This window comes from Amphibalanus amphitrite, unplaced genomic scaffold (assembly GCF_019059575.1).
Source record: "Amphibalanus amphitrite isolate SeventyFive unplaced genomic scaffold, NRLGWU_Aamphi_draft 000083F_arrow, whole genome shotgun sequence".
Lineage (NCBI taxonomy): Eukaryota > Metazoa > Arthropoda > Thecostraca > Balanomorpha > Balanidae > Amphibalanus > Amphibalanus amphitrite.
The window spans coordinates 262,087-391,887 of record NW_024881579.1 but is presented as its reverse complement, the minus strand read 5'-3'; the positions used below and the strand labels follow the sequence as shown (position 1 = coordinate 391,887).

The window sequence follows — 129,801 nt, the reverse complement described above, 5'->3', positions numbered from 1 at the left end:
GGCTTACCAAAAGTCGCTGCGACGCACCTGATACCTCAGGTTTCGTGAGTTGTTGTTTCAAGAGGGCTTCTGCTTTACAAGAACATTAAAAAATAAATAACATTATTGGTTTGGTAAAAAAAGCGATGGGGCCTCTTACCGACCCTGGGCGTCTTACACGGATCTCCCCTAACCCCCTTTTTGGACGCCTGGATCCGCCTATTATAGCAAAAACGAGTCAAAAGAGGATGCACAATAACTTTGTATATGTTATCACATGATACCTTTCATTCACTGTTCGTAAAACTGGTGCAGCATCGTGATCTTCGCCCAAATGACTCGCTTCACGAATAGGACCCCCCAATTCCCAGTGCTCTGGAGCCGCCCCTGGTAAAGTTATGAACTTGAAATTTTCAGGGAATGTGCCCCATTTAGTTTTAGGAAAAGTCAGAAAATTTCAGCATCGTAGCTTCAGCGGTTTCGGAGATATTCCCGAAAAACCTGAGGGGTGGATAAAAACAACCCCCCCCCCCCTGCCACTAAAAGGGTTAACCCTCGCCCGCACATGGGGGGGGTGGTTGCCACCCCCCCCCCAGGCAGTCTCTCAACATTTTTAGAGCTAGAGGGCTGATTTTTCGTATAGCTGCTCCTCTATCCTTTCTTGATGTCCACTGAAAATTTCAAGTTTCTGTGATTTTTGGTTTCGGAGATATGACCTTATTTTTCAGGTCATGTCATGACCCAAATGGCCAATTCTCAACATCTTGCGTCTGCCATGGGCCTTGTGAGCTTTTGACACCCTGATTTCGGCCTTTTTTGCCAGTCTTACCTCCCACCTATCATGGAACATGTTGTTCGACGATGTACAGGGGTCAAGGTCAGGGTCAAGGTCAACCTAGGTCATCTAAGATAATTGCGTTTTAGGCAAGCTGAATTTACTTTTTGTGAAGTTTTTTGACTGCATTTTTGGTAAAAGCTTCTCAGATCATGATTTCATGTGATATGGACCCAAAAACAATCGGTGCACACATCAGTATACACACAGACACACACAGACATACAAACACATATAATTGACCTTGACCTAACTTGACCTGAAATGACCTCAGCAGCAAAATTCTGGTCGGATAGTGTGACAAAGAGGTTCTAGCTGGCTTGGCACCAGAAAACAGCATCGTCATCGGTATTTGATAAGCAGCGCACTTGATATCCAACGGTGACCCAAAACAGCAACATTTTTTAGTTTGACCTGACCTGGAAGGTCAATGACTGACCTGAGAAGGTAAAACTGGGTATCATTGGATTCGTCTCTTCCCAAAGAATCTTTTTGGTCTTTACTGCTAAGCTCTATCTCCAACAGGAACGAAATGGCGCGGGGGGGGTGGCAACCACCCCCCCCCCCATGTGCGTTCTAGGATGGGAAAATGGCATGTGCGGGCGAGGGTTAAGCATTTAGACCAGGTCGAGTCAGGTCAGGTCAGGTCAACCGGTAGGGGTCGTGACGCGTATTCGTGATACGTGTCAACCGCATCTGATAGCTTCGTAACATGTTACGAAGGCACCAAAACTACTTCGTAGGGGAGAGCGGGGCAATGGCGGACGGTGGGTAATGCCGGCCACCCATCTCTAGTGAGTACTTTGTCCATCACTAATCAGCTGATGTTGTTTACATTTCAGTTGAGCGCCATTCTAGCACGTGGTGCAAGTTTGTCACGGTAGCTCCATTATTTTCATTTTTATAGCGTTAAATGTGTTTTTCGCATCTGATTTTTAATTTTTGTTGCATCCATTTGCTGACTGTGAAATGTGTTAACGCATTTTCAGAAGTGCTGCTTTACAATGACCTTCAATTAAGCTTTTCTTAGGCGACTGCTGGTTGTGAGGCGTTTGCGACGCAATGCCTTTGACTGCTGCCTGCTTTCTTAAAATAAAGGTGACCTCGGGGTAATACCGGACACGTGTCCGGAATGACTCCACGCGGTTTTGTTTGCGACTTCTGTCGTTAAAGCTCAACGTTTCGGGTTGCTGTGTTTACGGCTGTGTTAGTTTGCTTGCTGTTTACGGTTGTGTTAGTTTGCTGCTCTGTTGGCGCCGCGCTGTTGTGTTGCAGCGAGTGCAGTGTTGTGTTGCAGTGCAGTGCACTGTTAACTGCTGAATACAGTTGTCGTTTCTTAATTCTCGCTTAAATTTCCATCGAAAGAACGGTTTAAGGATGAATACTAGTGACGATATTTCGACTTTTTGTGCTATTGCACTTAGTGTCCGGCATTACCCCTCGCTTTTTTGCACCTCCATTTTTCACCACATTTTTGCGTAGGCTCTGAATCTGTCATCAGTGATCCGAGATACTAAAACTGGGTGTTATCTGAAAGCCTATTCCTTTGGCTATAACCACAGTCAAAATCACCATAAAATAGCTTCAAATAGCTAAGCTATTGAGCAAAATGCTTATGGTGTCGCCATTGCCCCACTCTCCCCTAAATGTTCAAATGGTTGCTAAAATCGAAATCAGCTCCAAAAACTAGCCTAGAAACATGTAAAACTCGAAAAAGTGAACCGAGGTCATCAAAGGTCAATGGTCATCAAATGTCAGTGACCTGACCTGACCTTCAGTTGACCTTGACACCCACCCTAATGCATGGGAGCAACATCATATCACATGTTTGATCGCTTGAAACCACGAAAAGACTGCAAACGCGCGGCTAATGCGAGCCGACATACGCCGAATCGGGATTCCGGCCAAACATGGTCTCGGAAAAGAGGTCACAGGTCAAAGGTCATTTGGGTCAGGGTCATGAAAGCTTCAGGGTAGGTGTAGAATTGATCAATGTGAGGGTACTAAAAGTTTCGTCGCGATCGGCCGCTTTTTACGCGAGTTATTCGCGAAAAACCTTAGGGGGGTTGCATCAACCCCCTCCCCCCCCCCCTGTGCCGGCGAGGGTTAATTGAAGGTGTTCCGCCGCTACTGTTTTAGAGGACGGCATGATGCATAAAGCCTGCTAAAAATGGGTGTGAAACGAAAGAAAAGAATCGGAGGATTCCGAAAGGCGAAAATGTGCTCCAAAGTCCAAATGAAAGGTCAAGGTGAACTTCCAAATCAAAGGTTGAGTATGGCCGCTCCATCATGTCTTTATCAAAAGTTATCGCCAGGCACGTAGCTAGGATTTTGCTCAGGGAGGGGCCACAAGTCGCGGCCAAGGGTCGTACCCCTCCAAAAACGGAAAACTCCTCGATTTTGGCCCACTTTTGCGGGTTGCAGCTGTTTTATTTTCATTATTTATTCAATTTTGTTTTATTTTTCGCCTTCAGAGGGGGGGGGGGCATGGCCCCCGTGCCCCCCCCCTAGGCTACGTCCCTGGTTATTACCATGGTACCCGCGCCGGGCCGGTGCTCGAGATTTCGCGCCGGGCCGGGGGGGGGCTGTCTGAACACCCCCCTCCCCTTCTAACTCGGCTCCTAGGCCACGTAGCGACACGCGGTAAGCGGCAATCGAAAGAACGTCCAAAATAAGGACGAAAACACTTCGGTCATTTTTTGGGTCAGGTCAAAGGTCAGGTCACCAGAGGTCACCAAAGGTAAAATGTTGACTATTTCAACATTTTGGAAACTGCCAACGGCTATCTCGGGAACCGATAGAGTTACAGCGCCGCAGAAAAGCGCATTCGATAGCCCTTTTACAGACCTTTCTTCAGATCAACGGTTTACCAGAGGGCAAAAACTCCAAAAATAGCCGTTTTTACGAAAAGCGTTTTTTTCGGCAATAACTTTTTACTCAAAAGAGCCATGACATTACTTTTGCCAGCATCGCGTTCCTCTCGTCGAGACGCGTCGATTGAACTATAATTTGACCTTGAAAGGTCAACTTCAAAATTTGACCTCAGGTCAAGGTCATGACCTGAGCGGAAAAGGTCATGTTGCAAATCAGTCGATCTGCAACGTCGAGCCGAACACATCTAAGGCGTTTTCAGCGCTCTAGCACGCCTCTATCAGAAATTTATTAGCGAAAAACTGTTAGATTCTGTTCGTGACCTGAGATGACCTCGGGGACATAACGAGAGGTCACAGTTGCCATTTTCCGGTTCAGTGTGTCAATCTTACCTACATCTCGATGCTTGAGAGTGTCTAGAATAGCGTTCGTGCAAAACAGACGCTTTTCAATTTTCGCCGATTGACTGAGGGAAAGTGGGGTAAGACGGTCAGGGTTAGGTAAGACGGGCACCCCTTCTGCAGACCAAACCAATAGCTCTACGAGCGAGAAAAATTAGGACCAGAATTGCCTTTCCCACTACACACCACCATTGAAGTCTAATGAATTTGTCTGTTTGTGTTCAGTCGATAATATTTTATTTTGATTTATTTAAAACACTCATTCCATTGAAAACATCCATAATGTATTGTGCAAGCTTTTGTGTGCAGTACTATAGCCCGGCCGGGCCCGGGGGGTAATCCCAACCGCCGCAGCCCGGGGGGGCGTTTTCCGCCCCCCCCCCCCTGTCTAACTCCGTAAATAAGGGAGCTACGGAAACAAAAGCGACACCAAACGAAAGGTCCTTACGAGACGATTCTAAAGCACCTAAAATTTTTGACCTCAGGTCAATTTTCAAGGTCAGAGGTCAAGGTCAAAGGCAAAAACCGGCACATGTGTAGTGATCTCAAAGTAAGCCTTCTAGAGGACGGCAGGCGGCATCAAACCGGCAAAATTGGGTGTCAAACGAAAGAAGAGAATATGAGGATTCCGAAAATGTGCTCAAAATCAAAGGTCAAGGTCAAGGTCACGCTCAAAATTGACCTCAAACTTGGCACTTTTTCGCACATCTTGCGTGCTAACTTTCAAGATGTTTTGAAATGTTTTGAGGCTTATCAGTTCCCTATTTGTGGTTCCTCTTACGATACAAGGCTGCTTAACCCTATTCCTGGCGGGGGGGGCCTCAGGAGCCCCCCCTGAGGTTTTTTGGTTATATCTCCCAAACGCGTTGAGCTAGGAAGCTCAAATTTTCTGACTTTTCCTAAAAGGCTTCTACGCAACATGTCTGAAAATTTTGAGTTGATCTGACCTCAGGTCAGGTCACCAGAGGCGGTTTGGTGACGCTACCTCAGAAAAGTTTGCAATCACGCCAGAGCTAGAGTTTTTGACCGATCAATTTCTTCTCTTCAGGGTTTAGTTAGGGTACCAGTATGTGCAATTTGTATATCTCGGAATTTTGATATCGGTGACCTAAGGTCAGGTCAATTTCGCGACCTCCCCATTATAAGTCAATGGGGGAAAAATCAACTCCCTGTTTTTACCACTAAAACGGGTCGGAATGGCCCCATATACCATACATGACTTCATATACGATCAACCTTCACTACCTTGAGGTCTGTTTTGCTGTTGGGCAGCTGTGAGGTCATGTGACGTCATCAAAGGTCACGAAAGGTTTTTGGCCAATAACTCCGTACAGGAACAAGATACAGACGCGTGGATGGTCTCATTGTGTTCAGCTCGTCAAGACGCATCGAATGATATACATGATGACCTCGAGGTCACGTGACCTGAGGTCAACCTTTGACCTTGACCTTTCGAGGTCAACATATATATCATTCGATGCGGATTGACGAGAGGATCACGATGATGCCCTTAGTTTGTTCCTATCTTGACTAATTCGAAAGTTATTCGAGAAAAACTCTCTCCATATCTAGTGCCGCCATTTTGACTTTTTCGACCCCTGTGACGTCATCTTTGACCTGACCTGAAAATGACCTTAGTAAAAATTGTAGATCTTGGCCGTGCGTATCCGATGCCGTTTACCGCTTGTCGCTATCTTGCTTCGTTCTCGAGATCTCAGGGGGGGGGCCGAATCGGCCCCCCCGCCAGTTTCTTGTCCCGGCGGAGCCCGCCAGGAATAGGGTTAAAGGTCAGGGTCACTGAAGAGTATCCCTGCTAGAGGCTATTTCACTAATTCAAGCTAGTAATAATAAATAAGACAATTTTGCCATCCGGAAGCTCTAAATGAAGGCTTAGAGGAAAATAAACGCCAGATTCGTGATCAGCGGGTACAAATCCATCATAAACGACCTTTCATGTGTCAAGGTCAACCAGAGGTCATTCGAGGTCACATGAGGTCAACATAAAACTTGACCTTTTCCGAACAAAATATATATCATTCGACGCGGCTTGACAAGGCGAATGCGATGGTACCACTGCCGTAGCTCTAGGACCATTTTTTGTCGAAGTTATTTGCGAAAAACTAAAACCACATTTCGGGGTCGTTGACCTGACCTCTGACCTCAGGTCACCAAAACTATTTTTCCATTTTTCTCTAGGTCAAACGCTACATAACCGTGCTCGTAATTTGTCTTTATCTCTAAAACTATATTTTTAGCAGCTATTTGAAGTTTGCGTCTGTGACGCCGAAGTTTGCCGTGCAGGGGTCTAGAAAAAAATGACCTTGTGACGTCATCAAGGGGGCTAGGTCCAAATTTTTTTCTTCAGAAGATGTCAAATTGATGGGAGAAAAGGTACTGAAAGTTTCGCTTTCCTATCCCTAAGCGTTCGGGAGCTATCGCAAATATTCGCCGGGGGGGGGGGCGAAAAACGCCCCCCCGGGCCCGCGAGGGATAGGGTTAAAAACTTGCATTGCAATCACTTGTGCTACACTCATATGCCACCAGTGTTCATTTACCGCGGATTTGCTTTGTCTGCATCAAATTGTCGACAGATAAAAATCGTGCTAAACTTCTGACATTGAGTTTGGGGTAAGACGGGCAACTATGAATCCAATGGGTCTGTAATGGTGAAGATATTTTTGTTGCTGTGGGAAAAATGAAGCATTTCTAACAAGAATATGTTTGATTCTGATACTCACAGACATGTTAGCAATATTCCTTCGGCACAGTTTATTCTCGAATAATGAATGTGACAAACGGTTTTACTTTACATGGCTTCTGAACTATGGCCTATATACGAGCATACGCCTTCTGCACGAATCTCGCATACTGCCATTTCCGAAGCACTTGAGACCAACGAGCGACTGTATCAATGCGGCTAATCTCGGGCATTTGTTGCGAGCTGTGCTGGTCGGTGAAAGAAGCTGGCCGTCTTGCCCTACCCATGTGACCGTCTTACCCCATGGGGTGGGGTAAGACGGGTTTTTGCAAGGTTTTGCAAAAATAGCTGCAGTTTATTTGTAGAATCAGGTCTAAGTCTCATCTTCTGGCAAATGGAAGTAAAATGTCTAAAAAAGGTTTTCACTCGGTTTCCCGTTTCTATGATGTTTCTAACCGGCCGAAAAAATGGCTCCAAAGTTAAGGTGCCCGTCTTACCCCACTTTCCCCTAACCTAACGGACAGGCCGCAAAATTGACCTGACCTTAGGTCACCGATCTCAAAATTCCGAGATATACATGTTATAGATAATGTTGCTCTAATCAATCGCTGAACGTGTCAAGGCAATCGAACAATCGGTGTAGCTACGACGAGCATTCTTATTTTTTCTGAGGTGAGGTCACTTGGCGTGACCTGGTGACCTGACCTTAGGCGACCTGGGTCTGAAAGTTTCACATGTGCGGAAAAGATGCATGAACAGATGTGCCAAACTCCGCGCCGCCGTTTTTTAGATATCTGCGAAAAACCGCAGGGGGGGGGGGTGTTCAAACACCCCCCCCCCCGGCCCGGCGCGGGTTAACGAGATTTAATGAGATAACGAGACAACTTAACAACTTAGGAGATATTAATAGAAAATACTAGGCGTGCCGTTTTCGCCTCTCCTTCCCTCTATATAACTTTTAGACGCTTGTGCTTTTGGGCTGCCTCCACCCTGACCAAGAGAGGCAGTGAGGAGGAGATGGGCAGTTAGGCACCCTGTGGCCGCTGTAAGGTCGTCTGATTATCCGTCGCTGAGCGTCGCGGCGCTGGCCGTCCTCGCTCCATCGGAAGCCCGCACAGCTCCTTGCTGGAGCTGCGGCTGCCCACCGTACTGCAGGACCCGTCCACGTGACAGTGCCGGCGGATCAACAGCCCAGTCACGTGACCTCGCCGGCAGATCAGCGGCCCGGTCACGTGACCTCGCTGGCAGATCAACAGGTCTGTCACGTGACTGCGCTCCAATCCGGCGCGGCGCGTTGATCGCCGGCCGGTATATATAGGGGGTGGCGTGGTGCACCGTCCAGGCCGTACACTTGGTCCTAGTCAGTCACTCTGCTACGATGCGCGTCTTCCTCCTTGTGCTAGCGGTCGGATTGTCCGCCGCCCAGAAGCGGACAACTGGTCCGCAAAAGCGTGTTGGTGAGTTAAATCTAAACTGCTCGAGCTGGATCCGTTTCCAATCTGCGCGCTTGTAACGGGGTTTACATACACTAAGGTGAACCACTGTCAAAGAAACAACAGTTACCTATTCACGCTTAGCTTGTGTTGATAGTTTACCTCACTCATGTTTTTACCTATGTAAGCCACTAGATACCCTTGGAACAACAATATAATGACAACATATAGGTATCCCTGTTAATTCTTTAGGATTTCAAACAGTTGTATCGCTACTTCTGATCAACCCATCCTGCTATAGTGTTCGTCAACACTTCGATCGCAGCCCCGATGCTTCCTTGGCATAACCAGCTCCGTTTGAGAACTGCGCGGCGTATTCCAGTGACAATCAACAGGGACGAGATCGAGTACAGAAAGGAGACGCCCTGCCCGATCGACTATGTGGAGCCCGATCCACCCCGCGCAGCTCTGCTTGAGAGACTGAGCGAAGGCTACAAGATCTGCAAGAAGGGAAATATTGCCAGTAAGTTTACCCAATATATTCTTTACCTATACGCGATCGCCTGTTTTTACGTGAAGAATACCCGCATGCAGTAGACATGCAATCTTCCTTACATCACTTGGAGATGTTGACGAACAATTGATTACCATCGTTTTCATTTTACTTAGGGACATCTGACAGGCGACAGCTCTCAGTAGCGCTGCCTGTAAAACTATACTGACCCCCTTCCCCCTCCCTGACCAGACTGTCCGGCCGGCTCGACCTTCTACATGGATGAGCGGAACCGGGGCAAGTGCCAGTTCTGCACGTGCAGCGAGAAGGGCTCCGGCGGCCTGTACACGGCCCGCTGCAACAAGATCGACTGCGACACCCTGCCCAAGAGCACGCCCACACCGGGCAACGGCGCCCTCCGTGAGTGCCGTGAGCCGTCCCCAGTGGCCACCGCGCCTGCATCACCGATCTGACTTCCCGGCAAAACAGCCTATAGAGACGCTTGATTAAACTAACGCGTTTTTTTTTGTATTTTCTCGAAAAGCTTCACCAAAGTCGCTAAAAATAACAAAAACATTGACGAACTGTTCACGTCTGATATCGAAGACATTTTTTTTCTAAATTTCAAGGTAATACGAACGTGCTCATGGAAGGACACAATGTGCAGTATGTTTTTGATGAATGTGATGAGTATGCCTCTGGTCCGTGACCCATCTAACCCCACTGGACGTTTGTTGCAGAGGGCAGAGCGGTACGCCAAAACTGCCGCCGTACCCAGCCCAAGGTCTGTAAGGAAGGCTGTAGCTACATGGCGCGCTACCGAAACTGCGTCTACTGCGACTGTGAGAACAGGGTCGACTTCACAAAGGCCGAGTTCCAGGTGTAAGGTAGCCGCGATACCAACAATATCGACTTTGGCGACCCTCACCGCCGCGCTGGAAGGACTCAGTGCTCAGGCAGAGGAATCAGTGGTCAGAGGACGGCAAATCGAAACCGTCCGCCGCGCCCGTGCGAGACAGACAGTATCAAAGGCGACCCTCTGGAGCTTCGTGTGGCAGCTGGCTGACCAGGCTGAATACATAAAATCACGATGTACACGAGCCACGAGATGGCCGAACCATGACCACTGTGAGAAATATATGAATGTGTTTGACTTCTGCTCTTATTGCTGGTTGGGAATGATTGAAAAGAGAAGTGTAGCGGAAACAACTACAGTACTATAAGAAAGCCTTTATTCTTATTTGCCCGCGACTTTTATTTTTCAGGAATTTAAACCGCAAATCACAACATTCACATGAAACCATTTGCCCTTGACCTTGGTCAGTCGGCTCAGGGTTCCTGATGTCTGGCTTCCAGCTGAGCCGAGAAAACCGCGGCGCGCAGCGCCGCGAAATTTGGTACGACTATTCCCCCATCAATTTTACACATGGTGTGCAAGTTTGAACCTCCTACCTTTCAAGGTCAGGTCACCAGGTCACTTTGAATGACCCAACCTCAAGTCACTTTTTTGCAACTTTGTCACCGTGCCAGAGCTACAGTAGATGTCGGAGGCCTTTGAAAGTCGCAGGATGTTATTAGGTCATTAGTAGCTACAATTTGTATATCTCGGAATTCTGATATCGGTGACCAAAGGTCAGGTCAATTTCGCGACCTCCCCATTATAAGTCAATGGGGGAAAAATCAACTCCCTGTATTTACCACTAAAACGGGTCGGAAAGGCCCCATATACCATACATGACTTCATATACGATCAACCTTCACTACCTTGAGGTCTGATTTGCTGTTGGGAAGCTGTGAGGTCATGTGACGTCATCAAAGGTCACCAAAGATTTTTGGCCAATAACTCCGTACAGGAACAAGATACAGACGCTTGGATGGTCTCATTGTGTTCAGCTCGTCAAGACGCATCGAATGATATACATGATGACCTCGAGCTCACGTGACCTGAGGTCAACCTTTGACCTTGACCTTTCGAGGTCAACATATATATCATTCGATGCGGATTGACGAGAGGATCACGATGATGCCCTTAGTTTGTTCCTATCTTGACTAATTCGAAAGTTATTCGAGAAAAATTCTCTCCAAAACTAGCGCCGCCATTTTGACTTTTTAGACCCCTGTGACGTCATCTTTGACCTGACCTGAAAATGACCTTAGTAAAAATTGTAGATCTTGACCGTGCGTATCCGATGCCGTTTACCTACCGCTTGTCGCTATCTTGCTTCGTTCTCGAGATCTCAGGGGGGGCGGTCATCCGCCCCCCCCCCGTCGGTGCGAAGTTGGCGCAGACCCCCGTCGGTGCGCGGGTTAACGGTCTGTCAACTGGTGACCTAACAGCCTGCTACATCCAAATTCGCAAAAAGTCGCAAGAAATGACTGTTGGATCTTGTAGTGCAATGACTCATTGACATGTAGCGAGATTTTCGAAGCGGTACTTTGCGGTACTTTTTTTAAAAGTCTATTTGTATGTGACATCAATTATGTGAAATTATATTTTAGTCTTTAAATCTTTGTGGTACAAATACATCATAACCAAGCAAGAGTTCGCCATTTTTATGTGGTTATGTGTGTTCTGGAGACCCGGAGCTATCGTTTGATGTATATAAATGTGGAATTCCTCCTCAAATTGTGATTGTTTTCGAGGATCAAAGATACGCTGTCAAAGAGTGCGGGGGACGAGTTCGGTCCAAAAGATTCCGAAGTTCGTGTTTAAGCTGAGTGTTGATCTCATTTGACATGACGTCACAGTGACGTCATAAGTCAAATCATAGATTTGCGACTCTCAGCTTCCTCACGATATATCAGATACATGGGACCGAATATAAAGGGCCGATTATTGGTCAGGAACTAGATGAAGTGTACTTCGATGTTTTAGGATGACAGCAGGTGCTGTCTAGTTCATTTACAGTTCAGTTTCATGCTCAGCGACACCAGAAACGATCCATATCGGAAACGACAAAAATTTATGACGTCACTGTGACGCCATATTAAGCGCTACAACCATCAAACTTTCCTCAAATCTTGTATAGGTATTCATTTGAAGCTTTGCCAAGTTTCACGTTCGTAGCTCATCAGGTTTCGGAGATATTTCACAAAACGTAAAGGGGGGCAACTTTATGCCCCACCCCCCAGCGGCTCGTGGGTTAAATCTGCAAAAAAGTGCGGACTTCATAATGAATTGACAGGCAAGAACTGGCGAGATGCAATGTTTAGACAAATATGGGTCGCTACTTTATATGAATACAACTGCTTTGTGCTGCGCTGCAGGAGTGCATTTTGAAAAGATAAGATAATAAGAACTGCTAAAACTATCCGAAATGAGTGTTTTTTTATCAAATATACACAGCGCTTCATACCCGCAGTCATATGCAACCAACGTTGTTTGTGCCCAAGACATCTTTCTTACGTCCATGAAACAGATATCCCGTAAATTATAGCTTCCATGCGTGACTAGAGGATTAGAATGGGATTGACTCGTAGCAGCCGGAAAATGGAAATAGGCAATATAAGCAATGACAACGGCTAAGAATTGCTGCCGGTGCTTGCTATTTTCTGAGGTATGCCGCATTACCTCGCTATCTGTTGGCTAACTATGTAACGGCTAATTTACGGTCCATTAACAGTTTAATGCCATCGAGTGGTAGCGTCTCCGATAAGCAGTCACGCTTGCCCGACGAGACCCCGGATCTGAGGCATGGAGCTCTGGTGGGCATAGCAAATGGATAATGGCTGACTCGAGCTCAGCGACAGGGGAGAGAGAGGGGAAAGAGAGGAGAGAGAGAGAGAGAGAGAGAGAGAGAGAGAGAGAGAGAGAGAGAGAGAGAGAGAGAGAGAGAGAGAGAGAGAGAGAGAGAGAGAGAGAGAGAGAGAGAGAGAGAGATGGGGGATGCAGCTAGAGTATTATTATTCACTTCTCCAATCCCCTCTTTGTATAGACTTGCACACAATATGATTGTTCTGAGGCCAGTTGTAACAAAAGAAGAATTGCCGGCCTCGATAATTGTGTGGGTGGTCGCCCTCCAAATTCGCCAGAAGCGCGAGGAATAATATCATCGTTGATTTGAAAAACATTTCGGTCAGACTTGCTGCAGATGTTTCCATTTCAGCGAGTAATTTTCCAAGACTTACTAGGGTTATATTTGGACATTCGGGTATGACTGAGTCGAAACACTAACATAAAATGTACATTCTATTCTACCATGTATGTATACGCCAAAAGGACCTCAACTGATAAACTTTGTGACGCGTCTGTCTATCTTCCTTTGCTTTCGAACTAACCTATGACGTTTGAATTTCTACCATGGAGATGGTAACCGAGTAAAATTAGTGCTACATAAATAGCACTAATAAAAATATTACTGGACGAAAACGTATCTCCAAATGGCGGGGATAGTGTGATAGCAGAACAAGGGCGCTGGGTAGTCGGAAAGGTCAGTTAACCAATACGCACAGTTTGAAATAAATCCACAAATAGGTATGAGCAGTCATGTATAAGCAATTGGATCAAAGCTACCTGATCTCTAGGCATTTGCCCAATGCGTATATGGACTCGGGCTCAGAAGTAACAATCAACTGTTCCCTCAATGAATATGTCACAGTATATGTGCCGGTCACTCACTCGTTCATATACTTTTCTGATAGGATAGCGGCCATGATCCAGCTATAGTATGCGGTGGGGGGGGGGGGAGGGGGGATGAGCGGTCAGGCCGTGCCAGGAGCGGCCCGGCCCCGCAGTCTGTGACCGACGAACGCCACCTGGACGCAGGGGAGGGAAGCGGGCAGTGGCCTCCGCAGAGGACCACCAAAAAGTCCGGTTTCCGCGGACAGGCGCTGGGGATTGGCGCCTAAGCCGACCAGCCGACCCAGCCAGCCGTGCCCATGGCGGTAATTTATTCGGATTAGTCACACAGGCCGAGTTGAATTCCTGGTGTTTATGGAAAAGGATCTAACAGCGAGACAAGTCTGTATAAATCATGTTCAGTATATGCCTGTTTTTTTTAGGATTAGGTATCGCTTCTAAGGTGTCAGTACCTAGTCACTTTCAACCTACTCATTCGCAATCCGGATTTGCAACGAATAATTCCTCGAAGAAGAGAAAAATTAAGTTGCGAAAAATTCAAAAAAATAATGTTTTCCAAAAGGTTACGCAATTCGCCTCCAAAGCAAAAAGAAGAGGAGTGTAGAATGAAGGAGAAAACAGCAAAAGACATAGGTATGCGAAGACGACTTATAACGATTCCCTTTTCGAAACAAGCGAACAACTATTGGATCTGTCTACGATCGTGCTATCTGTCGTCTGTCGATTTTATCTTCCTTTATGTTACCTCCCATAATGCATGTGTTATATGCATTATGTAATTTAAAAATAATCCTAAATCTTCAGTAAGTACCTATCCCTGGAAACTCTTGTGCTGCCTTCAACGTTTTTGGCACGTAACTGTGTAATCATATCTCTCTGCGTTTATATTTGTGTTATTTTTTTTCTATAATTTATGCAATATCTTTTGGGCACCCTGTGGGCTACTTTCGGTGTACATACATATGTATGTATGTGTATGTATGTGCATATGTATGTGTACATAACATATGTTACGGCCCGTTTGGAAACTCGGCCCGTATTTATATTGCCCGGCCCGTATCAATACTGACCGGAGGGCTATATAAGCTCTCCAGTTCATGACCTGATGTAATAAGGACAGGGCTGATGAGCGAATCAGTATACACACGTGGCAATTGACACAGACACACAAAAACACAAAAACACATAAGGGAGATCAGGCGTGCGCGCGTTTTTTTTTTCTTCTAGCACTATCACTTGAATTTAGGGGAGCGTTTTGTTCTATTTCCAGGTGAGCTATGTTTGCGTTCTGGCTATTCTAGCTGGCTTGGCACCACATAACGGCAGCGTCATCGGTATATACAGGGTGATCCAAAAAATTTGGAACCCCTAACTTAAAATGTCTATAAGTCCGAAAGTATTCACTTTATTGACAAATTGCAAACACCATTAGAAAGAGTATTAAATCTTCTATAAAATCACGTCAAATTGGTGCATTTATGTTGTAAAGCATTGGCACACTATTAGCTTTTGGAATGAGCGTCAGAAAACTGAGTGAAACGAAATCGCCAAATGTTAACAATGCACTGAAACAAAAAACACTATCTGTTGTTGTTTTTTTGCGAATAATACCACATCCAAGTTCAATTTTATTACATAAAAGTTAACACAGAAGCACACGGTAGAACAGATACACGCATCCTAGCTTCCACTCTTCATCCTAGCATGTGCTCTCCGTGGGCCCTCACGCAGGCCTGCAGCCGCTTGGGGACGGCTCCGACTGCGCAGGCCAGCGGACTCTGGGACAACTGGTCCCAGCAGGCCGTCAGCCTTTCCTTTCCTTACAATAGCACGTGAATGAGCTATTTTTTCATGAACCTCTAACATGCGACATGGTCAGAACGGCAAACATTTGCAAACAAACGCAAACACTGATTTGCGCATAATGTTCAAATCCGTTTCACCGAGTTTCGTGACACAAATTTTATAGGCATAAGTCTAGGATAATATTTATAGTAAGAGTTAAGTACAATCAACTTGGTGTTATAGAAAATTGAACGTTCTTTCTAATGGTGTTTGCAATTTGTCAATAAAGTGAAAACTTTCGGAGTTACAGACATTTTAAGTTAGGGGTTCCAATTTTTTTGGATCACCCTGTATGTGTATGAAGGACAGCGCACATAATATTCCAATGGCGTCTGGCGACCCCAAGGCCCAAACGGCAACATCTTTTAGTTTGACCGGAGATTGGGTACCTTTGTATTCGTCTTTTCCAAACAAATTTGATGTTTTTTGTTGCAAAGCTCTATCACCATCAGGGAGAAATGGTGCGGGAATGACAGCTACTCGCATTGTGCGTTCTAGGAAGTGAAATCGCATGTTCGGCCAAGGGTTAGGCTGTTAACCCTATTAGTGGCAGGCTCCTGGCTACCCCATATTAGTGGCAGGGGGGGGCTGTTTACGACCCCCCCCCCTTGATATCTCGAGATCTAACCGGCCGATTTTCAAAATTCAAACGGCATTCGATTTGGCTCAACGAGATCTACATTTCTAAAAAAAAATTAAAAAATGTCAATAGGGGGGGGGGGTAGAGGGGGGTAAAAACGGGCAAATTGCAGATACATTTTAGACTGTTTATCACGGCCAGGTTTCTGAACCAATCTTAACGCAACTTTTGCCGATCGATAGAGAATGAACCAGGAATTCACATGGATCCTAAAAATATGCATTTTCAAAAATCATAGGCGGATACAGATCATTGAGATTGGGGGTACACAAAAAGTATAGTAAATAAGGTTTTTGTTGGTACTGTTTCTAAAAAAGGTGGCAATGGTCTTGTTATGTTACAATTTTCTTATGAGAGAACGACTAAAATTGCATTGGTCATGCATAGGCGGTGTCAGGGCACCTATGTTGGGAGGTAAAAAATAACCCACCTTTTTGGACACCTGGATCCGCCTATTATAGCAAAAACGTGTCAAAAGAGGATGCACAATAACTTTGTATATGTTATCACATGATACCTTTCATTCACTGTTCGTAAAACTGGTGCAGCATCGTGATCTTCGCCCAAATGACTCGCTTCACGAATAGGACCCCCAATTCCCAGTGCTCTGGAGCCGCCCCTGGTAAAGTTATGAACTTGAAATTTTCAGGGAATGTGCCCAATTTAGTGTTAGGAAAAGTCAGAAAATTTCAGCATCGTAGGTTTAGCGGTTTCGGAGATATTCCCGAAAAACCTGAGGGGTGGATAAAAACAACCCCCCTGCCACTAATAGGGTTAACCCTTCGCCATTTTTGATTTCACCAGAGAAGAAACACATCGAGGGAAATCTCAATTTTAATGCAACCTTTGCTATTTATGCTCTAAGAAACGTTGTAAAACATACAACAATTTAAGCTTGTAGACTTCTGCGGACGGAGTGATTCGCTGACCAACTGGTACTCCAGAGCGGCTCCAACGGTACGTTATAGCTCAGCTCTAATCTGGGCACCAGCGCTCATCTCGACGGCTGCGCTTTCAGCCAGCCTTTTCCTAATTCTTGATCAGCGGTAACCGGTTCCTCGAGCGCGGATGCCTGGCACGCTCAATGCTGCGGTCAAGGTCCTTCTCGGAAAGCTTAGAGCTGCCAACAGCGAGACGTCGGACTCGACTGAAGGTCGACCTGAGGTTTGGCGACAACACTTGCGGCGCTGTTGGAGACCGCAGGGCCCGAGTGCCGATGACGCCATGCCGGTAAATAAATATTCAGCCCCCAGCATTGCAGCCTTTGTTTGTTGCTTGAGAGACAATATGTTATTGATCATCCAGTCCCTCGCCAAATCACCAACGATTAGTGATGTCAATTACAGTAAATCGGAATACCGATACCAAACCAAATAACAACCAAAACCGTGGGGAAATACCGAAACCAAACCAATTTGGAATCATGATGAAAATACCAACTTTTTACCAACTTTTTAGCCTCTTATACATTAGTGGGGGCTCATGATACCAACCAAATACCGATTACACTAGGATTGAAATACCAAATACCAAGTTGGTATCGGTTTGGTATCGGTATACCAAAAAGTTGGTATCCGATTGACATCTCTACCAACGATGTACTTCAAGGACAATTCTGTCAGCCAAACTGAGCATCAATGCATGTGCGGTAAACAAACGTCAGTGAGGCCTCACGCGTCTATTATGGAGGGTGAGACATTCTCTGCCAATGCATGAAGGAAGGCGTCTGCATTTTCATTTCCTTATAAGCAAAACCTTTCAGCATATGATGCACAAGTTTATTGCAACATTCAAAATGTTACAATAAATCGGGGTTGTCAGCTACTTGGAGACGTTCCCTTTGTAGCCCCGTACCGTTAGTTCTAAGTTTCAGCTCGTCGAGGCTCATGTTCTAGCTGTGTCATGACTCCTGTCGAGAGTTCCTGTTACTGCTGTCCAATTTTCCTAGCGATCATCTGTTCAGATGCTAACGGAGATCGCAGATTCCCTCAAGACACTCAAAGAGCACGAGCAGTGCGGTAAATGTTTAACCCTCGCCCATGTAGGGGGGGGGGGGTTGGTGCAACCCCCCCCACCCCTGAGGTTTTTCTTAGCTACACGCCGAACCGTTTCAGATAGCCTGCTCAAATTTTCAGTACCCTCTGGGGCATCCTTTGCGCAACTTTTTTGTGAAGGTCATGTCAGGTCACGGAGTTATGACGTCATAAAGGGAACAACCTCCGGCCAGATTTACGCTAAATGGGAGATTGCTTCACATTGGTATAAATGCCGACTGACCTGACACACTGATGGATTGTTTTAGAATCACAACTGGCTGATTTGACATTGGCACAATGTCCGTTGACATTTTGAAGGTTACTAAAGGTCAAGGTAAGGTCAGTGACCTCGGTTGACCTGTAATGACTTCTTGAACTTGTATGCCTTTTCGGGGTATTTTGATGCCCTGAATTCGAATTTGCTATCCATTTCAGGCGTCGTCGGTTGTTTCTTGTAGTTCATTTAGGGTCAGGGTCAGGTCAGTGACGTCACACGCCTGACGTGACCCAATGCACAAATGACCTTGCAGACTTCCGATGCTCCCAACGCATCATTTTTAGAGTTATGACATCAAAATACACACCAAACGATAGAGAATTGATCAAGGATCACGATAGTGGATGTTTCAAGTCGATATCTCTTACCGTTTTGCCGCAATCGGCGCGGAAATATGAAAAAGCTAGATTTTTTCCGAAAAATTTGACCTTTGACCGGTCATAAGTAGGTCAAATGTTGACCTAGGACCAAAAAATATACCACCAACCGCGAGATCTCGTTGAGAGTAATCCGTTGGTCTTTTCTGCTAAGCTCTACGACGCTCCGTTTTCAAACGCCAGGGGGGTCGCACCAACCCCCCCCCCCTGCATGGGCGAAGGTGGCGAAACACCGTTTACGGGCGAGGGTTATAACCCGCGAGTTGCTGGGGGGGGGGGCGTTAACCCGGCACCGCCTGGGCTATTTCCGTACCCACGACAGCCTGGGGGGGTCGGATCCGACCCCCCCCCTGTTATCTCGAGAACCAATGGTCATATCGAGCCCCGCGAGGCGGCGTTCGAAAGGTCTCTACGAGACCTTCCCAAAGCACTCTTAAGATTTTAAGATTGAGGTCAACTTTCGGGTCAAGGTCAGGTCAAAGGTCAAATTCAGGGGTTTTGCATGAATCGGCTTACGGACAGCGGAATTGATAGCTGCTGCTCGAAACTCACCAAAAATGACCTCAAAGGCCTAGTGAAGGTACCATGTGCGTATAGGGGTCATACTAAGTACAGGTCAAGGTCAGGTCAGGTCACGAAAGGTCACGGTTTTCACTTTCTGCTACATGGGCATGCGACCCATGTTTTATGGCTTATTTTTCACGCCGAATCCGATGGTAATGGTTATAAGTGACCCCAAGTCACTGTGCTGGTGATAAGTGTGCATTGGAAGCGTAAAAAATCGTTTATACTATACATAACTAAACGAGGGCTAAGAAAAAAAGTCATTTTTTCAACTTTTTATTTTTGACATAAAAATGCACTATTCTAGACGAGCTTTGTCCCAGGAATCTGGTCGTGCCATTTGTTTTCACATGCGATGTTCAGAAGTGCCTCTAATTCACGAAAATGCTTATGACGTCACCATGCCCTATGCATGTTGGAGCTATTTTTTACAATTTGGGGGTCAAAAATCAAGATAGAAAGTTGAAATTTGGGGCATCTATTGTTCTAATAGAGCTCTACAACATATATTCCGGTTTTTGGAAATTCCCAAAATTTTGGATTTTATTAGCTGTTTTCCAAAAAATATAGTTTTTTGAATTTTTAGGGGTGAAAAACGCATTTTATGGAAAATCCGAGATAGCCATTTTAAAGAACTCGTTGAGCTGCGTCTTTTCATGTCCTTAATTTGCAATTTGCTTCAAACCCTGATTTTTGGCGATTTTTTAAACATTTACCACTTTTTCACTAAAAACGCCATGTAGTTGCATCACTAAAATCGATATATCTCAAAAAAATTTTGAAATTTTTTCTTAAAAATTGCACAGAAGACGTCAAATTGATGGGGGAGAAGGTATGCCAAGTTTCAAGTAGATAGCGAAAGCGGTTCATGAGTTATTCAAGAAAAACGGAGGGGGGGTCGGATCCGACCCCCCCAGGCGGTCGCGGGTTAAACGCCCCCACTTTTTTCGCCGGGCCATAGCATAAAAACGGCGCGCCGCAGGTGAGCCAAATTTTGGGTACCTGTAGGGAATTGATTGAAATTTATTGTGACAAAGTTTTAAAAAAAATCGGTCGGAAAATTTTTGAGATATCGAGGTTTTAGTGACGTCATGATTTCTGAGTTTTCGACCAAAAACGGCATATGTTCACAAAATCATATAAAATCACAGAATAGACATACTGACATGCCGTAAACACCACTAGACTGCCAATACCATGAAAAATCAAATGGCTATCTTCGATTATTGATTATCGTTCTGCATTTTCCAAAAGCTTGAACTGAATCTTGGCAATTTCTTGTGACTACTTCACGACCATGATGTATTAATTTCTTAAATTGAAATTTTTTTAGCCAAACACGTACACATGTGATAAAATGAATGTCACCATCGTGTTCTACGCCCCAAATTACCCATAAAACATGTGTCACAGGCTGCGAATATCAGTTTTGATTTTCGGGGATATGTGCCTACCCGGTTGACCTGACCTTGACCCTGACCTATGTTTGACTGACCCCTGCATGGAGCTGACACTCTTGTAGGCCTTATATGATGGATTGTGCACCGTTTTGACAGAGTTTATGACGAGAGGCGCCCATTGCGAAGTCCTGAAGTCAGTGCTACTGAAAGCCCGATTTCAGGTGTTTGACCTGACCTTGACCCGACCTGTGACCTCAAACTTCAACTTTAAAGTACTCATCTGAAGCGTCTCGTCGCGTTCTTTCGTTTGCCGCCTCGTGCGTTTCGCTGCGCCTATTGATTCTCGAGTTATCGGCTGGGGGCGTTTAACGCCCCCCCCCCCCCCCAGCAAACGGTGGGTGGTGAAATACCCCAGCAACTGCCGGGATACCTAATGCACATATGTATAGCTACATAATAAAAAATGCAATTTAGATATGCATAACAAACAATGCAATCTATATTTTAGTTTTACGATTTACGATTCTTTCATGATTGGAAACGGTAGAAAACAGCTCTAGGTTGTTTTTACCGTTGTTGCTGTACTATGCTTCAATGGCATTATGGATGACTGATGAGCAAGATATTAAATGATATAGTACCTAACCTCTGCAAACATCGTGTATCATAATGTACTATTTCTTCACTTCGTGAGCCATTTACACAGACTCTCTTGTTAGACACTCGCCAGTATCACAATATGGAAAATCATATGCCTACCGCATCGCCTGATAACGTTTGCATAATTGTTGTTATGTAACAGGCTGATGGGCTGGTAACCGAGCCTAGAGCTTCAATGATCGAACGCCCACGGATGTGATCACGTTGACGATAACACTGACGTTTTTTGACATGTGCGCAAATACGCTAATAAATGAGGGACTGTTAACCAGCTCCCCGTCAATTAGCAGCCGCTTACTCTGATATAATCAACATGTGTTTTAACCCGCGCCCGGCTGGGGGTCCTGGATTTCCACGCCCTGCTGGGGGGGGGGTGTTTGAACACCCCCCCTTGTAACTCGGCTCCTGGGCCACGTAGCGATACGCGGAAGGCGGCGTTCTAAAGAGCGTCAAAAATAATGACGAAATCACTTCGGTCAATTTTTTGGTCAGGTCAAAGGTCAGGTCACCAGAGGTCATTGAAGGCAAAATTTCGCCGATTTCCAGGTCGAATATCGAAAATTTCCAAGAAGCCAACGCATAACTCGGGAACCAATAGAGCTACAGCGCCGCGGAAAAGCGCATTCGATAGCCCTAATAACGCCCTTTCTGAGTAATTCTCTCAGATTTGACCTAACGTCAACGGTTTTGCCTGCAGGGGGCAAAAACTGCAAAAATAGCCGATTTTTTCGGAAACAGTTTTTCGGCAATAACTTTTGACCCAAGCCTTGTACGAGCTTACTTTTACCGGCATCATGTTCCTCTCGTCAAGACGCATCGAATGAACTATAACTTGACCTTGAAAGGTCAACTTGAAAATTTGACCTCAGGTCAAGGTCATGACCTGACCGGAAAGGGTCATGTTGCATATCAGTCGATCCGTATCGTCGAGCTGAACACATCTAAGGCGTTTTCATCGCTCTAGCATGCCTCTATCAAAAGTTATTTGCGAAAAACTGTTAGATACAATTCGTGACCTAAGATGACCTCAGGGCATAAACAAGGGTCACGGACACCATTTTCATGTTCAGTGTGTCTAAACCACTTGTAATTCAGTGTTTGGGAGTGTTTATAATGTCTTTCTTCCAAAAGAGGCGCATTTCAATTTTCTCCCATTGACTTATAATGGGGAGGTCGCAAAATTGACCTGACCTTAGGTCACCGATATCAAAATTCCGAGATATACATTTTATAGATACTGCTACTCTTATCAATCGCTGAAAGTTTCAAAGCGATCGGTCACTCGGTGTAGCTATGACAGACATTGAAACTTTTTATGAGGTGAGGTCACTTCAAGTGACCTGGTGACCTGACCTTGAATGACCTTGGTCTGAAATTTTCACAACATGTGTAGAATTGATGTATGATAAGGTATACCAAAAACGGCGGCGCTCCGCGCCGCTGTTTTTGAGATATTCGCGAAAAACCACAAGGGGGGGTGTTCAAACACCCCCCCAGCAGGGCGCGGGTTAATACGAGTCATAAATAAATGCACAAACTTTTGTATTCGGTGTTATGTACTGTTGTATACTTGTTATATAGTTCCATTAACTGTGCAATCATTTGGAATGCATGTCTCGGCTTTTTGAAAATTAGGAATATCAACTTTTTTCTAAATGACTATTATGTAATTACCCATAAAATCAAATGCCTTATCTTTCTATAAGAAATATGGAGTACCTGTCAGAGAAGTATGTGTTGAGCACCTACAGTCCAATCCTAAACCAAATTGGTCGAATTCGGGATTAAATGACTTTTTATTGACGTCACGGCACACAATTTCTTGAAAGATGTGTATACTATAAAGTTCTATACCTCATACAGGAATAAGAACGAACTGTGATGCGATTTGTGTGTCTGTGTGATGTGATTTGTGTGATGTGATGCGTTTTTTCCCGTGATGCGATACTACATGTCTGTATACGGCATTTGTAACAAAACGCAGGTCCACCGAATTCAAAAGTTGATTAACTTCGCTGCGCGTGTTGTGTCTGGACGTCGGAAGACCGACCATATTTCTGACGTGGTTCGATCGCTGGGTTGGTTCAAAGCAGACGAGCTCATTTCCTATCATCGAGTTCTTGTCATTCACCGACTCATGTCATGCCTCGTTCCGCCGCCATTAGCGCAGACTATCGGTGCTCCTGCTCGCCGCCAGCACGATCACGACACACGGTCTGCTGACCTCCTGACTGTGCCACGTATTCGTACCGAGACTGGTCGCAAGCGCTTGTGTTTCAGCGGTGTGAAATTGTATAATGAGGTACCGAAGCCTGCAGGAACCTCATTCAAGACTGCTGCAAAGCGCCACCTGCGTGCCGTCGAAACGTGACGAGAGCTGGAGCCGGGAGTTTTGTTGGCGAGTGCTGTGATTACCTGTGCGCCCTATATGGATAATGGGTATACTGTCACCTGCCTTACGTTTTTGTTTGTGTATCTGTGCTTTGGATGGATGCTACTGTATGTTTACCTTTTATCACTGTTTTATTTTTACTACGTACGATGGCGAAAAGCCACCAGTTTGCGTGGATCTATCGCGAATACACATTGAATTGAATTGTTCAATTCGTGGTTGAAAATTTAACCCGCGCCCCGCTGGGCTATTCAGCCATACGCGCCCTGCTGGGGGGGGGGGGCAGATTCTGCCCCCCTGTCTAACTTCCGAACCGATGGTCGTAGAAAGACGGGGAAAACGGCAATCAAAAGCTCGCAGCAAGGCGGATCTTAAGAGCCCAATTTTTTTTTGCTTAAATAGGTCAGAGGTCAGGTCAAGGTCAGGTCAAGGGTACAAAATGCAAGTTTCTACAGTATCGGCCTAGCACCGTAGTTGCCGAAGAATGGACTGAGACTGATTGCCCAAAACGCGTTCTTAGATTACCAAGACAATATTCGCTGCATACAATGTCATTCAAAGGTCAAGGTGAAGGTCAGGTCAGGTCAGGTCAGGTCACCAAAAACAAAATATAGAAAAGGGCATGCGCGACACATGTTTTATGGGTCATTTTACTCACAGAATTCAATAGGCACACTCAATAAGTGATATGGACCACCTCTGGATGAATTTCAGGTCGAGGTCAGGTCAAGGTCAGGTCAAGTGAGGTCAAATTTTGAAGTTGGTTGTTAAGGCCTAAAAAGGTGTCTATCTGATGCAGTTAGAACTTCAAAAAAATCAATTTTCAAAATTTTTGTTTGTCGTGACGTCATACAATTTTGAATAACTCCCACATTTTTTAACCGATTCTTCTAAAAATTGGTATGTAGGTGCACATAGACCACTTCTCTGTTATATATTCCGGTTTTTTCGATACACTCAAAATTTTGGATTTTTTAATTATTTTCTTTAAAAAAAATCAGTTTTTTGAAGAAAAAAAAATTGGCCAAAATCCAAAATTTTCAAAAACTGAGATAGCCATTTGATAGACAAAGTAGAATCACGTCTATTTTTTTTTGTTACGTCTTGATTACTTAACCCTCGCCCGTAAACGGCGATCTGCCACCTTCGCCCATGCAGGGGGGGGGGGTTGGTGCGACCCCCCCCTTGGCGTTTGAAAACGGAGCGTCGTAGAGCTTAGCGGAAAAAAACAACGGATTGCTCTCGCCGAGATCTCGCGATTGGTGGTATATTTTTTGGTCCTAGGTCAACATTTGACCTACTTTTGACCGGTCAAAGGTCAAATTTTCGGAAAAATATACTTTTTCAAATTGTCCGCGGCGATTGCGGCAAAACGGTGGGAGATATCGACTTGAAACCTTCACTATCGTGTTTCTTGATCAATTCTCTATCGTTTGGTATGTATTTCGTTTCCCTAGCTCTAAAAATGGCGCGTTGGGAGCGCCGGAAGTCGGCAAGGTCACAGTCGGCGGCAGAAATTCGAAAAATCAAAATTTAAATTTTTGAAATCTGATTGTATTTTTGGATTTGGGATGTCCATTTGCTCCCTATAGAAGCTAATATTGCTGCATATTCCCATTGAGGTGACAAGAATTAGCAAAATAGTGGTTCGGGCGCTTTTCAAAAATAGTACCGGACGCTGTTCCTCTTGTGACGTCATAGCTCCGTGACCTGACCTGACCCGGTCAAGTTTCTTATACCATATGATAGCCAATACTTGCCCCAACATGCATGGGAAGTTTCATCACGATCCATCAACCGATGTCCGTACCACCGGCAGGAAACCGCGGGCGTTGGCACTCAGTTTGTGAAAATCCGGCCGGAGGCTGTTCCCTTTGTGACGTCATAACTCCGTGACCTGACATGACCCGGTCAAATTTTTTTTATCAAAAGATGCGCAAGGCTTGCCCCATAAGGTACCCAAAATTTGGCGGCGCTGCGCGCCGCCGTTTTTGCACTATATCCGAAAAACCTCAGGGGGGGGGGTTGCACCAACCCCCCCCCCCTACATGGGCGAGGGTTAAAAAACGAAGATGTTAGCGGCGTTTGAAATTTTGTCGTTTTTGAGGCGAAAATGGCGAACATGACGTCACTAAAACGTCAATTTCTCAAAAAAAAAATCCGACGGATTTCGTTCAGATTTTCAAGGAACGTGTCAAATTGATGTGTGATAAGGTACTAAAAGTTTGACGTCGCTAGCGTAACGCGTTTAGAAGTTATTGGCGAAAAACGAGAGGGGGGGGGCAGATTCTGCCCCCTTTTTTTCTCCAAACCAACTTATGAATTTAACCTCTCCCGACATACATATTTAACGTTAAAGATGAATATAGAATACGTACGATATTTGTTTGCTGTTTGTTTTGCACCAGGGCAGCTGACAAACTTTGAATAAAGACTCCGGAGAAGTCTGGGGTGGAGGGGATATCGCCATGTCAGCGTGTCAGTTTCAGCACCGCCGCGTCAGGCGCAGCGGTCGGGTATGGGCGGCTGGCGTGCAGCGTGCTGAGGGCATTCCGGACTCCTGACGGGACCAGCCGCCGCCCTAATCCTCCTTCCTCTCCTCCACAGGACGACCCGACTGCGGGCGATTCGCGCGCCCATCGCGGCAGAGGTCGCCGAGACCGGTTTGGACGCATAAAACAGCTCGGTCGAGTCGCCAACGACAGAAACCGTGTTGTTGAAGATTTCCGCGGTTTGACGCAGCTACAAGCGCAGGCTGCGTGCGTTCAAAACTCCGTCTTATATAATTATCCGGTGGTTCTGTGAAAAGGTGTGTCGTAAATCAAAGGCTTAAAATCTATTCGTGGAAGATACATCATCGACGCGCGGTTTCAGGCGTCAAGATCATCGCGGAAGCCGAGTGAAAATATTTAACAGGCTCTCCAATATTTTTCACTCAAAATGCAATTCATTCCAGGCAAATTTAGGTTATTTATTCGCTACATTGAAAGAGGATTATTATGATTTGATCAGGCAACGTCTAATTTTGCTTTAATCTGCTGCAAGAATAAGTGATCGCCAGAAAGGAAGAGAGATATTGCTGATGTTCTCATGTTGGCTGCATCCATAATATAGAAAGGGAGCCCACCAAACTATGTGATGCTTGCAAAAGAAAAAACGAGATGTTGGACATGCATGCAATCTTGAGGCGAGAAATTTGTGCCGCAATTTGCATGGTGCTACCAGGTGATTAATCGAATGGCACGAGCCAAAAGAAAGTTTTTAGCTGGTAAAGTATCTCCGACAAAACACATGCACAATACGGGTTGAGTTATTACGGCCGCTCTTTGACGCACGTACAACGCTGTGCATGCATACTATCACGTATCAGTTAGATATCCCGCGCCCGGGATGGGGGTCTCATCCAACTTCGCAATGCGGGGAGGGCGCATTTGGCCACACCTGGCCATCTCGGTAGGCAAGAGAGAAAGCATGACACGAAAAACGATAAATATGTTACAGGGAGTTTGAGAAATCCGTGAGTTTGCAAACTCACTAGGGAGTTTGCAAACTCCCTGACCCATCAGTGAGTTTGCAAATTCACTAGGGATTTTGCAAACTCATTGACCAGTCAGGGAGTTTGAGAAATTCCAGAGCGATTGGGACGAATAAAAACAACTAACAAGTGTGCAGCACGTGGGTGTCATACGTGCCGTCCGTGATGTTAAAAAAGGCGACTAGTTGTACGGCCTATTTAACAGTCACACGGTGACAAAAAGCCTGCAGATCATTATATGCACATTGAACACCATACTTTTGATTTTAAACCGTTCAGTGATCTAGCCTAAACATGTAGCGCCGCTTTATTTAGTCATACATTTATTTAGTTCACGGCCCAATTGTATCCGTTCCACACAAGTGTGGCTATTCCAGATTCAGGCTCAATACATCAAAGTAGAAACAGCTCAGTTGGTCATTTACGCTAAAGCATATAAGGCATACGTGTGGAACACTTGTGTGGAACGGATCTATAATTGGGACGTGAACTAAATAAGTGTATGACTAAATGAAGCGGTGGTACATGTTTGGGCTAGATCACTGAACAGTTTAAAATCTTACGTACCTAGGCATTTATGGTGTGCATATGATCTGTAGGATTTTTGTCACCGTGTGACTGTTAAATAGGCCGTACCTACATACAACTATCCGCCTTTGTTTTAACATCACGGACGGCACGTATGACACCCACATGCTGCAGGCACTTGTTTTTATTCGTCCCAATCGCTCTGGAATTTCTCAAACTCCCTGACTGGTCAGTGAGTTTGCAAACTCACGGATTTCTCAAACTCCCTGTAACAGATATATTAATAGCTCGCTATAAGCTATTTCCGAATCAGCAATGCCATTTTTCGATCAGGGATGAGCTGAGTTTTCCAGGCATTGGGTCAATACTTCATTTTAATATTCCAATGTTCAATTTTTTTCAATATTTTAATTTTCAACATTTCAATATTTCAATATTTCATGTGTGCAAAATATCGGAAGATGAGAGCCAAATTAGTTGGACGGCGTTGCCTGCTGCTGTACATATTTATCGTTGTCTGGAATAAGCCTTGGGGAGTGGGGAATAACTATCTGCCGCCCTTCTCGCACGGGCCAGTCGATTGTGTGGTTCTGTTAATTGAATCATCAACTCAACGGTCATCAATTGTGTGGGATTCTATCCTTCATGTAGAAAAACCTTGCCAATTCGTTTTGTCAAGAAGCAGCGGCGGTCCAACCGCAGTTAAAAAGTCCAGACGACTTCCCCTCCTCCGCATGACAGTCTCAGTGGCCTCTCAATTTATCGAGACGCCGAGGTATCCTCCCTCCCCCTCCCCTCTATGTGACCAACTAGAGGTCACTCAATGCAGCGCTATAGGCATAGCATAGGCGGCGGAACGGGGAGGGCACCGGGGCACTGTGCCCCCCTTTGATTTTGGCATTTTAACATTAGACTTATGGGCGTTGCATGGAAAGAATGGGACCAAAAGTCGGCAGTGCCCCCGCTTAACCCACGAGCCGCTGCACTGGGGGGGGGGCATAAAGTTGCCCCCCCCTTTACGTTTTGTGAAATATCTCCGAAACCTGATGAGCTACGGACGTGAAACTTGGCATAGCTTCAAATGAATACCTAGGCAATGTTTGAGGAAAGTTTGGTGGTTGTAGCACCTAAGATGACGTCACAGTGACGTCATAAAGTTTTGTAGTTTTCCGATATGGACCGTTCCTGATGACGCTGAGCATGAAACTCGACTGTAAATGAACTAGACAGCACCTGCTGTCATCCTAAAACATCTTACTACACTTCCATCTAGTTTCTGACCAATAATCGGCCCTTTATATTCGGTCCCACATATGTAATGCATCGTGAGGAATATAAGAGTCGCAAATCTATAATTTCACTTATGACGTCACTGTGACGTCATTTCAAATGGGATCGACACCAAATTTGGACACAACCTCAGCTAGGTATTCAGGAAGATGTGTGCAAAGTTTCGCTTCTCTATCTCTTCGCGTTGCGACGATATCGTCGCAGAAGTAAAGGGGGGGCAACTTTATGCCCCCCCCCCCAGCGGCCGGCGGGTGGCGCGGAGGCCCAGCGGCCGCCGGGTTAATTGAAGGTGTTCCGCCGCTACTGGCTATAGGTCCGGCGTGTGACGTCACACGGAGCAGTTGCATGGAGGCCAAGGCACACGTGATCGTCGGATCATCTTCTGAACACAACAAACACTCTTGGGCTTATCCCATGCAGCGGTACTGCGCTGCCTTCATCCTCAGAAGAAGTGATCTTTAAAGTGGGCTCAGTTTGAACTATGCTAAGTCTGCTGTTCTAAGGATGTTCGTGATTCATTTCAAATGGCGCAGTTTGAGCGTTGTGGTCGATGTGTTAAAGACATTTAATGCTGCTGACGTCATATCAACGTCATAGAACACGTGGTACGCTGGTAAACATGGCTTATAGGCTATAGCTGTGTTCACTGCGAATAACTACATCGAGGAATTCCTTTAACCCTAGAACGCCTAGGGGGGGGGGTTGTATCAACCCCCCCCCCTGAGGTTTTTTCGAAGTGCACGCTAAACGGCCTGTCGTAGCGGGCTGAAATTTTCAATACCCTCTGGGGCAACCTTTGCGCATCTTTTGCCGAAAAAAATTGATCGGGTCATGTCAGGTCACGGAGTTATGACGTCATAAGAGGTACAGCCTCCGGCCGACAGTTACCAAACGTGTGCGCCGAATCCCTAGGTTTTCTGCCGGTGATACCCACATTGTTTGATGGATCATGATGAAACTTCCCATGCATGTTGGGGCAAGCATTGGCTATCGTGTGGTGCAAGAAAATTGACCGGGTCAGGTCAGGTCACGGAGTTATGACGTCATAAGAGGTACAGCCTCCGGCCGGATTTTCACGAAGTGTGTACCGAGTCCCGAGGTTTTCTGCTGATGCTATCCACATTGCAGTGGATATCCACATATCTTTTCTGAGTCGTTACCTACAGTATTTATAGCGGAGCAGTGGTCAACAGCCGACGAATCGGGACAAACACTGGAGGGTGATGTGATACCATATCACTCATCAGCAATAGGCCTCTTACTTTTATAGGGTAAATACACCAAAAACACCATATATGATGCAGAATTGAGTGGGGAATACGTTGTTGAAGGTTTGAAGTTAATATCTCTCACCGTTTTGCCGCAATCGTTGCGCAAAGTTGAAAAAGTTTGATTTTTTCGGAAAATTTGACCTTTGACCGGTCATAAGTAGGTCAAATGTTGACCTAGGACCAAAAAATATACCACCAATCGCGAGATCTCGTTGAGAGCAATCCGTTGGTTTTTTCTGCTAAGCTCTACGACCTTCCGTTTCGAAACGCCAGGGGGGGTCGTAATAACCCCCCCCCCTGGTCGTTCGTGTTATGAGAAATGGCCTGGTCGTGCGAGGGTTAATGTTTTCTGCATGAGAAAGTTTATAGAGCTGTAGCAAAAGCGATCCAGGAAGTTCCCGTTTCAAGGACTGAGAGGTTATAAAATAAATTGACGATGGAATGAAGGCGACGAACATTCAATCTTGTGGGTTGGGGACTGGGGTACGAGCCTATAGCGATGGATCAAACCAAGTATATGGTTCCGGACTTCCGACATTGTTCTCGAAATTGCTTGTGCATATTTTCTATTTATTTTATTTGGGCGTCTCTACACTGAAAAAAAAAACTTACTCCCCATTTTCTAATTTTAGAATGCCAAAAAGCACTCCTGCAATCGAATAATTTTATGACCTGGCATAAGCGCCTAAAATGGGGAGTTTTGGGGAATAAAACTAGCATATAGAATATATTTAGTATCCGAACGCTTATATTATTCGCGCTAGGGAGTAATTTTATGACGGAGGATAAAAGTATGCTATCTTTGGATAAAATTACACCAGATGATAATTTTCGTAAGTGGTTAAGCGTTCTGAGGAATATCATCATGAGAAGTATGCGCATCTGGCTGACCTTATCCTCACTTCTGTATGGAAATATGAAATTGCCAAAATAAATTACTGTATTAAAAATCGAGATATTTCGAGCACAGCTCTTCGTCGGTCGATTGTAATTATTTACACACATATTTGATTACACACATATAGATTGTGTGCCTGTTATGTGTGTAAATAATTACAATCGACCGACGAAGAGCTGTGCTCGAAATATCTCGATTTTTAATACAGTAATTTATTTTGGCAATTTCATATTTCCATACAGAAGTGAGGATAAGGTCAGCCAGATGCGCATACTTCTCAGATGATAATTTTATTAACTTAATACTAAAATTACTCCCATTCGGGGAATAATATTGCCATGCCAAAAAGCACTCCTTTTTTCGATAATTTTACCCCGGAGTAACTCCCCGGTAAAATCAAGTCCCGGTGTAAAAGTACCACCCCTGATAATGCGGGGTGATGTGATAATATTATGACCAAGTGTAAAATAAGGAATGCATTTAAACAATGTATTGAAACACCAACAATTGATTAACGAATGGTACCTGAGCATCAGCAGGTACATCTTAATTTGGACGCACTTCAGTGATGGCGCATTGCGGCCGACAGGGACGTAATTTTGCTTCCTAGTTGAGAAGCGGCGTCTCAACTGGGAGGCAAAACTTCGTCTCTGCCGGCCGCTGCGAAATCACTGGAAGGACGTTCAAGGTCACAACTCACAAGGGCGTTATGGTTAACACTGAGGCTAACGAATAACATCTTCGCACAGAACCACCGCCACGGATGGCAGATAAAACGAGCGTGTATGGTTAACACTGAGGCTAACGAATAACATCTGCGCACAGAACCACCGCCACGGATGGCATATAACACGAGCGTGATCTGGGCTATGAAAGACGTACTGAGACTCATTGGCGTACTGAGACCGCCGCAGCTGAATTAGTCATAATACAGAGGCTCCAGCAGTGTGAGCCACACGTTGCGAGTCACTTGAGCCACAGGTGAGCCGCAAATCACGAGTCACTTGAACCACAGGTGAGCCACAGGTCGCCAGTCATTCGAAGTGGGCATCTCCGATGCTGGTTCTACACTACCTGGGTAACCTCCCACACCTTCTGTGATAAGCCAGATAGGTTTACATCGAATCCCACACTCCGGTAAAGAATCTCGAACAGGGCCCTGCAGGGCCCCGTGAACTTTGTGTAGAAGACAGCGTGGGCGGCCGTCATTAGGGCCACGGTCTCCAACCTGGTGGCCGGCAGTTGGCAGACCACCACACCGTCCACCGATAGTTCCTCACCTGCCTGACGAACCTCGTTTCTCGGATCCGCCAAGGTGCCAATGGTTGTTCCACAACCATAGGCAAGTAGAGCTAGCAGCTAGTCGTCTGCCGTGAAAAAGAATATTGCAGTCAGTTGGCATCAATGCATATCGTACAAATAAACGTAAAGGAAACCTAGGAGAGAAACAACGAACCGCGTGCGTACAGTAGCTGGCTATGCCATCTACAGTATCTGGAGACGATTCTTCGCTTCTTCCTGATTTATTTTCACTCTCAAAATCGTAGTACGATGCGTAGTACGTTTGCGTAGTACGATACACTCTTACAACTAAACGCGGTGCATAATTACAAAATAATTATACGTCGTTAAAATATTTCAGTGAAATAAGAAATTAGTACCCGATGTTCCGCTGTCATGGTTAAGTATGGAGTGCAAGTATATAAGGTATCAAACATGCATGTAACTGTGGTATATTTGGAGACAATGAAGACAACCATGAATGGAGACAACCTGAATGGAGACAACCATGACTTTTCAATATCACTAGAGTTAAACAACACTTTTTGACTAATAGCAAAACCAACGACGATTGGCTGTCCAAAGGTGAGGTACAACATGTTGTCCCGCCCGTCGTTAAAGTGCCACCTTTTTACGGTTTTCGGTTTAAAATGGTTTTCAGTAGACCTGACCCACCTATGACCTACCCTGAAGTCCGTTTCCCGAAATTCGTCCTAGTTTTCGAGATATCCGCATTCGAACTTCACATTGATGCCATCACAAAAAGTGTGGGAGATGGGATTTTAACATGGTAATGTTACATTCCCATATTCCACACATTTGTGATGGCTTTAATCTGAAGTCCAATTGCGGATATCTTGAAAACTAGGCCGAATTTCGGGAAACAGACTTCAGGGTAGGTCATAGGTGGGTTAGGTCTAGTGAAAACCGTTGTGTGTAAAAAACGTGACAGTCTTCCTTTAACCCGCGACCGCCTGGGGGGGTCGGATCCGACCCCCCCCCCTCCGTTTTTCTTGAATAACTCATGAACCGCTTGCGCCATCAACTTGAAACTTCGCATACCTTCTCTTCCATCAATTTGACGTCTCCTGTGCAATTTTTAAGAAAAAATTTTCAAAAAATTCTGAGATATATCGATTTTAGTGATGTAACTACATGGCGTTTTCAGTCAAAAAATGGTAAATGTTTAAAAAATCGCCAAAAATCGAGGTTTTAAGCAAATTGCAAATTAAGGACATGAAAAGACGCAGCTCAACGAGTTCTTTAAAATGGCTATCTCGGATTTTCCATAAAATGCGTTTTTCACCCCTAAAAATTCAAAAAACTATATTTTTTGGAAAACAGCTAATAAAATCCAAAATTTTGAGAATTTCCAAAAAACCGGAATATATGTTATAGAGCTCTATTAGAACATTAGGTGTCCCAAATTTCAACTTTCTATCTTGATTTTTGACCCCCAAATTGTAAAAAATAGCTCCAACATGCATAGGGCATGGTGACGTCATAAGCATTTTCGCGAATTAGAGGCACTTCTGAACATCGCATGTGAAAACAAATGGCACCACTAGATTCCTGGGACAATGCTGGTCTAGAAAAGTGCATTTTTATGTCAAAAATAAAAAGTTGAAAAATTGACTTTTTTTCTTAGCCCTCGTTTAGTTATGTATGGTATAAACGATTTTTTATGCTTTCAATGCACACTTATCACCAGCACAGTGACTTGGGGTCACATATAACCATTACCATCGGATTTGGCGTGAAAAATAAGCCATAAAACATGTGTCGCACGCCCATGTAGCAGAAAGTGAAAACCGTGACCTTTCGTGACCTGACCTGACCTTGACCCGTACTTAGTATGACCCCTATACGCACATGGTACCTTCACTAGGTCTTTGAGGTCATTTGTGGTGAGTTTCGAGGAGCAGCTATCGATTCCGCTGTCCGTAAGCCTAATCATGCAAAACCCCTGAATTTGACCTTTGACCTGACCTTGACCCGAAAGTTGACCTCAATCTTAAAATCTTAAGAGTGCTTTGGGAAGGTCTCGTAGAGACCTTTCGAACGCCGCCTCGCGGGGCTCGATACGACCATTGGTTCTCGAGATAACAGGGGGGGGGGGTCGGATCCGACCCCCCCAGGCTGATGTGGGTACGGAAATAGCCCAGGCGGTGCCGGGTTAAGCCAAAAAAAAAAAATCATCAAGAAAATAAACAGTTGTCCTGCCCTCTGCTATTAATGTATTACGCCATTGGGATATGTGAAACGTCATTTCTCCATCGTGCAGGAAGAAGCATGCGTGGGAAATACCTTCCTACACTTGGTCTTGGCTAATGTTTTGGCCTGACCTCGTATTTATCGAAAATACCTCGGGCCTAACTTTACATTCGCTAAAAAAAAAAAAAATCAGTCAGATCTAAACATTATTCCAGCCCTGGCCAGGAATATATTGTCTACGATGATCGGCTCGAGCCCAGTTATATAGAAGAAGAGTATCCCCCCCCCCCCCCGGCACGATTGTTGCTAGCGAAACACCTCATCCGAAAAGGTGTGCTTGTGCCTTGTGCCCGTTCAAAACTCACCGTCTTTGTCGGCCGGCTCCACGTTTATCATCGTCTGGGCATACTTCTTCGCGGTATGTCCGATTTTGTGCAGGACATGCTCCTTCACGTCCTCCTCGAGCCCCATGATCATTCCCAAGTCAGTCCACACCTGGAAACATCGCAAAATCACATTAATGTATGGAATTAACATCAAGCAACATCAAGTGAACATTATATCATTGTGGAAGGTCAGGTCAGGTAAGTTACTCCAGCTCACAAAAAGTTTGAAAGCGCGCCACGTCAAGTGTCAACCTCTGGTGATCTTTTACCTGATAAAAATGACTGGAATGCTTTCGTCATGGTTTGTGACAAGATTCCCAACTCCGCCTTGAGCGTTTCGTTACGGTTACGTTGCTTAGGACCCGCCAAGTTAGATGGGAGGGGGGGGGGGTGACTTCCCAGCAGGCGGTAGAAAAACCAGAGGGAGTGGGTTAACCCTCGCCGGACCTATTGGTTTTCTACATACGCGCCGGCCGAGGGGGGGGGGGGCGGGTACGACCCCCCCCTCGCCGTTTCGCCCCTGGTGGAGCTAGCGCGTCGCGGAAAAAACGAGCGTGTGCGCCGTTACGAGACGCAGAGATTGGTACCCGATTTTAAGGTCCTAGGTCAACCGGTGACCTCTGAGGTCAGGTCAAGTGCCCCAAGGTACGGTTCAGTTTTTGGTGAATAACTTCGCAAAAAACGGCCGCAGAGCGCCGATTTTGGCAGCATCGTGTTCGTCTCGCTCAGGCGCGTCGAATGATATACTTTTTGTCCGGGTCAGGTCAACTTGGGGTGTTGACCTCAGGTCAAGGTCAGGTCAGCACCCCCAGGTCACGAAGTTGGTCGAAAGGGGTCATGTCGCATATCATTCGATTCGGCAGGTCTTCCTGAGTCCATTGGTGGCTTTCCCGGCTCGCTAGCTCAATTTGATCAAGAGTTATTGACGAAAAACTAATATGACCTTGATGACGTCATAAATGACGTCACGCAAGGTCAACATTGCAAAAGTGACGCATCTAACCTTGCAAGGAGTGCATAAAATCACGATTCTGTGTGCTTGAGATAGTTGGAGATCGTTCCCGGCGCCAGAATAGCAGTTTGAATTTTTCCCCATTGACTTATAATGGTGAGGTCACGAAAATGACCTGACCTCATATGACCTTTAGGAAAAATCCGAGATATACAAGTTGTGAGACTCATGATGGATACTAGATCCTGCAAGTTTCATTTCCCTGTGACATCTCCTCTGGCAGTGAGGGCGTTGCGAAGTTGCGACATCTGAAGACCGTGCAGAGGTTCACTTATGACGTCATAGGTCAGTGACCTGACCTGACCCAAAAATGCGGTTGGTGTCAAAAGATGCGGCTTGGATCAACGGTCAGGTATGCCAAGTTTCAGCTCTCTATCGCCGGCGTGTTCGGAGCTATCGCGAAAAAAACCCTATGGGGGGGGGCGGCACCCGCCCCCCCCCCCCTCGGCCGGCGAGGGTTAAAAATTATGCTAATTTTCCAGATGTTTTCCTATCCAATGTTGTTCCCTGATAGCGCGGATATAAAATGGTGCCACTAATTATATAGTTAGTTCAGTTAAACCATCCCCCGTTAACGAGTTTCAAAATTCCTTTACCGTTACATCACGCTGCCGCGCTGGCGGGAAAAAGTTCCCACGCATTCATAATACATAGGAAGATGGTGATCATCTGGGTCAACTGGCGAGCTTATAATTGGGAAGTTTATAAAAAAACACGTTTACATGAATGTTTGAAGCCCCGTTTCTCGATAATCCACCCTTAAAAGGCACAGATGTCAAATGTGATATTTTAATTACACCACGCTTACGCATAGCCACTGTGACGTCACCGTGGCGGTCAAATTTTCCTACTGAACTACCCTGTTAGTAAAGGAATCTCGAGTTCAATCACACATTACATTAGACAAGACTTTTAAATACCGAATAAAGCAACACTTACGGCAGCTTCGCTGTACATATCCGGGAATATCTCCTTCATCTCCTCGCCAGTCTTCCGGTTTCGGTTGCACTGAAAGAAAAGTACACCTTGGTAATTTGAATTTGATTATTATACACCGCCATTACACCGAAATCAAGAATATTTATACCCTTGTTCGACATATATGGAGAATAAAATAATGCTTCGGTGCGAATGTACTCTATCACGAGCGTATTCTTGGGGTTTAATTCAATCCAGTTTAACACTCATGGTGCAATTCTAACTTTTGAGATATTTACCCCTCTAATTGATGGATGGTAAAATTACTACTATAGTGTATTTTCTTCAAGTGGGATAAGAATACCCATCTGATAGCATAAATTTGCACTCTGATTTGTCAGCTGATAATTCAACCCTCATCATGGTGTAAATATGCATCCTTGGTAAAGTGTGTTTCGATGAGGATGGTGTTATTTTATGACAAGGATTTAAAATACCCTAAACATAATAGTTCTGCACCCACATGCTCATTATTTTACGATAGCGTCCACGTGCGGCTCGCGAGCCTTCCGTTTCCGCCATTTTCATTTTTGTATCTGCTCCGGACCGGAGCCACGGAGACTTCTGGCGCTTGCAAGTGATCTTCTGGCGGTTGAAACAGTGAGATAGGTGCGAGTGTGCTGGTGCGTTCGGTGTGGTGATGACTGACTAGTGCTGGACCCATTTCCGAATAACTTTGAGGGTAAGTTGACTTGATAATGTTTCGATGTAGCAGTTGATGAAATTGATTTGCTGCTGTCTGTATGCACGTCACTCACTTAGCTGTTTGTGTCAATACGTGGCATTCTGATTAGTGATTCCAGAAGCTCGAATTGACCCTCTCAGTTTGTTCTCAAGGGCAAATTGAGAAATCAGTTTAAGTACCTATAGTACCTACTGAGGTTGTTAACTGTAACTTCATCAAATGTTCAATGTGTCGATTGATCAATATATGTTTAGGTATGTTTAGTAATTCTATTTCTCTACGTTTTACAAAAGTACTAGAATCTTGGCCTGAAAAAGTTGCTAATTTATTTTGTGTACTACTTTCAGGTTTGGGGTGACCTGGCTCTCGTCGTGGGTCACGCCGGCGAGAATGGCATTAGGACAAAGTCACCTCAATGACGCGACAGGCGTGCTACACCGCACAACTCCTGCCTCCGGAGGGCGCCACACCCGTTGAAGGTGAGTTTTAAACTACCATTAATGATGACTGACGACAATTGTCCGTCTGTCTGTCTGTCCGTCTGTCCGTCTGTCCGTCTGTCCGTCTGTCCGTCCGTCCGTCTGTCCGTCCGTCCGTCCGTCCGTCCGTCCGTCCGTCTCGCCTGTCTCATCCATGGGCTCCGCCACCGGGGGAGGGGGAGGGACGAGGGACGTGTCCCCCCCCCCCAATATTTTACATTTGTCTGTTTCGTCTGTCTCGTCTGTCGGTCCGTCCGTCCATGACATACAATATCGTTCTGTAATTAAATGTTACAGTGCTTACTAGTTATATCTTTCAGTTTTCACGGACAGACATACAATATCGTTCTTTGCCTTATGATTACAGTGCTTAACCCGCGCACCGACGGGGGAGCCCCCCCCCTCAGGTTTTGTCAGATAGCATAAAAAGGCGGCGCATAGCGCCGCCAGATTTGGCACGACTGTTGATACATCCATTTCGCACACACTCTGGAAATTTTTAGCTCATATCTTAAAAAAGTCAAGCCACCAGGCCACGTTAAGTGACCTCACCTCGAAACACAATCTTCGAAGTTTGCTATCTCGTTGTTGAAAGCAGATCTTGAAACTCACAGAAATAATTTTGGTGATGAGCACCTACAACTCGTATATCTCAGAATTGCATATCGATGACCTACGAATAGGTCATTTTTTACCTGCCCATTATAAGTCAATGGAATAAATTTCAAGTCATTCTTATTTCCATCAGATTCCTTTTTTATACGACTTTTTATCTCTTCTGTTCATGAGCTACGGAGTCGTTTGTTGAATGATGTCGGTCTTTTTACGGTTACTCGCATAATTTGACCTTCGATAACCTCTAATGACGTCATTTTGAACCCTAGCGAAAAATGACCGAAATACTTTTTCATAGACCTTCTTACGAGCTTTCGAATGTCGTTTGCCACTTCTCGCGAAGTTACTTAGTTCTTGAGATCTTTGGGGGGCGGTCATCCACCCTCTCGTCGCTTCTAAGTTGGCTCAGAACCCCTTCGGTGCGCGGGTTAATAGATTCATCTGTCAATTTTTAAGGATCGACATTCAAAATTGCTATTTTCTTAAAGATTACAGTGCTTAATATCTCTTTACAGCCTTCAATTTACATGGATGGGCGGATGGACGGACGGATGGACGGCCTGACATACAAAGTCGTTCTTAACTTAAAGATTGCAGTGGTTAATAGTTCTTTTTATCTTTCAATCTTGGTAGATGACGACCTGGCGGCCACCTTGGTGATCGGTGGCGGCACGACGATTTCGGAGCTGCAGGATGGGCGCAACTCTGTGTCCGTTAGTCACCCAGAAACCCAGTGCCTGGAGTGGTCAGCTATGTGAAATATCGTCTCCCAAACAGTGAGATGAAGATGCTGGCTGCCTTCGCTGCGGCGCACGCTGTGCTATATTTGCCTTTTAGAGGGCCCAGCATGATCCTTTTTGAGGTCATATATGCACGGGTTATGAAGTTCGCGATTCCTCTCAGTGCGGCCGAGAATGCCATCCTTCGTATAATCCACTGTTGCCGATTCAGAGGCACCAGTGGCAGTGGTCGGGTGACCGAGCAGGGCCCTGTTTCACGGCACGGCACTACTGTGCGCTACTAGTATCGCGGTATTGAGTTTCCATAGAAACATCTACAAACTTGGACGCCCCAACATTGAGAGCGTTCGAGTATGTGGATGTTTCCAATAGGAACTCAGCACCGCGATACACGTAACGCACTGTAGTGTCGTGCCGTGAAACATCTTCAGTACCTATAGGCACTGAAGATGATGTGAGTTGAGAAGGCCTCAGTCAGTTTTTTTTTTAACGGAGTTTTTGTTGTCAGTGCTTTCCTAGTTCGTACACCGGACCTGTGCTTTGATTTCAGAGACCGTACGTTTGGTGTCGATACTCGTTACACGAAGAAATGCTCAGTTGTTTTTAAAGTACATGATGAAACGTGACTTAGTGACCTGATGAACTGTGCTGTGAATAAAATGTGATTTGTGCAGCTTGTGATATCCTCAGGGAAGTCAGTGTTGGGAGGAACCAATCTGTAGCAACCTGTGATCTGTCGTTTCAAGTTATTTTAAATAAACAACACGTTGGAGAGATGCACCATAGTTGACTTTATCGAAAGTGCTCAGAAGACGACAGTAGATACAATCACGCTGGGGGATAGTTATGGCTGGCGATGTATATTTACCCAGTCGTATTTTTACTCCCTCTGGAAAAGAACATACAACTATTATCGTTTACTTTTGTTTTGTATGCGGATTATAACGTGAGCTATTTTTACATCTTGACTTAAATTTTACACATTCAGCTTCGCAGCCCGCTGGTATTTCTACACCATGTCGCAAGGCGTAGAAATTGTTTTGGCTTAAATTGCACTGTGGCGTAAAATTATTATCGTAAATTACATGCTTAATTCTTCCTAACGCCCCTTTACACCCTTTACCTAGGGGTGTAAAATGAATTGATTTGGGGTGGAGATTTGTGTACCGTACTTTTATTCCGCAACGGGTGTAGTTCTAAGCTTACGAGGATATATTACTTACTACCGGGTGGCAGAATTAATCTCCAATTGTCCATGCAAACATCTTTTACTCTGGCATAAAATGAAGTTAAAAGGGGTGGAGATTTGTGTACCGTAATAATATTCCAATTTCAGGTGTAGTTTTTCTTTCAGTGTGCTCGTGAGGCATATCCGCCGAACCTCGAAGGAATCTTTGAGAACAGATGTCTTGTGAGTGACATCGGCGTGCTTTAGCTTGCCACTGAACTTGGCGGTTTCGGTGCAGATGTCTAGCTTCGACTTCTTCGTTTTGGGAAACATCCCCGGCATCCCCTCTTCAGCTGCCGCACGCTTTTTCACATCGATGCCCCTGGCTCGTCTTTCCGTGTCGATGACGGCGTTGCTCAATGCTCAGTGGCTTTCGACAGTTCTTGAATCTGTTCCGAAGTTTCTGTCGGAAGCTGTTCTTCCGCAGAGTCACCTTTGAGAAAGAAGAGAACCGTTTTTTTTTAATTTCATGGACAGCTTTATCAGGCAGCGAACACTGAACAAGATATAAATACGTTCATTAACCCGCGCCCGGCTGGGGGTCCTGGATTTCCACGCCCTGCTGGGGGGGTGTTTGAACACCCCCCCTTGTAACTCGGCTCCTGAGCCACGTAGCGATACGCGGAAGGCGGCGTTCGAAAGAGCGTCAAAAATAATGACGAAATCACTTCGGTCAATTTTTTGGTCAGGTCAAAGGTCAGGTCACCAGAGGCCATTGAAGGCAAAATTTCGCCGATTTCCAGGTCGAATGTCGAAAATTTCCAAGAAGCCAACGCATAACTCGGGAACCAATAGAGCTACAGCGCCGGGGAAAAGCGCATTCGGTAGCCCTATTAACGCCCTTTCTGAGTAATTCTCTCAGATTTGACCTATCGTCAACGGTTTTGCCTGCAGGGGGCAAAAACTGCAAAAATGGTCGATTTTTTTCGGAAACAGTTTTTCTGCAATAACTTTTGACCCAAGCCTTGTACGAGCTTACTTTTACCAGCATCGTGTTCCTCTCGTCAAGACGCATCGAATGAACTATAACTTGACCTTGAAAGGTCAAGTTGAAAATTTGACCTCAGGTCAAGGTCATGACCTGACCGGAAAGGGTCATGTTGCATATCAGTCGATCCGTATCGTCTAGCTGAACACATCTAAGGCGTTTTCATCGCTCTAGCATGCCTCTATCAAAAGTTATTTGCGAAAAACTGTTAGATACCATTCGTGACCTAAGATGACCTCAGGGCATAAACAAGGGTCACGGACACCATTTTCATGTTCAGTGTGTCTAAACCACTTGTAATTCGGTGTTTGGGAGTGTTTATAATGTCTTTCGTCAAAAAGAGGCGCATTTCAATTTTCTCCCATTGACTTATAATGGGGAGGTCGCAAAATTGACCTGACCTTAGGTCATCGATATCAAAATTCTGAGATATACATTTTGTACATGCTATTGCTCTTAGCAATCGCTGAAAGTTTCAAAGCGATCGGTCACTCGGTGTAGCTATGACAGACATTGGAACTTTTTATGAGGTGAGGTCACTTCAAGTGACCTGGTGACCTGACCTTGAATGACCTAGGTCTGAAATTTTCACAACATATGTAGAATTGATGTATGATAAGGTGTACTAAAAACGGCGGCGCTCCGCGCCGCCGTTTTTGAGATATTCGCGAAAAACCACAAGGGGGGGGGGGTGTTCAAACACCCCCCCCCCCCAGCAGGGCGCGGGTTAAACGCGTTTTCTTCTATCGTGATATTGGGAGGATAGAAACAACAAAAAGTAGATGTCCAGATATGACCGTTTTAACAATTTGTTTTGTTTGTTTGTAACAACAATTTGTCAATTTGTTTTGACAATTTGTCTTCCAGAATTTCATCATCGCGGAAATCTTCGTCCGCAAATCTACGTCAACGCATTTCTTGGATTGTATGGTCATACTACGGATTACTGTTAAGTCATACTAACAAAACACAAAGTATACAGTAATTTCAGCTTACCTTCGAGGACTGGGACGCTTGCTCGGTTCTCTGACAGAAGGCCTTGGTTCTGACGACTTGAGCACAATGGCGGTCGCGAATGGTCACGAACTGAAGAGACGTTCCGAAAATATTATTCTTGGAATAATACTGTGCTGGACGAATAGATTAACCCATTTACGCCCTTCGTTGCGTTTTCGCAACACAAGCAAGCGTCGACGTGATCAAATCTTGAGAAGTGTATAATGGCTTCTCACCGATGAGACAAGTTTCAGCGCGTTTAGCATGGTTGCGCGCATGATGCTACGCAGTTACAAGTCTGTGCGGCTGGTAACTTACCGTCCAGAGCTCCCCGAGGGAAGTCGTAGGTCCCGTCAGTGATGACGTCACGAAAACCAAAATAAATAGATTAAGTGATTAATTATATCGTAATGAATAATGTGTGAACATATTCTGCAGAGTCCCTACAATAGCTAGAATATGCATTTTATTAACAAATTCTGCTGCAAATAGGGTTTGTGACTATTTTCAAATATGACTACAGTCGTGTTGCGGTAACGCAACGTTGGGCACATCGGAAAGACAGGGCTGTTGCGAAAACGCAACGAGGGGCAAATTGGCAGGGCAGCGGAAGCATAGGAACATCAAATAGACTTCACTTGTGATACGTTGTGGGTTCTTTCCTTCTCTCCCCAATTTTCCTCCCTCTCTTCCACGCTCCCCCAACTCTCTCTCCTTCCCTCCCCCCTCCCTCTCTCTCTCTCTCTCTCTCTCTCTCTCTCTCTCTCTCTCTCTCTCTCTCTCTCTCTCTCTCTCTCTCTCTCTCTCTCTCTCTCTCTCTCTCTCTCTCTCTCTCTTCCTCTCGTTTGTAGTCGTGAGGGATGTGTAGGTACATATGTAAAGTGCAAGGTGCATTTGCACGTGAATGTTGCGACGCGTTTCACATTAACTCACTTAAACAGCTATCAAACACTCATTTCTTTTTCTCTCGCAGATTATCGGGCTGTTCACTAAGCAATGGGTTTTCGAGCATCTGAAAATCGCATGGTAGGAAAAGGACCTGCATCAAACGGTCGGCGATGCTAACGGAGCTGAGAGATAGCGAGGTACTTTGAAAATTGGATCTACTTTGTACTAAATAATGGGGACGTAGTCTGGTATCAGACGACAGATAGGCATTGTCATTCTTTGGATACAATCCGCTGGCCCTTACGTAAGAAAAGATCACTCCCAGAGTCGGCAAATGTGGGATATGCCCCCTCGGGGGGATGGCAACAGACCCCTTCGGCAGGGGTGATGAGGGCGTCTGGAAAATAATAGTTTATTTTTAGAATTCATGGTTTGCACGGATTGATAAGGTGGTTGATGTGAAGCATTGCTTGTTTGTTTACTGAGGGTAGGCCTTTTGTCTAATTAGACCATTTTAGAGCTTGAAGCATTATTGGAATTACGGAAAACATTGGTCTGAGCGGGCATGGTGAATCGTCGAGGCTGAGCCCATCCATCCAGGCACCCATGAACCAGCCCCCTCCCCCCCCTTCCCAAGCACTTTCTGTATCCGGCTACAGACCTGTGCTCCTATGTGAGCTGCTTGAATGCGATATAGTTAGTTGCCCGTCCAGCTCGAAACAGGGGTTGAGGCATGAAGGAGAAGGATTCTACTATCCTGAAGATGGAAAGGACGGATTGACGGAACACTTGGAAACTGTGAACTGCGTCGAATCACCAGTCTGCCCTGGCATTGTCTCGAGAAAGAGGTTACAAGTGTGAAGGTCGCTGAGAGTGGGACAATGAAAATTTTGGATTAGGTGTAAAAGTGATAAATGGGTCCTGGGAGACACTTCAAGCCGAGTTGTTATGACGCGCTACGCCTTACGCGGGTAATTTGTGAAAGCCGGATAGGTTCATTTTTTGCTAAGAGTGGGCACGACTACCCTGCATTTGAATTTGTCTTTACTCCTAGGAGGGTGGTTAACAGTGGTATTGCGGATAGGCGCTTAGGCGAGGCACTGGTTTACTCCCAATCCTCGGTTAAATTGTTTTCAGTTTGGGGTTCTCATATGAGAGGGTAATGGGCTAATGGCTCTGTCTAACTTCCAAAAAGAAAGCACCGCCCAGGGTACGTGCCTACCACTAGGTACTTTAAATGGACAATTGTTGTTGATAATGACTGTTTGTTGCCATCTACCCGTTCGCGAACCCTTAACTTATGCTCCCTTATTGAGGCTCTTAGACGGGTAATAAAGCATGAGGGATGTCGGTTCCGCATTCTCAAGCAATATTTTTCAACAGTTGGTGAAAGATGTGTTAAAACAAACTAGCATATACGGCGGTTTAGTGTACTTTATGTCCGTCTGATGTGCCCGTCGTTGCGTTTTCGCAACGCTGATGGCGCCCGGTGTGCCCTTCGTTGCGATTTCGCAACGCACGTTTTTTACGTTTTTCTCGAAAAACTTTTGCTGCCGGCAAAAATTATTTTCGATTCCATGCAAGGCCCTGGTAGAAGCGTAACATATCTTGATTTCATCGATTTTCATGATGGTCAATATTCCTGGGCATAAATGGGTTAATCACTTTTAGATTAGTTATGTCACGACGGAATAGGATTATCAAGAAAGTGATACAGTATTGCTTGAAATACGCTCCCGAATACTCCCGAAGAATAATGTTAGTAATGCTACCACATAATATTACTCCATGGTTATAAAATTATTGTCCGGACATGATAGTTTTATCACGAAGGAAGTAATTTTTACACCTACATGAGAATAGTTTTATTCTGTCGCGTCAATTTATCAGCCGTAATGGAGTATAAAAATTACCCTAATTACTCCACAGCGGTTTATTTTTATGCAGTTTTGATAAAAGTACTCTAGCTGTCAATTTTATTACCATCTAATGGGAGTTCAGCACAAATATATTCCAAGGACCTTGTTTATCACTGTGAACTAAGCTAAAATTACCCCATGCCTCTTTGAGACTGATATAAGTTTATAACCCGAAAGAATAAAAAGGACACGTGATAAAATTAGAAGATAAAATTACCACTTGCTAAAACACAAAAGAGATTATTATAGTACCAGGTTTAAGAATAACTTTCAAAAACGCCCTTAATGCAATGCAGAGAGTAAGAATACGCTACAAAACACAATCATTATATGCCATTGGTGCGTGATTATTCGCCAAACTGGAGTGGAAAAACTCCAAAAATAACTCTCTAGGTGTAAGTTTTTTTCAGTGTACAACAACCCATCGCTACCTTATTTGCAGATGGGCGCATTCTGTTCAGAGCTCATCCTCGCCCTTATTTCAATCCTCTTTTCTCTTCTCATCCTCTATAGCACCTGCGTGAATCAACTTACTCACAATGGCGCAGTTAGTGGCAGTTAGTTTGGGATCGGATGGGTCCGGGAATCGAACCCGGATCCTCCCGAGCTCGAAATGGCGCCTTACCAACTACGCATCCAGGGTGAGCGCATAGGTCAACCAACGCGGACACAAACACTTTGGAAATGGGCTGGAGTTTTTTTTTCGATTAACGCAAGTTTTCACGCTATCGGTTCTTAAAAAAAAATATTGAATCCTGCCTATTTCTATTTGATTTTAGCAGCTGGTCTCGGCGGCTGCTGACCGGTATAACGGGAGACCTTGGCGTTGTCGCCGAGGCCATTCGCCTCCCAGGCAGCCGGTGGTTCAATCTGGTTTTATCCTGTTGTCACATAGTTACAAGGATGCTGCTCGTCTGTTATCATGGTTACATAACGTATTATTATTATCCGTGCATAGGTGAATAGGTTATTCGTGCATAAGACATTACAATTGTAGCGTGGAAGTTAACGTAGAAATTAAAGCTACAAAAAGGGATTGCCAAAAATATTGAAATAAAGGAGGTATGTTTGTATTATACGGAAATATCTTACAAACAGCTATCGAAAGTTTACCTTATCAGCTTTCGTTTAGATACTACGCACATGTTCGTCGGATAGTTATCCGCAGACGTAGTCCGAAAATCACAACCGCAGATCATCTCGGGTAATATGTAGTACCGTCATCTTTACCAAAGGCAAATACTTATGTCCGAATCACTTTGTTTGGCTGTCTAAGTTGTTGGTAAAACACGAAACACAGTTTGTCTCAGTCCGTGTGTGACAGGTGCGCGTAAGATGCTCACGGCTGGAGGGTTCTAACTTCCATCCCTCCCACTTTATCGCAAGATGCTGCAAAAAGCCGTATTCGGACGAAGGTTAATGCTGATATGTAGGCCAGGGTCGGGCGTGGAATGGATGTCCGGCAGGCCCACGGTCATAGAATACGGCAGGCCGCTGGCCTTCTGCCGACCACGGACCAGGTAAGTGCGGTGGACGACTGGTCCATCGCCGTACCGCCACTCCGGCGCCATCTATAGGGAGCTACGGTTTACTGGCGTCATCTGGATCCACGGCCCGTTCCGCATTTCCAGGCTGAAACCTGTGTTGTTGGAATGTGCCAGGGCTGATAAAAGGTAAAGCATCATTGTTATTAGCTCGTGCCTGAATGGAATCTCAGTGGAATTTCCACGGCTGGAAGATGGAGGGAGGGGGGGGGGGGGGGCATTTCGCCACTAGAGATTTTCTCAACAATATGTAATGGAGCTGGAAAGACGTTGCACAGAAAACAATCGATGGCTCTCAATGATTATTTTTTTGGAATATTTAGGTCTTTTTTTTTTTGCTCAGGTCAATACTGCAGGTAACTGCAAAGGTCATCGGAAGAAAAAAATTTCCGTGACTTTCACTTGCTCGATATTGGACAGCAACAAGCAATTTATCATAGTGGAGGCAATTGGAACATATATAATCGCATTTATTCACTTAGGGTATGACAAGCGATCTGTAAAACACCAAAGTCGGTGCGTCTAAAATCCATCGTCTTGCCCTGCTCCGCCTCGCGCGGCGGCTGCCGTCCATCCAGCTATTCGGAAGCATCTGCACAGGCCAAGCAGTGGTTCAGTGGTTCGACCCAAGGGCTAGGGTGTCCACTTAGGGCTTGAAGCAGATCCAGCAGCACACGTCACCCTGCAGAGCGACAGGAGAATGGTTACCATTTGGTCACCTGACGTCCCGCGGCGTCAAATGTGACCTCCATGTCATGCATTCCGTTCATGTAGTCGTGATGACAGCAGAACATTGAACACAAACGTTTTTGGTGGCCACCGACAATTGAAAATCCTGCGACACAAAAGTCAAGCCAAACAAGTTAGTGGCTATTTCTAACGAATCTGAAGCTCAATGCACGCAGCCATATAGCCATATAGGTCATTTCACGCCACGCTTCATTTCCACTGATTTCCATTTGTGATGGGCCGAAACGTAAACACATACAATCAATACAAAACCAAACCACTCACCACCTGCGTGCTCTTGACCTCGCCGGGCCCGCAGGGGAGGGAGCAGACTGAGAGGGGCACCTGTCTGCTGGGCTCAGGTGGACCGTCGGGGACGGCGGTGTCAGCGGGGGGTCGCGGAGAGTGAACGGCGAACGGCGGTCGTCCGTAGAAGCCGCGGTTCCACCGGATGCTGTCTGTCCTCAGTGTCAGCCGTCCCTCCTGCCACCGACCGACCGCCTGGAACGGAAACGAGCAGCTCCAGCCCCCAAACGACACCAGCACGCAATAGCAGTCACCTGTGCGCAGTCCAAGCTCGCCAGGGTACATTACAATCGGCCTGGCTGTTGCGAGAAAACATTATAGAGTTCAGTGCGAGAAAATCATGTTTTCACTTTGAGTATCGAGCATGAGAAGCTTAAACGATCTGTTACCAGTCTCCGCACAGTTGCCGGTGTGCACCTGTGCACCGCGGTAATGTTTTGTATCATGTATGGCGTCCAACTCCAGTCAATAACGTAAGCGGTGAATGGTTGTAGCGAGCGGCCTTTTACTGATTCGTCTCTCCAGTGGCCTACCTTGTACTCGTACTGTCTGGTGTCAGAGTTCCAACGGTAGTTAAATATGGTGTGCCGAGCCACTCCGTCCCCGTTTTCATCAAACTTGACTTGGTTTCCAGCTAGACCTGAATTAAAATCAAGCAAATAAGGTTATGTTTTGTACGAAAAAAATATCGCTAGTCGCAAAACAGCTAAGCAAGTAGGGTGATTAGTAGACATTTGTGTTACCTAGGATAAATTATGATAATTGGATATGCTGCCATTTGAAGATCGTAGGTATATGAAGATCTTTATGCATGTGCAATGTGCATTGTGCAATGAAGTAGGAATAAACAGTCGTGCATACAACACAATGACATGCATACCGTTTCATGTGCTGCAGATTCTAGAAAAGAATCACCTGTAAATGAAACGTTGAGGATGTAATTTTGGTAGAAGTCTCCTCCATCATAGTTGTTCATCTGCTCACAGATTCCCAGTTGATTTCCGCACAGATCGCGCTGGAGGGCGTGGAAGGCGTTCGCGAACGCATAGACAGCGTCGATGACGAACTGCACCTTGGCCTCCTGGACGAAGCCGGTCTCTGGCCGCAGCCGCAGCGCCGGGTCGCAGGCGGTGTCCTCGGCCGCGTCCGGCGCCAGCGAGCAGCCGAAGAACGCCTGCCAGTAGTCGCGGAACCACGGGTTGCGCCGGTTCGTGTCTGGCGTCAGCTCGGCCATGTAGCGGTCGAAGGCGGGGAGTGGTCGTGACGCGAGCTCCACGGCGAGGGCGCCCTCGGCCACCTCCTCGGCGCCCCGTACCACGCTCCTCCGACTGCCCCAGCCGTCACCCGAGTGCGCGAACGCGGCGATCCAGTGGAACTGCTGCTGAAGACCCATTCGCTTTGCTGCCTTCAGCAGCCCTCTGTGGTGAAACAGGGGAATCCAGACTGTGAATCAATTGGACAGTGCGTGACATTGCTGCTATCAATACCTAGCTATTACACTTTTGTATTTACCTACCAAGTGGTTCTGCGTGGACAACAGTTATGGGTGACAACAACTTTCGACCACTGGCGGATCCAGGGGGGGGGGGCCACCGGGGCCATGCCCCCCCCCCAAAAGCTTGAAAGGGGGGGGGCCAACATATCTTTTGGCCCCCCCCCAAAACGCTTGGAGAAAAATTAATGTGAGAAGGTTGCGTAGTAGATACCTACTAGAATCAGCAGCGTGATTCAATAGCGTAGAGAAAGTCAGGGGCGCGGGAACTACTTTCAGACTGGGGGAGCACACCATAATAGAGATCAACCTAGGGTCCCCCAAATCTAGTTTTCTCACCGGTTTTAGGCCACTTATTTTTCATCCCTTGGCTTTTTCAACAAAAAAAGAAACAGTTGCAAAAAAGGACGGTATTCCGTCTGAAAGTTGTGGGGGCACCGCCCCCACTGGCGGATCCAGGGGGGCCACCGGGGCCATGGCCCCCCAAAAGCCTGAAAGAGGGGGCCAACATATCTTTTGGCCCCCCAAAACGCTTGAAGAAAAATTAATGTGAGAAGGTTGCGTAGTAGATACTATAATCAGCAGCGTGATTCAATAGCGCAGAGAAAGTCAGGGGCGCGGGAACTACTTTCAGACTGGGGGAGCACACCATAATAGAGATCAACCTAGGGTCCCCCCAAATCTAGTTTTCTCACCGGCTTTAGGCCACTTATTTTTCATCCCTTGGCTTTTTCAACAACAAAAAAAGAAAACAATTGCAAAAAAGGACGGTATTCCGTTTGAAAGTTGTGGGGGCACCGCCCCCGCTGGCGGATTCAAGGGGGCCACCGGGGCCATGGGCCCAAAAAGCCTGAAAGAGGGGGCCAACAATCTTTTGGCCCCCCAAAACGCTCGAAGAAAAATTAATGTGAGAAGGTTGTGTAGTAGATACTTACTAGAATCAGCAGCGTGATTCAATAGCGTAGAGAAACCCAGGGGCGCGGGAACTACTTTTAGACGGGGGGGGAGGTCACACCATGATAGAGATCAACCTAGGATCCCCCAAATATAGTTTTGTCGCCGGTTTTAGGCCACTTATTTTTCATCCCTTAGCTTTTTCAACAAAAATGAAAACATTTGCAAAAAGGAGCGGTATTCTGTCTGAAAGTTGTGGGGGCACCGCCCGCACGGCCCCAGAGTTGGGGGGGGGGGGGGGCAAGCTGCCACCACTGCCCCCTCCCCCCGGTTCCCGCGCCTATGGAGAAACTACCGGGTTTACTATAGCTTCCTTCATAAAGTGTCGTCATGTCTTATCGTCACCCGAGAAGGTCTTATTGCATAAATATCGATTGAGCTGTCAAGTTAACAAACTTGCTGTGGCAGCCTGACCTGACATGACCCGGCAACTTTTCATTCACGGAATATGCGCAATAAATTTTTTAGGAAAACTCACTGAGTTTTCGTTGAAAAAAAAACTTGTTTTGTTTCGTAATTGTACAAGAAGCATATGAGGGACCTTTTTGTCCCTTCCTGCGAAACGGTAAAAGACTTATTTCGGTCACAGCTCAGGCCAATCTCTAAGGGTCAGTCGGGTCACTTATTTCTTAAAAGGGTCCTTACGGCATCCAAGGACCAATTCCGGCTTTTGAGTGCGCCACATCAGCATTTGATGCTACGACAGATGTCGAAATCTGAATATATGTTACAGGCCGTATGAAAATTCGGTCCGTTTACAAACGGCCTGGCCCAGTCAGGCCATATGAAACTACCTGAAAACACCGGCCGTTTGCAAACTATGACCTGAAATATCAGACCGTTTGAAAACGACCTAGTTAGTTTCGGCCTAGCGGATCCAGGGGGGCCACGGGGTCATGCCCCCAAGCCTGAAAGGGGAACAACATATATTTTTTGTCCCCAAAAACACTTAAGAAAAATGAATGTGAGAAGGGCGTAGTAGGTAGAGAGAAAATACCGTATCATTAAAAATCTGTGAGCTTGATAAAAGTGTTGGTCTTGTCTTCACCCAAGAAGTTCTTATTGCACACTTTAACCATGGATGAAAGAACCTTCATCCCCTGGTTCTCCTTCATCCATGCTTTAACTCTCGATCGACGTGTGAAGTTATCGTGTAAGGTATCATGAAGCCGATCGCGACGAAACTTTAGTACCCTCATGGTGACAAAGTCTGAAAATTTCATGACCCTGACCCAAGTGAACTTTGACTTGTGGCCTATTTCTCGAGACTATCCGTGCGTTCGGAGAGCATGGAATATTCACCGTCCCCGGGAATATTCCCCGTGCCGCGTTCGGAGGCGTATCTCTCTGAACGGCTAATCTTCGGAAATATTCCGCGCGCATGGAATATTCAACGGATTCCACGTGGAATGTGCCTCTCCGAACGCACCATATGTTTGGCCATGTTGGAGGCCATGTTTGGCCGGAATAGCGATTCGGCGTATGTCGGCTCACATTATCCGCGCTTTCATAGTCTTTTCGTGGTTTAAAACGCTCAAACATGTGATATGATGTTGCTCCCACGCATTAGGGCGGATGCCAATGTCACCTTACGGTCAAGTCAGGTCATTGACCTTTGATGACCTTGGTGCACTTTTCCGAGTTTAACATGTTTCTAGGATAGTTTCGTTTAGCTGATTTTGAATTTAGCATTTTGCAGCCATTTGAACATTTACGAAGTAGTTTTGATGCCTTCATATCATGTTACGTAGCTGCCAGTGGTAGTGGACACCTGCTATACGGACGCCCATAAGTACTCCTACTGGTTGATCTGACCTGACCTGCCCTGACATGGTCTAAACGCATGAAGACATTATCTATGATCCAAACTAACATGAAATTTGTGATCAGCACAAAAAAAAAACGTATTACAGCCTTACTTTAGGAGGTTCTGACAGGTCCTGATTTTTCCGTCTTTTGGGTCTGTGACCTGACCTGGGCGGTGTTTCACGGCACGCTGCCAGCCGCTGCCAGCGCTGATGGCACTTTTGGTTTCAATGGAGACATCAACAAGCCTATACCCACAACACTACCGAAGGCTGACCTTAGCTCGCGGAATGCGCTGTCAGCGGCTGTCAGCACGACCGTGAAACACCGCCCTGGAAGGTCAACCAATGACCAAGGACCTTAAAATCGGGTATCATCGGCTTCGTCTCGTCACTCACGGGCAACACGCCTGTTTTTTTTCCGCGAGCTCTAGCTTAATCAGGGGCCGAACGGCAGGGGGTCCAACCGACACCTCCCAGCCCGCGAAGGCTGCGCCACGCACCGACCCGGAGCGGGCTAATTGGTCGACAAAAGCAATTTGAAGTGTTTTCAAAGTAATATTTAGGCTCGGGTTGGGTGGGCTACCATTTCTATATTTTTTTTTATTTTTAGTTTAAAAAAATATCGTTTCAGGGCTGTGACGAAAAAATAAGTGGCCTAAATCCGATGAGAAAACAGGATTTGGGGGTACCCTAGGTTTGGTTACTTGCAGGAATTGGCCCCCCCCCCCCAAAAAACGCAAGTCTGGATCCGCCAGTGCTTTCGACAGGACGTTGTATTACAGGGTGTGGGTTGTAAGGGAGTTACTCGGCTTCGGGTGACCTATTTTTCTTCGCCGGTTCTGTTCGTACCGTTTACAGTGCCAAGAATGACGCGGAGAGTGAATATATTCCAGACACCTGCTCACCTAGCATCTTTGGATGTGACGAAAAGGATCACCCCCCGCGCTCTTTGCTTTCGTTGAAGATGGAGCACGATGGCCTCAAATCTTTCAGCAGAAGCATCTGCTGGCACTGTCTCGTGCACTGCTATGCATATGTTCCTCTCGGCTGCGCGAGCCTGAAATGCTTCGCTGGCCCCGAAGTCCTGTGCGTTTTCTGAAGCGACGGTGCTGATATATGTCCAGTTGAAGAGCCGTATCATATCTACCAGAGTATCCACCTGAGATGAGTCAGAGGGCACCGTTCTGGCGAAGTAATCGAACCTCCTTCTATCGCTCAGATACTGTGCCGTAGAGGCTGGTGAAATCTGCGGGATGCGAAACACCCTGAGTAGATCGGCCACGTTCATGGATACGATGTTGGAAGAGCCGCCAACCACGCCACTGACAGTCTTGTGGCGATGTTTGGGTCGGGGCAGCGACCCATCCGAGCACTCGAAGGCGGCTGCGTCCTCATCCAGCGGGCCCTTGATGAGCGCCAGTGCCTGGTTGACCGCGTGCCCGGCGGTTCCGCACGTGTCGACGATGTGAACGCCGAGAGATGTGTTCGGCAGCAGGTCACTGTCGTTGTTGATCTGGTCCACGGCGAACAGCATGGCCTCGAGCTGCTGCAGGCCGCTGCCGCTCAGTTTGGTGCTGCATGGAGTGCTGTCGCCCTTCTCGTGCACGGGGAACAGGCCGCCGAGCACCAGGTCGCCGCCCAGCAGCACTGAGTAGTGGCCGATGGCCGGCGGGACCAGCAGCAGCACAAGCAGTAATGGTAGCAGCAGTGGTAGCATCAGCGGTAGCAGCGGCGGCCGCCTCAGCTGCATGGCCGTGCTGCAGCAGAAACCGCCCTAGAGAAGGGTAAAGCTGATGTCATTAGCTTCTACCATCTAAATACATTGCTTCATGTGCGGCAATGTATTTACATAGTCACAAACATTTAGTATTTTTTTTTTTGTATTTACATAAGTACAAACATAATTAATATTAGTATTTACATAAACGTTTAGTGTGCAAGGTATTGTAGGTCGCCATTTCTAAGTGTGTGACTCGCAGAAATGACAAGATGTGTTTGCCGGCGCACACAGTTTTATCCGGACATATCGGCTAACAAGAAGTTTCCACGGACACTGGTGGTAACGTTAACCATTTAATTAAACATCTAAATCAAACTAAATTAGGAGAAAACATAAAAGATGAGCATTTCAACCACAGGCCAGCCGATATGAAAACAGAAAGCCTTGCCTATTCCCTACCTAGACCCTACCTATGTCATGTCATACCTCGAGGCAGGAACTCCGGGGTTTTGTGTTCACATGAGTCCGACACCACCATCCACCCAGCAGTTCCTGCGTCTGTTGCGAGCTGGCTCACACATAACACTGGGGCGTGTATGAAGTGAAACCATACCGAAATGGAGCGAATCCGTGGCAGGACTGCTGTTTTTATCGCTCCGGCGAGGCTCGTCAGTCTAAATGTTATTATAAGCAGTGTCCGAGTGTTTACGCATGGGCACTGGACAGAGTGAATCGAATTCATTGATGGCGTGGGTTGCGACATTTTTACCGTGGCATGTGGTCACAGTAAAAATGCAATTTTTTGAATGAGTCCATGTAATTTGTTTAAATACCTAAATTTCATTATTTGGCGGCATCACTGGTTCGTTCTCAAGTGTCGTAATTGATCAATAATGTGTGAGTAATCATATGTTCGAAAGGGTTTGATATGTAGGACTAGTGTTATTTGTAAACGGAATGTATCCTTAACGGAACTATTTAATTTGCTGTCCCTCCTCTGTTCATTTACACTATGTCTACAGCGGATAAAAACACGAACAAGAGACCAAACGTTTTACATGGCTCTGATACCTACATACACCGATATGCTTTACATATCCCAACTGCTCTTAAAGCCAACTTCTATCACACTCTGAGCCCTGAGGTCAGGGGCGTCGCCACGGATTTTTGAGTGGGGGGGGGGGGTCGGGTTTCTAGTCTTCACCCGATGGGTAGGGGTGTTTTTTTTTTTTGCCACACTTCCCAGTTTTGTGCGTGCGTATGTGTGTGTGTGTGTGCGTGTGTAACAAATCGGCGCGCAGCGCCGCCAAATTTGGTATAACCTATTAGGTAGGTATACCTACCTACATCACTTGCGTAAAAATTATCACTGGTCACTTAAGGTCAGGTCGCCATGTCAAGTTCAGTTATACGGTATACCTCTATAAAAACTTTCCCCTCTCGCCATTCTTGTAGCTTTTCTCCCATAACTTCGAAATTTGGTACACTGTATATGTACCTAATGTATGGGGCTATACGTGTCAGCAATTCATGATTCTAACTGAGGATTTACATCTATGATCTGAAGGCAGGTCAAATACGTGACCTCGTCATTAGAAAATAATGAGAAATTAGAAAAAGCACGAATGCCTCCTGCTTTGAAAAAGTTCGTCAGAAACGCAAAATATCTTTGGAGCCATGACAAATCAGCTCATCATTGCCAGGGACAGGGTGCAACTTATGGCGAGTGATGACTCGAAAGGTCATTAGTGGAAATGTCCATCGATGGCCATCAGCATTTTTTTCTACAACTTTTGACGAAGACGCGGTAGAGCGATGACAGCACCTGGAAGGTGTTCACTGTTCAGCTCAACAACACGGGTCCATTCATATGCAGCAGGAGGTCCTTTTTCGATCAGGACATAACGTTGACCTGAGGTCGTTTTAACGTTAATTCTGAATGGTCAAATTTTAACTCATGTGACGCGTCTCAAAGAGATAAACACGGTGGTGACAAGACAAGATATGTAAATACCATACAAATTCACGGAATCTTAAGTTATTGCAAAGCAAATGTTTCGGCAGAATCTGTCCAGTTAGCTGTTTGCCTTCTATGGGCAAAACATAGACCTGAGATGAAATCTGACGCGAAGCTAGCGAAAGAGCGTTGAAAGAGCTATCGAATATGCTTTCTGCTTCACTGTAGCCCTTCTATTGGTGGTTTCCCAGTCGCTAACGTATAACGTATACTAAACTAACGCTGAGGCATGCTTTCGACCCCTGATCGATCTACAGGTTTGCGGAAAAAAGAGCATGCTGCCCGTGACGAGAGAAAGCCGATGGTACCCATTTACAAGTTTTCGGGTCATCTCAGGACTCAGGTCATCGCCAATAAGTAGAGAAACTCGGGACCTGCTAGAACTTAACGAATGTAAGTTGTGATGGTTTTTCGAGGTTCTGATTACGAATGTTATCTTAGTTTTGAACGAAGATGATGACTCCATGCATTTGGGGTAGATCAGGTCAGGTCAGATCGACCAGTACCTAATAGTGGATGACCACCACCGATTGCTTCCTAGCATGTTATATGAATAAGCAACACAACTACTTCTTAAATGTTCAGATGGGCGCTAAGTTCAAAATCAGCTCCAAAAACTACACTATCAATTAAAAGCACGTTATGAAAAAGTGAACTAAGGTCATCTTTATTTGAATCAGGGATATCGATTTATTTTAAGTAGGTGATTAACTCGAGCGCACCGGAAGTTTTGTTGCAATCGGCTCCTTTTTGCGCGACTTCTTTGCGAAAGCCCGAGACGGTTCCATCTGACTCCCTTTCCCCTACATGTGCACTGTACAGCTAGTTGTGACGGTAGCCATGGGGCTGAGGCTAGTTTGTAGTTTTGTAGTTAGGTACTGATCCGACGAATCGACTGCGACCATTTTTTTAAAACGATCAGACGAACGCTCGGGGCAGTTTTGGCGCGTCCAATCCTTTGAGGGATAAAAAGGTATACTAGGATGGGGGCTACTTAAAAACATTGTTGTGCTGGTGTTTCCCGCCCACAGCTAATTGACCTTTAGGTAATTGGCTAATTGGCTTTAGGGAGCTCTTGAAGCGATTTTGAATCTGATGTATTTGTTGGTGTTGCTGACACCTGCTTCACTGACATAAAAGCTAAAAAAGCATACTCAGCATCGCAAAAAGTGGGGGGGTCGACACCCCCAGTTTTCAAGAGTGGGGGGTCACGACCCCCCCGACCCCCCCGTCGGCGACGCCCCTGCCTGAGGTCTAATTACACGTGATGATGGAACACAACAATCAGAATAAAAATTTCATTTATTTCTCAAATTGAGCAAGGTTCAATTCAAGCCAATCCATCTAACTACCACAATAAATATGCGCACTCCGCTCAACGGCCACAGGCTGTGAGCCATATATCGACTTCAGTCCTTAGGTATTATCATGAAAACGTCATCATACCAGAGCATAACAGTTCATAGCAATAAGCACACTCAGCATTCGTACATATCTATAGTTACTTGTCTCGCAAGCTCAATGCGGTCGCAGATGACAGAATATAGCAGAGCTGTACAAAACGGGTCATTTCCGGCCGTTTTACATAGAAGCGACGATAAACAAAAAGGACAGATCCAATATTACTGATGCCGAGAGGGTAAATATAAATTTGTACCACCACCACCACCACTTCAATATTGTTTATGTTTACCTAAGTCAGATATAACATTGTTTTGATCGGAGCACGGAATCCTTATTTTTTATACGGCATTTGACAGCACAAGACCAGAACATCGACGCCAAATATCGAAGGCCGTCACGTCGACGATCGGCGCTAACAGCAGGCAAAGACAGTGCTGACAGCAAGTGCTGGCAGCGCTGATAACAGGTTCCAGCGACACTGACAGCGCTGACAGCTTCTGACAGCTAGTAGAACGTACTGTCAGCGCTGAAAGCAGACACTGGAAGCGCTGACAGCGCCCTCTGACACGTCCATTGGCATCGCTTCTCACGAACGCTAGCAATGCAGCGCCCTCTACTGTGCTGTCAGGCTGGCTTCAGCTTCAACCTTCCTCATTTTTCTGTCACTTACGATCAACTTGCCCCTGCTTGCAATACCTACTTACAGATTCAGCAAAAGACACAGGCCACGCGCAGACAGCAGCACCAGAGTTCCACACCGATAAAACTGTCACCGCAGCCAGCAGAAAACACCGGACACCAACGCCCTCTGCTGGCACTAGTGACGGTGTTACCAGTGGGTGGCGCCCCCTGCTAACACTAGCCTACTGACAATTTCTGACAGCACTTACGCCCTCTGCTGTCATTACTGACAGCATCTGACAGCACTGGAGCCTTCCACTGTCACTATACCGACAGCATCTGACAGCACTGGTGCCCTCTGCTGTCACTACACCGATAGCATCTGACAGCACTGGCGCTCTCTGCTGTCACTATACCGACAACATCTGACAGCACTAGCGCCCTCTGTTGTCACTACTGACAGCATCTGACAGCAATGGCGCCCTCTGTTGTCACTACACCGATAGCATCTGACAGCACTGGCGCCCTCTGCTGTCACTACAAACACTGGCGCCCTCTGCTGTCACTACTGACAGCGCGAGGAGAACGGCAGCGCCAGCGGCGCCGGCTGGGAGCGCCCGGTCCGCCCCAGTACCGGCGAGTCCAGGCAGCGGCCCGACTGGCACTGGTTGTTGGACGTGCAGAACTTACCGGAGGCCCGCTTGGGCTGGCAGCCGCCGCCGTGCGGGCGGCAGTACAGACTGGAGCCGCAGTCGGAGTCCGTGCTGCAGGGGAGTGGCGCCGGCGTCGGTCGGTTCGGCCGACACTCTCCGTCCACACAGAGGGTACCTGACGGACAGCGGATGGTAGCGCACGAGCCGGGGGGCGGAGGCGCTGGCACGCACTCGCCGTTTACGCAAATGGTGCCCTCGATGCACAGGACGGCAGCGCATGAGGCGGGCCCCGACAGGCACTTTCCATCGACGCAGACGGACCCCTCAGGACAGAGGACTGCGGCGCAGGAATCGGGCCCCGGTCGGCACTCGCCATCCACGCAGATAGAGCCTACGGGACAGAGGACTGCGGCGCAGGAGTCAGGACGTGGCACGCACTCGCCGTCCACACAGATGGTGCCCTCGAGGCAGAGGACGGCGGCGCAGGATGGGGGCGGCGCCGGCACGCACTGGCCACCCAGGCAGCTCTGACCCGGCGGACAGCCGTGTGGCAGGCAGGAGGGCTGCACGGGGCCCGCGCACAGACCGTGCTGCGTGCAGCCCACCCCGCTGGGGCAGTCAGACGCGTACAGGCAGGCCACGCACACTCCTCGCCGGCCGCAGTGTCCCGAGCGGCACTGAGAGCCCCGGGAGCAGCGGCCGCCGACCGGGCGCGGGGCGTAGCAGGCCCCGGCGCGGCAGAATCCGCCGCCCGTGCAGTCCTCGTCCCTGTGGCAGTAGACGCAGCGGGAGCCGATGCAGACGCCGATGCCGGCGCAGTCCTGGTGGCTGCTGCAGCCGCCCGCCGGGGGACAGCTGCCGTACGAGCATGGAGCGGGGTATGTCTGACCCTGCGGAGAGACAGAGAGGGGGTCAGAGTGGACTGGTCTGGGTGTAATACCGATCACACTTCCGGGGAGGGAAAACGGAACAGTCACGAGAAGCCCACCAGCCATAACATGATAATCTGTCGAATGGTACACCCAATGATGATAAATAGATGAACGCATAGTTTCATGTATTACTGACGCTTCCGGCTTTGACATTGAGTGTGTGCCATCTCTAGACCCATAATTGGCCTGGCTGTTTCGCAGTCGAACGTTTTGGAGGCATTTATGACGTTTGCATTTACAATTTGCAATACGTCATTACAATACGCCACAGATGAGTTATGATTCTGTCATGTCGTGAATAAAATAAGCCCGGGTACACGTCCATTCATACGTGTGTGGAATTGTGCAAACGCCGTCGCTTGATGGCTCAATGCTGAATTTTGGAAAACAGAACACCTTGGCTAAGCTAAAATCTCTTCCGTCATGAGCCGTAGCGTGAAGCATAAGCCAGATCCCTGAGCCGTCGTAATGCTTTTTTTGCGGTACTTGTTTTCCTTGTGTTCACAGCATGCGTGGGAGATAAACCGATCTACACCTAATATCTTTAGCGGTGCACTTCTAAGTGTTTGTTAGTTAACATAATTTGATACGTGATTTCACAGTTCCAATAGAGGTTCAGTCCACCACTTCTCGATACACTGTGGGCATGGAACAAGACGTTCAACCGGCTCCTTTTTTGCAATTCAAGTAGAATGCAGTGAAATCGCTGGGTCTGGTGGCACCGGCAGACAACGGGTCACCCCGTCTAGGAGCCGCAAATTTCCAACGTTCGGGGCCTCCCTCAGTCACCTTTCTCATCAACTAGTCGGCACGCATGTCACGATATTCGCACCATAGCAGGTCAGTCAACCCACTTTGGTGGCATTACAAATCGTCGCACAGCTGTACAATGCGTGACCAAAGTGACGACATTTATCAAAAAGAGAACATGTCGGTGAAATGTTTGTAAATCATGATCGGCTGCAGATTTTCTCACGTTACCCTTTTCTCGACAGATACGAACTATGGGATCGTGCCCATAGGATCAGCCGGGCAAATTTCTACAGTCAGCACTCGCAGATCATTGTAAAATTTCTGCCACAACGTCTAGTCCACAGCCACTTTAATTGTATAAGCTGCTTGCATTTAAGACGAAATGCGAATGTCACCAGAAACAGGTTAATTACGAAAATGAGTCTGGCTGAAGATCAAACAGCGATTTCATTGTGTCAGTCACTTTACACCGGCTGTTGGCAGATACGGAGCTGGTTTGGCAGTGCGGGGAGGCTGGGCCGGCTGTCGCCAAAGTACCGGCCTAACGGGCCGGCCGGGGCCGGCAGTTTCACCCGGAACCTGCCTCTGCGACACCGCGCTGCACTGACCCGAGCCGCCGGACAAATTCCTCTCCGAACCGACCGCCGCCCCCCGGACCCGGGGTGAGCGGAGCCAGAGTGGACGCAGGAAGAGCAGGAGAGGATTACAGTAAGCTCTCCGAGAGTGCAGACTAGATCAATTGGCCATTTGCAGGGGTGGAGACGGCGCACGAAGGCCGAATTCCGGTTACTTCCGGCACGTGTGGCTCAGCCAAGTGGAATGCCAGACGACTGATTCATCTAGACACCGATTGCATCCAAATACGGCAGGTTTCACAACAACCAGCTGAACCGTGCAAGCTCGACTTTGTGCACCGTTAGATTTCATCTGCCGGTGATCCACTGGTGTGAGAGTAGGATAGGCCTGTGCTGACCTGGGAAACTGTGCTCTGGTTTTAACAGAAGCTCAACATACACGTAACAGCGGCAAGGCTGTATTGTGTTTTCGTCTTCAATTATTGAATAATTTAATCATTCATAATTCGTTTTCTTAATAATAATTTAATTAAATGCTGCTAAAATTGCGATCAGTGATAATATATAATGATATAGCTTCGCATACAGTGGCCTCAGGTAACTTGCAAGTTGCAACTTGCAGTGCGTAATAACGTTTCCCTCACACATGAAATGCAGCCGCAACTATTTTTGGACTCTGGAAACTAAGGAACCTCATGCAAGTACAGAGTACTTGTTCATTTTCTTGGAGAGTTGAAATATCTGAGCTGGCAGCCGCCGTCGCCGAGCATCAGTAAATCATAACAAGGATTGCAACGGTTGTAAGCAATGGAAAGTGCACGAGTGAGTGTTTTGCACACTTCTTAATGTTGTTCGCTGGCTTCTGCGGTGGCAACTTAGAAATTGAGTGGTGGATTCTTGTAAAGTGTCGGAGAAAGGGTGAAAGGAAATGACCCAAAGGCGTGACCGGACTGCAAGTACGAACGCTAGCTGCGTTATACGCTCTTGGTAATATCTAGGTTTTTAGGTTCACCGCCTAAAAACCTAGAAACCTAAAAACCTAAACCTAAAAACCTAAAAACCTTTTTTCTTAATTAAAAGTTACTTGAGTTATAAGCGATAAAAATGAATTGAAACCCTTATGAACCAAAGTGATTTTGACTTAAGTATACCGAAAACTTGGACGTGTCGGATACCTTGCCACTGCGGCGCTCATTCCAAAACATGACATGAACTGCTGCGTCGTAAGTGAATTCAACCGAGCAATAATAAAGTTTGCACGGCTGTCAGTTTAATATACCCGACAAGTATAAGCAGTTGTTTATAACCAACATAATCTGAGACACATGGGTGATAAAAGCAGTGGTGGCAGGAATCAACTGGCGATGCAATGCACGATGAACAGTAGGAATGCTGTCGTCTACAATTCGTTGTTTTCACCTGTGTTTACAGCTACGATTATATGACGGTTTCCTATTTGATTATGGAACTGTGCAAGCTAAATCGCATTTGGACAGCTGCAAAGGCACTGATATCTACTTGGGATTTCGACGCATGCTTCTTTCAGAAGAATGCCTTCGAAATATTAGCATTCACCTCGGTAGGTTTCAGCTGGGTGCATATAAATCACATATTAAATAAATACATTCACCATTGAAATATGAGCATTAGGTAAGGGCTATCCCAGGTCTTACAAAGGCCTTCTCAAAGGTCTTCCCAGGTCTAAAAAAATACGATTTAACAATTTACCGAATCACTCAAAAACACGGGTCCTATTTAGGGATATGACATTTTTTTCTTTAAATAACGGAACCTATAACGGATAACAAATTGAAAAAGATGCTCTAACAGAGTCCAAGGGAGAAAAGCGTGGTGCGCAAGAGGGATTACCTATAAGTAAATGTAGGTATTGAATAGCATCCAGCTAATGAATTGCGTGGATCATAGTCAGTCAGAGACTAAACCTTCAACAAGAATTTCATCGCTACCAAAAGTAATTTATACTGACTTGCGGTTGGTTGCTCATTGCAACACATCTTTGCAATACGAATCAACAGGCATTCAATATGATCATGTCTGATGAGGACCTTTGGCAGAAGCTGGTGTTCATGCTATCCTGTCTTTTATAATATCATATTCTCCAACCAGTACCAGGTATTAGGGGAGAGTGGTGCAGGAGGCCCCCCCTTAAGCTCAGTTACTATTTTTAGACAACTGATAATATTTAAGCGCTAACGTGTGCATGCGCTGTGAGCATGCATCATTTTCCCATACATATTTGCATTCAAAATGAATCTAGGGGGTACACAAACCGTAAACTTTAACATTTTGGAAAAAGTTGCAAAAGGGCCTCTTACACTATGGGTATGGTAAGACGCCCCCCCCCCCTCGGGCGTTTTAAAAGTCAAGTCGACTTGTAAAAGACGCTTTGCGAACACAGCTGCAAGGCCTTTTATTTCGAAAAGCTAAGCAAATACGGTGTTATCGAAACCAATAACACTTCCAAAGCGCTCGAACAATGCGAAAACTAGCACAACCAAACGCTGATGACCAACGAAAATTGTACCTATAACCTCTAAGAAAAGAAACAGAAAAAAGAAACAAAAACAAACTCCTTGAAAAAAGAATGCCACGCCTGCCGCAGGTGCAGGCGTTTTAGCATCGGGGGCGTTTTTTATCGGGGGGCGTTTTATCATCCTCGAAGGGAGGGCCTCTTAAAAAAATACAGTGTTTTAACGTCCACAATATTTATGGTTTATGAGACATTTGCAGCGCACCAGAACATGGTCTATTCTGAAGCTAACATGTGACAATTTCGATGAGAAAAGATTGCATTTGATAGCCATTGTTTTTTTCAGATATATAAGGGTGATAAAGATGCATATATCTAGCAATTAAAGGGGCAAAAACAGAAACAGGCTTACCAGAAGTCGCTGCGACGCACCTGATACCTCAGGTTTCGTGAGTTGTTGTTTCAAGAGGGCTTCTGCTTTACAAGAACATTAAAAAATAAATAACATTATTGGTTTGGTAAAAAAAGCGATGGGGCCTCTTACCGACCCTGGGCGTCTTACACGGATCTCCTGTATGCTGGCCTGTCATTGATTATGAATATTGCATTTAATTTAACGAAACTGAGAAAGATGGATGACTGCTATCAAGATGTTGAAACTTGAAATAATCCTACCGTTGGTGACGACTTAGCGAAGGCTTATGGTGGGTGGCAAAAAAATTCGCACGGCCTTGGCATTTATCAGACTTGACAACTAGCGGTCGTCTACAACAGTATTGCAAAATGTGAACATCGTCACTGACCTAAATGCAATGGGAGAAGAAACAGGCCTTGATCGATTATGGAGCGATGTTTGAAAGGAGTGAGCTGCAGTGAGGCAGCTGAAAACTGTTTTAACATAAACAGTAGGTAAGGCAATTGTGAGCTGTTTTGGCATTGACCTATAGTGAGGCAGCTTTAGGCTGTTATGGTATATCCAGCTAAATTTGAAGCAGCTGTAAGCTGTTTTGGCATACACAGCCGTGCAGCAGCCGTACGCTGTTTGGCATAGACAGCAATGAGACAGCTGTGAGCCGTTTTGGCATAGACAGCCTTGCAGCAGCTGTGGTCGTACTCTGTACCCACCTGGCAGTGTGATCCAACGCAGGGCGGCGTCACGGGCTTATGCGGCTGCACGGACACCTGATGAACCGGCCGGTGGGCCACCTGATGTACAGGTCGGTGGGCCACCTGCACCGGGGCGACAGCCTGCTGCTGCGGCTGGGCGATCACCAGCTGCTGGTGAGGCTGCGCGACCACCGCCTGGTGCTGCGGCTGGTAGGCCACGAGCTGCTGGAGCGGATGGTAGGCCACCAGCTGCTGCTGAGGCTGCTGGGCGACCACCAGCTGCTGCTGGGGCGGCTGCGCGACGACCACCTGGTGCGAGGTCTGCTGCGGCACGTCCACCGGGATGATGATCTGGTGCTCCTGCTCCGGCTCCGGCTCCAGTTCGACCACGATAGTCTGCTGCGGCGCCGGCACGGCCACCGTCACGTGCTTCGGGGGCTTCGGTCGCAGCAGATTCGACAGCGAGTTCAGCCAGCAGGTCAGGCCGAAACAGCTGCGGCCGCCGCGGTTCGAACCGGCGCCCTCCGCGGTCGGTGACGGCGTGGTGGTGGCGTTGACCTCGCCGGCTGCTGACACCGGCAGCTGTGGGCGGGAGGAGCGGGGAGGGTGAGTGGGGCAAGCAGATGCCGACAGTGGATACAGGTGTGCCGGGCTACCTCTTATCCAAACAACGCCAACCGAGACGCGCCCTTCAATGCGATCGCTGGCTATATTCTCATGACCATCGATGGATAGAGATCAAAACAGATTTTTGCCTGATGTAGAAACTTTCTAATCAATGAAGATAAAAAATACCTCCCAACAACGCCTTGCAACTCCGGCACTCGCCCGGAAGCCGAAGAACAGACCTGCCCGCATGGTTTGGGCGCTTTACGACATCATACTCATTATGCACGGAAGCCGAATTACAATCAGAGAATTTCGCTGAGCTTCCGTGTTATAACAGGGTGTTATGTAAGGTGGCACCGTCATTGGAGTTTGGGCCGGTAATGTTGCAGCTTTAGTTGGTGGGTACGGCTTCTAGTGGGACAGTTGGCGACACAGGCCACTTTCACATTATAGGACCTAGAAAACAGTACTGCTGTGGCGCTGCCGCTACTTGAAAAAACAGCCGATCAATTGTTTTTAGTTCAGCTGTACGTCATGAAACACCCCATATTTCGCTCCCCTACACCAACAATATTTATTGTTCTGTCCAAACTATAGCCAAGCCTAAGTGTTAAAAGCCGCCAGTGACTACTGAGTTCAACGACTAAAGGTTCGAATTTCTTTTGTTTTACGACAAAATTCAAATAAAATGGAAGCAGGACATTCATTTCTGTGTTTTATCATATCTTTAGTTATTCAGCATTGCATGATATACTTTTGGTTTCGGAATGAAAAGTTAACCCTCGCCGGCCGAGGGGGGGGGCGGGTGCCGCCCCCCCCCCCCATAGGGTTTTTTTCGCGATAGCTCCGAACACGCTGGCGATAGAGAGCTGAAACTTGGCATACCTGACCTTTGATCCAAGCCGCATCTTTTGACACCAACCGCATTTTTGGGTCAGGTCAGGTCACTGACCTATGACGTCATAAGTGAACCTCTGCACGGTCTTCAGATGTCGCAACTTCGCAACGCCCTCACTGCCAGAGGAGATGTCACAGGGAAATGAAACTTGCAGGATCTAGTATCCATTATGAGTCCCACAACTTGTATATCTCGGATTTTTCCTAAAGGTCATATGAGGTCATGTCATTTTCGTCACCTCACCATTATAAGTCAATGGGGAAAAATGAAAACTGCTATTCTGGCGCCGGGAACGATCTCCAACTATCTCAAGCACACAGAATCGTGATTTTATGCACTCCTTGCAAGGTTAGATGCGTCACTTTTGCAATGTTGACCTTGCGTGACGTCATTTATGACGTCATCAAGGTCATATTAGTTTTTCGTCAATAACTCTTGATCAAATTGAGCTAGCGAGTCGGGAAAGCCACCAATGGACTTAGGAAGACCTGCCGAATCGAATGATATGCGACATGACCTCTTTCGACCAGCTTCGTGACCTGGGGGTGCTGACCTGACCTTGACCTGAGGTCAACACCCCAAGTTGACCTGACCCGGACAAAAAGTATATCATTCGACGCGCCTGAGCGAGACGAACACGATGCTGCCAAAATAGGCGCTCTGCGGCCGTTTTTTGCGAAGTTATTCACCAAAAACTGAACCGTACCTTGGGGCACTTGACCTGACCTCAGAGGTCACCGGTTGACCTAGGACCTTAAAATCGGGTACCAATCTCTGCGTCTCGTAACGGCGCACACGCTCGTTTTTTCCGCGACGCGCTAGCTCCACCAGGGGCGAAACGGCGAGGGGGGGTCGTACCCGCCCCCCCCCCCCCCTCGGCCGGCGCGTATGTAGAAAACCAATAGGTCCGGCGAGGGTTAAATTGACACAAGTTAAATTGAGTGTTGACACTGGGTCAAGGTCAGGTCATATCCTATCAGATCATGAAGCTGGTTCAGATAGGTAGTGTTACATGTCAATCGATTCGGCAGAGCTGATTACTGAGCCTATATGTGCCTTTTCTGGCTTCCAAATTAATTAATTCGGTCGTTATTGTCGAGAAAGTCAATGTTCTCAAATGACTTTAGTGACGTCATACACGATGTCATGCAAGATACAAAATAAGGCATTATTACTAAGAGTTAAGACTATGCTATGGGAACAATCAAATCAACATTTTATGTGCTCGAGGTACCACCACTGAACAGATCATGTAATCATGTAAATGATGTAAAAATGGAAAGTTCACAAGAGCTTCCAATGACCCGTATAAAAAAACGTGAAAAAATGTTTTACTGAGGACGTTACGCAACTCGAACATTTTTTTTTTAATTTTGGACCGTGCAGTGCAGACTGTAGAGTTATCCAAGACATCACTAGTCAGCGACCTGACATTTCTCGAAATGCTATTTGTGTGAAAATATCGAGCTGAAATCGAGTTGGAAACTGATCTCGCCGGTCATATTTTTCTGCGCTATATCTTTAACGTGTTCACAGCAAACGCTGAAAACCGTGAAGGTGCCACCATTGAATGAGGAGCGCATATAAGCCTGGCGCAAGCCACTAAACCAGTTTCAAACGCACTCCTTACCACAGTTAACCACAAATGCGTACCGTCCGACTGAATTAAGTTGCGCATATGATCATATGCATCGGAGGCAGAAATGCCCGCATTATTCGGCCCCTCTTATCGGGGACTCTGCAATGATTTTTCCTGATGAAGTCCACTCTTAGGCGTGTATCTCATGGAAAGAAGTTATTTGACTTGGCGACCGTCTAAGTTAGTTCAATGGCCGATTGCTCATCCACTTAGTCCCACATCAGACGTCTTTCACATTCCCCGTGACATCTTTGATACCACCCATGCTCACCTCATTTTCACCCATCTTCACCTCACTTGCTTTCACCTCATCCATCTTTACCTCATCCATCTTCACCCGCCCATCACCATCCCGATCGACTTACCGGTGGTCCAGCAATTACCAGCAGCAGCAGCGGCACCACAAGAGAAGGTCGGACGCGCATGGCTGCCTCACGAGATGTTGCTCTTGGTGTCGGAGGAGAAGTATCGGTCGCGGCAGCAGCGGCGCGGCGGAGCGGTGCTGACGAGGTTTTCAGGGCTGAGGTCCCCTCAGTTCGGTGCCGATGCCCCAGAGGTGGCCGGTGATGTCGCGCCCCGTGTTGATGTCTCGGTGACACGAAGGGCACTGGCTGCTCGGCTCCTCTCCCGCCTCCGAGTGGGCCTCGGTAGTGGCTGCGCGTGGACACGGGATGCCCGGGCAGCGGCACACACCACTTTCTCAGTGGTCGGACCGGTGCGACCGGTGATCTCCTCCGGCGGCCCTCGCTCGCTCTGACCGGTCGGGTCACCGGCGGAGGCCGTGCAGTGGGGCGCGGACAATGGAAGCCGGCGGGGTGCTCGGTGAACTGGCCCTGGTCAATTAACCGACACGTATACAGACACGCACCGGAGCAGGTCTGATGCGGAGGGACCAGTGTCGGCCAGCTCGTGTCTACGTCGGGTTCCGCTCTTTTCGCCTTTATCGGGCGGAGATCTGGGGCTATACGATACTGACCTGATTGTAGCATTTGCAAGGTGACAATGCGAATGAACTAGTGGCATCATTAGTGGCATATCTAGTTTCCCGTTTTCCTCTAACTAGTGACATAACTAGGCTTTGCGAATGCGGCATCTTTTGACAGAGGCTGATGACCTATCCTAAAAATTATGTTTATTGCAAAATAATCTACATCAGCGTGCCTGATAAAAAGTGAATTGAATAAAAACGTTTTAGCTTTTTATCAAAGATAGACTCAAAACGAAAGCTTAGCTCCTTGGCCATAAGCACCTCATGCTACGCTAGCTTTCTGAGCTAAAAACTTTTTGTGGGAGCTTGGAACTACATGGATAGGATAACTTGTTTCATATGGTTTAGTTTCATGGTCTCATAGGATTTATAAATTTAATTTCATATGGTTATGTACTTATGTCTCAAAGGATTTTAAACGAATTTGGGAGAAGTGCTGAAAGCTACTATCACGTTAACCCGCGCCCCGTTGGGCTCTGCCGAGCAACGCGCCCGGTTGGGGGGGGGGGGCATTTTGGCCCCCCCCCCCCTAAGATCTCGAGAACCACGCAACATAGCGACAAGCGGTAAACGGCGTTGGATAGCCCCAACGGGGAACTACCTTGTGACCCAATTTTATTGACCTAGGTCAAACCGATGACGTCACAGGTCAGGTCAAAGGTCCAATTTTCACCGTTTACAGGCACTTCAAGAAATGCGTTGTAAAATCGAGTAAAATGCATTTCATTGAAAATCATCGATGGGGAAATGTTCTTCAAACACATATTTTGCTATTTGAGGTCACTGATACCAGGTCAGGTCACAGAGGTCAGGTCACGGGGGGGTCACAATATTAATGTGTCGTGTGATACATGTTTTATGGTCCATTTTACATGACAAATGCGATTATATGGGTCAGGCAGCCTTTGGGGCCAGCTTAGATCACGTTTTGGTCAAGGTCAGGTCAAGGTCAGGTCAAGGTCAGGTCAAATTAGGTCAAATTTCAAAGTTAATATTTTTGCATAAAATGGGTATCGAATCGATGCAGCTTGTCACGGGGAGTTCAATGGTGGTCTTTGTTTTGCCGTACGTGGTCTAGAATTGCTAAAAATCGAGTTCAAAAATTTGACGTCATCATTTTTGAACAGTTTTTTCGCTATAACTTGGTTAAAAAACGAGATATCGATCTGAAATTTGGTATGTATATAGAAGAGCGCTGGGACTATCACATATATTCCGGTTTTTTTCGAAATTCGGAAAATTTTTGGATTTTTTCAAAGTTTTTCTAAAAAAATCAATTTTTTGATTTTTTTTGGTCAAAAACCAAAAATTTTGAAAATCCGAGATAGCAGTTTTGTAGCGCCGCTTTTTGTCTACTAGACCATATAAAGAACTTTGAAATTGCTTGATAACTGTAGATTTGGTGAGCGTTTCAAGATTGCATGTTTTTTGCTCATTTTTGCTCGAACATGACCTCAGTTTGACCTCAATAACTCCTGACCTAAGGTGACCTAAGACTTGAAATTTGGTGTGAAGGTGTCAAATTGATGCCCGGGAAGGTACTGAAAATTTGGCGGCGCTGCGCGCCGCCGTTTTTTTGCTATTCAGGAAAAAACCACAGGGGGGGTCAAAATGGCCCCCCCCCAACGGGGCGAGGGTTAAGTGTTCGGTAATCGCAAGCATTCGTCATGGTGGGGCGAGAACTCTCCCCCCACCCCCACCCTGATCCCTCCATCTCCTTCCCCACCAGGGAAACACAAGGTGTCAAGCTATATAGAAGGCAATCTTTATTAGTTGCATCCTCTAATACAGAAATTAGATAATCAGAAAAAAGGCATTTTTTGCATGGTAGGTGGGTATGCATGAGTTTATGCAAGAAAGGAGTGAAAGTGGAACGTATAGCGGAATTTCAAACCATTTTCATCCCCGTGGAAAAAGTCGTGGTCACATGTTACCACAAAATGATGTTGGATCACCAACAGTGCGTCCACTTTCATAGAAGAGTCCCAGCCTGGGAATGCGGCGTGAGTGTCGCAAAATCAGGGAGGCGTTATCAAATGTCAACCAGCACCGTAAAGTGGGTCACAAGTAATATGCAATCCATAAGCTCCTCCAGGATTTCGCGGTGCTGGCTATGCATCATCAGTCTAAAAGCTTGCAGGACTGCAGCGTGGATCGTCAGATTGCAGTAAAACCGTGACCGCAAACCATGACTAGACATTTTCCGACAGGTATCACTTTATGAGCCTCCAGGCGTGCAATCACTTTTGCTTGCAACTGAGTAACTGAAAATAATGATAATATAAGTGCTCCTCCAACACATAACTGCACTGAATACTGCCGTAGGTATTTTGAAAGTCATTCATTCAAAGAATAGACAGTAGGAATGTACGTTCAAAAGTGACTCAAATTGTTTTCAGGACACCAGACACTTCGTTTGCTGAGGCCAAAAAGCCGTAAAAATTGGCGGCTTTTGCAAAAGCAGTTCTTTTGCAATAATTTTAAGACATATTTCGCGTATGGAAATACCTCAATGATAACGCGTCTATGGAAGGTGCCACATGAATTGTTAACGGTTCGACACCATTATCAGAACCCGACATATGTAGTGGTGGCTTAAAATTTCATACAGAAAGTCGCTCACAGAAGATCGCTTGTCTCCGCCATGAATGCATAGGCCAAAGTAACGATCCAAGCGTGCCAGGGGCTGTGGTGAACCACAAAAATTGGCCGATGGTATCACGGAAATCTGTTGATGCTCTGAGGCTTGCAGCTGATACAAAGCGCCGTAAAATGATGTCTCGTTTGTCTAAATCGGTACCTACATCTTTACCAAACGTGTACCGTGTATCCTCCAAAAGTTTGCATCAATTTTTGGTGAACATCGTTCAGTTGCATATTTTTTTATGGCTGAAATGAGAGGTTCAAACAATCTGCTTGGGTTTGAAAGTAAAACGAAAATATTATTTTCCTAGCTTTGAAGTCTCTCAGCTGACCTGGTGGGCGGTGGCCTAAGTTTAGATGATGCGCAGCCCTTTACTGCCTGTACGAAAAAAAAACGGGCAATATGTGCCAAAACGGCAGAGCCAGTGTGGATAAGTTCAACACTTAACACTATCATAATATTTTCTTTGCCGAGTCGCTTTAGTACTCCATATTCACTGAGCCAACGACAATCTTGCCAGACTGAATCTATTGGTACTACGTCGTCACAAATCAACGCCTCGGCCCGGGCCGATGGCCGGACGTGACGTGCGCCCATGCGTCCGGACACGTCACGTCACACTGACGTCAGTTCGGTGACGTCACATCCGGTGCCGGCGGCTTCCTCCGTGTTCCAGGTGGATGATAAAACAACCCGACTGATTGAGCGAATGTGTACCGAAATGTGTATCACCGATTACGCCCATGGAGGCGATATTGATGAATGTCGAGCGCACCGTCCCGCCAGTTCGGAAGGTCAATGCGAAGGCGCATACACTCCAGCCATGGGCCCGCTGGTCGTAATTGTTGTGCAGTGCTGGTGCTTGTTCGGCGGTGCCATCTCGCAGGTGAGAGGCAGTCGCGTGAATTATATAAGAACATTGTTTTGTTTTGTTACAAATTAAAACAGCAAAAAGAATTGATCCCACTGCTGGAGCCGAAACGATTGATTATAATCAGGCTTATACACCGTCCAAGCATATTGCCATTTTCGCGTTGGAGTTTGGGCTGCTACCTTAAGTACAATATTATCGATAGATTAAAAACAGGTGACACAAGTTAGAGTTCAGTCCTTTGGAGCAGAGCTCAGCGCTCACTGGAAGCATCGGATGACAGAGACGAGATCACTCGAACAATTGGATCAATGTACACTCACGAACAGCTTACGAAACGGCTTAGCATTCCATATCTCACGAACACGAAAAACCTCATGGCAGCATATGGCAGTATATCTCACGAACGGCTTAGCATTCCAGCGCTGTCCCGGCTAAGATTATGCAATCGAAAAAGCAAATACTTGTTATAGCTATGCGGCCTTGGGTTGTCCAAAAACCGTGGAGCTGTCCAGCATAATTTGACATTTTGCAGCTTATGTAGTGACGACATCAGCACAAGGAACCCAAGGAGTCCCTCATGAAGCAAATCAATGACGTAGAAAGCTGCTGAAACTTGTTTGTTGCACTATACCTAATGATCAGCACTCATTTTGAAAGACGCCTCGTTTTGTAGTAAAGAGCCAGTAGCCTATGAATATAGGGGAAGTTGGGGCAATGCCGGAGTTGGGGCAAAGCCGAAATTCGAGATATTTCTAAAACCGTACGACATGGATGCCACGTCTCAGTGATGCTCTGAGGCTTAAGTGACTACAATTATCGCATGTTTGTTACGAGTCGTCATTTGGAATACTTCGGCTGTGAGGGCGCCAAAAGTGTTTTCAAGGTACGTTTCCCTTGTACTACATGCGCCTTTGAAGCTGCATTTCTTACTCATTATGCTACCGTTTGTCTGGCCAATTCGGTCAAGTAATCTTCAGCATGTCTTTGCATAAGTGTGCTGCCTATTTGAAATTTATACAGCACGTTTAAAAGTTATGGGCCTGCAAATGAAAGTATGGCTGGCTGGGGTAATGCCGAAAACGTGCAATTACGCACGTTAAAGCACGCTACGTGGACTTTACTGCTGTAGAATAGCAACGCGTATTTTTAGTCAAACAAATTACACTTTCAGCCGGCACAACGGCCTGTTACCTATAAGGAATTATTTACCTGGCATTTTCTTATTATATCACACAATTATAACTTCCAGTGTGCACCAAGCGTCCTCAAGCTCTTAAAACGCGTGTCAGCTTTGATGAATTTTGGATAAAGTTTGAGATAAATTGGCAAAACATCAATGTCGGCATTCCTCGTAGATCATTTATCCCATTTTCGGCTTTCCCCGCAGTCCGGGGCAACGCCGAAAAAGTCAGTTCTTTGATATTTTTAGTTTTTGCGGTTAACGGTATGCGAATTCATCAAATGCGCCTGGTATGTTTGAAAGACAAAAGACTGGCCTCTCGAATGACGCCAACAAGAATAGCTTATGTTGTCTACCTTGCGTGCTACGGGCGTCAGAAAAAAAGTATTCGGCGTTCCCCCAACTTCCCCTATTCAAGACACAATAAGATACAAAAATAAAACGATCGATAAAACGTGACATGCGAATACATAATAAAACGTGATAGACGAAACCGTTCCGCTTATTTTGTATCTACGTGTAATTGTTTCTTGAATTATGAATATATTCGTAGGCTACTGGCTCTTTACTACATACCTGTCCAATATATCTACGCCTCGTTTTCTTCTCCATCGAAATAAATTACATCCAATGCGATGACAAGTAATTCCTCTTTACAGTTTACATCGAGAGATCCTGGCTACACTCAGAGTCAGACAAGGTCCGATGAAATCCCTTCGCTTTACGAGCCGGCGTCAGTCTCTGTGGAAACTGTCACCAGCGAACTGCTAGTGCTACACATTATCCAGGGTAACACTAGCACTCGTATACCGCTGCTGCCTGGTGATGGAGACGCCTGGAAACATGGTGACCAAGCTCGTTTCCTCCAGGCAGCGCCACCAGCGCAGGGAGGTGTGTCACTTCTTCCAGGCGGTGTTACATTCGGTGATGTTTTCACTGCTGAAGAGCACATCTCGGTAGCCCCGGCATTAGACTCTAAAGATCGGTACTGGGTTACTCGTCAGCCATTAGACAGGCCACCCGATGAAAAATCTGGTCACCTAACGTCGACCAACCAGCCCTCTGGAGCTCACAACCATGAAGAGCTGAGACCTTCTGGAGACAGCAGGCCTGTCAGCACCGGCAGAGCGCGGCGCGCTGCGGACAGTGGTCCCACCGGCCCCCTGGAGCTGCGTGTCGCCGCGTTCGTGGATCCCCAGGCGATCGACGTGTACGAGTCGCTGCTGGAGCGGGTGGGCGGCCGCGGCCAGCTGCCGCTGCTGGTGCACCACTTCCTGGCGCAGGTGGCCGCCGTGTTCCGGCACCCGTCGCTCGGCCTGACGGTGACACTCTCCTTCCCCGAGGTGGAGCTCTGGAGGGAGCGGCCGCCCGCCGCTCGCGGTGCCGCTAACTCCACCCTGGATCGGTTCTGTGAGCTGCACGCCGGCGTCCAGCAGCGCGCAGGCCACCGCTGGGACGTCGGGATGCTGCTGGTCGGCGGACCACTGGGCGTGCCACAGCGCAGTGCGCTGGGCGTGGCGCGGCTGGGGACCGTTTGCGGGGAGGTTGCGGACGGCGCGCACTCCGGCTGCGCGGCCGTCCAGTTCGGCGCCGTGGCGGGCCGAGAGGACGCGCTGCCCACACACGGACTGGGCCTGGCTGCGCTCACTGCCGCACACGAGCTGGGACACACGCTCGGGCTGTATCACGACGGTGACGGAGACGACTGTCCCGACAGCGGGTTCGTCATGGCCTCCGGGCTGGACAGCCGACGGCCGGGCGTGCAGTGGTCGGCCTGCAGCGCGGCGGCCGCTCGTCGGCTCTGGCCCGGCTGTCTGCGGGAGGCCGGCGCGCCGCCGCCACCGCCGCCGCCGTCCCTGCCCTCCCTGGATGGCCAGTGTCAGCTTCAGCTGGGCGACCCCCTGGCCACCTCCGGCACCGACCCCGACCCCTGCCGGAGGCTGACCTGTCAGACGGCTGCCGTGCGCGCGATCCGGGACTCGCTGCTCGACGCAGCCGATCTGGAGCGGTACAGCGACCTGCTCAGTCCGGGCCCCGCTCTGGAGGGCTCGGTGTGTGGGTCGCGCAGCGTCTGTCGCGCCGGCCGGTGCGCGCCCTGCGTCGGGCCCTGCGCCGCGCAGGAGGGCAGCTGGTCCGGCTGGGAGCCGCTCGGCGGCTGCCTGTCGCCCTGCTACCCCGGCTCTCTGGGTGTGCAGACCTTCACCCGGCGCTGTGTGGGTGCCGATCCGTCCCGAGCTGCCCACTGCGCGGCCGGCCCGACTGTGCGCCGGGTGCTGTGTGCGCCGCGCTGCCCGCGCCTCCGCCACTGGGTGTGGGACGCGCGCCGCGTCTGCCGGCGGTCGGACCCGGCTGCCGAGCCGCTGAGGGTGCGGCACGATGCGGCGCGGCCGGCCGCCGCCTGCGCCGTGCGCTGCAGGAAGGACGCAGACGGCGGGCAGCTCTTCTGGTGGCCGACCGAGGTGTTCTTCGGAACGGATGCTAGCGGCGACGGGCCGTTCCTACCGGACGGGACGCTCTGCCACCGTGACGACGGGGTGAACTTTTACTGTGTCGAGCACCGCTGCACTCCTCAGACGGAGGCATTGTACTTGTAGCGCTTGCGACCCTGAAGTTAGTGGCATTCAGCAGGCAGTGTTACTATAGCACCTGCAGTCCTGCACCTTTACTCTGTCGAGCATCGAGTTGTGTGTTCGTTTGTTTTTTAGACTGTGTACGTAGGGGAGAGTGGGGCAAAGCGGCCACCCGGGGCAAAGCGGCCACCCATCGTTTTAGCCCTTCATAGCTGGCGTCAGTTCCAATTTATGGTTTCCAATTATACTTCTCTTCACGGTCGTTCGAATGAGCCAGACCGGGGTTTCAGGCCCATCACCATTGTTGTGTGAAACACGGAAAATCATTTCTTGCCAGGTTACCAACTATGTTTACAATTTTTAAATGTTATGTTATTCCATAACCGTTTGGAATTTTTATAAGCGTTCTTGTCCATGCATTGCATGGTTATCGTACATGAATTCTACCAATTTCAATGTTTTTTACCCCACTAATAGCTAAGCTGGAATGTTTTTGTTTCGGACGGTATGCGCGGGGCAAAGTGGCCGGGGCAGAGTGGCCACCCCCCAATTGGCCATAAGTTGTTTCCATCTGGATAAAAAACATTATTTATATTCAAATGTGTCGTCATGCATTCATCTTGGCCACTTTTCAGTTGCATGAGTTACCAAATAATGCAATTAGATGTTTTTTCATGAAAATCCTTTCTTTGTTTACCTACAGGTGGAAGATGATAAAGTAAACATCCATCCTCGCTTAACCTTGTCACCATCAAATACCCTAGTCGTACACGAGGCAACTATTTTGTTCCTCATATCGGGACTTGAGAAGACGCCGGTGGCCGCTTTGCCCCAGGGTATGGGGCAAAGTGGCCAATATGCATAGGTTTAAAGTTTTGTCAATATCTTTCATATGTGAACGCTTTTGGAAATAAAACGCAGTTGAAATAAAAGGCAACTTAATAGGGATCACATTGGTATAGAAAGAATCTTTCCAAGTTTAAAAATCAAGCGTTGGCATCGTGAGAAGCGTTAGGGTGGCCGCTTTGCCCCACTCTCCCCTACCTGTCGTGTCTGTGACGGATGGCTCGTACTTTTACTGACGGTACTTTTAGTCTGCGAGCACTGTTGCAAACATCAGACAGTAAAACTGCAGTGTATGCAGCTCTATACTCCGTGTCGATATGTTGTACTTCATGCTCCGTGTCGCTGACCGCTGTGTTCTTTACATGGGTCTGTGAGTTGACTCTGTATTTCTGTGTCAAACATAGCTGCGTTCTCAGACGGAGCTGATGTAATGCCCTCACGACTTTGCATCTTTATTATTGAGCCCTCGTTTGAATGGGCGTCGCGAGGTGTGTGTGTGGTATCATTATTTCGATAAAACCGATAATAACTCGGACGATATGTATTCAGTCATTCGGAAATGATGAAAGTCGTGCGATGCTCGGCTCCTAAGAACGTTGGCAGGTAGTTTTATTTTAAGTGAATCTTAACTATTTTCTGGGAGGGCAAATACTGGTCACTTCATGAACATTGCGAATCGATGGCGGATGGTGGGGGTGGCAAGCCCTCCAAAGTGATCACGTTAAAAGATACATTTTTGCATATTTTTTCCAAACCAACAAATGAATACCATAAGCCAAACATGAACACTCCCTAATATTTAACCCTCGCCCATGTAGGGGGAGGTTGGTGCAACCCCCCCCCCCCTGAGGTTTTTCTTAGCTACACGCCGAACCGTTTCAGATAGCCTGCTCAAATTTTCAGTACCCTATGGGGCATCCTTTGCGCAACTTTGGTATTTTTTTGTCAAGGTCATGTCAGGTCACGGAGTTATGACGTCATAAAGGGAACAACCTCAGGTCAGATTTACGCTAAATTAAGATTGCTTCACATTGGTATAAATGCCGACTGACCTGACACAGTGACAGTGGCGGATCCAAGGGGGGGTCACATGGGTCATGACCCCCTCCTTGGGGCTCGGGGGCACCACAGGCCCGCCAGGGGCACCACAGGCCCGCCAGGGGCACCACAGGCCTAGCAGGGGCACCACGGACCTGTCAGGGGCACCACAGACCTGTCAGGAGCACCATCGGCCTAGCAAAAGCACCACAGGTCTGCCAGGGCCACCACAGACCTGCCAGGGGCACCGCCGGCCTCGCAGGGGCACCGCCGGCCTCGCAGGGGCACCTTGGGCCTGTGGGGCACTTCAGGCTTGTCAGAGGCACCACAGTCCTGTCAGGGCCCAGGGGCAGCAGTGGCTTAGCAGGGGCACCACAGGCCCGCCAGGGGCACCACAGGCCAGTCAGGGGCACCAAAGGCCTAGCAAGGGCACCACGGGCCTGTCGGGGGCACCAATGGCCTGGCAGGGACACGTCAGGCTTGTCAGGACCCAGGGACACCACAGTCTTTCCAGGGGCACCACAGGCCTGTCAGGGGCACCACAGGCCTCGCAGGGGCACCTTGAGTCTGTCAGGGGCACCACGGGCCTGTCGGAGGCACTTCAGGCTTGTCAGGGGCACCACAGTCCTATCAGAGCCCAGGGGCACCAGCGGCCTAGCAGAGGCACCACAGGCCCGCTAGGGGCACCGCAGGCCTGCCAGGGGCACCACCGATCTCGCAGGGGCACCTTGGGCCTGTCAGGGGCACCACGGGCCTGTGGGGGCACTTCATGCTTGTCAGGGGCACCACAGTCCTGTCAGGGCCCAGGGGCAGCAGTGGCCTAGCAGGGGCACCACAGGCCCGCCAGGGGCACCACAGGCCTGTCAGGGGCACCACAGGCCTAGCAAGGGCACCATGGGCTTGTCGGGGATACCACGGGCCTGGCAGGGGCACCTCAGTCTTGTCAGGGCCCAGGGGCACCACAGTCTTTCCAGGGGCACCACCGGCCTCGCAGGGGCACCTTGAGCCTGTCAGGGGCACCACAGGCCTGCCAGGGGCACCACAGGCCTAGCAAGGGCACCACGAGCCTGTCAGGGGCATCTCAGGCTTATCAGGGCCCATCGGCACCACAGTCCTTCCAGAGGCACCACAAGTCTGTCAGGGGCACCAAAGACCTAACAGGGGCACCACAGGCCTGTCAGGCCTGACAGGCCTGTGGGGGCACCACCGGCCTCGCAGGGGCACCTTTGGCCCGTCAGGGGCACCACGTGCCTGTCGGGGACATTTCAGGCTTATCAGTGGCACCACAGTCCCGTCAGAGCCCAGGGGCACCACCGGCCTCGCAGGGGCACCATGGGCCTGTCAGATGCACCACTGGCCTGTCGTTGGCACTTCAGGCTTGTCAGGGGGCACCACAGTCCTTCCAGGGGCACCACAAACCTGTCAGGGGCACCTTCGGCCTAGCAGGGGCACCACAGGCCCGCCAGGGGCAACACACACAAAATAAAATATATAAAAAAAACAAAAAACGAAAATAGGGCACCACCAAAATGAAGTGGCCGAAATCCGATGAGTTTTTAATTTTGGGTATAGGTAGGGGCACCACTTCGATTCATGACCCTCCCCTTGGAGTTTTCCTGGATCCGCCCCTGCACAATGATGGATTGTTTTAGAATCACAACTGGCTGATTTGACATTGGCACAATGTCCGTTGACATTTTGAAGGTTACTAAAGGTCAAGGTAAGGTCAGTGACCTCGGTTGACCTGTAATGACTTCTTGCACTTGTATGCCTTTTAGGGTATTTTGATGCCCTGAATTCGAGTTTGCTATCCATTTCAGGCATCGTCGGTTGTTTCTTGAAGTTCATTTTGGGTCAGGGTCAGGTCAGTGACGTCACGCGCCTGACGTGACACAATGCACAAATGACCTTGCAGACTTCCGATGCTCCCAACGCATCATTTTTAGAGTTATGACATCGAAATACACACCAAACGATAGAGAATTGATCAAGGATCACGATAGTGAAGGTTTCAAGTCGATATCTCTCACCGTTTTGCCGCAATCAGCGCGGAAATCTGAAAAGTTAGATTTTTCCGAAAATTTGACCTTTGACCGGTCATAAGTAGGTCAAATGTTGACCTAGGACCAAAAAATGTACCACCAATCGCGAGATCTTGTTAAGAGCAATCCGTTGGTCTTTTCCGCTAAGCTCTACTACGTTCCGTTTTCAAACGCCAGGTGGGGTCGCACCAACCCCCCGTAAACGGCAAAACACCGTTTACGGGCGAGGGTTAATTTTCTTTATTCAAACGCACCTTTCCTAACGAACAAGAAACTGATAACTAAAAACTAATTGAAACTGAACTGAAACTGAAAACTGAAAACTAAGACCGCAACAACTTTCTAGGTTATAGTTAGCAGATGTCCAAAACACAAAGCAATGAACATTTTACTATAAAAATAAAATACATACGCTTCCTCCACAAACCAGCCCAACTGAGGAGCACAAGAGGTAAAAATCAAACCTTTTAACTGGGATTCAATCCGGTTTCTCGTACCATCAGCTCACAACGTAACCTAAAGAAAAAGACTAGGATCTTTCAGCAAGCTTTCCTCCGAATTATCGTAATGCAGGCTAATACGTGGACGCTGTTGAAAAGCGGTAGCTGCTCCTCTTCAGCATGGGTACGGAATACATAGTCTACGACAGACTATATATTCTATACATGGCAGACATATATACGACATACTATTTCGTAGACTATATATTCAGTGGCATGGTTACCAACTAATTCAGATCTCCAGAGCGCAGAGGAACTGGGACTCGTAGCTGCAGTCATAGTCGCCCCACTGGCCGGCCGCGTACTGCTCCTCCGCCTGCAGACCATTGACCATGACACAGTCGTTCCCAGGTCCAAAGTCGTCGCCGTCTGGCTCGGAGTAGGAGAGTTTCAGCCAGTTGGTCGGCTCCGCCTCGTCACCGTTATTCCACAGCAGTTTTCCGTCCACAGTCGGCGTCGAGCGAAGACCGATCCAGAAGAAATCCGCATCTTTCAGAGGCACGTTAGCAGCCAGCTCCTCGTAGTTGGTGACCTTGGCCAGAGAGGCGGTGGTGACAAGTGAGGAGCAGAAATCATTTGCCTGAGTATAGGTCATCCAATCCTGGTGATGAAGCATGTAGCAGGAGTTGTCGTACAGGTACCAGTAGCGAGGACACGCGACGCTCGGGTCGTCCTGGAAAAGGAGGAGGGATAGTCAATTCAATGAGAGAGGTGCGAATAGATGACAGTATCAAAATTTAAAGTGACCATCCCACCTTAACATTAGTTTTGAGTTGAGATAGCCAAATTGGTGGCCATGGCCTGAAAATACCGATTTGGGGGCACTCACAACATCGAAAAATGCTTTGATTCGGAGACATGGAATTTTAAACTTGCAGTTTTCGGATTCTAAGGGGCTAATGCATTGGGATGCCCGTTAGAATTTGTGACGTCAGCGTAGATCTAACGATTTTAAATCTTTTACTAAAACGTTTGGTAGCACGCGCTGATAGCAGTTATATGCAATATGATACTTTCCGGTGAGGTTAATGACCTTGACCTGAGGTCAAATTTTCAAAATGAACTTGCAAGGTCAACAAATAGTTCATTCGTCGCGTCTCAACGAGAGGAACATGATGGTGCCAAAAGTAATGTCGTGGCTCTCTTGAGTCAAATTTATTGACGAAAACCCATTTTCGTGAAAACTGCATTTTTACAGTTTTTGCCCTCTGGAGGCTAAACCGTTGACCTGAGGTCAAATCTGAGATCAACACTCAGAAAGGTCTGTAAAAGGGCTATCGAATGCGCTTTTCTGCGGCACTGTAACTATTGGTTCCGAGTTAGCCGTTGGCAGTTTCCAAAATTGTTGAAATAAACTACATTTAACCTTTGATGACCTCTGGCGACCTGACCTTTGACTTGACCCAAAAAATGACTGAAATGTTTCCGTCATTATTTGTGATGCTCTTTCGAATGCCGTTTACCGCGTGTCGCTACGTGGCCCAGGAGCCGAGTTAGACAGGGGTGTTCAGACACTCCCCCCCGGCCCGGCGCGGAAGTCGCGGAGCACCGGCTTGGCGCGGGAACACTGTGACTAACCCGTTCGAATGCGCAGAGGAAGTTGAACGGGTAATCACACGACCGGTCGAGCCAGGCGCCTTTCCGGAACTCTCCGGTGGCGGTGGGGCCCACCATGAGCACGCAGTCGTCGTTGGTGATGGAGGAACCACTGGGTTCCTGATGCTGCACAGTCTCCCAGTTGGTGAAGTCCACCTCTTCCTCGGCCGGAGTACCTGCCGTGACGGGGCGGGGACAGGGGATGGCAGACCGGAACCAGCACGGTGCCGGACAGAACGAGAGAGAGAGAGAGAGAGAGAGAGAGAGAGAGAGAGAGAGAGAGAGAGAGAGAGAGAGAGAGAGAGAGAGAGAGAGAGAGAGAGAGAGAGAGAGAGAAACAGAGAGAGACAGAGAGAGAGAGAGAGAGAGAGAGTGGGAGAGAGAGAGAGGGGGAGAGAGAGAGAGAAAGAGAGAGAGAGTGAGAGAGATTTTATACCGGGTTTCTCAAAAAAGTTAGACGATTTTATAACTAACGTATTGAAGGGTGTATCAGTGCAACAAAACATAATTGGGTATCACCTAAAAGCCACATCAAAGATATTTCGTTTGTATTGTATTGTATTGTACTTATCGTGGCAAGCCGATCCATCCGAAAATGGCTATTATTGGCTGCCGAGTCAGGTGAAACGAATGAGGTGGGCACAACATTACATACAACACACACGCATCACATTTGCACACATATTCACATTTGCGCCACCGCGCCGCTACACACTGGCCGGGTCGCCGTGTTGCTCACGCAGTAGGAGCTTCCGATACTCCCTCCGAAAGAGCCTGTGACCGAGATTGCGCAGCGCCTGAGGCAGAGCGTTATACTGCGATACAGTGGCGTATAGGAACCGGCGGCGCCCGGATTCCGTTCTAATCACGGGTAAATCGAGCAGGTCGGCCTGACGCGTATCACGCCCATGCACGCTACCTCGCGACACAATCGCGTTGGATAGGGCTTCGGGCTCTCCTGTCTCGAGGATTTTCTTTAATAGCGTGACAGACTGTAGACGCCACATATTCTCGGCCGAGAGCCACCGCAACTCTTTCAGCACTTCGCTTACATGGTCATACTTCCGCTTGCCCGACACAACACGAGCACCGAAATTGATAAGCCGCTGGAGCCGAGACATCTGGGTGACACCACATCCACCATAGACAAAAATGGCGTACCGGATCGATGAGACTACTAGAGCCTGAACCAGAGTGGCCAGCGTACTTTTCGGTAGGTAGTGCCTACTGTGACTCAGGCCGCTCAAAATACCGGTGCATCGGCGGGCTACATCAGTCACATGATTTGAGAAGGTCATGCTCTCGTCAAAAGTGACGCCGAGGTTTTTAGCTGAGGACGTTCCCACAGTAGTGGTACCCATGAACCTGATTTCTATCGGGGCTAGTTGACGAATTTGCTGCCTTGTGCCCAAAACAATGATCTGAGTTTTATCTGCGTTAATCTTTAGCCCATTTTTTCGGAACCAGAGTGACAGAGCTGCAAGGTCCCGCTCCAACTGGGTTACCATAGCTCCGACATCGCTTGGACTCCCCAGTACAGCTAGCTGCGTGTCATCACAGTATTGTACAAGACAACGATCATACAAGGCACCTTCCGGCAAAAACAGTGACATATCGGTGGTGTACACGTTGAACAACAACGGCCCGAGCGCGGATCCCTGATAGGTGCCGATGGGGTTGTCCAAAGGCCGTGACAGAGTACCACGACCGTCCGGTGTACGAATCTGGACTTGTTGTTGGTGATCGGTAAGATAACTGGAGAACCAGCGGACGTCGACGCCGTACTGCTCAAGTTTGACGAGCAATCGGTCGTGGGGTATCACGTCAAAGGCCTTAGACAAGTCCAGCATACAAAGTAGCGCCACCTGTCGTCGATCCATCGCCTCAAAAACCCTGTCAGTTAAGGTCAGAAGTGCAGTTTCGGTAGAATGGTTGTTTCGGAAGCCATGCTGGCTGGGGGAAAAGAGATGATGGGCTGAGAGGTAGGAAAAAAGTTGCTCATATACTACTCGTTCAGTGATTTTGGCGATCGTTGGAAGGATGGATATTGGTCTGAAGTTTGATGTCTCTGTAGATTTAGGATTTTTCTGGATGGGATGGATCACTGCGAGCTTCCATGACCGAGGGACTGTGTGAGACGTTAAACAAGAATTAATAATGTGCGTGATGACGTGGCAAATTGGTTCAAAACACAGTTTGATGAAACGCATGCTGAGTCCGTCGGCGCCGCATGCTGAGCTGTTGTTCATTTGGGCCATAATACTGACTAATCGTTCCGGCGTAACGGGATGAACCTGAAAGCGTCCCGAGGTGACCCGAGGCAGACGCACAGGCAGCTCGGGACCTGAGGTGTCTACTTGTCTCGCAATCTGGGTGCCAACATCAGCGAAGTAGCGATTCATGCTATCGGCATCAGCACTCGGCATTTGTTTCCGCCAGAACTGGACCAATAGCACGCCACATGCCGCCCCGGCCGCTCTCCTGAATGCGCTGCTGCAGGGCGTTACGGGTGTCACGGCGGATAGCAGCCTTAACCTGCCGATTCAGGTCCCTGTATCGCTCTCGGTCTCCGAGTTGTAAGCACGCGCGCCGTTGAGACATCAGCTGTTTGGTCTCAGCAGTGATCGGCGGGGCTGTCGGGTTTCGTACCTTTAAGCGTTTGAGGGGAGCGAGCGAATCTAGAATGGGCGTGACTTGGCTAATGAAATAGTCCCATTGTGAGGCGGGGTCGGCGCTCGAAAAAACAGGCATCCAGTCAACACATCGCAGTCGGTGATTCGCCTCAGAAGCATCAAATCTGCTCCAGCACCGGGCTGTGACTCTACACTGCGGTGGGCGATGCTCGGGAACTGTCACGAGGGCACGCAACCACCGGTGGGGGCTGTACGCAACCACAGCTGAGTGATCCCGCACGGGCACAGCTGCTGGTGGAACACAGAATGTCAATGGCGGATCCAGACGGCTCGTACGTGGGACCGCGGACGTGCTGCTCCAGCGAATATGCGTCCAGCAGTTCTTGCAAACGTCTGGCCGCAGTGGTGTCTCCTCTGCCGGCTGAGTTGATGTTGATGTCTCCCGCCAGTAGTACGGGACCAGCGCAGTCGGTCAACACGTGCTGGTACTGACGTTCCAACTCGTCAATATCGGCGGCGACGCGAGCGGATGTCTGCACCGGTGGCCGGTAGAGCGAACAAACAGTCACTCGCCGCGAGCCGATACGGACTCGGACCCAGAGGCATTCCAGCTTGGTTCCCTCCACAGCTCGGCCCGGGATGTCAAGCACTGTGACCTCAAAACCGTCCCGCACCATCACGGCGACACCGCCGTAGCCTCGGCCATCGGCACGATCCCTCCGAAACAGCTGATATCCGGGCACCGGAATAAGTCGGTTTGGGGTTGTGGGGCGAAGCCACGTCTCACTTAACCCTCGCCGGCCGAGGGGGGGGGGCGGGTGCCGCCCCCCCATAGGGTATTTTCGCGATAGCTCCGAACACGCTGGCGATAGAGAGCTGAAACTTGGCATACCTGACCTTTGATTCAAGCCCGATCTTTTGACACCAACCGCATTTTTGGGTCAGGTCAGGTCACTGACCTATGACGTCATAAGTGAACCTCTGCACGGTCTTCAGATGTCGCAACTTCGCAACGCCCTCACTGCCAGAGGAGATGTCACAGGGAAATGAAACTTGCAGGATCTAGTATCCATTATGAGTCTCACAACTTGTATATCTCGGATTTTTCCTAAAGGTCATATGAGGTCAGGTCATTTTCGTGACCTCACCATTATAAGTCTATGGGGAAAAATTCAAACTGCTATTCTGGCGCCGGGAACGATCTCCAACTATCTCAAGCACACAGAATCGTGATTTGATGCACTCCTTGCAAGGTTAGATGCGTCACTTTTGCAATGTTGACCTTCCGTGACGTCATTTATGACGTCATCAATGTCATATTGGTTTTTCGTCAATAACTCTTGATCAAATTGAGTTAGCGAGTCGCGGAAGCCACCAATGGACTCAGAAAGACCTGCCGAATCGAATGATATGCGACATGACCTCTTTCGACCAACTTCGTGACCTTAGGGTGCTGACCTGACCTTGACCTGAGGTCAACACCCCAAGTTGACCTGACCCGAACAAAAAGTATATCATTCGACGCGCCTGAGCGAGGCGAACACGATGCTGCCAAAATCGCGGCTCTGCGGCCGTTTTTTGCGAAGTTATTTACCAAAAACTGAACCGTACCCTGGGGCACTTGACCTGACCTCAGAGGTCACCGGTTGACCTAGGACCTTAAAATCGGGTACCAATCTCTGCGTCTCGTAACGGCGCACACGCTCGTTTTTTCCGCGACGCGCTAGCTCCACCAGGGGCGAAACGGCGAGGGGGGGGTCGTACCCGCCCCCCCCCCCCTCGGCCGGCGCGTATGTAGAAAACCAATAGGTCCGGCGAGGGTTAAGGCGATTTTGAGGGGATTTTGATCCTCGGCAGTCGCCTTTCTGAGCCGCGCCGAGGTCATGTTCGAGATGATTCCCTTTTTGCTCGATGCACAGTTTAGCCCGGTGCAGCGCGACCTTTGCTGCAGCACGACCCACGGAAAGCTGCAGACGGCACACCGCTGACTTCACTGCATCCTTATGATCTTCGGAACTTTTTGGGTGGTTTCGGTACACCTGGGACTTGAGGTGGTGCTATAGGAGAAAGTCCGGTGGGGTTACGTTCGGAAAATTCGCCGACCACGGGCGTGTCTCGAACCTTGAGATCACGCGCTGCCCGAAGCGCTCCCACAGCACAGACCCTCCCGGTTTTCTTTAGCGGTTTTGGCGTCGCACCGTCTTGCTGGAACCATTGGATCTTAAGCGTATCCGGATCTCTGCTCATCCTGATATTGCAGAACCCTCCAAAACGTCGCCAGAGTCACCCGATATCGCTGACCATTGACAGTCTGAGTAGCGCATCTCTCACACGAGTGGTGTTCGCCGTGAGCCTTTGATTGGGTTTATGGCTGCCGCTGTGTTCCTTGAATTGCGTGAACCTATTGTTAACACTTCCTCGAGCCAGAAGCTTGTCAATAATGTGGAAAGTTTTGTTTCAAGATGTTGCTCTCTTTGCCCTAAAGTGTTTGCAGATCTTACAGGGTGTCGAACCGACCGACTTAGTCTGGAAAAGCATAATTTCACGAGTTTTGCTTTTACTTCCTACAGATAACGGCTTCATTTTTTAACCCGCGCCCTGGTGGGGTCTGTTTATAACGCGACCTGGTGGGGGGGCCTATTTTTGCCCCCCCCCTCGTATCTCCGAAACTACTGGACGGATCCGCAAAATTCAAACGGTGTTCGATAGCCCTGTCAAATTTGTCGAGGGAAACCAAATTTTATTGACCTCGGGGTCACCGATGACGTCACAGGTCAGGTCAAAGATAAAATGTTTCACCGTTCACGGGGCTTCTAGGGAAAGCGCTATAACACCGAGTAAAACGCATTTTGTCGAAAATCAGCGATAAGACGTCAGTTGTCTAGTACATATGTTGCTATTAGAGGTCACTGGTCATACCAGGTCAGGTCACAGGTCAGGTCACCAAAGGTCACCAAGGGTCACCACACGAACCCAACTTTACTAAGGTTGTGCGATGCATGTTTTATGGCCAGTTTTTCATTTCCAACCCAATGGTGTTGGTTATAAGACCATCAGGTACGGTTTAGGTCACTTTCTGGTGGATGTCAGGTCAAGGTCAGGTCAAAAAAGGTCAAATTTCAAAGTTGATATTTTTGCATAAAATGGGTATCGATTCGATGCAGCTCGTCACGGGGAGTCTAATGGTGGTCTTTGTTTTGCACTACGAGGTCTAGAATTGCTAAAAATTGAGTTTGAAAATTTGACGTCATCAATTTTGAACAGTTTTTTCGCTATAACTTCGCCAAAAAAAAAGAGGTATCAATCTAAAATTTGGTATGTGGATGGAAGGCGGTAAGGACTATCACATATATTCCGGTTTTTGCGAAATTCAAAAAACTTTTTGGATTTTTTTACTATTATATCCCAAAAATCTATTTTTTGATTTTTGGGGGTCAAAATAAAAAAAAAATCACAAATCCGAGATAGCAGTTTTGTAGCTCTGTCAATTCTACAGCTTTTATGTCCTAAACATTTTTCTGTATTTGCAAAGCTATAGGCCTGACAGCTCTACCCGCGAAACCCTTTTTTTGGTCGAAAACGGCAGAACATGACGTCACTCTGACGTCATTTCCGGCCAACCTATCATAGCTTTTGGAAAAAATTTTGGGTCACAATGTGTAAAATTGATGTCCGGGAGGGTACTGAAAGTTTGGTGACGATCGGCGCAGCGGTTCTGGAGATATATCGAAAAGTCTGGAGGGGGGGGGGCAAAAAATAGCCCCCCCCACCAGGTCGCGGGTTAAGCTCAAACCATGGTGTCATATAAATCTACGAAAATCGTGTGCCGGTTCGCTAGGTGGGGACCCGGTAGCACCCGAGACGCTATCTACGACGCTCGCACTCATCTGCAGAGAGACGGGAATGGAGCCCGACGACAGCCACAAGATCAGATCTACATCAACGAGATGCTGACCACGGGAGCACACAATGCGTTCATGAAGCTGCGTTCCGCGCGTAAGAGAGGTGAAATAAGCAGTGTGCATACCAGGCATGGCCTCATTTACGTGCGCATGATCCCACATGGTCAAAAAATATGCGTGCGGAACCGCATTCAATGCGAACGAGTGCTGCGCGGCGAGTATTGAATAGTGAGTACCGCCGACCGGCGCCGGGAGTGCTGGCGCCGCCCGTGCGCCGGCCTCCCTGCCCGTGGGGTTGGCCGAGGTCACACAGTGCTGAGTCGGGATCAGCCCGGGTGACCTACGCCCGAATCGCCTATTCCATCGAATGTCTACGCCCGGGTGACCTACGCCCGACTGACCTACGCCCGAATCGCCTACTCCATCGAATGTCTACGCCCGGCTGACCTACGCCCGGCTGACCTACGCCCGAATAGCCTACTCCATCGAATGTCTACGCCCGGCTGACCTACGCCCGGCTAACCTACGCCCGAATCGCCTACTCCATCGAATGTCTACGCCCGGGTGACCTACGCCCGGCTGACCTACGCCCGAATCGCCTACTCCATCGAATGTCTACGCCCGGCTGACCTACGTCCGGCTGACCTACGCCCGAATCGCCTACTCCATCGAATGTCTACGCCCGGCTGACCTACGCCCGGCTGACCTACGCCCGAATCGCCTACTCCATCGAATGTCTACGCCCGGGTGACCTACGCCCGGCTGACCTACGCCCGAATCGCCTACTCCATCGAATGTCTACGCCCGGGTGACCTACGCCCGGCTGACCTACGCCCGAATCGCCTACTCCATCGAATGTCTACGCCCGGCTGACCTACGCCCGGCTGACCTACGCCCGAATCGCCTATTCCATCGAATGTCTACTACCGTACGGCCTGCCCGTGTTCGTGGAGCAGTCCCTGCTGTATTATCGAGTAAGGATTTACCCATTCACTACGCCGGCTGACTGGCGGCCCCATCCTTTGTTTGCTCTATTGTCGTCCGTCGCCCGCCGCGGCGGTGCCCAGGCCCGGGGGTCGCCTGGCGCAGCGGGGGGTAGCGTCCCGCCCCGCGGCCCCTCGCGCGGCGACAGGTAACATGCCGCGGCGCACGGCTCGGCGGGCCGCCGCCGCCGCCACCGAGGGAGTTGACGCTGACAAGGATGAGGGCCGTGGGCCCGTGGCATCACCTGGGTTTGTATGGATTTTTGTCCATTTGGCCGGCTGGCTTAAGTCACCGATTACATTAAAGGGACAAGTGAAAATGAGCCCCTGCACGAATTAGTGTCTTTGCTAACGGCTAACTTCAATTGCAGGAGGGTGAGGAGGGGTCGAAAGAACCACCCAGTGATTCATCCCTTGATTGAGCTATAGGGAAAGCGGGTTTGGCGAGTGGAAGCCGATGGAATCAATTTTAATTGTCCTAAGAACAACTTGAACAGACTTGACTTTTCGAACAACTTAACAAGTGTCATTGCCGTAGAGTGCATCAAGTTTCAAGTTGAACATATATTTTTTTTTGAAAAATGTAAAGTAAAGCCCTGCTTCTCCGTCAAGTGACGGTGTATTCAAATAACCCGACCGTTGGGTAACTTGAAGTTGAACAGTCTTTCTTTCCACGCCATGAAATAGTTATCTGGCTATCACCGATGTTGTTTGGTGTATAAACAAATAGGCACAACACAACAGCTCTAACATACCTTATTGAAGAAAGATTAAAACAACAACAAAAATAACCGTTGCAGAATATCAATATCTGCTTGCTGCACACCAGCCAGTTGACAGAGGTTGGCTTCTCTCGTCAGTTGACAGATCGTCTATATCTCCGTTCGGTAAAACCTATCACAACCTTACCACATCTGTTAGAGTGGTGCCAATTGGATTTTGTACCTTCAGAACTCCGATTTTGTCCTATGCTCAAATCGGAATTTGGTTGGAAAAAGGCAGCATGCTTTGGACAATATTTGTCAATCACTTGCAACACTTCAGCATTTTTATAAAGTAATCGTGCACACCAGTAAAACGCCTTTTGGGGCGACCAACGGAGTGAGCGGGGGGGAGGGCCTTGCACGTGCGAAATTGCGAGGGGTACCACCAAATAACTTGCGCACTGCACCCAAAGACCTACTAACCGGTCCCTAGTGTCTGTAGTGATGTGCCAAATTTGAGCGCAATCGGCCTGGCCGTTCTCGAGATCTGGAAGCGGCACCCTGCATGTGCGCACGTGCCAACTGGGTCCCAACTGACTTTTGCACGGCACCCTACCAACTGCTCCCTAACCGTGTACCAATTTTGAGCGCAATCGGTCCAGCTGTCCTCGAGATCTGGAATCGACCCCTGCACGTGCGCACGTGCAGCAGCACCCCAAATCTCGATAGGCGTTATCACAAGTGTATTCGCGGCCATTGGGGCGACGTAAGAAAAGAAGAAAACAACTGGCCCCAAGAACTTTAAATTATCAGTTAGCATGCACATTTTCCTTGATGTGTAGAGAATTTACCATAAATTGTTAGAGAAAATTGCATTTGATATCTTCCATTTATGCTTTTTTCATCGTTTGCACAATGTGTTCTTTTACTTAGCTAGAAACACTAATTAGAAATAGTTCCCGCATCCGTCAAGAACAATAGGGAAGGCTTGAAGTTAATACAATAATCTAAACGGTTTTGTAATCTATGTGAAGACACTTCTAAAATTGCCTGTCGAAATATTGAAGGCAAAAAGTCAACTTCTTCACAAGACTGATGTCTATAAACCTATTCAACCTGTGACAACTCAGCCGGTATTTCGTCGCCTACAGCCCAGCTTTCCCTAGTGACCGATAGAGGCGCTGCTATCGATGTCCGCCCGTGCCGCCTAACGCTGGCACATGGATATGCATGGCTTAGTGGGTGCCTACCTACATGCTAACTTTCAGCTCAATCTTTCGGTAAAAAATATTTTCGGGTCATGTCAGGTCACCGTGCTATGACGTCACAATAGGTAAAACCTCCGACTCTTTTCGACAAAATCGTACATCTGGCGTAACTGGGCGCGATCCTTCCGTGTGACTTATGTCAGATTTTGACAGGACATAAATCATTACATTGTATATTGACCTTTCTAAGGTCAACGAAGGTCATTGACCTCGCATGTCTGTGTTTAGTGGGGTTTCTTGAGGTCATGAATCCGAATCTGTGGTTTAATCTTCATCTAAATGCTTTCAAAATTGTTCCTTGATCTTTATAAGGTCACCTCAGGCCAATTAGGACCGTCCTCGCCAGCGGCGGGTGTGACTCTCGTGTTCCCGGGGACTATGTCACGCCAGTAATGACTGAACTGCAGTGAACTATGCATAATTTTGTTGCTAATTCATTGAGAAACACGGTCGTGAAAGTTTCATGTTGATATCTTTCATAGAGTTGCCATTATTGGCTAAATAGCTTGGAAAATTATAGCTTTTCCCCGTAATTTGATCGTTGACTAGCCAAAACGGAGTCAAATACCTATGCATTGACCTAGGATAAAAAATATAGGTACCACCAGTCGCGAATACTCGTAAAGAGCAATCGACTGGTCTTTGTTGGGAAGCGCTACGACGCTTAGTTTCGAAACGCCAGGAGGTCGGATCCCCCCCCCCCCAGGCCGCGTTACGAAAAATGCCCTGCCAGGGCGAGGGTTATAATAGCACGATCTAGGCGTCCAAAAAAGGGATGTCATATTGATATGCAACGTAGCATTTGATGAGCGGCTTGGTAATGTTACATTGTCCTGGAGTGACTCAATTCAGTTATCTTCTGGAACACTTGCAAGCTATATATTAAAAAATATCTAGGCGCGTCCAGTGAATGCTGGAAGGTATTGGAAAGTAATTACACACAGCGACTATTTTCTATTCAGATCATGACGTTAAGTGTGTAAAATAACAAATACAATAGCGATTGAAATGAACATTTTTTGTAGGTTCACAGGTGAACAAGAGGTGCCAGGTGGATCATAGGTGGACCCCGGAAAAGAAAGGGAGATCGATTTCACCTGCCAACTTCGGTACCCTGACGCCATCACATAATTAGACTATTGCCAACAAGTTTTCGTGATATCACCAACGAAGAAACCGATTTATGTTGCATTTTGTGTGCTTCCTAATTCGATTACCTGTATCCGCCTTTTATTTTTCGAAATGGTTATATTTATGATTCATGTTAATATTTGGTTCATTCTGCATCGATCGGCAGTAATTATTTCAAAATTAGTTTAAAAAAAAAACATGGTCGTGGTGAGCAGTTGAAAAATGTTGTATCATTTGCAGTTTTTACCTCCCCCCTACTACCCCCTATTTGTTTTTTGTTTTTACTTTTCTTTTTTTCAAAATTTAGATCACGCGAAGCATAACCGCATACCGCTTGAAGTTTGACAAATCGGCCGGATAGATCTCGAGATAGCAAGGGGGTCCTAAACAGCCCCCTTACCACTAGGGGTAGCCAGGAGCCTGCCACTAATAGGGTAAGTTGAAATCAGCTCCTAAAAACTACGCTGAGACTTTATGAAACGACAAACAGGTTTATCCAAGGAAAATGACCTTGACCTGATCTTCATGTGACCTGGACAGTGGCCACCCGACCTATAAAAAAACTAGGTAGTTTATCACAAAGATGAGTGGAAATGACATTTGACAAGACAATAGCCATTTTCAAAGCGGTCGTCTGGCACAAGTTTTGCCACATTTGGTACGATAGGCCTCTTGCACCAAACTACCTACCTAGGTAAATTCAGATTTTACCTAGATTCTCTTGCACCAAACTACCTACCAAAAAACGCTACCGTGAAAATTTACCTAGAAATTCTACCGAGCGGCATTAGAATATACCAATTGTTAAAGTCCGACCGGCTGTTTTCCTCTTGCACCGAAAGCCGGAAAGAAGTACTCGCGGAGGGATTTTTGACGGTTTGACGGTAAACGCGGGCTTCCAAAATAACTAGCAAAACCTTAGGCAGGGGCGTCGCCACGGATTTTTGAGTGGGGGGGTCGGGTTTCTAGTCTTCACCCGATGGGTAGGGGTGTTTTTTTTTGCCACACTTCCCAGTTTTGTGCGTGCGTATGTGTGTGTGCGCGTGTGTAACAAATCGGCGCGCAGCGCCGCCAAATTTGGTATAACCTATTAGGTAGGTATACTTACCTACATCACTTGCGTAAAAATTATCACTGGTCACTTAAGGTCAGGTCGCCATGTCAAGTTCAGTTATACGGTATACCTCTATAAAAACTTTCCTGAGTTTCCCCTCTCGCCATTCTTGTAGCTTTTCTCCCATAACTTCGAAATTTGGTACACTGTATAGGTACCTAATTATGGGGTTATTACGTGTCAGCAATTCATGATTCTAACTGAGGATTTACATCTATGATCTGAAGGCAGGTCAAATACGTGACCTCATTCTAACTGAGGATTTACATCTATGATCTGAAGGCAGGTCAAATACGTGACCTCATCATTAGAAAATAATGAGAAATTAGAAAAAGCACGAATGCCTCCTGCTTTGAAAAAGTTCGTCAGAAACGCAAAATATCTTTGGAGCCATGACAAATCAGCTCATTCATTGCCAGGGATGCAGGGTGCAACTTATGGCGAGTGATGACTCGAAAGGTCATTAGTGGAAATGTCCATCGATGGCCACCAGCATTTTTTCTACAACTTTTGACGAAGACGCGGTAGAGCGATGACAGCACCTGGAAGGTGTTCACTGTTCAGTTCAACAACACGGATCCATTCATATGCAGCAGGAGGTCCTTTTTCGATCAGGACATAACGTTGACCTGAGGTCGTTTTAGGGTTAATTCTGAATGGTCAAATTCTAACTCATGTGACGCGTCTCAAAGAGATCAAGACGGCGGTGACAAGACAACATACGTACATACCATACAAATTCACGGAATCGAAAGTTATTGCAAAGCAGATGTTTCGGCAGAATCTGTCCAGTTAGCTGTTTGCCTTCTTATGGGCCAAACACCTCGACCTCTTATGGGCCTGAGATGAAATCTAACGCGAAGCTAGCGAAAGAGCGTTAAAAGAGCTATCGAATAGTTTTCTGCTTCACTGTAGCCCTTCTATTGGTGGTTTCCCAGTCGCTAACGTATTTAACGTATACTAAACTAACGCTGAGGCATGCTTTCGACCCCTGATCGATCTACAGGTTTGCGGAAAAAAGAGCATGCTGCCCGTGACGAGAGAAAGCCGATGGTACCCATTTACAAGTTTTCGGGTCATCTCAGGACTCAGGTCATCGCCAATAAGTAGAGAAACTCGGGACCTGCTAGAACTTAACGAATGTAAGTTGTGATGGTTTTTCGAGGTTCTGATTACGAATGTTATCTTAGTTTTGAACGAAGATGATGACTCCATGCATTTGGGGTAGATCAGGTCAGGTCAGATCGACCAGTACCTAATAGTGGATGACCACCACCGATTGCTTCCTAGCATGTTATATGAATAAGCAACACAACTACTTCTTAAATGTTCAGATGGGCGCTAAGTTCAAAATCAGCTCCAAAAACTACCCTATCAATTAAAAGCACGTTATGAAAAAGTGAACTAAGGTCATTACGGAGCGAGCGAAGCGAGCGGAGTCTTACGTAGAATAACGGAAATTTCTGAGTATGAGCGGCCGGCCGGCCGTGCGGACGCTTTTGCGAGGCTTATATCTCAGCAACCACTTCACCGATTTACTTGCGGTAATTTTTGTAGGGTAGCTTCATTCCTTCTACCAAGTATTAGACTATCCTCGATGCATGTGGGTGACCCCTTATGCACGTGCCACGTGCAAAACGAAGAGGTGCCAGTTTAGTAATTGTTGCAATATCTCGGTAACTACTTGGCCGATTGCGCTGAAAGTTGGCATGTAGGTAGGCACCTACTAGGCACTGCATATCCATGTGCCAGAGTTGGGGTGCTGCTGCACGTGCGCACGTGCAGGGGTCGTTTCCAGATCTCGAGAACGGCTGGACCGATGCCGCTCAAATTTGGTACACGGTTAGGGACCAGTTAGTAGGGTGCCGTGCACAAGTCAGTTGGGACCCATTTTGCACGTGCGCACGTGCAGGGTGCCGCTTCCAGATCTCGAGAACGGCTGGGCCGATTGTGCTCAAATTTGGCACATCGCTAGAGACCGGTCAGTAGGGTGCCGTGCACAAGTCAGTTGGAGGTACCCCCTCAAAATTTCGCACGTGCAAGACTCACCCCCTCGCTCGCTCCGTTAGTCGCCCCAAAAGGCGCTATACTGGTCTTTATTTGAATCAGGGATATCGATTTATTTTAAGTAGGTGATTAACTCGAGCGCACCGGAAGTTTTGTTGCAATCGGCTCCTTTTTGCGCGACTTCTTTGCGAAAGCCCGAGACGGTTCCATCTGACTCCCTTTCCCCTACATGTGCACTGTACAGCTAGTTGTGACGGTAGCCATCATGGGGCTGAGGCTAGTTTGTAGTTTTGTAGTTAGGTACTGATCCGACGAATCGACTGCGACCATTTTTTTTAAAACGATCAGACGAACGCTCGGGGCAGTTTTGGCGCGTCCAATCCTTTGAGGGATAAAAAGGTCCTATACTAGGATGGGGGCTACTTAAAAACATTGTTGTGCTGGTGTTCCCCGCCCACAGCTAATTGACCTTTAGGTAATTGGCTAATTGGCTTTAGGGAGCTCTTGAAGCGATTTTGAATCTGATGTATTTGTTGGTGTTGCTGACGCCTGCTTCACTGACATAAAAGCTAAAAAAGCATACTCAGCATCGCAAAAAGTGGGGGGGTCGACACCCCCAGTTTTCAAGAGTGGGGGGGTCACGACCCCCCCGACCCCCCCGTCGGCGACGCCCCTGACCTTAGGTAAAATGATTCAATTAGTAACAATAGGCACAATACATGATAATCCACGGGTACTTTTATGTAAATTAGGCATTACAAAATGTTTAGACAATGATAAATTAATGTTTTATCAGTGAATAATAATATAATTGGCCAAATGCTTCATGGGTTCACAGAGGTGCTTCTCTGTACCAAGGCGATAAACCTCCGTAGCAGAACAGCCAGGTTGAAGACTCACTCGTTGCCATGGAAACGAAGCTTATTTGTTCAAGTAATTTTATATCAAAATAACTTTTATCGGTATTTACGTAAATGAAAAATGATTTCATAATACCAAAATGTATATTAATAAAAACAATATCCGTTTAATTGTTTTCTTTAGTTACTATTTGTTTGCGCCCACAAATAATTCGTCGCCAAACAGCCAATCAAAACAAATCCTAAAAACGCGAGCTGTCAAATTTACCTAGGTAGGTAGGTAGGATGGTGCAAGAGAAGTTACCGCCGTAGGTAGTTTTACTAGGTAGGTATTTTGCCGATTCTACCTAGCTAGGTATTTTGGTGCAAGAGAGAGGCCTCTGGTTAAAATAGGCTCAAATCATAGATGATTCTTAGTATGTTTCATCTTGGGATGCACTAGTTGCTCAATTCATGGATGAGTGAGCGGCGCCATAGGAGATCCGCAAGTGGGCCGGGGCAGCGCAGGGGATGGGCCCCGTCACTGAGCCGACCATCGGATGCGCCCATTGTAAGAGCGTACCGGGCAGCGGAGCAAATCTCGGACCCACCTCAAAGGTAACCCCATCAATCAGCTTCCCACCCCTGCCGTCTCATGACAGGGGGCGTATCTGAACGGTGGCGGCAGCGTAACCGTGAGTCGAGCCGGGACCGCGCGGTGAATAGGGGGTGGACGCACCTCCCAGACGGTCTGGCGCTCCTGCACCGCGCCCTCCCGGCTGGGGCCGGGCTCCCGGTGCCTGGCCGCACAGCGCTGGCCGTATGTACATACATGAGCTCAGTGTTTACATAGTCAAGTCGCTTTATATGACCTTGTTTATAGTGAGTATTATTTGTGCACAGTGTTATATGATCTCTCACGTGACTATATACGATGTAGGGGTTGCCGGTAGCCATACTCAGGTCAAACCAATTAACGTATTGCTATGAATAGAATCAATCTCAATTAGTTTATGTGTAATACCTATCAAAGCGTCATCAAAGCCATCATCATTGCTTCAATGTTTCAATGCATTAACTCTCGCCCGTATTCGGGTGTTTTGCCAGCCGCGAACGTATATAAGGGGAGAGGGGTCCGTTGGACCCCCTTGCCGTTTGGCCCCTGATCGACCCACAGCTTCGCGGGAAGAAACGAGCGTGTTGCCCGTGAAAAGAGGAAGCCGATGATACCCAATTTTAAGACCCTAGGTTATTGGTTGACCTTGCAGGTCAGGTCAATAACCCAAAAGTCGGGAAAATTAGGCCCTGTTAGAACATCGTAAAAAGGTTGCAATGCGGCTTTCTCGGGGTGCTGATAACGAATTTGCTTATAGATATTGTTATTTGACCTGGGACGGATTGCCTTTGCCCCCCCCCCCCTCCCCGACAGGACGTGGAAACTGCTAGACCTGAACTCAGATCGGCACGTAGGCAAGTTCAAGCTCAGATCGACACGTAGGGGACAGTGAGGAAAGATGGCTTCTCGGGTATTACGCCAAAGAATCTCTAGCGTTATATAATACTGAACGTGGCCGGTGTAAATACATTTTCAAGGCCGAGGTCCTTACTGGATTTTTGAACGAGGCCGAAAGCCGAGTTCAAAAAAACAGTATGTAAGGACTGAGGTCTTGAAAATTTATCATTGGCCGAGTTTGGTATGTATTATACTGTATGCCAACGATAAATTTATGTTCTGGACCGAAGCTCTTAGCCGACTTAGGAACGAGACCATCCCAAAATATTGGCTTAAATGCATTCTGGTAATGCATTTTTGACCGTGCGTGGTCAATTTGCTTACACCAGTACTACATCCCTCCGGCTAATGTATTTGAATAGGCCAGGCATACAGTAGGTAATAAAGAAAACAAAACGGTCAGTTGTTTGTTGTTTCAGTCAGTTGTTGTTTCATTTGTTTTTTAAAAGAAAAAGCAAGGATTGTTTACTTATACAAAATGTGCGTCTTCAGTGAAGTTAACGACGCGGATGGGCTTGTGCAATATGGGCTTCTGCTTGATTCATGTTATATATGACTTGTGTCGTGATAGCATACGTTTACGCAGTGATTGGGTGACTGTGCATCTTCTTTTTACACGTTTTTCCTATAATAGGCGGATCCAGGATTTCAAATAGAGAAATTTCAAATTGCTATGCACCGTACCATTTGCTGAGCGGTTTGGTAGTAGTTTGGTTGCCCTGGAGTGAACCAAATTGCATCATGTCGCATATCATTCGATTCGGCTGATCACCAGGAACGCAATGGCACCATTTTTTTTTTAAGCTCTCGCATCATTATATCCCAAGTTATTGGCAAAAAACGTCATTTGACCTCAGTTGACCTCATTTGACCTGACCCATGGATAAGTACACCAAACAAAGAAGCACCAAGTGAGCTGCTGTTAACCCTCGCCGGCACAGGCCATTTTGCGTCCTTCGACGGCACAAGGGGGGGGGGGGGTTGGTACGACCCCCTCGCGTTTGGCCCCTGATCGAGCTAGAGCTTCGCGGAAAAAAACGAGCGTGCTGCCCGTCACGAGAGGAAGCCGATGATACCCAATTTTAAGGTCCTAGGTCATCGGGTGACCTTCCAGGTCAGGTCAATGACCCGAAAACCGGAAAAATCGGGACCTGTTATAAAGTCGTAAAGTGTGGCTGCTATGTGGTTTTCCGGGGTGCTGATCACGAATATCTTAACTTGAACTTAATTAATTAATTAAAGTTAACTTAATAATTAAGAAAAACAAGTACACTTAAGCAAGCTAAAAAGTATATCATTCGACGCGCCTTGACGTGCTGAGTTCACTGGTGCTTTTCTTTTTGCTCTATCTTAATTAGATCAAAAGTTATAAGCGAAAAACATTTGACCTATTTTAGCGAAATTTTTACATTTATATCCCCCAACCCCCCCCCCTAAATATTGACCTAGAGCAACCAAATTTGCACAGGGGTGAGACCTTCAGGGGGCACACCTACCTACAAAATTTCGTGTTTCTAGAGTGCCATAGGAGCCAATTGGGAGGGGGGATCGCATCGACCCCCCCCCCCCTGCCAGGCCGTGTTATGAAAAATGCCCTGCCAGGGCGAGGGTTAAAAGTACCGCGCAAAGTGACGGTGGATCCATCAACCCTGACCGAGGAAGGGCTTACTAAAATTTGAAAGTCACCGAACCAGTTGACATGGGGAATGGACGACTTGGACGAGGATATCCATTGTTTTGGTGACTAGCAGTCCTTCTTCCGTCAGGCTTGATGGATCCACTGTTACTTTGCGTGGTACTTTTAAGACATACTGTACAATGACGTAAGCTTTAAAACCTACCACGTGGAGGCTTGAGATCGTAAATAAATAAATATAGATAAATACCTAATAGTATATGGTCAAATAACTAGTCTAACGGTGACACACTCCCTCGCCAGTATTGGTGTTTTGACAGCCGCAAACGTATAAGGGCGGGGTGATTCCGTTGGACCCCCCTTGCCGTGTCACCCCTGATTGAGCTAGAGCTTCGCGAAAAAAGCAAGCGTGTTGCCCGTGACAAGAGGAAGCCGATGATACCCAATTTTAAGGTCCTAGGTCATTGGTTGACCTTCCAGCCCAGGTCAATGGCCCAAAAGTCGGGAAAATCGGGACCAGTTAGGTCGTAAAGTGTGGCTGCTACGGGGCTATTCGGGGTTCTGATCACGAATATCATGTTAGTTTTTATCACAGATGATGTCTTCATGCTTTTAGGCCAGGTCGGGTCAGGTCAGTTCACGTCAACCAGTAGTGGCTTTGCCGGGTATTCGTAGTAGGTGTCAACCGCCTCTGACAGCTTCATAACATGTTACGAATACGATGGCACCAAAACTACTTCGTAAATGCTCATATGGTTGCTAAATTCGAATTAAGCTAAAAAAAAACTAGCCTAGTAACATGCAAAAGTTAACCGAGCTCATTTAAGGTCAGTGACCTGACCTGAGCTTCAAGTGAACTTGACACCCACCCTAACGCATAGGAGCAATATCATATCAAATGTTTGAACGCTTGAAACCACGAAAAGAGTGCAAACGCGCGGCTAATAGGAGACGACATACGCCGAATCGCGATTCCGGCCAAACATGGTCTCGAAAAGTAGGTCACAGGTCAAAGGTCATTTGCGTCAGGGTCATGAAATTGTCAGGGTAGGTGTAAAATTAATGAACGCGAGGGTAATGAAAGTTTCGTCGCGATCAGCGGGTTTTTACGCGAGTTATTTGCGAAAGCCGAGAGGGGGCTGTTCGACCCCCCCCCATACCGGCGAGGGCTTAGGGGGAGGGGCGTTTCTCACGGTTCTTCCTACCTAAGATCATTGTTAAGATCTGAAATGAGAAATTATAAATCATGGCTCACAGCAGGGCTGAAGCGTGAAATACGCAAGCACGGCTACTCAAGCTTGATCAGCTCAACGATTGAAAAAAAAACAACAAAAAAACAAGCAGTTCAGGCTCTCCGCCGATGATGACAGCCTGGTCGGGACTCGGGTAGGTCGCGCCGCGACAGGATCCGTCTGCTTTGTGCGGCGCGGCACGGCGCGGTGGGAGGGAAGGCAGGCGATGCGTCTGAAAGGCGACGCTCGGACGTCCCGGGAATCACCTGTCACCATGCGGCGCGGCGGTCGGTCCCTCCGACCCTTCCCATTGTTACCTGACTGCGGGTGCCGGTTCCCCCGGAAGGGTCACTTTGGTATGCGAAATCTTCACTCGGTAATCGGACAGGAGGGGAGCAGTAGACATTCGATGGAGTAGGCGATTCGGGCGTAGGTCAGCCGGGCGTAGACATTCGATGGAGTAGGCGATTCGGGCGTAGGTCAGCCGGGCGTAGGTCAGCCGGGCGTAGACATTCGATGGAGTAGGCGATTCGGGCGTAGGTCAGCCGGGCGTAGGTCAGCCGGGCGTAGACATTCGATGGAGTAGGCGATTCGGGCGTAGGTCAGCCGGGCGTAGGTCAGCCGGGCGTAGACATTCGATGGAGTAGGCGATTCGGGCGTAGGTTAGCCGGGCGTAGGTCACCCGGGCGTAGACATTCGATGGAGTAGGCGATTCGGGCGTAGGTCAGCCGGGCGTAGGTCACCCGGGCGTAGACATTCGATGGAGTAGGCGATTCGGGCGAAGGTCAGCCGGACGTAGGTCACCCGGGCGTAGACATTCGATGGAGTAGGCGATTCGGGCGTAGGTCAGCCGGGCGTAGGTCACCCGGGCGTAGACATTCGATGGAGTAGGCGATTCGGGCGTAGGTCAGCCGGGCGTAGGTCACCCGGGCGTAGACATTCGATGGAGTAGGCAATTCGGGCGTAGGTCAGCCGGGCGTAGGCCACCCGGGCGTAGGTCACCCGGGCCTGAGCCGTTTGCCAATAACTTGGCACATAAAGACGCTAGAGCTTAAAAAATGGTATCATTGTGTTCCTGGTGATCAGCCGAATCAAATGATATGCGATATGATGCAATTTGGCTAACTTGAACTTAATTTATTAATTTAAGTTTACTTAAAATTTAAGAAAAACTTTAAGTACACTTAAGCAAGCTAAAAAGTATATCATTCGACGCGCCTTGACGTGCTGAGTTCACTGGTGCTTTTCTTTTTGCTCTATCTTAATTAGATCAAAAGTTATAAGCGAAAAACTTTTGACCTGTTTTTAGCGAAATTTTTACATTTATACCCCCCAAAACCCCCCTAAATATTGACCTAGAGCAACCAAATTTGCACAGGGGCGAGAACTCCGGGGGGCCCACCTACCTACCAAATTTGGTGTTTCTAGGTGCCATAGGAGCCAATCGCGAGGGGGGGTCGCATCGACCCCCCCCCCCTGCCAGGCCGTGTTATGAAAAATGCCCTGCCAGGGCGAGGGTTAAAACCTACCACGTGGAGGCTTGAGATCGTAAATAAATAAATATAGATAAATACCTAATAGTATATGGTCAAATAACTAGTCTAGCGGTGACACACTTCCCCTCGCCAGTATTGGTGTTTTGACAGCCGCAAACGTATAAGGGCGGGGGAAGTCCGTTGGACCCCCCTTGCCGTCTCACCCCTGATCGAGCTAGAGCTTCGCGAAAAAACGAGCGTGTTTCCCGTGACAAGAGGAAGCCGATGATACCCAATTTTAAGGTCCTAGATCATTGGTTGACCTTTCAAGCCAGGTCATTGGCCCAAAAGTCGGGAAAATTGAGACCAGTTGGGTCGTAAAGTGTGGCTGCTACGAGGTTATTCGGGGTTCTGATCACGAATATCATGTTAGTTTTTATCACAGATGATGTCTTCATGCTTTTAGGCCAGGTCGGGTCAGGTCAGTTCAGGTCAACCAGTAGTGGTTTTGCCGGGTATTCGTAGTAGGTGTCAACCGCCTCTGACAGCTTCGTAACATGTTACGATGGCACCAAAACTACTTCGTAAATGCGCTCATATGGTTGCTAAATTCGAATTAAGCTAAAAAAACTAGCCTAGAAACATGTAGAATTTAACCGAGCTTATTTAAGGTCAGTGACCTGTCCTGAGCAATGAGCATCAAGTGAACTTGACACCCACCCTAACGCATAGGAGCAATATCATATCACATGTTTGAACGCTTGAAACCACGAAAAGAGTGCAAACGCGCGGCTAAGAAGAGACGACATATACGCCGAATCGCGATTCCGGCCAAACATGGTCTCGAAAAGTAGGTCACAGGTCAAAGGTCATTTGCGTCAGGGTCATGAAATTGTTAGGGTAGGTGTAAAATTGATGAACGCGATGGTAATGAAAGTTCCGTCGCGATCAGCGAGTTTTTACACGAGTTATTATCGAAAACCGAGAGGGGGCTGTTCGACCCCCCCCCCCTTATACCGGCGAGGGCTAAGGGGGAGGGGCGTTTCTCACGGTTCTTCCTACCTAAGATCATTGTTAAGATCTGAAATGAGAAATCATAAAACATGGCTCACAGCAGGGCTGAAGCGTGAAATACGCAAGCATGGCTACTCAAGCTTGATCAGCTCAACGATTAAAAAAAAAGCAGTTCAGGCTCTCCGCCGATGATGACAGCCTGGTCGGGTAGTTCGCTCCGCGACAGGGTCCGTCTGCTTTGTGCGGCGCGGCACGGCGCGGCGGGGGGGGGGGGAGGCGGCGATGCGTCTGAAAGGCGACGCTCGGACGTCCCGGGAATCACCTGTCACCATGCGGCGCGGCGGTCGGTCCCTCCGACCCTTCCCATTGTTACCTGACTTGCGGGTGCCGGTTCCCCCGGAAGGGTCACTTTGGTATGCGAAATCTTCACTCTTTAATCGGACAGGAGGGGAGCAGTAGACATTCGATGGAGTAGGTCAGCCGGGCGTAGGTCAGCCGGGCGTAGACATTCGATGGAGTAGGCGATTCGGGCGTAGGTTAGCCGGGCGTAGGTCAGCCGGGCGTAGACATTCGATGGAGTAGGCTATTCGGGCGTAGGTCAGCCGGGCGTAGGTCAGCCGGGCGTAGACATTCGATGGAGTAGGCGATTCGGGCGTAGGTCAGCCGGGCGTAGGTCAGCCGGGCGTAGACATTCGATGGAGTAGGCGATTCGGGCGTAGGTTAGCCGGGCGTAGGTCACCCGGGCGTAGACATTCGATGGAGTAGGCGATTCGGGCGTAGGTCAGCCGGGCGTAGGTCACCCGGGCGTAGACATTCGATTAAGTAGGCGATTCGGGCGTAGGTCAGCCGGGCGTAGGTCACCCGGGCGTAGACATTCGATGGAGTAGGCAATTCGGGCGTAGGTCAGCCGGGCGTAGGCCACCCGGGCGTAGGTCACCCGGGCCTGAGCCGCTGAGTCGACGGCCGAGCGGCCGGGGCGGGTGTGCTGGGGGGTGACGTCACGCCGGGATTGCTGGGACGGGACGGTGAGACTCCGGACAGCGCAGTCTGAAGAGGTGAGCATGGGTGGGGAGGGGATCGACGGCTGCCTTTTAGAGGAAGGTCAATATGCGGTGTGTCATTTGGTCTTCCCTTATGGCTGGGATGTGTTTGATAGTCCATATAGCTGGTCGGTTTCGTTTATCTCTAGATGCCAGAGTTAAACATTGTTACATTTAACACCAGAGGGTTGAGGTCAATGTCAAAAAGAAGGTCTCTGTTTAGGTTTTCCATCGGCACTATCCGAATCGTATAATAGTGCTACAAGAGTCACACAGCAGTGTGCATGATTACACTTACTGGCAAGCAGAATGGGGTAGCCCCATATATTTGTCGCACGGGCCCAGTACCCACGATGGCGGTGTGGCGGTGTTATTACCCAGATCCCTAACCTTTGATGTCACTGTGTTGCACAACGATAATGATGGCCGGCTTCTCGTCCTTGGTTTTAATCACGAGATTCTTAAATTTGCGCTGCTCGCAGTATATGCACCCACACAGGGACATAGTCAGCAGCAACTCACTTTTTTTAGTAAGATGAAACAAAGGTTAGACGTCATTTACGAGGGAGGTTACACAGAAATTTGTATGGCTGGGGATTTCAATGTCCAGCTTTCTCCCCTAGACATACAAGTAGGTCGATTTAGAAATAAAAGACCGGCGCGAACACTTAGAAGCATGTTAGAGGACTGCAGTCTGGTCGATGTTTGGCGGGAGCGGCATGCAAATACTCGACGGTATACATGGCGAAGATACAATCCGGTGCAAGGATCCCGTATAGACTATATCTTTGTATCTCAGAGCATGTCGGCTAATAGTGTAATTAGAAGGGCTGAGATCAAACCGTGTATTTACAGTGATCACAGTCTTGTTAATCTAGAAATGAGCGTGCACACGAATGATAGAGGTAGGGGCCTGTTCCGCTTCGATAACCGCCTGTTAGAAGACCTACAGTTCGTTCACGAGGCGAGGCAGGAGATTATGAAGGCTAATGGCGGCCAGGGTCTCTATGAGGGAATTGTTGATCTGGGATTAAAAATAGAAATGTTACTAAGTGAGATCAGGGTGCGTAGTATGAAAATTAGTAAACATAAGGCTCAAGAAAGACGAAAAGAATATAATGCACTCATTGGCGACTTGGAGCTTCAACAAGAGATAGCGGAAAACCCATCAGCTGAGCGAGTAGATAGGTGCAGAGCGTTACAAGAAACCTTGGACCGAGCGGAAGAAGAAAAAGGTAAGATTGCCATGATACGATCAGGGGCTAGGTGGTTAGAAGAAGGGGAGAGGCCAACAAAATACTTTTTGAGGCTATGCGAACGTAGAAACAAAGAGAAAAGTATACATGTTTTGCAGCGAACTGACGGGGAAATTATCACAGGAAATAGAGAAATTCTTAATTATTGCAAATATTATTTCGAAGGCTTGTATGCTACTCAAGCTTTGGCTGACGGGCCGCCCGATGTGGCCCGTTTTCTGATACCCGCAGATTTTCCCAGACTGAGCCAGGCAGATAGAAGAAAATGTGATGGCGACATAAGTAAACAGGAATGTGAAATAGCATTAAAAGGGATGATGAATAATAAAGCCCCGTCCGTCTCCGGATTCTCTAAGGAATTTTTCATACACTTTTGGCAAGAAATGGGTGATCTCGTTGTTTTATACATTAACCAGGCTAGGGAAGAGGGTACTTTTTTCATCACCCAGCGTAGGGGAGTAATAACTCTAATCCCAAAGAAAGGCGACCCCAAGCTTATCCAGAATAAACGACCAATTTGCTTACTCGATATCATCTACAAGATAGTGGCGAAGGTTCTAGCAAATCGCACGATGTCGGTCATTCGCGACATCGTGTCGCCGGATCAGACAGGGTCAATACGGGTGCCACTCTCTTCGTCTAGCATCATTTGGTCTCGTGCCTTTTGAGCTAGTGCAATTGGTCTAGTGCTTCAGCTGGTCTAGCGCCAGTTTGGCTAGTTTCGTTTGAGCTAGTGCCAAAGTGCCATTCATTTGAGCTAGTGCCTTTGGTCTAGTGCCGTAATTTCGTCTAGCTTTCAGCAGACTCATTTCCATGATGGAGGTGTATTATCATGCTTGGCACAATAATTAGACTCACGAGGAAAAGATTTTGCGGTTATTTTTTTTTTTTACAGAACTTCACGAGGCAGCTTTCATCAGGGTATATTGAATTAGGGCTTTCATCTATATTACTATCTGTGGTGACGTAGTTTCTGTCTGTTACCGAGGTCGCGACATGGTGCTACGTAGCGCGGGTTACAGGTCAGACCGTTGCACCCAGCGCGCTGAAATTCGTGCTACTTATAGATCAAGGATGGACAACGTGCCTTTGGGGGGTCTCAGCTCGATCGGGTCGATAGCGAGCGCATGGCGCGTGCCCAAAAAGTGCAAATTTGCGTCATAGACTTAACATGTATTAATCGGCCTGCAAAATCGGGCGAAAATGGCTAAATTTGCCCGACACGGGTCCGGTCCCCGTGCAATATCTCGGTAACCGTGCGCCCGATCGTCACGGGGAAAACAGCATCGTGTAGAGAATCGAACGGGCAATCGAATGGTGTGCAATGCGGAGGATGGCACGCGCCACGTGCACCCGTGAGGGCAATTTTATTTCAAAAAGTGCCGTTTTAAACGGATTTTGGATTTTATTTTGTTTTCACGTGACCGCCAGACAGAGCGAGTTGAAACAACGCCTATTGGCAAGAGAAATGTACCGCCTCTCATGGAAAAATTGTGAAAAGTTAATTGATCAAAAACAAGGTGGATCAAATCGCTGGAGAAAATGGTATTTGCCAATAACGTGCCACTAAATAACTACACGGGATTTGCTGCTTAACCTGATACGTTAGACAATTGAAAATGCTATCATTAGAAAGAGCATTCAATTCTCTCCAAGATCCAACCATCACGTTTGCATGATAAGCAACGGTATTCTTAAAAATATAAATGTTTCAAACCTCTGCAAATCCATTTTTAGCGAAAATTATCTACGCCTTTCATTTGTCATAAAACTACGCGCCTAAATTATAAAGCACATTTGACAGATTATGAAGTGGAAAGCATGCTTATCAGACACGGGCACCTCGATGCGGTGGATACTTTTTTACAAACCAAAACGTTTAGCCATCAAAAAGCAATCGACCGAAATGGATAGATACGTTAGGCGGCACGGGCGGACATCGATAGCAGCGCCTCTATCGGTCAATAGGGAAAGCTGGGCTGTAGGCGACGAAATACCGGCTGAGTTGTCTGCACGTTGAATAGGTTTATAGACATCCGTCTTGTGAAAAAGTTGAACTTTTGCCTTCAATATTTCTACAGGCAATTTTAGAAGTGTCTTTATATAGATTACAACACCGTTTAGATTATTGTATTCACTTCAAGCCTTCCCTATTGTTCTTGATGATGCGGGAACTATTTCTAATTAGTATTTCTAGCTTAATAAAAGAACATATTGTGCAAACGATGAAAAAAGCATAGATGGAAGATTTTAAATGCAATTTTCTCTAGCAATTAATGGTAAATTCTCTACAGATCAAGGAAAAGATGCATGCTAACTGATAATTTAAAGTTCTTGGAGCCAGTTGTTTTCTTCTTTTCTTACGTCCCCCCAATGGCCGCGAATACACTTGGGATAACGCCTATCGTAACCAAACCGACACAAGAACAACCAAACTCATCCGTCAATCGAAAATACCCCTTTTTGCGTTGCGGAGCACGCGGGTCACCCTAGTTCCTTTTCTGTTTCGACTGAAGCGAGGTAAATTTGTTGTGTGATAGACGCAAATTACGGGTTATCGGCTGTAGCTATGGAAATTTTTAAGTCATCAAGGGGTGGGGACAAATTAAGCTTCGAAGGTTTTGTCTACCGAAAGAATTATATATTCCCGACCGGGGCTGGGAAAATGCGTTTTATTCACCGAGGTTTTTGTGCGGAGGACCGAGTGCCGGTAGGCACGAGGTCCGTAGCAAAAAACCGAGGTGAATAAAACTGCATTTTCACAGCCCAAGGTTGGGAAGAGATTTACCATCATGCCGTACCGGCGCAACAGTTAATATCATATTCATTTGATATTTTACACTTTAATTTTAATATTGTGTTAATATTATATTAGTACTATGTTCATATTTATAGTCACCGTGATTATTTTTTGTGTTTTTCATTATTGGGCTGCGTTGAGCATGAAAGATGAAATTCCTACATCCCCCTTATTTAGGGTTTGGAAAAGCTGAGGATGAAGATGGTGAAGCGCCAGAAGTTAGAATAAACATATGGGAGTCCAGCAGGAGTGAGGAAACCGTGAGGAAAACTGAAAATTGGGTGAAACGCTGAATCAAACGCGTCTTGGGTCCCAGCTGGAACAATATCAAATGTTTCATTGTGGCACGTTAAGATACTTCACGCATTTAAATTGTTCGTTTTTTTTTTTTGCGTGCATTATGTAGAAATAATGATTATTCCGACCATGTTCTGCAGCAATAAATACATTGGCATTGGAACGATAACCTTGTTTAGTTGAATTACGTTGACAGCAAAAGTAAGTAAACACGCAGTCACTTGCTTCTGCTGTTGCTGTTAGTGAACACACAATCCGTAAATATCTTCTTTGAAATTGGTTCTTCCGCTCAGAATATTTAGTAAAATTTTGTCTGGGAAAATCAAAAAGCCCTAGGGCCGAATCGTTTCCCAAATACCTTCAACATTAGCCGAGGCGGGCCGAAGCCATTTCCCAAATGCACGTGCTAATGTTAAAGGGATATCTCGGCATGTGGTAAACTTCAAAATAATATTACCACTCAAAATTGGCGATGCGAAAACAAAGGATGTAAAGGATCTGTTTCAACATCATTACGATATCATACCGAAAGACAAGTTGTTACTAGGCAAATTCACAACCACCCCCCAGTTCCGGCAAGAGTTGAAGTTGTTTCGGCATTGGACAAAGCCATGGAACAGGCAGAAACGTCAAATTTCCGAAATTCCGTTAAATTTCCGAAAAATCCGAAACATCAAGATTTGGGCGGGTTGCCTTTAAGGTTTGAAGAAACTCTATACCTATATGTTTGTTCCGGCAAAAGGGCATCTGAACTAAGTACAGTCTGTCTTAAAAGTACCGCGCAAAGTGACGGTGGATCCATCAAGCCTAACCTAGGTGGGGCCTGCTATAATTTGAAAGTCACCGAACCAATTGACTTGGGAATGGATGAGGATGTCAATTGCTTCGGTGACTCAACTTTAGCAGGCCCTTCCTTGGTCAGGCTTGATGGATCTGCCGTCACTTTGCGCGGTACTTTTAAGACAGACTGTACACCAACATCCGAACATCTGAAATCTGAAGTGTGTTATACATAATCGAACGAACGAAATATATGCGACAACGAGACCGAACTTTTTCATGGTAAACATGGCCGAGCATCTCAGGGAACTATATATTTCAAATAAATTTCGGGAACTAGCACAAATGAACTAGACCAAATATGACACTAGCTCAAATGAAGCTAGCTCAAGTGGCACTAGACCAAATAAAGCACTAGACCAAATGAACTAGCCCAAACGATACTAGACCAACTGACACTAGTCCAAGTGGAGGGGACTCGGTCAATACGCGGTAGGTATATTGGGACGAACCTCCGAACCATCGCTGATGTGATTCATTACACTAACGCGGACAAGCTAGAAGGAATATGTAATTATGGCCCTCGATTTCCGCAATGCTTTCAATAGTGTTGAGCACGCGTTTCTGTATGAAGTTTTAAAACTGTTTAACTTCGGCGAAAATTTCATTCAATGGGTTAAACTTTTGCACAACAGAAACGAGTTAGCCGTCATCAACAACGGGTTCACCTCACCATGGTTCTCAGCAGGTAGGGGACTACAGCAGGGATGTCCGATGAGTGGGCTACTCTTCGCACTCGTGCTAGAAACTCTAGCCATTAAGATCCGTAGCGCGAACGAGGTCCGAGGTATTAATGTATCGGGCGAGATTTTCAAGTCAACTCAATACTGCGACGATATGACCTTATTTGTACAGGACCACGTATCTGCCGTTAAAGCCATTGCCTTGGTTCGGGAATTCGGCAATTTGTCTGGGCTAGAATTAAATATGAGGAAGTGTGAGTTTATGTGGGTTGGCTCAAAGAAAGACTGCGAGCAAACAATCTGTGGATGCTCACCAGTTAAAAAAACGAAAATTCTTGGTGTATGGTTTAGCGCTACCCAGAATTGTGCACCTATCAATTTTGAAGCCATCGACTCACGGGTTAAAGGCACGCTCCAAGACTGGTCACAAAGAGCACTCACCCTAAAAGGGAAAATAACGGTTGCAAAAGCCCTAGTAGTTTCTCAACTCGTGTATCACATGGTTGTCACAAGAATGGAAGAAAAGCATTTGGCCATGATACAGAGCCACATCATGAACTTTCTGTGGCGAGGACGGCCGCCCAAGGTGGCCAAATCGACGATCATCATGCCCGTCGAAAAGGGGGGATTAAATGCACCGGACCTAATAAGGCGTGCAGAATATCTTGGCTTGGTAGGATGGCAAGGCATAAGGGAGCAACGTTTGTGAAAGCATTGCAAAATAGGCTAGGGTTTAGGCTCGGCAATGTTTTAAACACAGACTTTGAAGAACGCTGGCTAATTAACAGACAGGTCCCGGATTTTTATAAAGAAATGCTACTCTGGTTTCGGAGCATACACCCAGCGAAAACTCCTGAATGCGGTAGGGGAGAGTGGGGTGGGTTGTATCAGTTTTTACTCCGAGACCCATAACCTCGTAACTATCCGTGATAAACTCATTATTTCCATACTATCCTCTTCCTTGATTCTTCTTTTTTGTGCCAAGTAACTTTTCCGCTACCTCTACCAGTTTTTATTCTACGGTCTGCCGAATAGAACAATGTTTTTGATACAACTTGCCCCATGGCTTGGGTGAGTTGTATCACATGGTGGGGTAATTTGTATCACTATTTAACGTTTCAGGGAGTGTGCTTGTTACTGGTTTTGAACATAACAGCAACATTAAATGGGGTTAATACAATGTATAGGTATGCTCAAAGGCTTCACTTTATTAGACCAAACTTAGGTCAATGCAATCCGAACGAAACATCAACAGACTAGACGCAAAAGTGGCCCGTTAAGAGCAAAGAAGCCAACACATTGTGCCGAAATGGAACGAGCATTGACTAGCTACCTACAAACGCGAGCCAGGGCTTAGCTTTCGCGATCAAAAGCAACATACCCATACATACATACATACATATATGTTACAACATACCCCACCCGGCTCTGATACAACATGTACCTAGCCGCCATCTTGGAAAAAACATCCTCGTGCTAAAAAAAACAGCGGACAGCTGGAGAAATCCGTTTTCACTCATGCAGCCTTAGAACCTACCCTCACCACCGCTACGGAGATCTTTCAAATTCGTGCACATCTAAATGCCCAAAACACACATTTTCTTGCAACTTATTTTTTTAGAATGACATTAAAAAAACATAAAATCGGCTCTCACCTCGAGACGCGTCCACTCAGCCACAAGACAGAACAGGGAAAGATGGCGCCCGGAAAACCTCGTCGGCTGGTCGTGTCGCGAGCGCCATCCATTGGATAAGTTTGGCACAATTCGCCCTGATACAACTTGGACATGATACAACTCTCCCCGCTCTCCCCTAAAGCAGTTAGGCAACAGCTGTTATGGCAAAATAAGGCACTCAAAGTCAATAATAAGACTTTATTCAACAAGCAACTAGTTAGAGCGGGAATTTGTCTAATAGAAGACATCGTGGACGAGATGGGCGTCATCATAAGCTAGTGGGAATCGTTTTTACTTCGACACGGCATCCGCATCAACCCAATAACATATATGGGATGGTGTCGAGCCATCCCGGCTAGTTGGAAACGATTAATGCGCGGCAGCTGCCAACTGTCACCCGAAGATCGAGACTCAATGCCGTCACTCTCGCTACGCGGTAAAGACATTCCGCTAAGCCTATTAAAAACTCGTGCCTTTTACGAAATCATGCGCGCAGAACGGTTACCGACAGCACAAACCAGATGGGCAGCTGAAGGTACAGATTTTGGCATGGACTGGGGAAAGGTATACGCATTGCCGTTCCAAGCTACAGCGTCGACCAGGCTGCAGAGTTTGCAATATAGAATAACGCACCGTTACTTTCCAACTAGAAGATTTTTGTTTATTCGTGGTGTAACCGAGGATCCATTTTGTGATCATTGCGGTGAAGTCGAAACATTGTCCCACCTATTCTACACCTGCTCGGCAGTCCAACCATTTTGGAGCGCTTTATTGGAAGTAGTTAACCGTAAAGTAGGGAACGAAATTTTCACCGAGAGAGACATCCTGTTCGATGGAACGAGATTCAGGGCAGTCGTGAATTTAATATTGCTTGTCGCGAAACAGTTCATAGTATACTGCCGCCATGGAGAATGTGCACCTAATCTACGGGCGTTCCGGCCATCATTAATTAAGTCTTTTCATATGGAGAAGGTTATTGCCATTAAAATTGGAAAACTGGATGAATTCAGAGAAAGGTGGGCGCCGTTTCTACAAGACGATGCCTTATGTTTGTAGTGTGCCACTGTCCGTGATTCGTGTGCGCTGAATTCCGTGCCTGTAATAATCGTGTATAAAAGAATAGAATAAAATAAAGGAAAAAAAATCTACGAAAAATTCTCCGTTTTTTCACGTGCATTGATTTTCCTTAAATGTTGTTAGGGGTCCTCTATTCGCAAAAGAAATCCGTCTAACTTTTTTGAGAAGCCCGGTATCTAAGCGTAATGCAGCAATATGATATCATAGACTTTTATATCTAAACGTAATGCAGCAACCTATGATGGTACTTAAATAAACGTAAGTTGAAGCACTGACAACTTGCCATTTTGGTTCATAAATCGACCGGCTGCCAAATCTGGCTGTGATGCCAAATGCCAAATCGGTATCGATTTAGTGCCGCAGTCCATAACTACATATGCAGAACATTGGTGAGCGACGGCTATCTCCTGTCTTACCTATGTTCCACTTGTCGTCACCAGAGAGTAGGCCGACCCAGAAGTAGTCGGAATTGGACAGATAGTGCCGCTTGCTCAGGAAGGCCTTGTTGCTGTAGGTGATGGAAGCCAGGTGGGCGCCGGCAGTCAGGTTCTGGCACCCGATGGCGTTGGCGTCTGACCAGCTCAGCCAAGTGTCGCTCAGCTTGTAGCAGACGTCCCGGTGCGGTCCCTCCCAGCCATCGGGGCAGCTCCCTTCCTGTCAAGGAACAAACATCACTTGGTACAGGCGAACAGTCTGATCTTTTTTTTTGGAAAACGGCTAATAAAATCCAAAATTTTGAGAATTTCCAAAAAAAAACCGGAAAATATGTTATAGAGCTCTATTAGAACATTAGACGTCCCAAATTTCAACTTTCTTTCTTGATTTTTGACCCCCAAATTGTAAAAAATAGCTCCAACTTGCAGAGGGCATGGTGACGTCATAAGCATTTTCGTGAATTAGAGGCACTTCTGAACATTGCATGTGAAAACAAATGGCACCACTAGATTCCTGGGACAAAGGTCGTCTAGAAAAATGCATTTTTATGTCAAAAATAAAAACTTGAGAAATTGACTTTTTTTCTTGGCCCTCGTTTAGTTATGTATGGTATACCTAGACGATTTGTTATGCTTTCAATGCACACTTATCACCAGCACAGTTACTTGGGGTCACATATAACCATTACCATCGGATTCGGCGTGAAAAATAAGCCATAAAACATGTGTCGCACGCCCATGTAGTAGAAAGTGAAAACCGTGACCATTCGTGACCTGACCTGACCTTGACCCGTACTTAGTATGACCCCTATACGCACATGGTACCTTCACTAGGTCTTTGATGTCATTTTTGGTGAGTCTTGAGCAGCAGCTTTCGATTCCGCTGTCCGTAAGCTTAATCATGCAAAACCCCAGAATTTGACCTTTGACCTGACCTTGACCCGAAAGTTGACCTCAATCTTAAAATCTTAAGAGTGCTTTGGGAAGGTCTCGTAGAGACCTTTCGCCAACGCCGCCTCGCTGGGCTCGATACGACCACTGGTTCTCGAGATAGCAGGGGGGTCGGATCCGACCCCCCAGGCTGTCGTGGTTACGGAAATAGCCCAGGCGGTGCCGGGTTAAACCGTTGGCGTTGAGCTTATCTCACACCTAGACAGTCCACAGAAATAGCGTTATAAGGGTTATCGCCAATGCGCTTGTATGCGGCGCTGTAGCTCAATTGGGTCCCAGCTTATGCGCCAGTTTGTCAAAAAGTATTGAAATAGGCAGAATTTAAGCTTTGCTGACATCTGAGGCCTCTTGCACCAAACTACCTACCCAGGTAAATTCCGATTTTACCTAAATTCTCTTGCACCAAACTACCTACCAAAAAACGCTACCGTGAAAATCTACCTAGAAATTCTACCGAGCGGCATCGGAACTTACCAGTTGTTAAACTGCGACCGGCTGTTTTCCTCTTGCACCGAAAGCCGGAAAGTAGTACTCGCGGAGGAAATTTTGACGTTTTGAAGGTAAATTCGGGCCTCGAAAATAACTAGCAAAAGCTTAGGTAAAATGATTCAATTAGTAACAATAGGCACAATACATGATATTCCACGGGTACTTTTATGTAAATTAGGCATTACAAAATGTTTAGACAATGATAAATCAATGTTTTATGAGTGAATAATAATATAATTGACCAAATGCTCCATGGGTTCACAGAGGTGCTTCTCCGTACCAAGGCGATAAACCTCCGTAGCAGAACAGCCAGGTTGAAGACTCACTCGTTGCCATGGAAACGAAGCTTATTTGTTCAAGTAATTTAATATCAAAATAACTTCTATCGGTATTTACGTAAATGAAAAATGATTTCATAATACCAAAATGTATATTAATAAAAACAATATCCATTTAATTGTTTTCTTTAGTTACTATTTGTTTGCGCCCACAAATAATTCGTCGCCAAACAGCCAATCAAAACAAATCCTAAAAACGCGAGCTGTCAAATTTACCTAGGTAGGTAGGTAGGATGGTGCAAGAGAAGCTACCGCCGTAGGTAGTTTTACTAGGTAGGTATTTTGGCCGATTCTACCTAGCTAGGTATTTTGGTGCAAGAGGCCTCTGGTGACATCTTTGGCCCGACCTAAAAAATGACCCAAGTAATTTCGTTATAATTTTGACGCTCTTTAGAACGCAGCCTACTGCGTCGTGTCGCTATGTGTCCCAGGAGCCAAGTTACAAGGCAGTGTTCAAACACCTCCGCGCATGGAAATCCAGGAGCCCCAGCGGGGAGCGAGTTGACAATTTACGCGCTCATATGACCTTCATCTGGTATCTTACGACACCCTTACCCGTAGTTGAGTCAGACATACACCTACCTGGTTGTGACAGTCAGCAGGGGCACTCAGTTGCAGGCATATGAGCGCGACGCCCAGCAGAACCATACCACTGGTGACCGACATGTTGGTGGAGCTGCGATCAGAGCAACGTCTTTATATCTATGAGAGCAACGGACGTCCCGAGCCCAGCGACAAACGACCAGTGATCGACAGCGAACGACCAGCCATGAACAGCCAGGGTCTACCGATGACGGCTGAGGCCGTTGCTGCGCTACTTTTTATACCGCCTGTCGTCAGCCCCGCAAACTGAGAGGGTGGGTATGGTGCCGTGCGGCGTGGAACAAGTGCGCTGCCTAGCGCTGTTTCAGTTGGGCAAACAGTTGGGTCGACTCTGGGTGGCTGGGTTTTGAGTTTTGACAGCTGCTTGTCCGATGTTAGGGCAGTGAGCGAGAGAGAGAGAGAGAGAGAGAGAGAGAGAGAGAGAGAGAGAGAGAGAGAGAGAGAGAGAGAGAGAGAGAGAGAGAGAGAGAGAGAGAGAGAGAGAGAAAGAGAGAGAGAGAGAGAGAAAGAGAGAGAAAGAGAGAGAGAGAGAGAGAGAGAGAGAGAGAGAGAGAGAGAGAGAGAGAGAGAGAGAGAGAGAGAGAGAGAGAGAGAGAGGCTGCCCAAAAAAAGGTTTCGCGGGAAGAGCTGTCAGGCCTACAGCTTTAGAGATACAGAAAATGTTTTTACATAAAAGGTGTAGAATAAACAGGGCTACAAAACTGGGGCCGTATTCACGTCGACTTCGTAAGTCGATTTTCTTCCGTAAGTATAATTTGGTATTCACGTCGACACTTCTTAAGTTTTTATCGACGGAGTTCACGTGAATGAAAAAAATTTACTTAAGAAGTAGGTCAAACTTAAGAAAATTCTTACGAAAATGGTCGACGTGAATATGGCCCCTGATATCTCAGATTTTTGAAATTTGTGGGTTTCGACCCCCAAAAACAAAAAATAGATTTTTTTAATATAATAGCCGGAAATCCAAAAAGTTTTCGAATTTCGAAAAACCCGGATTATATGCAGTAGTCCCTACCGCCTTCTATCCACATACCAAATTTGAGATCGATATCTCTTTTTTGCTAAGTTATAGCGAAAAAAACTTCAAAATTGATGACGTCAAATTTTTAAACTCTACATATAGCATTTCTAGACCTCTTAGCGCAAAACAAAGACCACCATTAAACTCCCCGTGACGAGCTGCATTGAATCAATACCCATTTTATGCAAAACTATCAACTTTGAAATTTGACATTTTTGACCTGACCTCGATAGGCGTTATCACAAGTGTATTCGCGGCCATTGGGGCGACGTAAGAAAAGAAGAAAAACTGGCCCCAAGAACTTTAAATTATTACGGAGCGAGCGACCGGCCGGCCGTGGTCACGCTTTTGCGAGGCTTATATCTCGGCAACCACTTGACCGATTTACATGCGGTAAATTTTGTAGGGTAGCTTCATTCCTTCTACCAAGTATTGGACTATTCCCGATGCATGTGGGTGACCCCTTATGCACGTGCCACGTGCAAAACGAAGAGGTGTCAGTTTTGTAATTGTTGCAATATCTCGGTAACTTCTTGGCCGATTGCGCTGAAAGTTGGCATGTAGGTAGGCACCCACTAGGCACTGCATATCCATGTGCCAGAGTTGGGGTGCTGCTGCACGTGCGCACGTGCAGGGGTCGTTTCCAGATCTCGAGAACGGCTCGGCCGATTGCGCTCAAATTTGGTACACAGTTAGGGACCGGTTAGTAGGGTGCCGTGCACAAGTCAGTTGGGACCCATTTTGCACGTGCGCACGTGCAGGGTGCCGCTTCCAGATCTCGAGAACGGCTGGGCCGATTGTGCCCAAATTTGGCACATCGCTAGAGACCGGTTAGTAGGGTGCCGTGCACAAGTCAGTTGGAGGTACCCCCTCGCAATTTCGCACGTGCAAGGCCCACCCTCTCGCTCGCTCCGTTAGTCGCCCCAAAAGGCGTTATACTGGTCAGTTAGCATGCACCTTTTCCTTCATCTGTAGAGAATTTACCATTAATTGCTAGAGAAAATTGCATTTAAAATCTTCCATTCGTATGCTTTTTTCATCGTTTGCACAATATGTTCTTTTATTAAGCTAGAAACACTAATTAGAAATAGTTCCCGCATCATCAAGAACAATAGGGAAGGGTTGAAGTGAATACAATAATCTAAACGGTGTTGTAATCTATGTGAAGACACTTCTAAAATTGCCTGTAGAAATATTGAAGGCAAAAGTTCAACTTTTTCACAAGACGGATGTCTATAAACCTATTCAACGTGTGACAACTCAGCCGTTATTTCGTCGCCTACAGCCCAGCTTTCCCTAGTGACCGATAGAGGCGCTGCTATCGATGTCCGCCCGTGCCGCCTAACGCTTGACCTGACTTCCACCAGAAAGTGACCTAAACCGTACCTGATGGTCTTATAACCAGCACCATTGAGTTGGAAATGAAAAATTGGCCATAAAACATGCATCGCACAACCTTAGTAAAGTTGGGTTCATGTGCTGACCCTTGGTGACCTGACCTGTGACCTGACCTGGTATTATCAGTGACCTCTAACAGCAACATATGTACTCGGCAACTGACGCCCTATCGCTGATTTTCGACAAAATGCGCTTTGTTCGGTGTTATAGCGCATTCCCTAGAAGACCCGTGAACGGTGAAACATTTTATCTTTGACCTGACCTGTGACGTCATCGGTGACCCTGAGGTCAATGAAATTTGGTTTCCCGTCACAAATTTGACAGGGCTATCGAACGCCGTTTGAATTTTACAGATCCATTCAGCAGTTTGGGAGATACGAGGGGGCAAAAAATACCCCCCCTCACCGCGCTGAAGGTGGCAGGGGGGCCCACCGCCTGACGGGTTAAACAATTTTGGAAACTGCCAAAGGCTAACTGGGGAACCAATAAAGCTACAGCGCCGCAGAAAAGCGCATTCGATAGCCCTTTTACAGACCTTTCTGAGTAATATTCTCAGATTTGACTTCAGGTCAACGGTTTAGCCCCCAGAGGACAAAACTCTAAAAAGAGCCGCTGTCATGAGCAATTTTTTCGGTGATAACTTTTGACTTAACCCGCGCGGGGCTGGGGTCTCCAGCCGAACGCGCGGGGCTGGGGGGGTAAATTTTACCCCCCCTGTTATCTCCCGAACTAATGGTCCGATTTGGAAAATTCAAACGCCAATCGAAAGCTCTCATCACGAACTACTAAAAACATGTACTTAATTTTAAGTTTGAGGTCAAGGTCAAGGTCAGGTCAAGGGTACAAATTGCAAGTTTCTACAGTATCGGCCTTGCACCGAAGTTGCCGAAGAATGGAGTCATGGACTGAGACTGATCGCCCAAAACGTGTTATTAGGCTACCAAGACAATATTCGTTGCATACAATATCATTCAGAGGTCAAGGTCAAGGTCAGGTCAGGTCAGGTCAGGTCACCAAAAAACAAAATATAGAAAAGGGCATGTGCGACACATGTTTTATGGGTCATTTTACACATAGAATTCAATAGGCACACTCAATAAGTGATATGGACCACCTCTGGATGAATTTCAGGTCGAGGTCAGGTCAAGGTCAGGTCAAGTGAGGTCAAATTTTGAAGTTGGTTGTTAAGGCCTAAAAAGGTGTCTATCTGATGCAGTTTTTCACGGCAAATCGAATGGTGCTATTTTTGTTTCCGTACGAGGTCTAGAACTTCCAAAAAAGTCATTTTTCAAAAAAATTGTGTGTCGTGACGTCATAAAATTTTGAATAACTCCCACATTTTTGAACCGATTCTTCTAAAATTTGGTATGTAGGTGCACATAGACCACTTCTCTGACATATATTCCGGTTTTTTCGATAAACTCAAAATTTTGGATTTTATAATGATTTTCCCAAAAAAGTCAGTTTTTTGAAGAAATTTAGACCAAAATCCAAAATTTTCAAAAACCGAGATAGCCATTTGATAGACAAAGTAAAATTACGTATAACCTTTTTTGTTACGTCTTGATTCCTTTAAAAATGAAGATGTTAGCGGCGTTTGAACTTTTGCCGTTTTTGAGGCGAAAATGGCGAACATGACGTCACTAAAACGTCAATTTCTCAAAAATTTTCCGACGGATTTCGCTCAAATTTTCAGGGAACGTGTCAAATTGATGTAAGAAAAGGTACTGAAAGTTTGGCGGCGCTGCGCGCCGCTGTTTTTGAGATATCGCAAAAATTCGCGAGGGGGGGGTAAAATTTACCCCCCCCCCCAGCCCCGCGCGGGTTAAGCGAGTACCGACATTATTTTTGCCAGCATCGTGTTCCTCTCGTCGAGACGCGTCGAATGAACTATTTGTTGACCTTGAAAGGTCATTTTGAAAATGTAACCTCAGGTCAAGGTTAACACCTGACCGGAAAGGGATGTGTTGCAAATCAGTCGATCAGTATCGTCGAGATGAATACTTCTGACGTGTTCTCATTGCTCTAGCACGTCTCTATCAAAAGTTAAAGCAAAAAAACTGCTGGTGACTGTTCATGACCCGACTCGAGATGACCTTAGGGGCACAAAGAGGGGTCACAGGTGCATTTTCCGATTCAGTTTGTCTTTTTACCTATGAACCGATGTTTAGAAGAGTTTTGAGCACCATTCGTCCAAAAGAGGCGCATTTCAAATTTCTATTGTTTACTTATAATGGATAAGTCGCAAAATTGGTCTGACTTTAGGTCACCGATATCAAAATTCCGAGATATACCTACATTTTGTACATACTGTTACCCTTACCAATCGCTGAAAGTTTCAAGGCGATCATTCAGTCAATGTAGCTATAAAGAGGATTCAAACTTTTTCTGAGGTGAGGTCACTTGACGCGACCTGGTGACCTGACCTTGAGAGCCCTGGGTCAGAAATTTTTACAACATGTGCAGAAAAGATACATTAACAGCTGTGCATAAACGGCGGTGCTCCGCGCCGCCGTTTTTGAGATATCTGCGAAAAACCGCAGGGGGGGGGGTTCAAACACCACCCCCGAAGTCAAGCTCGGTGCCCCAGGGTATCTAAGCCATATATCAAGAAATGCGTGAACCAAAAATGAGCCTGATCGAACTTGTTAGCCGGCGGCCAGAGCCTAAACTGTGAACAAGCCAAAATGTTGATAATTTTTACTTTGACCTGACCTGTGACGTCATCGGTGACCCTGAGGTCAATAAGATTAAGTTTCGTTCGGCAGTTTTTCCATGGCTATCCGACGCCGTTTGAATTTTAATGATTGGTCCATTAGTTTCGTAAAAAGGAGCCCCCCCTCGTCACTTGCGTTATGGAAAATACCCCAGTCATGCGCGGGTTAAAATATACATTTTTATATTTTCCAAATCAACACATAAACAGTGAACACCGTAAAACAGCCATTAAACACCTCTTGATTTTTAATTCCGGGTTTAGAACGTTTTTTTCTGAACCAACGAGAATATAAAATTCAACAGTTAAATAATATTTACGCGAAGGTCCTAGTTATAATACTGACGTCCCACAGCACACAAAAATATGATATATTTCACAACATAAAATATATACCTAAGTTATCCGCACACACAAACCAGTTCCATTCAGGGGCACACAAAGAGGTCCGCGTTAGGTAGGTAGGTAGGTACGTCATGACATCAAGAGGCTGATTAGAGAAACTATCACCATTCTCTCAGTCGATAGCTGACTTTTGACAGAAAGATAGCTCACATGCTTTGACTTTTTGAGACTGAGGACTTTTTGGATGGGGCCTAGGTCGTCCTTTTCAAATTCTCAGCTCACTGCAGAACATTAAAAATCAGATACCTCTTGACAGAACCGCGACCGATCCTCTTCAGCACGGGTATCAACTCCTTCAGATCTTCAGGGCGCAGAGAAACTGGGACTCGTAGCTACAGTCATAGTCGCCCCACTCGCCAGTCGAGAACAGTTCATCCTTCTCCAGACCATTGACCATGACACAGTCGTTCCCAGGTCCGATGTCGTCGCCGTCTGGCTCGGAGTAGGAGAGTTTCAGCCAGTTGGTCGGCTCCGCATCGTCACCGTTATCCCACAGCAGTTTTCCGTCCACAGTCGGCGTCGAGTGAAGACCGATCCAGAAGAAATAGGCGTCTTTCAGAGGCACGTTGGCAGCCAGCTCCTCATAGTTGGTGACCTTGGCCAGAGAGGCGGTGGCGACAAGTGAGGAGCAGAAATCATTTGCCTCGGTAAAGGTCATCCTCTGATCCTGAAGCATGTAGCAGGCGTTGTCGTAGAGAAACCAGTCGTGGGGGCACGCGGCACTCGAGTCGTCCTGGGAAGAAAAATTATATACATATAGTTGATTGAATGCGTGAGGTAGATTACGACTTCAAAAATAAATAAAAACGCAGAAGCATATCATGCTAACTCATTTTTCACAAACTGCATTTTGGTCGTTCTCACGACGGCGATTTGGTACAAATTTGGTCACATTTGGTGCACATTTGGTCAAATTAGATTCATAGTTATAATAGGTTTCCAGCTTAGGAAGCAATCGTTGATTATTTGAATGATATTAAGTTATCAAACATCAATTTTCATCAAACTAACTTAATGAACTGAAAATATGCGTCAAAAACATAAAATTTCCAATTAAACTAGCGTAGTTACCAATAATGTCAATGCTGCCACTCCGCACATAAGTTTAATTAATGAATAAATAAATGATTTATCTCATTCCGGCACAGTAGAGACATCTACAGACCATTGTAACCAAGGAATGTTGGAATGTAAATTGATGTCTGATATCCTGATATATCATTCAAAGCATCGGGTGCATATCAAATATGCCACGAAGTGCCACGCCTCAGAAGCGCCACGGCCTTCCTTCCTCAGCAAATATGTTAGCAAATCAAAACATTTTTATGATTGACACAGTAACTAACCCGTTCGAATGCGCAGAGGGAGTAAAAAGTGCCGTTGCACGACCAGTCGAGCCAGGCGCCTTTCTGATACTCTCCGGTGGCGGTGGGGCCCACCATGAGCACGCAGTTGTCGTTTGTGATGACGGAACCGCTAGGCTCCTGGTGCACCAGCGTCTCCCAGTTGGTAAAGTCCACGTCCTCCTCGGCCAGAGTACCTGCAGCGAAGGCAGTGGCAGAGGATTGCAGACCAAAACGAGCACGGTGCCGGACAGAACGAGAGAGAGAGGGGGAGAGAGAAAGGAAGAGAGAGTGAGCGAGATTACTGAATGTCTACGATTTTTTTGCATCTTTTATCCCTACATATAACAAATTAGATGCATTTCTGGTTATACATGATATCTTAGAATGCTTTATAGGTGCATACCTAAGCGTAATACAGCAGCCTCAATGATGATATTTTGAATAAACGTAGGGTGACATACTGACAATTTGTCATTTTACTTCATAAAACAGACCGGTGACCAAATGTGGCTGTAATGCCAAATGCCAAACCGGTAGGTATCGATAAAGTGCCACAGGACTGGGCACCGTTGGTAATGGATGGCTATCTCCTGTGTTACCGGCGTTCCACTTGTCGTCTCCGGCGTGCAGGCCAACCCAGAAGTAGCTGGCTTCATACAGAGAGTGTCTATTGCTCAGGAAGGCCTTGTTGCTGTAGGTGATGGAAGCCAGGTGGGCGCCGGCAGCCAGGCTCTGGCACCCGGTGGCGTTGGCGTCTGACCAGCTCTGCGTCGTGTCGCTCAGCTTGTAGCAGAAGCCCCGGTGCGGTCCCTCCCAGCCATCGGGGCAGCCCCGCACCTGAGCGGGAGCCAACGTCACTTGGCGAGCAGTACGGGCGCACAATGATAAACCACCCCGGATGCCTTCCTGAACGGATGGAGAAGTTCTACAAGCGGATCTGACATTGATCACCGAACGCAGCCCAACCGGTAACGGAATGAAAGGTCGGAAACAACGACAACAACAATGGTATCAAACGAAAAGAAAAAGATCTCCTCAGAGTAATTCTAAGCATCTAAAATTGTTGACCTCAGGTGAATTTTTCAGGCCAGACCCAGAGGGCAGTGTCAACGGCAAAAATCAGCGCATGTTAACCCTAGAACGCCTAGGGGGGGGGGGTTGTATCAACCCCCCCCCCCCTGAGGTTTTTTCGAAGTGCACGCTAAACGGCTTGTCGTAGCGGGCTGAAATTTTCAATACCCTCTGGGGCAACCTTTGCGCATCTTTTGCCGAAAAAAAATGATCGGGTCATGTCAGGTCACGGAGTTATGACGTCATAAGAGGTACAGCCTCCGGCCGACAGTTACCAAACGTGTGCGCCGAATCCCTAGGTTTTCTGCCGGTGATACCCACATTGTTTGATGGATCATGATGAAACTTCCCATGCATGTTGGGGCAAGCATTGGCTATCGTGTGGTGCAAGAAAATTGACCGGGTCAGGTCAGGTCACGGAGCTATGACGTCACAAGAGGAACAGCGTCCGGTACTATTTTTGAAAAGTGCCCGAACCACTATTTTGCTAATTCTTGTCACCTCAATGGGAATATGCAGCAATATTAGCTTCTATAGGGAGCAAATGGACCTCCCAAATCCAAAAATACAATCAGATTTCAAAAATTTAAATTTTGATTTTTCGAATTTCTGCCGCCGACTGTGACCTTGCCGACTTCCGGCGCTCCCAACGCGCCATTTTTAGAGCTAGGGAAACGAAATACATACCAAACGATAGAGAATTGATCAAGGAACACGATAGTGAAGGTTTCAAGTCGATATCTCCCACCGTTTTGCCGCAATCGCCGCGGAAAGTTGAAAAAGTTTGATTTTTTTTCGGAAAATTTGACCTTTGACCGGTCATAAGTAGGTCAAATGTTGACCTAGGACCAAAAAATATACCACCAATCGCGAGATCTCGGCGAGAGCAATCCGTTGGTTTTTTCCGCTAAGCTCTACGACCTTCCGTTTCGAAACGCCAGGGGGGGTCGTAACAACCCCCCCCCCCCTGGTCGTTCGTGTTATGAGAAATGGCCTGGTCGTGCGTCGGTTAACCCGCGACCGCCTGGGGGGGGGGGGTCGGATCCGACCCCCCCTCCGTTTTTCTTGAATAACTCATGAACCGCTTGCGCTATCAACTTGAAACTTCGCATACCTTCTCTCCCATCAATTTGACGTCTCCTGTGCAATTTTTAAGAATTTTTTTTTTTCAAAAATTTCTGAGATATATCGATTTTAGTGATGTAACTACATGGCGTTTTCAGTCAAAAAAATGGTAAATGTTTAAAAAATCGCCAAAAAATCGAGGTTTTAAGCAAATTGCAAATTAAGGACATGAAAAGACGCAGCTCAACGAGTTCTTTAAAATGCCTATCTCGGATTTTCCATAAAATGCGTTTTTCACCCCTCAAAATTCAAAAAACTATATTTTTTGGAAAACAGCTAATAAAATCCAAAATTTTGAGAATTTCCAAAAAACCGGAATATATGTTATAGAGCTCTATTAGAACATTAGATGTCCCAAATTATAACTTTCTATCTTGATTTTTGACCCCCAAATTGTAAAAAATAGCTCCAACATGCATAGGGCATGGTGACGTCATAAGCATTTACGCGAATTAGAGGCACTTCTGAACATCGCATGTGAAAACAAATGGCACCACTAGATTCCTGGGACAAAACTCGTCTAGAAAAGTGCATTTTTATGTCAAAAATAAAAAGTTGAAAAATTGACTTTTTTTCTTAGCCCTCGTTTAGTTATGTATGGTATAAACGATTTTTTATGCTTTCAATGCACACTTATCACCAGCACAGTGACTTGGGGTCACATATAACCATTACCATCGGATTTGGCGTGAAAAATAAGCCATAAAACATGTGTCGCACGCCCATGTAGCAGAAAGTGAAAAGCGTGACCTTTCGTGACCTGACCTGACCTTGACCCGTACTTAGTATGACCCCTATACGCACATGGTACCTTCACTAGGTCTTTGAGGTCATTTGTGGTGAGTTTCGAGCAGCAGCTATCGATTCCGCTGTCCGTAAGCCTAATCATGCAAAACCCCTGAATTTGACCTTTGACCTGACCTTGACCCGAAAGTTGACCTCAATCTTAAAATCTTTAGAGTGCTTTGGGAAGGTCTCGTAGAGACCTTTCGAACGCCGCCTCGCGGGGCTCGATACGACCATTGGTTCTCGAGATAACAGGGGGGGGGGTCGGATCCGACCCCCCCCCCCCCCAGGCTGATGTGGGTACGGAAATAGCCCAGGCGGTGCCGGGTTAATTAAGTGATCTCAAGCTATGAGTTCCAGAGGATAGCAGGATGCATAAATAGGTCGGGCAGAACTGATTTGAAGCGAAAGAAGACATTCTGAGGAATCCGATGGTGTGCTTAAAATAAACTGTTGCAGGCCCGGAGGGGGGGGATATTTTTCGTTGCCATCCCTGGCGAATATTTGCAATAGCTCGCGAATGCTTAGGGATAGAAAAACGAAACTTTTAATACCTGATCTGCCATCAATTTGACATCTTCTGAAGTAAAAAAAAAACTTGGACCCAGACCCCTTGATGAGGTAACAGGGTCGATTTTTTAGACCCTTGCATGGAAAACTGGCGTCACAGACGTGAACTTCAAATTGCTGCAAAAAAAAAGTTTTAGGAATAAAGACAAATTACGAGCACGGTCGTGTAGCGTTTGACCTAAAAAACCTTAGATTAGAGTCCAGGTTAACGACCCCGAGCAGGTGTTTTTTTTCGCAAACAACTTAGAAAAACATGGTCCTAGAGCTACGTCAGTGGTACCATCGCATTCGTCTTGTCAAGATTGCTGCTGCTGCTGCTGCTCCTGCTGTTGCTACTGGTGGTGGTGACCGTTCATGACCTGAGATGACCTCAGGGCACACAGAGGGGTCACAGGCAGGGCTGCGGAGTCGGAGTCGGAGTCGGAGTCGGAGTCGGTCGGAGTCGACAATTGTGACCGGAGTCGGAGTCAAAGTCGGAGTCGATTTTAGAAACCCGAGCCGGAGTCGGAGTCGGAGTCACCGAAAATCTGTCGACTCCGCAGCCCTGCTAGGTCTGCGGAGTCGGAGTCGGGAGTTGGAGTCGGTCGGAGTCGAAAATTCTGCCCGGAGTCGGAGTCGGAGTCGGAGCTGGTTTTTGAAAGTTGGAGTCGGAGTCGGAGTCGGAGCTGGTTTTTGAAAGCCGGAGTCGGAGTCGGAGTCGGAGTCGCCGAAAATCCATCGACTCCGCAGCCCTGGTCACAGGTGAAATTTTCCGATTCAGTGTGTCATGTTTGCCTATAAACCGATGTTTGAGAGTGTTTAGAACGACATTCGTCCAAAAGAGATGCATTTCAATTTTCTCCAAATTGACTTATGGAGGGGTCGTAAATCGACCTGACCTTAGATCACAGCACATATCTCGAAATTCCGAGGTATACATTTTATGCATACTGATACTCTCAATCGTCGAAAGTTGCAAAGCGATCGTTAAGTCGGTGCAGCTACAGCGAGCCTTCGAACGTTTTTCTGAGCTAAGGTCACTTGGCATGACTGGTGTCTGGTGACCTGACCTTAAAGGGACCCTCCCACCTTCAAAAAAGTGAATGAATTGGCATGAAAGTGATGTTGCTCGGTTCAGAAAGAGCGAAAACGAATATCCTACCAATTTTCACCGTAAAATATTCACCGGTTTTCAAGATATTATATTTTTACTTTTGTTCACATCTGGGATCTCCGCTGTTCTTAGCGACTTTATTTGGAAGCAATAGTTTGGGCAGCTAAAAGTGCGGCACTTACGCGCAAAACAACATATACCACCGCGTGCTACTAAACGTTTTAGTGAAAGATTTAAAATCGTTAGATCTGCGCTGACGTCACACATTCAGAGGGGGCATTCAAATGCATTAGCCCCTCTGAATCCAAAGTGCTGCAACTTTGAAATTATATATTTTCGATTTGAGGCATTTCTCGATGTTGTGCAAGTGCTCAAACCGGTAGGTGCAGCCAGGGACCCCATTTTGGCTATCTCAACTCAAAACCAATGTTTAGGTGGGATATGGACACTTTAAACGACTTGGGTCTGAAATTTTCACACGTGTTGAAAAGATGTAGGTATGAAGAAATGTATCAAAAATGGCGGCGCTGCGCGCTGCCGTTTGTGAGATATTCGCGAGAAAAAAAACTTGGTAGGGTGAAAACGCCCTTTTCCCCAGCACGGCGCGGGTTTAGAGAGGGTGCAGGCTGAACCGTTGACCTTAGGTCAAATCTGAGGACATTCTACAGAAAGGGACTTAACCCTCGCCCGTAAACGGCGATCTGCAACCTTCGCCCATGCAGGGGGGGGGGGGTTGGTGCGACCCCCCCTTGGCGTTTGAAAACGGAGCGTCGTAGAGCTTAGCGGAAAAGACCAACGGATTGCTCTCGCCGAGATCTCGCGATTGGTGGTATATTTTTTGGTCCTAGGTCAACATTTGACCTACTTTTGACCGGTCAAAGGTCAAATTTTCGGAAAAATAGACTTTTTCAACTTTCCGCGGCGATTGCGGCAAAACGGTGGGAGATATCGACTTGAAACCTCCACTATCGTGTTCCTTGATCAATTCTCTATCGTTTGGTATGTATTTCGTTTCTCTAGCTCTAAAAATGGCGCGTTGGGAGCGCCGGAAGTCGGCAAGGTCACAGTCGGCGGCAGAAATTCGAAAAATCAAAATTTAAATTTTTGAAATCTGATTGTATTTTTGGATTTTGGAGGTCCATTTGCTCCCTATATAAGCTAATGTTGCTGCATATTCCCATTGAGGTGACAAGAATTAGCAAAATAGTGGTTCGGGCGCTTTTCAAAAATAGTACCGGACGCTGTTCCTCTTGTGACGTCATAGCTCCGTGACCTGACCTGACCCGGTCAAGTTTCTTATACCATATGATAGCCAATACTTGCCCCAACATGCATGGGAAGTTTCATTACGATCCATCAACCGATCTCCGTACAACCGGCAGGAAACCTCGGGCGTTGGCACTCAGTTTGTGAAAATCCGGCCGGAGGCTGTTCCCTTTGTGACGTCATAACTCCGTGACCTGACATGACCCGGTCAAATTTTTTTTTTTATCAAAAGATGCGCAAGGTTTGCCCCATAAGGTACCCAAAATTTGGCGGCGCTGCGCGCCGCCGTTTTTGCACTATTTCCGAAAAGCCTCAGGGGGGGGGGTTGCACCAACCCCCCCCCCTACATGGGCGAGGGTTAAAAGAGCTATCGGGTGCGCTTTCCCATGGCGCTGTAGCTCTGTTGGGTCCTGAATTATGTGCTAGTTTGTCAACAAATATATAAATAGGTAAAACATGACATTTGATGTCCTCTGGTGACCAGACATTTTACCTAACCTAAAAAATGACTGAGATAATTTCATTATTTTTACGTTCCTTTCAGACACCGCCTACCTACCGCATGTCCCTAGCTGCCAGCTGGACCAGGAGTCGAGTTAGAAGGGTGTGTTTCCAATCGTTATCGGGGGCCAAATCGGGGGCGTTAACAATTTGCGCCATTTCATTGGCATTCATATGGTATCTTACGACATCCTTACCCTTAGTTGTGTCAGACATACACCTACCTGGTTGTGACAGTCAGCAGGGGCACTCAGTTGCAGGCATATGAGCGCGACGCCCAGCAGAACCATACCACTGGTGACCGACATGTTGGTAGAGCTGCGATCAGAGCAACGGACGTCCCGAGCCCAGCGACGAACGACCAGTGATCGTCGAAGAGCGACCAGGGACGGACGATGAGCGGCGACCGATGATGGCTACTGTATGTTGCAGCGCTACTTTATATACCGCCTGTCGGCAGCCCCGCAAACTGAGAGGGCGGAGAGTTGGGTGCCGTGCGGCATGTAAAAACTAAAAAGTGCGCTGCCTAGCGTTGCTTCAGTTGAGCAAACTCGAAGGGGTCGATTCGCGCTTCTGAGTAACTCGTAGCCGTTTGGACAGCTGTTTAACCCGCGCCCCGTTTTTTTT

General features: G+C 47.1%; 7 protein-coding genes and 1 long non-coding RNA gene across 8 annotated transcripts; 3 read left to right on the top strand and 5 right to left on the bottom strand.

The window, feature by feature from the left end:
• The first annotated feature begins 8,100 nt into the window (after positions 1-8,100).
• LOC122379719 lies at positions 8,101-9,863 on the top strand. The gene is made up of 4 exons (XM_043362124.1): positions 8,101-8,241; positions 8,600-8,740; positions 8,963-9,130; positions 9,451-9,863. The coding sequence occupies exons 1-4, from the start codon at positions 8,163-8,165 to the stop codon at positions 9,594-9,596; spliced, it is 534 nt and encodes a 177-aa protein (XP_043218059.1). The 5' UTR covers positions 8,101-8,162; the 3' UTR covers positions 9,597-9,863.
• A 22,265-nt stretch (positions 9,864-32,128) lies between these two features.
• LOC122379720 lies at positions 32,129-46,982 on the bottom strand. Its single transcript, XM_043362125.1, has 4 exons — positions 46,884-46,982; positions 42,605-42,721; positions 34,863-34,992; positions 32,129-32,369 (listed from the first exon to the last, which is right to left on the bottom strand). Exons 1-4 carry the CDS (start codon positions 46,980-46,982, stop codon positions 32,362-32,364), a joined length of 354 nt encoding a protein of 117 aa, XP_043218060.1. The 3' UTR covers positions 32,129-32,361.
• LOC122379734 lies at positions 37,424-39,368 on the top strand. Its single transcript, XR_006256224.1, has 3 exons — positions 37,424-37,555; positions 37,906-38,037; positions 39,286-39,368. It is a non-coding gene; the product is annotated as an uncharacterized LOC122379734 (long non-coding RNA).
• Positions 46,983-47,412: 430 nt separating the features above from the next.
• Positions 47,413-54,606, bottom strand: LOC122379732 (metabotropic glutamate receptor-like). Its single transcript, XM_043362137.1, has 6 exons — positions 54,451-54,606; positions 53,150-54,018; positions 48,906-49,408; positions 48,524-48,630; positions 47,970-48,185; positions 47,413-47,637 (listed from the first exon to the last, which is right to left on the bottom strand). The coding sequence occupies exons 2-6, from the start codon at positions 53,992-53,994 to the stop codon at positions 47,602-47,604; spliced, it is 1,707 nt and encodes a 568-aa protein (XP_043218072.1). The 5' UTR covers positions 53,995-54,018; positions 54,451-54,606; the 3' UTR covers positions 47,413-47,601.
• A 2,659-nt stretch (positions 54,607-57,265) lies between these two features.
• On the bottom strand, positions 57,266-68,485 carry LOC122379754 (fibropellin-1-like). The gene is made up of 3 exons (XM_043362189.1): positions 68,029-68,485; positions 64,536-65,099; positions 57,266-59,549 (listed from the first exon to the last, which is right to left on the bottom strand). Exons 1-3 carry the CDS (start codon positions 68,086-68,088, stop codon positions 58,572-58,574), a joined length of 1,602 nt encoding a protein of 533 aa, XP_043218124.1. The 5' UTR covers positions 68,089-68,485; the 3' UTR covers positions 57,266-58,571.
• Positions 68,486-72,118: 3,633 nt separating this feature from the next.
• Positions 72,119-75,943, top strand: LOC122379697 (A disintegrin and metalloproteinase with thrombospondin motifs 7-like). The gene is made up of 2 exons (XM_043362090.1): positions 72,119-72,181; positions 74,549-75,943. Exons 1-2 carry the CDS (start codon positions 72,119-72,121, stop codon positions 75,941-75,943), a joined length of 1,458 nt encoding a protein of 485 aa, XP_043218025.1.
• A 4,080-nt stretch (positions 75,944-80,023) lies between these two features.
• On the bottom strand, positions 80,024-116,077 carry LOC122379746 (macrophage mannose receptor 1-like). Its single transcript, XM_043362161.1, has 5 exons — positions 115,856-116,077; positions 113,478-113,715; positions 81,924-82,117; positions 80,538-81,018; positions 80,024-80,182 (listed from the first exon to the last, which is right to left on the bottom strand). The coding sequence occupies exons 1-4, from the start codon at positions 115,937-115,939 to the stop codon at positions 80,578-80,580; spliced, it is 957 nt and encodes a 318-aa protein (XP_043218096.1). The 5' UTR covers positions 115,940-116,077; the 3' UTR covers positions 80,024-80,182; positions 80,538-80,577.
• Positions 116,078-121,177: 5,100 nt separating this feature from the next.
• LOC122379729 (asialoglycoprotein receptor 2-like) lies at positions 121,178-129,583 on the bottom strand. The gene is made up of 4 exons (XM_043362134.1): positions 129,399-129,583; positions 123,362-123,599; positions 122,763-122,956; positions 121,178-122,149 (listed from the first exon to the last, which is right to left on the bottom strand). The coding sequence occupies exons 1-4, from the start codon at positions 129,480-129,482 to the stop codon at positions 121,712-121,714; spliced, it is 954 nt and encodes a 317-aa protein (XP_043218069.1). The 5' UTR covers positions 129,483-129,583; the 3' UTR covers positions 121,178-121,711.
• Between the last annotated feature and the right edge of the window lie 218 nt (positions 129,584-129,801).

What these genes read in the sequence shown, in the direction of transcription:
- LOC122379697 (XM_043362090.1), top strand. Translation starts at nt 72,119, where the DNA reads ATGGGCCCGCTGGTCGTAATTGTTGTGCAGTGCTGGTGCTTGTTCGGC. An exon ending in TCGGCGGTGCCATCTCGCAG is followed by an intron (nt 72,182 to 74,548) that starts GTGAGAGGCAGT and finishes GTGGATCCCCAG; the next exon opens with GCGATCGACGTGTACGAGTC.
- LOC122379729 (XM_043362134.1), bottom strand. Translation starts at nt 129,482, where the DNA reads ATGTCGGTCACCAGTGGTATGGTTCTGCTGGGCGTCGCGCTCATATGC. An exon ending in CTGCTGACTGTCACAACCAG is followed by an intron (nt 123,600 to 129,398) that starts GTAGGTGTATGT and finishes GCTCCCGCTCAG; the next exon opens with GTGCGGGGCTGCCCCGATGG. An exon ending in CCCTCTGCGCATTCGAACGG is followed by an intron (nt 122,150 to 122,762) that starts GTTAGTTACTGT and finishes TTTTCTTCCCAG; the next exon opens with GACGACTCGAGTGCCGCGTG.
- LOC122379719 (XM_043362124.1), top strand. Translation starts at nt 8,163, where the DNA reads ATGCGCGTCTTCCTCCTTGTGCTAGCGGTCGGATTGTCCGCCGCCCAG. An exon ending in TGGTCCGCAAAAGCGTGTTG is followed by an intron (nt 8,242 to 8,599) that starts GTGAGTTAAATC and finishes GGCGTATTCCAG; the next exon opens with TGACAATCAACAGGGACGAG. An exon ending in CAAGAAGGGAAATATTGCCA is followed by an intron (nt 8,741 to 8,962) that starts GTAAGTTTACCC and finishes CTCCCTGACCAG; the next exon opens with ACTGTCCGGCCGGCTCGACC.
- LOC122379754 (XM_043362189.1), bottom strand. Translation starts at nt 68,088, where the DNA reads ATGCGCGTCCGACCTTCTCTTGTGGTGCCGCTGCTGCTGCTGGTAATT. An exon ending in TGGTAATTGCTGGACCACCG is followed by an intron (nt 65,100 to 68,028) that starts GTAAGTCGATCG and finishes TCCCGCCCACAG; the next exon opens with CTGCCGGTGTCAGCAGCCGG. An exon ending in GCGTTGGATCACACTGCCAG is followed by an intron (nt 59,550 to 64,535) that starts GTGGGTACAGAG and finishes GTCTCTCCGCAG; the next exon opens with GGTCAGACATACCCCGCTCC.
- LOC122379746 (XM_043362161.1), bottom strand. Translation starts at nt 115,939, where the DNA reads ATGTCGGTCACCAGTGGTATGGTTCTGCTGGGCGTCGCGCTCATATGC. An exon ending in TGACGACAAGTGGAACATAG is followed by an intron (nt 82,118 to 113,477) that starts GTAAGACAGGAG and finishes CCGTCACGGCAG; the next exon opens with GTACTCCGGCCGAGGAAGAG. An exon ending in TCCTCTGCGCATTCGAACGG is followed by an intron (nt 81,019 to 81,923) that starts GTTAGTCACAGT and finishes CTCCTTTTCCAG; the next exon opens with GACGACCCGAGCGTCGCGTG.
- LOC122379720 (XM_043362125.1), bottom strand. Translation starts at nt 46,982, where the DNA reads ATGGCGCCGGAGTGGCGGTACGGCGATGGACCAGTCGTCCACCGCACT. An exon ending in GCCTGCCGTATTCTATGACC is followed by an intron (nt 42,722 to 46,883) that starts GTGGGCCTGCCG and finishes TATTATTCCAAG; the next exon opens with AATAATATTTTCGGAACGTC. An exon ending in AAGCGTCCCAGTCCTCGAAG is followed by an intron (nt 34,993 to 42,604) that starts GTAAGCTGAAAT and finishes CGATGTTTCCAG; the next exon opens with GTGTGGACTGACTTGGGAAT.
- LOC122379732 (XM_043362137.1), bottom strand. Translation starts at nt 53,994, where the DNA reads ATGCAGCTGAGGCGGCCGCCGCTGCTACCGCTGATGCTACCACTGCTG. An exon ending in GTCACATCCAAAGATGCTAG is followed by an intron (nt 49,409 to 53,149) that starts GTGAGCAGGTGT and finishes GTTTCACCACAG; the next exon opens with AGGGCTGCTGAAGGCAGCAA. An exon ending in AGGTCAAGAGCACGCAGGTG is followed by an intron (nt 47,638 to 47,969) that starts GTGAGTGGTTTG and finishes GTCGCTCTGCAG; the next exon opens with GGTGACGTGTGCTGCTGGAT.